The 144,179-nt window shown below is 40.4% G+C and overlaps 7 protein-coding genes and 1 pseudogene across 10 annotated transcripts in view; 4 read left to right on the forward strand and 4 right to left on the reverse strand.

The window, feature by feature from the left end:
• The first annotated feature begins 1,509 nt into the window (after positions 1-1,509).
• Positions 1,510-38,262, forward strand: LOC143883150 (T-complex protein 1 subunit eta). Of its 2 annotated transcripts, XM_077386511.1 has the most exons (15): positions 1,765-1,774; positions 1,811-1,902; positions 2,022-2,282; positions 6,799-6,924; positions 7,014-7,217; positions 14,908-15,077; positions 15,162-15,297; positions 15,410-15,526; positions 15,717-15,836; positions 15,921-16,019; positions 16,117-16,206; positions 16,803-16,890; positions 16,972-17,060; positions 17,149-17,223; positions 37,838-38,262. In XM_077386511.1, exons 2-15 carry the CDS (start codon positions 1,888-1,890, stop codon positions 37,934-37,936), a joined length of 1,689 nt encoding a protein of 562 aa, XP_077242626.1. In that variant the 5' UTR covers positions 1,765-1,774; positions 1,811-1,887; the 3' UTR covers positions 37,937-38,262. The 2 variants fall into 2 exon arrangements, with proteins under 2 accessions (XP_077242621.1, XP_077242626.1); XM_077386506.1 differs by having other exon boundaries at positions 1,510-1,902.
• A 5,596-nt stretch (positions 38,263-43,858) lies between these two features.
• Positions 43,859-56,235, reverse strand: PPH (pheophytinase). 2 transcript variants are annotated; one of them, XM_077354600.1, is made up of 6 exons: positions 56,067-56,235; positions 54,221-54,969; positions 48,716-48,942; positions 48,164-48,355; positions 47,797-47,953; positions 43,859-44,281 (listed from the first exon to the last, which is right to left on the reverse strand). In XM_077354600.1, the coding sequence occupies exons 2-6, from the start codon at positions 54,938-54,940 to the stop codon at positions 44,039-44,041; spliced, it is 1,539 nt and encodes a 512-aa protein (XP_077210715.1). In that variant the 5' UTR covers positions 54,941-54,969; positions 56,067-56,235; the 3' UTR covers positions 43,859-44,038. The 2 variants fall into 2 exon arrangements, with proteins under 2 accessions (XP_077210715.1, XP_077210778.1); XM_077354663.1 differs by lacking the exon at positions 56,067-56,235 and adding an exon at positions 55,875-55,991.
• A 7,566-nt stretch (positions 56,236-63,801) lies between these two features.
• On the reverse strand, positions 63,802-65,250 carry LOC143889923 (uncharacterized). Its single transcript, XM_077394328.1, has 3 exons — positions 64,924-65,250; positions 64,510-64,646; positions 63,802-64,417 (listed from the first exon to the last, which is right to left on the reverse strand). Exons 1-3 carry the CDS (start codon positions 65,248-65,250, stop codon positions 63,802-63,804), a joined length of 1,080 nt encoding a protein of 359 aa, XP_077250443.1.
• Positions 65,251-72,627: 7,377 nt separating this feature from the next.
• On the reverse strand, positions 72,628-78,354 carry LOC143846293 (cytochrome P450 98A2-like). The gene is made up of 3 exons (XM_077354753.1): positions 77,722-78,354; positions 74,392-74,786; positions 72,628-73,410 (listed from the first exon to the last, which is right to left on the reverse strand). Exons 1-3 carry the CDS (start codon positions 78,203-78,205, stop codon positions 72,766-72,768), a joined length of 1,524 nt encoding a protein of 507 aa, XP_077210868.1. The 5' UTR covers positions 78,206-78,354; the 3' UTR covers positions 72,628-72,765.
• A 6,001-nt stretch (positions 78,355-84,355) lies between these two features.
• LOC143846388 (70 kDa peptidyl-prolyl isomerase-like) lies at positions 84,356-92,668 on the reverse strand. Its single transcript, XM_077354852.1, has 12 exons — positions 92,430-92,668; positions 92,049-92,135; positions 89,965-90,225; positions 89,676-89,753; positions 89,465-89,545; positions 88,541-88,735; positions 88,218-88,304; positions 87,490-87,665; positions 85,535-85,657; positions 85,221-85,367; positions 84,807-84,934; positions 84,356-84,643 (listed from the first exon to the last, which is right to left on the reverse strand). The coding sequence occupies exons 1-12, from the start codon at positions 92,572-92,574 to the stop codon at positions 84,532-84,534; spliced, it is 1,620 nt and encodes a 539-aa protein (XP_077210967.1). The 5' UTR covers positions 92,575-92,668; the 3' UTR covers positions 84,356-84,531.
• A 3,979-nt stretch (positions 92,669-96,647) lies between these two features.
• On the forward strand, positions 96,648-105,602 carry LOC143846477 (F-box/LRR-repeat protein At4g29420-like). Its single transcript, XM_077354952.1, has 2 exons — positions 96,648-97,306; positions 103,339-105,602. Exons 1-2 carry the CDS (start codon positions 96,853-96,855, stop codon positions 104,244-104,246), a joined length of 1,362 nt encoding a protein of 453 aa, XP_077211067.1. The 5' UTR covers positions 96,648-96,852; the 3' UTR covers positions 104,247-105,602.
• A 3,170-nt stretch (positions 105,603-108,772) lies between these two features.
• LOC143883163 (F-box/LRR-repeat protein At4g29420-like) lies at positions 108,773-115,781 on the forward strand (annotated as a pseudogene). The gene is made up of 2 exons (XR_013252341.1): positions 108,773-109,222; positions 114,890-115,781. The product of XR_013252341.1 is annotated as an F-box/LRR-repeat protein At4g29420-like (transcript).
• Positions 115,782-127,923: 12,142 nt separating this feature from the next.
• Positions 127,924-144,179, forward strand: part of LOC143883168 (65-kDa microtubule-associated protein 5-like) — an 18,841-nt gene continuing 2,585 nt past the window's right edge. The window contains exons 1-7 of the mRNA XM_077386522.1: positions 127,924-128,147; positions 129,371-129,574; positions 129,655-129,909; positions 130,502-130,717; positions 133,549-133,704; positions 133,795-133,954; positions 134,498-134,649. Of these exons, the coding sequence (XP_077242637.1) occupies positions 128,076-128,147; positions 129,371-129,574; positions 129,655-129,909; positions 130,502-130,717; positions 133,549-133,704; positions 133,795-133,954; positions 134,498-134,649 (1,215 nt within the window). The 5' untranslated portion in view covers positions 127,924-128,075. The remainder of the gene's footprint in view (positions 128,148-129,370; positions 129,575-129,654; positions 129,910-130,501; positions 130,718-133,548; positions 133,705-133,794; positions 133,955-134,497; positions 134,650-144,179) is intronic.

Here is a 144,179-nt window from a genome sequence, read left to right on the forward strand (position 1 = left end):
TTCATTTGAAATGCCCTTACCTAGATAGGGTGTCCACAAAAAATCAGCCCCATAGGATCATCCTAACCCATCCAACAATGGAGGGAAAAATGGGCAGATTTGTGGACAAGTTGTGTTTGTCCATTTTTCCCATATTATATATTAATATATACAGTAAAAGGGTTGTCCAGGGAGTGAAAGGGGGAGGCAAAATATGTCACTTCATTTTAGGAACCCCATTTGTTTCTTGGACCACCCCCCATAGTGTAAAAAAAGTAGTGAAATTACACTATACAGGGCTGTCCAGGGAAGATGAGGCGTGTGAACTTAATATAACCCAAGCTCGGTAAGGCTCGCGTGCCTGATCGAGCCGAGCCGAGCCCGAGCCTGGTTCAAGCCCGAGCCGAGCCCGAGCCTGGTTCAAGCCCGAGCCGAGCCCGAGCCGAGCTTTTGAGCTTAACGAGCCGAGCCGAGCCGAGCCTGGCCAAGCTCGGCTCGTTTACACCCCTAGTCATAATTCATAAATATATCCGGAAGGGTGTGGCTCTTTGCCGTAAAGTCATGGGTTTGCTCCCCAGTGACAAGCGTTCGAATCCCCCCTTGCTTACCTGATGCGCGTGGTTTCCGGGTGATTGCGCGCATCCGTAGGGAAATAGTCCTACGCCCGAAGGGGGTGGGACACCCTTCGTTACCAAAAAGAAATAAAAAAAATCATAAATATATCCAAAAAAAAATAAAAAAATTCATAAATATACAATAGTGGGCTGGCCTAGGGAAGAAAATGGGACCAATATATAATTTCCGGCCAAGAATATTAATTTTTGTGGGCCTTAAATTCCCATCAAGCCTGGGATTAGGCAATCATGAAGGTACAACAGATTAACGGTACCAATTAACACACGTTTCATGTGAGACCCAATGATGATCGTTAGGATTAAATCCTAACCGTAATTTCCCACTCTATTTCAACATCATGGCCATACATGATGTAGTCTACAAAATGGGTAATCCAGGCCGTCCAAATATACACTCACCTAACGTGAAGCGAACGTGGATTGATTAGCTCTAGGGCCGTGGTTGTTAGTCCCGACGGACAGATCTCCTTGACAAAAACCAATGGGCGATGATAAATTCACACCCCCTTTAGGATAATTCGCACCACTTTAAACGTGAAAAAGCATGAAAGTCTGCCGCATCTATGCGTGGACATGGTTTGGCTGCAACCTAAAGAACCGAACCCAACCATCCTATTTGGTTCGGTTCAGATCGGTTCTGAAAATAAGTGGTTCGGTTCTGGTTCCAAAATTTTGGAATTGTTGGCTTTCGGTTCTGTTATCGGTTCTAGGATCCTAGGACCCGTAACCGAACCGAAGATACATATGGACCATTGGATTGAGTGTTAAAGCTAGTAGTCTTTTTTTTTATTTCCATTAAAAATAAGAGAAGAAGGGGGCTGAATTTGTAGAGAGGGGAGGCTGACAAAAACAAATAAATAAGTTGTGTAAACCTAGAACCAAACGGAACCAACCCGATCAAGATCGATTCTGGTTCGGTTCAGTTCGAGGGTTTCATGGTTCGGTAATAGGGATTAGTTTGGTTCTGGGATTAGAACCGAACCACCCTAACCATGTCAACCCATAGCCGCATCAATCCACGTTAAAGGGCGCGAATTATCTTACAGGGGTGCGAATTTATCATCATACAAACCAAAACCTAAACTTTTCTTTCCCTCCCAAATCCCAAGCATTCCCACGCCCCAATTTTTTCTATTCTTCGAAACTCACTCTGAAACCCTCGATTAAACCCTACTCCTCCCTACTCCTCCAACTGAAACCCTAACCCTAACCACAAATCCATAACCCTAACCTTAACCCCCCTCTTTCTCTCTACTCTTGATCTTCTGCTTCTATGGCAACAATGCTGGTAAATTCTCTCTCTCTCTCTCTCTCTCTCTCCGAATGTCTCTATCTAGCTCCATTTTCTGAGCAGTATTGATTGATTTGTGTCTGTTATTTTGATTTTTATTTGTGGGTTTTATGCAGCAACCACAAATCATACTGTTGAAGGAAGGGACAGACACATCTCAAGGGAAAGCTCAGCTAGTGAGCAATATCAATGCGTGCACCGTGGTCACTGACACGGTGCGAACAACCCTAGGGCCAAGGGGGATGGATAAACTCATCCATGATGATAAGGGGAACACCACAATATCCAATGATGGAGCCACCATCATGAAGCTCCTTGATATTGTTCACCCTGCCGCTAAGATCCTTGTTGATATCGCTAAGTCCCAAGACTCTGAGGTGATTTTTCGTTTCTTCATTCCCTTTCAATTATGGGTTTTGTTAAGGAGTATTTAAATGATATCGGAAACATCAATTTACACATGTTTTGAGACTTTTACACATGTTACTTTGTTATGAAAAGTGAAAACTTAAATATGACCCAACTCGATTTTTTGGTTTAGTGGGGGAAAGTAGGAATTCCCTTTGTTAATGAGGTGGCAACTCATGAGTTGAATGGATGAAAGTATGGAGGGATTTTCAAGAACCCAACTCGATTTTGTTGTGTTTAGGAAAAAAATGCTATCTGGTTAAGTTCCTCCCCCCCACCCCCCGGGGGGGGGGGGGGGGTTGGTTAATAAATAGAATAGACTTGAGGCCTAGGAACATAACAGAGAACATGACCTTGGATAGGAGAGAAGGGAAGAAAATGATCCATGTGGATGAACCCAACTAGTGTAAGGATTAGACTTAATCAATTTGAGCCAGGTAGATGCTTTCACCTTCTTCATGAAAATTTTGTAAGGATTAGACTTAGTCAATTTGAGCCGGGTAGATCCTTTCACTTTCTTCATGAAAATTTTCTAAAGGATTCATTTGCCAAACCCAACTAGTTTGGGACAAAGGCTTAGTTGAGTTGAGTTTAATAAATAGAATAGAAGGGATATGGGGAAGAAGGTAGGGGTGTAGGTTTGCAACTCGGGTTGATTATTTGGTATTTCAGTTTAGCTTTTACCATAAAATTGGGTCGGTTTCGGGTTGATTCATTTCAATTTTAGAAGAAGGATGGGTTGCAAATCAGGTAGATTTTTTTGGTATTTGAGTTGAGCTTTTGCAATAAAATTGGGTCTGGTTCAGGTTGATTCCATTTCAATTTTTTAGCAAAAGATCAACCCGATCCAACCCAAGTTGCACCTGTAGAAGAAGGGTAGATGGCTTTGTGAGGTTTTAAGATCTGGCATTATATCTGAGCTTATAGTATGCAGTCAGCATCGCCTTGTGATGAGTCCGAAGAAATTAGACTATTGAGATATGGGAATGTGTACTCTGTGGAATACTACTAATATCTTTTTATGTATCAGTAACTTCAAACACTAGGCAAGCTCATACCGTGCATGAGATCTAGCCGTTTTGTGAATCGGCATAGACCAAAAGTCACATCTACTAAATGATCCTAAACAACACCCTTCAAAGGGCTTACGAGGACTGCAAATGAATGGTAGAAACAAAAGAGGACAACTTTCCATCTTCAAGTGTACCGTCAGACAATTAGCCTTATCTAGTTTGTTTCTCAGCTATAACACTTGCTAGATGGTCAAACCTTGTACGCATATGCCGTGCCTACCATGTTTTAGTTGATAGGAAAAAGAAAAGTTTAGAGATGTTTAACATATTATCCTTTTACATAAATCATTGCGAGTTTAGCAAGGCGTCTCTCTCTCTCTCTATTTTGTTTTCTATTAATGAATAATATACATTTGTACTCGATAGTATAAATGAGTTGAAGAATGGGAGAAATGAGTAATAATAAAAGAACCGATCTTGGAAGTGTATGTTAACCAAAAGTGGAAGATGATCCTTAATTTCTATTACTCTCCATATAGTGCACCTTGGCCCCTCCATGCAACAAAAAGCTGATGTGCCCCTTTCATCATCTTTGCAAAACTAAGAACTTTATAGTCACCATTTTGGTCATTGTTATTGGACAACATGAAAGTTTCCTTGTTTTTTTCAAAAGAAAAGAAAAGAAAAGAAAAGAAAGTTTCCTTACTTCAATTTGGAACTATATTGTCTTCACACTCTAGTTTTCAGAATCTTACTTCATTGTATGAAAACACAAAGATGCATGGAACACTAGGGTTTTTGTCTCATCTACGGATTTAATGGCTTTCAAAAGGCCATAAGAGGGTGAAATAGGCAGGCAAATATTCAAAATCAATAAATAGGTAGCCAACTCAACTCAACTCAACTCAACTCAACTAAGCCTTTGTCCCAAACTAGTTGGGGTCAGCTAATGAATCCTTTAGAAAATTTTCATGAAGAAGGTGAAAGAATCTACCCGGCTCAAATTGACTAAGTCTAATCCTGACACTAGTTGGGAAAATCACTAAATAGGTAGTCATGGATTCAAAATCAATAAATAGGTCGTCATGGATTCAAAATGAATAAATAGGTAGGCATGGTTTCAAAATCAACAGAGATTCAATCTTATAAACTTCTAATGGCGACTGAGTGGACTGCTCTCGAGGAGACTATGCCTTTAGTACCAAAAGAGATTCTTTGTGAGGAGATTATGCCTTTAGTACCAGGAGAGATTCATTTTTTTTTATTGTTTGATTCATTTTTGTGTACGAGGTAATGTCTACAATCGCATAATTGGCTAGAGGATTGCTATACATCCTTCACACACACATATATGTAGGAGGCTATATTTCCAACTCTGTTTCTAATTGATCCACGCCCTTTGTGTATTTTTATAACTTTGAACACTAAGCAAGCTCCTTTTCTATTCCACAACTTTTTTTGTCCTCCCTGATTTGGAAACAGTCTATAAAATACTCTTTATGCATAGCTAAAGGGAAAGCCTAGGGATTATCAACAAGAGAGACATCGCCACTCCAAGCATCTTTTGTAAACGCCTCCAGTTCCAATTCTAAACGCCAAAACCATCCCGACCTAGATTGCTTCTATTGTACAATTTAGTGTGGAATTCAAAGTAGTAAGTTCTAATTTAAAAATTTCACCCAATCGGGTATATCTAGTCCCAATTAAGATGCCATGCTCAACTTTTATCCATCAAATCTCCCATTCTATTTGCCTAGTGAAACATATTAACATCCCTCAATTTCCTGATTCCCACTCGCTTTTCTTAGTAACCTCGGCTTCTCTTACCAGGTGGAACCATGAAACTTATTCTACTTGCCATTACCCCCTACAAGCTTACTGACTGAAAAATAAAAGAAATTATCTGAGTCCTTCCTAATCTATCCACATCTGCACCTGGTATTTGGAAGGGGCAGGTAATTGATAGGAACACTTGTCTATTTTACGATCTTTCGTTATTGGGTTCCTTGAGGATATATTTGATAAGTGTGAAGTGGCAAGCCTTCTTTATGACCTTTCCTTCGTTGGATCTCATGATCCCTTGGGTTTATACGTGCAGGTAGATCATTGTCAGCGGATGCTTGTACGCTATTCTTCTAGCCTATATTGAGTTGCTAAAGATGCATGATCCATAACCCCGATCCATTTACTCTAAGATCCCCTACCAGATCTGGCTCAGTGGCCTTCTAATTTAAATATCGTTATCCTTCTAAATAGAGAATTAAGGCCTTTTTAGTTTACTGAGTGTTCCTGATATGATTTTAAAAAACGAAGAAATGCTTGTAATGATAATGTATCTTTAACAGAATATAAACGAACTATACCTTTCTATAACAATATCACGTGGCTATGATTCTATATTCTTCTTTTGCTAACTACTATGACTTATTTTGTGGGTGTAATACACTTCACATTTGCTTATGTATCAGTTGATCTTGTTGATTTTTTTGGATCATATTCGTTTATTAAGATTCTCTTACGTGTATTCTACTCTGCCTTTACGTCCTATGGTAGTCAATTGCATTTATTTCCCATGGGTTCAGGACAATTTGTTTCATGGTTACGATAGCGTTTGTTGATCCTCCAGTCATCTGGAACCTGTAAACATTTAATAATATTATCGCATGTTTCTTTGGGCTTTTGCGGGTCCTATAGGCTTAGCCAATGCAAGTGAGGTGGAGGTGCACGCAGTTTCATTAAGGCATCAAGCTTTTGGATAAAAATTCCCTGAATGACATCTTGGTGGAAGGTGACTCCCTGAATGTCATTTGGTGGCTGAGAGGTTCTCACCGTCATCCGCGGAGATTCGACCTTTTTTTTTGATGAGATTATGGATTGGATGGCTGCCTCTTCGATTGGTTTCCAGCATGTTAGGAGATCTGCAAATGATGTTGCAGATATATTGGCTAGGGTTGGAGTCATTAAGGAATCGCCTGAAATCTTTGATTCCTTGCCCCCTTGAGGCTTTCAGTTTGTTGCTTTTCATTTTCTGTATTCTGTCTTCGTTTCTTTTTATTCTGTTGTCATCCCATGACTGTATGGACCATCTCGGTCTCTTTGTTTATTAATAAAATTGCCGTCATTCATAAAAAAAATATTGGCACGTGTTTGATCTGCATTTTGTGGTTCACCATTGAATTAATTATGCTATGTAACAAGTATGGTAGAAGATTTGGGTGTACATTTTAGGATATGGATGGATACAGTAAAGTATCACATGAGAATTTGTATCCAATTCTTTTGGAACCTGCGGAATCAAATCTATATCCATCTCATTATGTGTATTTGGGAACTACAATTTAAAAAAAAAGTGAAAGAAAGTAGTGGGCACACAGTATTTATGGTTGCCTTTTACTTTTTGTATATCAATCCTTCAGGAAAGAAATGGCAAACACCATTTGGATGTTTCACTTTTTGTTCTTTATGTGTTCAGGTTGGTGACGGAACCACAACTGTAGTGCTTCTCGCAGGAGAGTTTCTAAAGGAGGCAAAACCCTTTATCGAGGATGGGGTTCATCCTCAGAATCTCATACGTAGTTATCGGACTGCATGCTATTTGGTATACATATCTCAATGTTGTTTTTCCTTTTATGGTTGGGGATCCTATGTATTTTCTATGAATCAGGAACTTTGGAAATTTTGTTGCAGGCCATTAACAAAGTCAAAGAACTGGCTGTAAGTATTGAGGGTAAAAGTCTTGAAGAAAAGAAAAGCTTATTGGCTAAATGTGCGGCTACAACACTCTCCTCAAAGCTTATTGGCGGTGAAAAGGAGTTTTTTGCATCTATGGTTGTGGACGCTGTCATTGCAATTGGCACTGATGATAGGCTAAACTTAATAGGCATAAAAAAGGTACACTGTTTTCTTCTTGATAAAGAATACTGTATCTATCCATCCTTGCTTTTATATGATGAGCCTAACTAGCGAAGGTAAAGACCTAACCCGGTCGAGTCGATTACTAACGTATGTATATGCGGGGTACTACGAGCTTGTTAAAGCGGAGAGAACATTAGCGCTTAAGCGAAGCAGGGCACCATTAGAGTATAGTAAGCAGCGTATTATAAAAGAAAGTAATAAAAAATAATGCAATTTTCCATTTCAAAAAAAAAAGAAAGTAATACGACCAGGTGACCTTCACCCTTACGGCTATACCTATATAAAGCTAAATATCATATAACATAGCACCACCAAAGTATATATACGAGCCTATATGGAACGCTCTATATAATAACCACTCTACCCCCTTAACTTAGATAGGGGGTTGGGAATGTTGGTTTATTTTCAAGTCAAGCCATTTATAAGCCAAAAACCATAGATTTTAGGCATATATAATTCCCCAGTGGAGTTGCTAGCTATAGCGCCCGCATTTTGGCACCGCTTGCCACATCATCACTACTTTGGTTTGGCCACATGAGCAACCAAGTAGGAGAAAAAATGGGTTTAGAGTCGCCACCTAGGCATAGGGGCTTAGGACCCAAGAATTTGACTCCGAGTCTACGAACCATTGGTGGTCCAGGTAAGGCTTTCCCTTATATATTCTACTATAGTAGCGGGACGTTAGTGCAGGCAAGAAAACTACAGGAGCAAGTCATTCATTTTACTGAAAAAATCAGTCGTTCAAAATTTATTACTATATAGACACACACACACACACACACACACTCATCTATGTGGCTATTTATCTTTAAGTGAGAGATCGGCCATCGCCCGAAGGCAACTCATTGAGCTGGTCATCGGTGGCTAAGAGCCTTTCCTCACTTGTTAAGCTCTTTCGTGAAAGCACCTTTTGGCGATGCTCACCTTTTCCTGTTTCTTTTTTTCGTTTTTTTGAGTAATACCTTTCTTCCATTTTGGCTGCATCACTAGGTACTCTAGGGGCTCGAGTTGATTTGCATCCTGCCTTGCATAAGCTATTTTTATAGGTAGATATACATTTAGTTTTTCTTAAAGTAGGTATACCTTGCACATACAACATTGGGGTGCAAGCACAGAATATGTGAACATCACTCGAGCCAATGGAGATTAGTGCGGCGACCGACGAGAGAGGACGTCAAAGAAAAAAGTTACCACTGAGATGAACACCAACAATAAGGAGTACATCGACGGGCCACACTCGTTTGTGACTCTTGCTAGTTCATGCCAGATTTGTTGAGATTTCGCCTACTTCAACAAGCAGTGTAGATTTCGATGTTGAAATAGTCACTTGTGTCACAATTCAAGTCTCCATACCGTACTCATATTCGACTATGATGGCCATTCAGATGGAAGAAAATGACACAACAAACTTATATTGTGTCTCCGTTTTCAACTCACAATGCATCTTTGTTTTTATCAAGTTGCCACTTTTGACACTGACATATATTTTTGTCATTAAAGGATGATTAGAGCATTCATTACAGAGAACTTCACAGATATTAGTGTGCTCAGGCCATTAATGGTTATAACCTGAGGCTAATGTCGCAATAACGATGATGTAAAAGCGTATGACAGATTCCAAGAATCATAATTAAGTTCTCTATATCATTCCAGAAAATGGAAAAAAATCTAAAATATGGGGGAAAAAGATTCCATGAGCCAGACCACAAGGTGTTAAAGTAAATATCAGGTAACATCTAGAAAAAGATTTCTATTTGTTATTGTAGCTGAGACCTTGAGTAGATTGATGGCTATTAGAAGCGGCAAGGAGTTATTTCGGGGTTTTGTTGTTGGGCGGGATGGGGTGGAAGTGTCTCATTTGCAGTTTGCCGATGACACTGTTATTTTGTTGTCCGAATGATTTGTACATTTTAAATTTGAAAGCGACTATTCGATGCTATGAGTTGATAACTGGCAAGAGGGTTAATTTCCAGAAATCATGTATGTTTGCGATTAATATCCCGAGTGAGAGGGCCATCAGGCTTGCTAAGATGGTGGGGTGTAAGTTGGAATTGCTCCCGTCCTCGTATTTGGGTTTACCGTTGGGTGTGGGAAGACCCAAGAAGCATTTGTGGGATCCTATTGTGGAGAGAATTGAAAGAAGACTTGAAACATCGAAAATGAACCTTATATCCAGAGGGGGGAGATTGGTTTTGGTGAAGGCCGTGTTGGCTAACATTCCTATATATTTCTTATCTCTCTTTAAATGCCCAATCAGTGTGGTTTTGAGAATTGAGCAGTTTCAACGTAGATTTTTATGGGGGGGTTCATGTGATAACAAGGGTATTCCGCTTGTGAAGTGGGAGAAGGTTTGCTTGCCTTTAAAAAATGGAGGTATTGGGATAAGAAGAATTCATGAATTTAATCATGCCTTATTAGGCAAGTGGCTGTGGAGGTTTGGAGTGGAGCAAGGTCAATTTTGGGTGAAAGTGGTGAGTAGTAAGTATGGAGCAAAACCTGGAAATTGGGAGTCAGACAATCTTTACAACTTGAAGGGGGTGACTGTGTGGCGAGATATTTTGAAAATATATCATGATTTCAGCAAGGGCATCCAGTTTAAAGTATATTCGGGTGATCGCATTAGATTTTGGCATGACGCTTGGTGCTCGGCTGAGCCCCTTATGAAGGTATTCCCGGAGTTGTTTGTTGTTGCTGCTTCAAAGGAAGCTATGGTTAGTGATTGTTTTGTTCGAGTGGAGGGAGGGGTGACGTGGATGCCGGCTTTTAGAAGGAATTTCTTTGATAGAGAATTGGAAGCTTTAGCTCGTTTTATTGAATTGCTTGAATCTTGTTACATCAAACTGTCTGGGTCGGATAAAAGGATTTGGAGTTGGGACACATCTGGCTTCTTTTCCGTTAAATCTTTTTATTCCCATCTTGTTCCGTGTGGTGCGCCCTCTATTTTCGCCAAGGTGTGGAAGTTTCCTTGTCCTCCTAGGGTATGCCTTTTTGGGTGGGCGGCATGTAAGGATAGGATCCAAACAATTAACTTTTTTCGGAAGAGGGGTATGTTTTTGGTGGATCATTGCTCCCTATGTTTGGAAGATGGAGAATCGGCTTGCCATCTCTTTATCCACTGCAAAGTTGCTAGAGAAGTATGGGGGTACATTTTGGGGAGATTTGGGATCTGTTGGGTGTTTCCTTTCTCTATTTCAGATGTCTTTTTGTGTTGGGAGTCCGTGCCATGGAAGAAAAATGGTAAGATGTTGTGGAAGATTTGTCTCCTTGCTACATTGTGGGTCCTTTGGAAGGAGCGAGATGCAAGGATTTTTGAGGGGTCCAATAGATCGCCTTACCGGTTATACATAAATATCATTGCTCTTACCATTTCTTGGGCGAAATGCTTGCCTCCGTTCCGCTTTGTCTCTGCTTATGACTTATGGGAGGGTTGGAGAGCGGTGTGTTTTAGTGGAGAATACCGGTCACAGGTGGTTCAAGAGTGGGAAGCTCCACCCATTGGATGGATGAAACTTAATTTTGATGGTTCGAGCTTGAGCAATGCTAGTCCGACGGGTATTGGTGGTATCTATTGGGATTCCAGAGGGGCTACCTTGTGGGCTTATTCGGGGCCGTTGGGAGTGTGTGACTCAAATGAGGCGGAATTCAGAGCGGTACATCAAGGTATTAAAAGAATTGCAAGAGACCATATCGACACTACTATAGTGGAGGGGGATTCATTAAATGTGGTTAGGTGGCTCTGTGGAACCGCGGCTCCGCCTTGGAGATTTTGGTCATTTTTTGACGAAATCTGTGATCTTGTAGAGGGTTCATCCATTGTTTTCAACCATGTTCGTAGATCTACAAATTGTGAGGCAGATTCTTTGGCTAGATCCGGGGTTGAGAGATTAGAGTTGGAGAGCTTTGATTTTTTTTCCTCCTTGAGGTTATTGTTTTTATTTTTATTTTCTTTATTTCCTTGTAATCCTTTGGGAGACTTTCTCGGTCTTTCCTGTTTTATTATAGTTGACTTACCATTTCAAAAAATAAATAAATCTAGAAACAAAAAAGAAAGGTATTACCATAAAAAGGAAAAAAGAAACAGAAAAGGTGGTGTGGTGGGTCTTTGAAAGGAAAAAGGTGCCTACTAAATATGTTGATGTGACTAAGGATATGTAAGATGGAGCAGTAACTAGTGTCAGAACTACGGATAGCACATCTAGTGAGTTTCTAATTACAATAGGACTACAACAAGGATCAGCTCTAAGCCCTTATCTTTTTATGCTAGTTATGGATGAACTTACGGAGGGTATTCAGGATGAGGTGCCACTGTGTATGTTATTTGCAGATGACATAGTATTAATTGACGAAACCAAAGCAGGAGTTAATGCTAAGGTAGAGTTATGGAGAACTTTGGAATCCAAAGGTTTTAGACTGAGTAGGACTAAGATAGAGTATATGGAGTGCAACTTTAGTAATGTAAGGAGGCGGTGCGAGGATGTAGTAAATATGACTGGACATGAGGTACCTAAGAGTAAGGGTGTCAATTTTGGCTCGGGCTCGGAAGCTCGCTCGAGCTCGGCTCGAATCCTTAACGAGCCGAGCCGAGCCGAGCCGGCTCGTTAAGCTCAACGAGCCGAGCCTGGTTCGAGCCCGAGCCCGAGCCGAGCCTGGCTTTTGAGCTTAACGAGCCGAGCCGAGCCTGGCCAAGCTCGGCTCGGCTCAGCTCGTTTACACCCCTACCTAAGAGGGATATCTTTCACTATCTTGGTTCAATCCTACATAAGGAGAGATTGAAGAGGATGTTAACCACAGAATAAGAGCAGGTTGGTTGAAGTGGAAGCAAGCTTCAGGAGTTCTGTGCGACTGTAAATACCTACCAAGTTGAAGGGAAAGTTTTATAAGACAGCTGTGAGGCTAACCATGCTGTACGGCTCAGAATGTTGGGCCACTAAGAAGCAGCACGTGCATAAGATGAGTGTAGGGGAGATGTGAATGCTTAGATGGATGTGAGGCCACACAAGGTTAGATAGAATTAAAAACGAAGACATCCGTAAAAAAGGTGGGGGTGGCAGGAGAAGATGAGAGAGCACCGCTAAGATGGTTTGGGCATATCCAACGTAGGCCTATGGATGCTCCAGTGAGAAGAAGTGACTCGTGCCAAGTTGATCGAGTAAAAAGAGGTAGGGGCAGACCGAAAACAACTTGGGTAGAAGCAGTGAGGAAAGACATGATGGCTAGGAATATAACGGAGAACATGACCTTGGATAGGAGAGAATGGAAGAAAATGATCCATGTAGACGAACCCAACTAGTGTCAGGATTTGGCTTAGTCAATTTGAGCTTGGTAGATTCTTTCACCTTCTCATGAAAATTTTCTAAAGGATTCATTAGCCGACCCCAACTAGTTTGGGACAAAGGCTTAGCTGAGTTGAGTTGAGTAGAAAGGTGACCGGCATAAGAGAGCAATTTTCAATTTATCTTGTAAAATGTTATGAAAGAAAGTTGATTCAATCAATCTAAATGCTTGTAAGGTATTACTATTCAATTAAATGTTTATAATAATTATACATTGCACAAGTAAAAAAAATGTGATGTTAAAAAGAAAGTACCAACTCAAAAAAGGGGCTGGCATGCACGCCACACCCCATACAGTTATTTACTTTGACACCTTATGGTCTGGCTCTTGGATTCTTTTTCCCTCATTGTTTAGATTTTTTCCATTTTCTGGAATGATATAGAGAACTTTTATTATGGTTCTTGGAATCTGTTGTACGCTTTTACATCGTCACTGTTGCCACATTAGCCTTAGGTTATAATTATTCATGGCCTAAGGTCGCCAATATCTGTGAACTTCTCTGTAATGAATGCTCTGATCATCCTTTAATGACAAAAATACATGTCAGTGTCAAAATTGGCAATTTGAGAAAAACAGAGATGCATAGCGGGTTGAAAACAGAGACATAGCCCGAGCTTGTTGTATCATTTTCTTTCATTTGAATGGCCATCATAGTCGGATATGAGTATGATATGGAGACTTGAATTGTACCGCAAGTGACTTTTATTTTAACATCGGAATCTACTCTGCTTGTTGAAGTAGGCGAAAATCTCAACAGATCTGACATGAACAAGTCAAGAGTCACAAGCGAGTGTGGCCCTTGGATATACTCTTTATTGTTGGTGTTCATCTCAGTGGTAACTTTTTTCTTTGACTTCCTCTCTCGTCGGTCACCACACTAATCTCCTTTGGCTTGAGTGGTATTTGCATATTCTATGTTTGCACCCTAAGGTTTTATGTGCAAGGTATATCTACTTTAAGAAAAGCTAAATGTATATCTACCTAAAGAAATGGCTTATGCAAGGTAGAATGCAAATTGACTCGAGCCCCTAAGAGTACCTATTGATGCAACCAAAATGGAAGAACATAACCACGGCAAGAAACTATAAAGGAATATAGGATGAAAGAGTGCAAACCCATCATTTAAAAAAGAAAAAAGAAAAAAAGAAGAAATATTACAAACTGTACTTTCCTACTTGCGATGGATTGTTCGTGGAGCAAGAAACAATATTACTGCAAAAACTTCGAACTAGCAATGAACTAGAAAAATAAAAATAGTTGTTCACTAAATTATACTGAAACTTGTCCTCCATATGCATAAACTTTTCATCAGACCTATCTAGACTCCAAGAATCAACAAAATGTAATCGAGATTACAAGGAAAAATTCGATTTCAGCTTGGATCACAAACTGAAATGAGGGGAAAAGGAAAGAGGACCTTACAATTCAGGGACTCTCTTCCTCCTCAGCCGAATCTTCCCTTTCACTCTCAGACTCCTTGGGACTTGAGAAACTCTTTCCTCTCTTTCTCACTCTTGTTTTTTCTCCAAGACCAATAGTGCTGAAATGAGCACACCTCTTCCTTATTTATAGGTGAGGGTTGGGGCCCTTGGGGACCACCAAATGGTCTAAATGGATGCCATTTGGCAGTTTAGGATTGGTGAAAATAGATCTAAGATCTGAAGTCATGAGGAATTGACAAGTGTCCTTCGAAGTGGGTTGGTCCCCACTCAAATTGAAGAAGAGATTGCCAAGTGTCCTCCATATGGGCTAGCTTCATGCGCTTTGCATGAGGGATTTACAAGTGTCCCTCCAAGTTGGCTGGTCCCATGTGCTCTTCTTGATAAAGTGACATCTGTCCATATCCTTCCCTTTATAACCCACAACTTATCCAAATTACACCCTTAACCTCACTACAAAATGCCAGTCAACATTATCATAATAACAACACATGCCCTATGTACAATCTATGTACAAAATGCCACACACATATTCCCCTTGCCTCCCAACCTGGTCCACATCACTCATTTTCTTTGAGGGGAATTTCTTAGTTTTTATTCGATGTTTGAGAACTATCGAATTTGAGTTATGAATTCTCCATTTGTTTAGAATGGATTCCTCCTGTTCCACATTTCCTCCCTCTAGTACTGTTGTCTATTGCTTTTTTATTTGATTGGTTCTTCTTTTTTCTTTGTTCTCTTACTTATCATACGTGGTTTGAGCCTTTTAGGATACATCATGATGGATTTGTAACATTACCCTTCTTGAAAGTGAATAGTATGTCAAGATTTTGTATAGCCTTGATATGGACATTAGTTGAAGTTTAATATCCAACACTTCTGTGTCTCTCTAGGTTCCTGGAGGTACCATGCGCGATTCTTTTCTCGTGAATGGTGTTGCTTTTAAAAAGACATTTTCCTATGCTGGTTTTGAGCAACAACCAAAGAAGTTCCTGAATCCAAAGATTGTTTTGTTGAACATTGAATTAGAACTGAAATCGGAGAAAGAAAATGCTGAGATCAGGTGGACTTAATTTGTCTTTTTGTTTTTTGCACCCTCCTTAAGCTTATTCCTAACTTTGCTGTGTACCTTCTTGTATATTTGCAGACTAACAGATCCTCTGCAATATCAATCAATTGTTGACGCTGAGTGGAATATCATCTATGACAAGTTGGATAAATGTGTGCAAAGTGGGGCCAAAATTGTCCTTTCACGTCTTGCAATTGGTGATCTCGGAACACAGGTAGTTTCCCTCAACAGATGTGATCATGTAACTTAGGATACATAGGACCATCATGTGGGCCATTACCTGTCTTTTTTTTTTGAGTGGTAAATACCTGGTTGGTTTTGTGCAGTATTTTGCAGATAGAGATATTTTCTGTGCTGGTCGTGTAACAGAAGAAGATTTGCAACGTGTTGCCGCAGCGACTGGTGGAACTGTTCAGACGTCTGTGAACAATATTGTTGACGAGGTTTCTCTTTTATGTCGTACATTAATATTGGGTTCTCATTTTGGCATATATATGACCTTGCAGATAACACTGTTTATGAAATTAGAGCTATTTGGTAGCTAATATTATCCAACATCTTCTTATTATTCATATAATATAATTTGTTTTTATCCCCTGCTTAATTGAAATGAGGGTGGTTTTTATGGATAAGGTTCTTGGTTCTTGCGAACTTTTTGAGGAAAGGCAAGTGGGAAATGACAGGTTCAACATTTTCAGTGGATGCCCTTCAGGTCAGACTGCAACAATTGTTCTTCGTGGTGGAGCGGATCAGGTTTGCCATTTGTTCCAATGCCGGTTTTCATAACAGCTATCATTTTGAAGTGTTGAACCATGAAGTTTTTACTAATTGTTGCAGTTTATTGAGGAAGCAGAGCGGAGCCTACATGATGCCATAATGATTGTCCGAAGAGCTCTAAAGAACTCTACTGTTGTTGCTGGGGGTGGTGCTATAGATGTATGACAATTATAGCAACCTATGGAGAACTCGATTTGGTTTCTTTTGTGTTAAGGATATTCCCGGCTTGTTTCTGAATCTGATGTTCCTGTGGCAGATGGAGATAAGTAGGTACTTGAGACAGCATGCCCGGACAATAGCTGGGAAGTCTCAAATGTTTATTAATTCATATGCCAAAGCACTTGAGGTAGGCGTTATAGTAATCTCAAGTTTTTATTTGTCTAGTTTGCATCTATTACAGATGCGAAACAAGTCAAGACAGCAGTTGCTTTTACTTGGCTAGTTAAGGTAGCTGCGTATTAGATTTGTTGTGCTCAGAGTTTATTATAGGTTTATAGTGGCGAGAGTCTATCATATTGGAGGGGCGGACATGCTTTGGGAGTTGGATGGATGAGATCAGGAATCGTATTGGAGGGGCGAACGTGATTTTCCAACACGTGAAAAGATCTGCAAATGAGGAGGCATATAAACTTGCTAGGGAAGGAGCAAGGAAGCTAGAGCTCGAGTTATATGATTTTCTCTCGCCTTGAAGTATTTGTTTCTGTTTGTTCTTTTTTATTTTTTTCGCGGTTTCTTGCCGCCCATCTCGGTCGGCTTTTTATATTCCTTTTCTTCTATTAATGATATCTAGTCATTCAAAAAGAAAGAAAGAAAAAAACATTTGGTATTTTAATCCGTTCTCAAAACTGCATATAATTATCTTTATTAATGTTCAAAAAAAATGGTGAGAGTCTATCATTGGTTTATTTGAGCATGATATTCAATGTTATCCTAATCCTACAGATTATTCCACGTCAACTTTGTGACAATGCTGGATTTGATGCAACCGACGTACTGAACAAACTCAGACAGAAACATGCACTCCCTTCTGGTTAGCATTTTCCTATTTTTCTTTGATGTCATTGCAAAATTTGTATTTACTGATACCTAAGTACCTAATGGGTTATGATAGGTGAAGGTGCACTTTATGGAGTGGACATCAACAGTGGTGGGATTGCTGATTCATTTGCCAACTTTGTGTGGGAACCTTCAGTTGTGAAGGTATTAGCAGTCCTCAAAATTTGTGTCTTTAATTCATTTTGCCATTGACATTTTGCAGTTGATTATGACTATAAGCTATCTATTACAGATCAATGCCATCAATGCTGCGACTGAAGCCGCTTGTCTTATTTTGAGCGTTGATGAGACAGTGAAAAACCCCAAGGTAACATAAAGTTGTCAAAAGTGGTGGCTTTTGAAAATCTAAGTATTATGTTCCTTGGCTTCCTGCATCCTCCTGTTAAATGCCGGGGTCTTTTAGTTTGGAAGTTCCAATTGTTGGATTAAGGAATCTCGTTGTTGTTACTGGGGCTCTGGCATGGGGCTTACTGAATTTTTTTCTTAAACCAGTTGAGTTGATTCAACTTTTACTGGGGCTCTGGCATGGGGCACATGATACCCATATATCCATTGGCATTGCCCCATATTTGATCATTGTGTTTTGGTTGATCATTATTGAGTTAGAAAACCTGAGCCATTTTTGGTACACACCTTGTCCATGATGGGGCCTTTCAAATGAAAGCTTAGGATCAGCCACAACAATGTGGCCCACCCTTGTTTTACGCTAATGTTTGCAGCTAAGCTGGTTGCTAACGTTAGCAGGAACCCTTTCCTCTATATATATATATATATATATATATATATATATATATATATAGAGAGAGAGAGAGAGAGAGAGAGAGAGAGAGAGAGAGAGAGAGAGAGAGGAAAAGGATTGTACGCTCGAGTGTACCAAACCTTAGGTACGCTCGAGTGCCAAATCACATGGGTCCCACATTTTTTGTGGTCATCTAAACCATTCATTTGCAAGGCCCCATCATAGATAGGGTGAGTACCAAAAATCAGCTCCATAGGATCATCCTAACCCATCCATTTGTGGAGGTCAAAATGGACAGACACTGTTTGTCCACAAATCTGCCCATTTTGCCCTCCACTTTTGGAGGGGTTAGGATGATTCAATGGAGCTGATTTTTGGTACACACCCTATCTATGATGGGGCCTTGCAAATGAATGGTTTAGATGACCACAAAAAATGTGGGACCCATGTGATTTGGCACTTGAGCGTACCTAAGGTTAGGTACACTCGAGCGTACAATCCTTTTCCTCATATATATATATATATATATATATATATATATATATATATATAGAGAGAGAGAGAGAGAGAGAGAGAGAGAGAGAGAGAGAGAGAGAGAGAGAGAGAGAGAGAGAGAGAGAAAACGGTTCCTACACATATGTGTAGAGAGTTCTCTACACACTAGCTTAAAATACAGTGGGGGCCCACATTGTTTGGGTGATCCAAGCCATCCATTTTAAAGGCCCTCACATAGATAGGGTGTCTACAAAAAATCAGATCCATAGGATCATCCGAACCCTACGATTTGTGGAGGCAAAATGGATGTCTTTAAACCTTCACAAATTAGTCCATTTTTTGCCTCCACAGTTCGAATGGTTAGGATGATCCTATGGATCTGATTTTTTGTGGACACCCTATCTATGTGAGGGCCTTAAATATGAATGGTTTGGATCACCCAAATAATGTGGCCCCCAATGTATTTTAAGCTAGTGTGTAGATAACTTATCTACACATATGTGTAGGAACCGTTTTCTCATATATATATATATATATATATATGGAAATGGGTTGTGAGTAGCTGCTCAGATAAGCTTATCTGAGCAGAGCTCACAAACATGGGGGGGGGGCACATTATTTGGATGATCCAAAGCTTTCATTTGATAGGCTTATCTGAGCAGCTGCTCACAAACCATTTCCTTCCTCTCTCTCTCTCTATATATATATATATATATATATATATATATATATAGGAATGAGATTGTGTGGTCGACCGCACCTAATCTTAGGTGCTGTCGAGGGCCCAAACACATGGGTCCCACATTTTTTGTGCTGATCAAAACCATTCATTTGCAAGGCCCCATCATAGATAGGGTGTGTACAAAAAACCAGGTCCATTGGATCATCCTAACCCCTCAAAAAATGGAGGGCAAAAATGGGCAGATTTGTGGCAAACGGTGTCTGTCCATTTTGACCTCCACAAATGGATGGGTTAGGATGATCCTAAGGAGTTGATTTTTTGTACATACCCCATCTATGTAAGGGCCTTTCAAATGAATGCTTTGGGTCATCCTAACAAAGTGGGCCCGCATGAGTTTGAGGCCCTCGACCACACCTAAGCTTGGTGCGGTCGACTGCACAATCATTTTTCTCATATATATATATATATATATATATATATATATATATATATATATATAGAGAGAGAGAGAGAGAGAGAGAGAGAGAGAGAGAGAGAGAGAGAGAGAGAGAGAGTTCCTAAGGTGTCACCTCATATAGCTTATATGAGGTGGCGCATAAAAACATAAGGGGCCCACTTTGTTTGGATGATCCAAAGCATTCATTTGATAGGCCCTCACATAGATAGGGTGTGCCCAAAAAATTAACTTCATAGGATCATCCTAACCCTTCCATTTGTGGAGGTTGAAATGGATGGGTATAAACCTCCATAAATCTGCCCATTTTTAACCTCCATAAATGGAAGGGTTAGGATGATCCTATGGACCTGATTTTTTGTAGGCACCATATCCATCTAAGGGCCTTTCAAATGAGTGGTTTGGATCACCCCAAAAATGTGGGCCCCTTATGTTTTGTGAGCGCCACCTCATATAAGCTATATGAGGTGACACCTTAGGAACTCTATTCTCATATATATATATATATATATATATATATATATATATATATATATATATATATATATATATATATATATCAGATAAAGGTTTATGAGCGATACCTCAGATAGCTTATCTGAGCAAGCTCATATAAATAGGGTAGGTACCTATGTTGTTTGGGTTAGGTTACATATTGATTCTAGAGGACGTAACATAGATAGGGTGTCCCTAAGAAATCATCTCCATAGGATCATGGTAAGTGTTGATTTGTGGAGGTTTAAAATGGACATCTAGAAAATGGGTCCATTTTGTGCTTGTACATATCAAATGGTTAGGATGATTGTATGGAGATGGTTTGTTAGGAACACCCTATCTATGTCAGGTTCTATGGAATGAATGGGTTGGATGAGTCAAACAACATGGGAGATGGTGTATTTATAGTGGCTTGCTCAGATAAGCTATATGAGCTATAGCTCAGAAACCTCGCCCCATATATATATATATATACATATATATATATATATATATATATATGTATGAGGAAACTGTTGGTGAGCTTAACCAAACTTATGGTGAGCTAGCTTCCTCTATATATATATATATATATATATATTTTAGAGAGAGAGAAGTGTTCCTGGGCTCTAGCTCAGATAAGCTTATCTGAGCTCGAGCTAAAGAACACATGTGGCCCCACATTTTTGGGGCGATCCAAAGCATTCGTTTGGATTGCCCTTCCATGGATAGGGTGTGTACAAAAAATCAGGCCTATATGATCATCCTAACTCAAACAAAGGTGGAGGGGAAAATGGACAGGCACTGTGTGTCCATGTTTTTGCCCATTTTTCCCTCCACAAATGGCAGGGTTAGGATGATCCTGGGCAGATTTTTGGTACACACCCTATCCATGGAAGGGCCTTCCAAATGAATGCTTTGGATCCCCCAAAAAATGTGGGGCCACATGTGTTTTTGAGCTCGAGCTCAGATAAGCTTATCTGAGCTCGAGCTTAGGAACACTTTCCTCTCTCTCTCTCTCTCTATATATATATATATATATATATATATATATATATATAGAGAGAGAGAGAGAGAGAGAGAGAGAGAGAGAGAGAGAGAAGAGTGTTTCTTCTAACGTTAGCAGCTAGCTTAGCTGCTAACGTTAGCTTAAACATGGTCGGGCCCACATTGTTGGGGGATCCAAAGCATTCATTTGGAAGGCCCTTTCAAGGATAAGGTGTCCACAAAAAATCAGCTCCATTGGATCATCTTAGGGTGTCCATTTGTGGGGTGAAAAAATGGGCAGATTAGTGGACAAACAATATCTGTCCATTTTCACCCCTACAAATGGACATCCTATGATGATCCAATGAAGCTGATTTTTTGGCACACAACCCATCCATGATGTGGCCTTTCAAATGAATGCTTAGGATCACCCCAACAATGTGGCCCCACCCTTGTTTTATGCTAACGTTAGCAGCTAAGCTAGCTGCTAACGTTAGCAGAAACACTTTCCTCATATAGAAAAGGATTGTACGCTCGAGCGTACCAAACTTATGGTATGCTCGAGTGCCCTAATCACATGGGGCCCACATTTTTTGTGGTGATCCAAAGCATTCATTTGCAACTCCCTATCGTAGATAGGGTGTGTACCAAAAATCAGCTCCATAGGATCATCCTAACCCATCCATTTGTGGAGGCAAAATGGACAGACCTCAAATCTGCCCATTTTTGCCCTTCACTTTTGGAGGGGTTAGGATGATCCAATGGAGCTGATTTTTGGTACACACCCTATCCATGATAGGGCCTTTCAAATTAGGGGTGCAACTTGGGTTGGGTTGAACCCGATTTTTGGGCGGGTTGGGTTGACCAATTTCGGGTTGGGTTTGAGTCCGGGTTGGGATTTGGCAACCCGACTTAAATTCGGGTTGGGTTGGGTTGGGGACCTGGCAACCCGACCCGACCCGTGAACCCGCCAAAGATAAACACAGTTTGTCAGTATACATGTTTTTTTGTAGTTTTTGACCTTTTGTTGACTTTTTTGTTTTTTCTTTCCATCCTTACAATTACAATACTCATTTAATATTTCCTATTAACTTATATCCAAAAAGTAAAGGCAAACAACAAACTAAAGTAAAAAGTAAACAGCTGATTGTCATGGTCAACCCGACCCAACTTGGGAAATCGGGTTGGGTCGGGTTGGGTTCGGGTTAGGGAAAATCAATTTGGGTTGGGTTGGGTTAGCCAAGCCGGGTTGAAACTCGGGTTGGGTTGGGTTAGGGTTGGGGGTTGAAGTTTTCGGGTTGGGTTGGGTTGGACCCAACCCGACCCGAGTTGCACCCCTATAATTCAAATGAATGCTTTGGATCATCCTAACAAAGTGGGCCCATATGTGATTGGGCACTCGAGCGTACCATAAGCTTGGTACGCTCGAGCGTACAATCCTTTTCCTCATATATATATATATATATATATATATATATATATATATATATATATATATATATATGAGAAAACGGTTTCTACACACAAGTGTAGATAAGTTATCTACACACTAGTCCGTCTAAAAAAAAAAGTTATCTACACACTAGCTTAAAATATAGTGGAGGCCCACATTGTTTGGGTGATCCAAACCATTCATTTGATTGACCCTCACATAGATACGGTGTCCACAAAAAATCAGCTCCACAGGATCATCCTAACCCTTCAAACCGTGGAGGTAAAAAATGGACAGATTTGTGAAGGTTAATACACGTCCATTTTACCTCCACAAATCGTAGGGTTGGGATGATCCTATGGAGCTGATTTTTTGTGGACACCCTATCTATGTGAGGGCCAATCAAATGAATGGTTTGGATCACCCAAACAATATGCCCTCCACTGTATTTTAGCTAGTGTGTAGATAACTTATCCACACTTGTTTGTAGAAACCGTTTCTCTCTCTGTCTCTCTCTTTATATATATATATATATATATATGAGAAAAGTGTAGCTACACGTACGAGTAGCTAACTTAGCTACTCTGTCGGCTTAAAATACAGTGGGGCCCACATTGTTTCAGTGATGCAAACCATTCATTTGATGGGCCCTCACATTGATAGGGTGTGCCCAAAAAATCAGCTCCATAGGATCATCCCAACCTCTACGATTTGTGGAGGCAAAAATGGATGTGTAAAAACCTTCACAAATCTGTCCATTTTTGCCTTGACAGTTTGAAGGGTTGGGATGATCCAATGGAGCTGATTTTTTGGGCATACCCTATCAATGTGAGGGCCTATCAAATGAATGGTTTGGATCACCCAAACAATGTGGGCCCACTGTATTTTAAGCCGACGGGTGCGATGCACTGGCCGACAAAGAACTTTACGGACCACATCATAGGTTGATCCAAACCGTCCATGTGATGGAACACAACATCAATAGGTTGTGCCCGTAAAATCATTTCCATAGGCTGATCCTAGCCCTCCAATCTATAGAGGTTTCCATAATATGTTGTTCCTCTTAAGGTGCCCAGAATTCGTAAATATTTATAAAGGTGTGCTGAATTCGTAATATCCTAAAAAAATTACTAAGGAAAAGTAGTTTTTTCGTAATTGTCATATTTCGATACCTCTTCTTTGTAGTTTTTTTCGTAATTGTCATATACAGGTACTCGTTGTCTTTAATTTCCCTCCAAAACTTTACTACGTAATGATTATTATTGCTAGCTTCTTTCGGTACTTATTATTGCTAGCCACCTTTCAAGAAATAGTATTTCCGTGCAGTTTTTCACCACGTCTAATAAGACAAATATATGAACACATACAGTTGCAAAGGATGGGCGAGACGTAGCCTTTGGAGAAGGTGGCTAGCAAATAATGATTTGTTTTTTCATATAATTCCGAAAATGGGTAGGATTGAAATTATGTGGCTTTAATGGGTGCCTTTGTTAAAAAACATAAAGGAGGGGGTAGGATTGAAAATATGTGGGTTGAATGGGTGCCTTTGTTAAAAAAAGTCAAAAAAAAATGATGTGTAATTCTATTAGAATTTTGGGAGAAATTCAAATAATTCTCTCATTTTCTCCTCTGCTATATAGTAGTAGGATTGAAATTATGTGGCTTTAATGGGTGCCTTTGTTAAAAAGCATAAAGCAGGAGGTAGGATTGAAAATATGTGGGTTGAATGGGTGCCTTTGATAAAAAAAGTCAACAAAAGTGATGTGTAATTCTATTAGAATTTTGGGAGAAATTCAAATAATTCTCTCCTTTTCTCTTATGCTATATATATATATATATATATATATATATATATACTAGTAAAAAACCCCGTGTGTGCACGGGCAGACAAGAACTGTACGGACCACATCATAGGTTGATCCAAACCGTCCATGTGATGGAACACAACATCAATAGGTTGTGCCCGTAAAATCATTTCCATTGGCTGACCCTAGCCCGTAAAATCATTTCAATAGGCTGATCCTAGCCCTCCAATCTATAGAGGTTTCCATAATTAAAAGAGCATAAAGGAGGGGGGTAGGATTGAAATTATGTGGCTTTAATGGGTGCCTTTGTTAAAAAGCATAAAGGAGGGGTTAGGATTGAAAATATGTGGGTTGAATGGGTGCCTTTGTTAAAAAAAGTCAAAAAAAGTGATGTGTAATTCTATTAGAATTTTGGAATAATTCAAATAATTCTCTCATTTTCTCTTCTGCTATATATATATATATATATAGGCATTTGCTAGTGACCATCGCAGAAGGCATTTTGTGGATGGGCTGTTTCATGTGAGAGCAGCCACCTCAGAGAATAAGACAAAATCGTCTGAAAAGTGAGTCTGTGTGGCTGCTCTCACATGCAACAGCCCATCCGCGAAATGCCTTCTGTGATGGTCCCTGGCAAATCCCATATCTATATATATTTATATAGGTGGCAATGTATTCTTACTAAGGTTTTAGGCCAGATCTTGGTCAGACAGGCTAAAGGGATAAGCAGGGAATAAGGGAACAGGATAAGGTATGCTGTAATATGGGAACTTAGTAACTGTCATGACTGTTTGTTACACGAAAATAGTTCTGGGAAGATCTGTAGTGCTGGAAATAACTGAGATTAAATCTAGATATTAAACCCGGATTAGGTACGGATAGGTAAAGTATTAAAGACAGGTACTTCAGGCTAGAACCAGGATTGCTACAGGCTATGAAAGTGGATTGTTTCTGAGTTTAAAGACTGAGTGGTTGTAAATATCTAATAGTAAAGGATTGCCAATGGGTTTGGAGTACAGTTTAAGGCTCATGATGGACTTAGGATAAGGGTTTTGTGGGACAGGTGAGGTAATTACGGGTCTAGGCGTCTAGCAGTCCAAGAAGTGAACTGTCAGTGTGCAGTTTTGTTACAGGTTAAGGAGAGTGCGAGGTTTAATCTAGGAAGGTCTTAAATGAAATTTTAGGACTACATTAAACAGGATCGGGTTTTTGATTAGATCTTGGTCTGTAATGATGTATAGAGTTGTAAGTAAAGCTTTCCGGTGTGGCAAATTCTCCTCATTTTTTGTTTGTTAAAACTATAGCAATGGTTATCCGGTGGGCGAGAACTGTTTCCTTGTTCCGCTTTACTTCGGCTTATGATCTTTGGGCGGGTTGGAAGGAGGTGTGCTCTAGCGTGGAAAGCCGGGAATCAATTGTCCAAGAGTTGGAGGCTCCTTTGGAAGGTATGCTCAAGCTTAACTTTGGCGGGTCTAGCATGGGAAATCCCGGGCCAGCCGGTATCGTGGGGAGTCTTGAGGGGATCAAGTGGTAATATTATTTGGGCGTTCTTAGGTCCAGCGGGGACAACGGATGCTAGTGAGGCAGAAGTAAGGGCAGCCCATCAAGACTGCCTTAGCTTATATTCCATGGACAGGACGATTGTAGAATGTGACTCTATGAATGTCACCCTGTGGCTGAGAGGATCGATTGTCCCTCCGTGGAGATATGCTCATTTCTTTGATGAAATTCAAGATAGCATAGGCAAATCGTCAATCATTTTAATCACATAAGGAGGTCTGCTAATGCTGTGAGTGTGTGACAGATAACCTTGCTCATCAAGGCATGGAGAAGCCGGGATTGGAGATGTTTGACTTCCTTCCCCGTGATTGTTTTTTTTTTCCCTTTTTCTCCTTTTTGCTTAGTATTCTCCTTTTGTATCTTGGGGTTGACTATCTCGGTCTTCTACCTTTTTCTTTTAATGAAATTGCAGCTATTAAAAAAAAAAGGTTGGAGGAAAGTAGAGTTTTGGATCTGATCCTGGATCTAAATTGATCGCATGGCAGATCTGGCCAGTTTAGGTGTTCATATGGTTTATGGTTGGAAGTAGGGTGACACAATGGCGAAAGGAGTGGGTAAAGGTATGGCATTTTAGGGAAAATTTTAGGGCCGGTCTGTAAATTGATTAAGGACTGCAAGTTCACATATTACAGTCTTTTGGTGGACTGTCCGGTGAAAGGGCAGGGTTCATGGGTATGGAACTGAGGTTTAGGGGTGAAGCTATACGCTTGGGTGATTGGTGCTAGGAATAAAAGGTTTAAGGAATGGTATTGAGAGGAATAGCTAGAGAAAGTGGTCTATGGGTTTGATGCTGGTTGCAGGTTGAACCATGGAGGTAATCAATGGTAGCAGGGTAGGAGAATAAAAAAAATTAAAGAAAGGGGGAAGAAGAGGAGGGAAGATGTAAAGAGGAAGCAAGAGTCTAATTTGGATCTCCTCGAGCATGAGGCATCACACCATGCTTGAGGAGTTAAATCAATATTCATTCAATATCTTTCGAAGGCCATAGGCCATTACAATATATAGGCACACTCCCACGGGAATGAAAAGTTGCAACTAAAATCCAATCGGCACATTATAAATGGCAAAAGACTACTTCAAAGTTCAAATTTACCACCTAGACATCTCCTCCTATATTAGGAAACTTAACATAAGCACAGGCTATATTAATTATGAAACTTTACATAAAACATAACCTATTGCAATTAGGAAACTTAACATAAAACATATCCCATATCCTAATCCTACGGAAATTTAAAGTGGCCCCTTGTCGTCGCATAGGTGGCCTGACATCTCCTCATGTCATATGTTTCAAAAGGGTTCCAATCAATAATGATATTGGCACTCCTATTCATAATATACCAATCATTGATAATGAGACTATAAAGTGATAATGGCATGTTGACATGATGATGACACCCATGAGAAAGCAATTTTAATACTGATGGATGGTCCCCAACATTCTCCCCAACTTTAAAAAACTCTCTCTTTTGAGCATAGTCGTTATTAACACTTGTGGTAGCTCGGATGCAGTGATCCATGCGCGGGTAGAGTACTTCCATCGCTCAAGAATTTTTTGACATTCATTTATTCTAGTTGATGTGATTAGATCATCACTTCTTTTTTTTTAATGAAAGATGACAATTTTATTGAATCTATGAAAATTACATTGGGGACCAGCAGTCCCAGCATGCATTACATAGAGTCAACAAGTAATAGCGAAGATTATATTCCTGAGCCGAAAGAGCAAGTAAATTCTTCAGGGTCAAAACAGTACAAAGCACCACCTCATCCACACTTTCCACCTAATTAAATAGCCATTCCTATTTCTCTGTAAAGTCGTCCGCTTCTAACATAACCAGAAGGTCTTAACTAGATCACTTTTGAAATATTTGTCTTATCCGTAATATTTTCCATCAATCATGCAAGCAGCCCCCAAACCCTACCTCCTGGATAAATTACATTGAAGATCCATGTCTGCGATCATCACTTGAACCTTCAACATATTCCATTATTCCTTATGCATTATGTTCGTCCCTTTTAGAAGCTCTATTGGAATTTTGTCGCTCTTCCTCGATCCCGTATCAGAGATTCATGAGTGACCCAAACAATATATTATTGGCAATTCCATGGGATGGGTGTCGAGCACTGTTGAGAGAAGTAGAGAAAAGAGAGAAAGTAAAGAGAGAGAAAAGATTGAGTTCGGGTTCTCCCCCTCACTCATGTAATATAAATAATAAAGAGTGAAGTACAAAGACAAGTATGCCCTTGGGCATTACAATAAAGACCTGTTAACACTCCCCCTCAAGCTGGAATGTAGATATCTAACATTCCTAGCTTGTTACAATTATCAACTAACTTAGCTCTACTTAGAGGCTTCGTGAACATGTCTGCTAATTGATCTGTAGATCTGGTAAACACAGGAGATATGTAGCCTCCCTGAATCAAATCTCTAATGAAATGACAATCCACTTCAATATGTTTGGTCCTCTCATGAAAGACTGGATTCGTGGCAATGTAAATGGCGGATTTGTTGTCACAGTATAACTGAGCTTAAGAAGAAGGAGGAAATCCAATCTCTGAAAGTAAGGAACGTAGCCACATGAGTTCGCCACTCGTATGAGATATAGCTTTATATTCTGCCTCGGCACTGGATTTAGACACGACATCATGTTTCTTACTTCTCCATGAAACAAGATTACCTCCAATAAAGGTGCAATATCTTGTAGTAGGCCGCCTATCAGCCGGAGATCATGCCCAGTCTGCATCAGTGTATCCTTCAATTCTCTGGTGCCCATGCCTCTGAAATAACAACCCTTTACCTGGCGAACTCTTCAGATGTCTCAATATCTGAAGTACAACAGCCCAGTGTGAAGTGCGAGGTGAGCTCATATGCTGGCTAACAGCTCTAACTGCAAAGGTAATATCTGGACGTGTAACAGTAAGATAAATGAGCTTACCAACTAAGCGTCTGTATCGCCCTGGATCTTCTAACAGGACTCCCTCGTCAGGGAGTAATTTCATATTCTGGTCCATAGGAGTTGAGGGAGGCTTGACTCCTAAACAACTTGTCTCATCTAGAAGATCCAGAACATACTTCCTCTGTGAGAGGTAGATACCCCTAGTCGAATAGCCAACCTCAATGCTCAGGAAATACCGAAGACGACCCAAATCCTTAGTAGAGAACTCTGTCTGAAGGAAGGATTTGAGCCTCTGAATGCCACCTGTATCGCTACCAGTGATAATGATATCATCGACATATACTATCAACAGAACACAACCAGCCTGTGACTGAAAACTGAAGACGGAGTGATCAACTGCGCACTGCTTCATGCCAAAGCGAATAAGTGTAGCACTGAACTTCCCAAACCAGGCTCTCGGAGATTGTTTGAGACCATAAATGGATTTCCTCAAACGGCAAACAAGAGAAGATCTGCCCCCCTGAGCAACATATCCAGGAGGTTGTTCCATATAGACCTCTTCCTCCAAATCACCATGAAGAAAGGCATTCTTTACATTCAACTGATGAAGGTGCCAGCCATGATTCACAGCAAGGGATAGCAGGACACGGACAGAAGGAATTTTCGCAACTGGTGAAAAAGTCTCGCCATAATCAATCCCATATGTCTACGTGTACCCTTTGGCAACAAGTCGAGCCTTAAGGCGCTCAACTGTGCCATCAGGAAGGTGCTTGACTGCATAAACCCAGCGACAACCAACCGGGTGAGCACCATATCGTAGAGGGACCAAATCCCATGTCTGATTGGCCTGAAGGGCCTGCATCTCAAGATCCAATGCCGCCCGCCAGCCTTGATGATCAAGAGCCTCCTGTAGAGTCTTAGGTAGAGAAATAGAGGACAAAGACGAAACAAAACTACGAAATACAGGGGTGAGAAAGTCATAAGACACAAAAGAGGAAATGGGATGAGCAGTACTGCGAGACCGAGTGCGAGAGGCAATGGGAGAGTCAGAATGTACCTCAGAAGTGGGGATCTCCGGCTGAGATGATGATGGCTCGGGCGGGGCTGAATGAGCAGCAGATTTGGCCCGATGCTGATACTGCTTCAATGGTGGAGGTAGAGGGGCTGCACAAGGCGCTGACGTCGGTATAACGGTAGAATCAACTGTAGGGGAGGAACTGGACACCGGAGGTGTAGAAACAGGGATGAGATCAGGAAGAACCGGAAGAGGAAGAACAAGAGTATGCGAGGAATCCTCTTGAAGTGTAGAGGGGGAGGGATCCAACGAGATGGACGGATTAAAAAATGACTGAGTCTCAAATAATGTAACATCCGTCGAGACAAAGGATCGTCGCAGGCGAGGGCTGTAGCAACGATAACCCTTTTGGGTCCGAGGGTAACCTAGAAAGATGCACCGTTCGGCTCGAGGATCCAACTTATCTAATCTTGACCTAAGAACGTGGACAAAACAGAGACAACAAAAAACTCGAGGTGTAAGAGGGAAAGGGTCAGAGGTAGGACGGAGAATCGAGAACGGAGAGGTGCCACCAAGGACCGAAGAGGGAAGCCTATTCGCCAGGTAGCATGCTGTGAGTACAACATCAGCCCAATAGGTCTTAGGGACCTGCATCTGAAAGAGTAGTGTCCGGGCCCCATCTAATAAGGAGCGAAGCTTCCTCTCAGCCACTCCATTCTGCTGAGAGGTATGAGCACATGAGGACTGATGAAGAATGCCCCGCGAAGAGAGGAATTCTTGAAAACCATTTGAGTAAGAGAAATATTCCTTTGCATTGTCGGTGCGAAGACATTGGATAACACATGAGAATTGATTACTAACTTCAGCATAGAAATCACGAAACACAGAAAAAACTTCAGAATGATTTTTTATTAAATAAGTCCATGTCATACGTGAATAGTCATCAATAAAGACCACAAAATAGCGAAATCCAAATAAAGAGGTAGTCCTCGCAGGACCCCATACATCAGAATGAACAAGAGCAAAAGGGTGTGAAGCCCGACCAACAGTCCTAGAGGGAAATGGCACACAATGATGCTTCCCAAGTTCACAGGCCTCACACTGAAATGACCTAACAGATGAAGAAGGAACGAAGGGAATCCTGCGTAAACGCTCCATAGACGGGTGATCTAGACGATAGTGCCACTGGTATGCATCGACCGAGCCATGTAGAATCGGATGGGACGGAGTGCAGTCGAGACGATAAAAGCCATCCACCTCATGACCCGAGCCAATCGTCCTCTCAGTCGAAAGATCCTGAAAAATACAATATGAAGGAAAAAATGAGATAGAACAATGAAGATGCTTTGTTAATTGACTAACAGAAAGTAAACTGAAATGTGACTTGGGGACACAGAGCACAGATGATAATGTAATGCCTGGTGAAGGGGAACAACTGCCAACACCAGTGATAGGAGAGGTACTCCCATCAGCAAGAGTAATAGAACGTGAAACAACATGATGAAAATCATGTAAGGATGACTGGCTACCTGTCATGTGATGAGATGCTCCCGAATCAAGAATCCAGGAGCTAGAACTAGAGAGGAACGAAGTAGGAGAACTACCTGGCTGAACAAGACTAGCAGTAGGAGGGCGGCTAGCAGACCTGAAACGCTGTAGCTCATCATAGTCGGCACGAGAGACGACCATCTGATCGGTCGGAGTAGCCAGTGGTGTCTGTGAGGGGTTGTCAATAGGAGCAGGCGAATCTGGAAGGGCAAGATGTGCAGTACGGCCCTGACGAGGATCTGGAGTGTGACGCAACTCAGGATGGAGATCAAAGCATGTCTCGTGATAGTGACCCTCACGCCTACAATGAGTACAATAGGGCTGAGCTCGACCTCCACGGCCATCCTCTCGGCCGCCGCCACGTCCGCCTCGGCTAGTATCGCGACCACGACCGCGACCAAAAGTGCCTCCTCCTCGGGAAGGGCGGTCAGCGGCTCCATAAGCAGTAGTAGTCGAGACATCCACGGTAATAGGAACAGTAATGCCAAGTGCACACTGCTGAGCTCGTAAAAATGCCTCCTGAAGAGTGGGTACAGTACCAGACCCAATGATGTGCTGTCGAAGATGAGTGAACTCTGGTCCAAGACCCTCAAGGAAATGAACAACACGGAGCTGATCTCGCTGTCTGGCTGCCGTGGTAAGATCAGTGATGAGAGGCATAAGAGCATCCAGCTGCTGGCAATAGGAGACAAACTGTCTGTAGTAATCATGGACTGCAGAATCACCGCGCCTGTGACCCATCCAGCGCGAATAAGTGACGCAGAGACGGGCTACATTCCCCTCACCAGAATATAGTGCCGCAGTGTGCTCCCATACATTTTTGGCAGTAGGGAGATCCATCATGGTGCTAGCATTGGCAGGGGTCATACTCTGCCATAGAAGTGTACGAACAAGGGCATCATCTACATCCCAATCATCAAAGGTATGGTCAGTCTCAGGAGGGGGATCACGACGAATAATAGAAATCTTTCGTCGGGCCTTCAGATATGTCTCCACAACAATCTTCCAAGTCAAATAGTTGGATCCATCAAGACGGGAAGTGGTAATCGGTGGGAATGACGCATTCACCGAAGATAAAGACGACGACGCAGCCTGACGCGGCTGGGAACTAGTAGCCATAGCTGGAGTATGAATAGTAGGGTCCTCAATACGAGGGGTATCTTCCATAAGAGACCGGGAAGAAGATTGAAGATGACCAACAACGAGCAAGTAGAGACAAGGATGAAGACTATAAGCAAGCTAATAGACCGCGGCTTCGTGAGGACAACATATGCATAAGGGAGGCATGAGATAGCCTCACGACAGAAAGACAAAGTCGAGACAACTCCGAGCCACAAACATCGCAATAATGTAAGTACAAATCCAGAACAACACCATGAAGATAGTGATCAAGCCGAACAAGAAAATCTAGGGCATAGCTATGACCCAAAAGAGGAAGAAGAGATTATGATGGATCAGATTAGGGTAAGAAAGAGTGGGGAAAAGAGGGTATTGTAGCAGGAACGGTAGCGATGTACTGTAGCGATTCACTGTAGCAGTAATGTAGCGATTTACTGTAGCAGTACTGTAGCGGGTATTGTAGCAAAGAATGGAGGGGTTATGGTTAGGGTTAGGTATGGAGAAGATGGAGGTGGAGGTTAAGGTTAGGGTTAGGGAAAAAAGAAGGAAAGAGAAGAAAAAAACAGAAAAAAAAATGGCCCTAGGCATCTATGCCCTAGAGCTCTGATACCATGTTGAGAGAAGTAGAGAAAAGAGAGAAAGTAAAGAGTGAGAGAAAAGATTGAGTTCGGGTTCTCCTCCTCACTCATGTAATATAAATAATAAAGAGTGAAGTACAAAGACAAGTATGCCCTTGGGCATTACAATAAAGACCTAAAGACATGTTAACATGCACGAAGTGAATGACATCCTAGGCCTGTTCTGCCCTGTTTGTTGTAGTCTCTTGCTCCATCAAGAGTGCAATAGCCTCCTTGAATCGCTGTTGCATCTCCTGTAATGCAAATTGCAATCTTGCATTTTTGTGCATTAAAGCTATTTCCATGTCAATTTTCATTTGTCTCTCCTGTTTTATTTGCCATGTAAGTTCCTTCACTTGATTTTCCAAGTCAATTTTGGCAATTTGCAGATTTCATTGGCCGCCGTCCGAAGTGTCCATAGTCTCCTCCTAGCGGTTGCTCCTCTCCATGCTCGTTGAATAGTTATTGCCTTATTGATCAATAAATAATCCATGTGGGCCAATTACAAGTGAAAATGATTTTTGTTAACAATTGTTGCAATCATAATTCGTCTTAATTCTGCATGATCCGTGAAAAGATTAGACAACTATGACTCTGTAATGAGGTCGATCATCTGCGGTATGCCTCACATATGAGGTGATTCATTTGGGAGTTTCTTTGGGCTACATCTAAGAAGTCGGGCAGTAGCTCTTGGACTTCCTGGGGTACTTCTTGAGGTTCTAGAGCTTTTGGCTTTCCTTGAGCATGGCTCTTAAAGAACCTCAGCCGGTATAGGTTTTAAAAGGATCCGTTTCCTATTATGCATTAATTGATTGCTGTTAGCTCTCCCACTATGATATACACCCTGATCATATATCCAAGGACGTCCTAAAAGTATGTGTTACATAAGTGATATTATACACATAAGTGATATTAAGTCATGTTGAGTTACCAGGAGGGTGGTGTTGTCTACCCATGCAATTTTGTATGTAGTTGCAAACTTGCAATCAATGAATGATAGATTTAGATTTTAGAAACTACTGTCATATTGCTACCTCTGTTGATGATAAGCTTGCAAAATTTATCCTTACTCTACTAGAGTGTAGATTTAGAAACTACAGTCATGTTAGTACCTCCGTGGATGATACAATTCTCAACTCAACTAAGCCTTTGTCCCAAACTAGTTGGGGTCGGCTAATGAATCCCTTTAGAAAATTTTCATGAAGAAGGTGAAAGGATCTACCCGGCTCAAATTGACTAAGTCTAATCCTGACACTAGCTGGGTTCGTCTACATTGATCATTTTCTTCCATTCTATCCTATCCAAGGTCATGTTCTCTGTTATGTTCCTAGCCCTCAAGTCTTTCCTCACTGTTTCTACCCAAGTTGTCTTCGGTCTGCCCCTACCTCTTTTTACTCCATCAACTTGGCACGAGTCACTTCTTCTCACTGGAGCATCCAAAGGCATACGTTGGATATATGCCCAAACCATCTTAGGTGGTGCTCTCTCATCTCCTCAATTGGTGCCACTCCCACCTTTTTTTTTAAAAAGTGACAATTTCATTGATATTATAAAGGCAATGGGGACCAGGAGTCCCATCTTGCGTTACAAAATATCAATAAGCCTGGATCGGCATGCCTAGAACCAGTATGGGTAATGCTAACAGAACAAATTTGCAACCATTACACATTTTCCTTATCATACCACTTCCGTGATACCTATCTATTCAAAATTCAACGTCATTATCCCATCACTCACACCACTCCCCCAAATCAAATCTGCATGACCAAGGCCCTAAGATTCATCATGTCACTCCTATGATTGCGATGCAGAAGCCTCACCAAAAAACATTAGGCGAACGACCATGGTCACTCAAGCCATAGCTGGCGGCACCTTCTATCCCAAAAACTCAAGAACCTCTTTACACAAGACCCCGGAAGGACAGACTGGGTGGAAGATTTCTTTAATTCCAGAATTAGGCCTACCACCTCAGAGACAAACACATCCTCGTCCAGACTCAAGATTGAGAGGTCCTCATCCGATGGGCTTTGCACTTCTAAAGCTTTCTTTCTAGTAATCAACTCCGATACTTTCTGGATTCCCTTCTTCTTGCCCTCCTCCCAGCGAAGGCGCCTTGAGGTCCGCTCCTCCTCCAATAAGTTGATAAAGAGGGGGTGTTTATCCAGAGGAGAATGTGATCCTTCGATAGTCCATTTACCAGTCAACCAAAAGAGAGCTTCCGGCGACTTGGAAGCCTCTTCTTTTAAAAGTTCCCACTGTTGATTTAAAACATCCCTGGCAACTTCCTTTGGAGTTGGCGAGTGATTGGATGCAAGATCCTCATCGTATACCATTCTTTCCAGAACTCTGAGGGAGGTCTCCATCTCAAGTAAATCCACTGGCATCCTTCTCTTTTTGCCAATGGCAGAGGGAGAAGAAGATATCGAGTCGCTCGAACTCTCCATATGAATTCCAGATCCCGAACCCACAAGAAAAGATTGCAAATCAACAACGTATCGCCTCCAACTGGATACGAAAGGGAGTCCCTTCATCATGAAAGAGCATTGAATGCACCAAAGTGGCGCTTCCAAGTTCTCCATTAATTCATTCGTCAGCCCCGATGCTAATGAGGGGTTGCAAGTTCCAATCACGGCCAAACCCAAAAAGGTAAGAAGACTTTCCAACTTCCCATATCCTGAAGTAAATCTATGATACCCGGTCTATTTATTCTTTCGAACCTATCATTAACTTGGGATCTTTTCTTGACAGACACGAAAATGAAACACCAATAGTCCAAGTGTCCGGAAGAAAGACCATCAAAATGTCTTGCTCTTATGCTGAGAGTGCCACGTGTGAAGGCTCACCCTTTTCCAAGTACGGAACATGATTTCCAGAGACGTGATTCAGCCTAGATAGAGGAAGATTGCCACGCAAGATATCAGCCCGAGATAGGCCATTGCCCTGATCTGGTAACCCAGGGTTGAAACTCAGATGTCTTTTCAGCTCAGCGAATTTCCAAAACTAACCCTTGAGAATTTGAAATTTGAATCCTATTGAGGGGGATTCAGAAAGTCAGCTGATCGCCTGGCCTGAGGCTCTAGGGAACGCACCAGCGACCTGTTTCTCGTTAGGGCCATCCACGAAGAGTCTCTCAGACCACTTCCAAGCACCGAAAGAGAGCCTCTGAGATCCTGAATGGAGACTCCAACTAAGTAACAGTGGTTGGAAATCCATACTTTCACCAAGGGAGGAAATTTCCAGCGAGGAGCAAAAATTTTGGCGGACACAAAGCACATACATTGACTGTGAACTCTTTCCATTTGAACTTCCATCACCTGCCCAAAAAGGTTTTCCAAGGCTTCAACCGTCGAGGGAGCCCACACGTGTAATGGAATACCATAAAAATTGACCCACAGTAGCTCAGAGCCTTGAATGTAATCTGGGGACCAATGGGACAGAGATGATAAGGAAACCCCCCAGTTTCCAATTCCCAGATCCAGAATCCTATAGGCCATTTCTTCGGACTCAAACACAAAAAGGACCTCGTCAGTGGAAAGCAAGCACGGGCAATCGAGGGAGGGAGAGTTCCAAGATTTTTTGGCCCACTCCCGTAGATCCTGAGGAGATCCAGAATAGTCCTTCCTTTTACCCACTAGACATGCCTTTAAGGATTCCGATCTTGTTTCAACCTCCTTACCAGAAATAGAGATCGACAAAGAATCATCCTCCACATTAGAAGACGAAATTACCCCGAGTCAGGCTAAGGATCAGATTCCAGAATTAACGGGCCTCCAGCCCCTAATGTGGTGGGAGGTAGAAAAGAAGGCTTTTGTTTACGAGCGAGGTGGCAACACCGACATTTACTTCGTCGTTTAAAATTAGAATAATCGCATGACGAGCAAGACCAATCCCCCTGTCTCCGCCACCGATCAAGCTTTCTATTTCCGTCTTGAGTCACAGCCACCGGGCGGTAAACTGAAGATGATGTCTTCTTTCTCTGAAAACACCATGGACATCTAGTCCTCCATTTGAAGTTGTAATAAGCACAGGAAGGGCAGAACCAATCCCCTTGCCTCTGATTTTTTGGTTTCCACCTCGTCTTGAGTCACAGGAAGGACTTCCATTCATTATTACTGTCATGCAATTTATACTACTCCCACCTTTTTACGGATGTCTTCATTTTTAATTCGATCTAACTTTGTGTGGCCGCACATTCATCTAAGCATTCGCATCTCGGCTACACTCATCTTATGCACATGCTGCTTCTTGGTGGCTGCACTATCTCCGTGGATGATAAGCTTGCAAAATTTATCTCCACCCTCTACTAGAGTGTGAAAAATAGCAATTCGAAACTAATCTCTCAAATTTTTACCAGTAGCAAAATCGTGAGCCATGTTCACAATTATGCACGATCTCATGTGTTGCCCAAACTCATTTCTAAATCAAGGATTGCTATTGTTCTGAATATGTGAACTTATAGAAAAGTCACGATTTTGGATGTTCCCATCTTAAACAATGTGTTTTGGTGGGCAGGCTGGACTGAACCCACAATCTTGTGATTGCAAAGAAGTTTAACTCGTGATTGACTTGAAATATGAGTTATTTATGGTTGCACATTTACAACTTTTGGTCCTTGATGGTATGTCGTGTACCTTGAAATAGATCCATGCACTCGATCATGTGTTGAATCAGTATGGGTACGATTGTTGGAATTTGACACGGAACGATTCGTAGCTTCGCCAAAATATTTTAATCAATTTTCAGTTTTTTTTTACATTATAATGTGGCTATAACAAGTAATATATTGAAAATTTCAATAGGTTGAGTGGATATAATGTTTAATTTCTATTTATGTAACTTATTATTAGGATGAATAGAACTCAAAACATGGGGTAATTGTAAAGCTGTAGTATTATTTTGGAAAAAAAATCAGATGAAAGCGATCTAGAAGTGTCTCGGAGAATCTTGAAGTATTGGAATCCAACACATTTCTGACACGGGTGGTTCACCCATTTAGAAGAATCCATGTATTATAATCCAGATTTGATTAATCCATAATTAATTTATGGTTGCTTATCGACAATGACCAAATTTATGGCTTTTGTGGATATGCAGTCGGAGAGTGCTCAAGGTGAGGCGGCTGCGAGTGCAATGGGTCGTGGGCGGGGTGGGGCAGGCTTTCCTGGGCGGGGCCGAGGCATGCGAAGGCGATGATCTTCGCGGGTTTGTTTCAAAAACGATACCCAGTTCATTGCAGACAAGATTTTGAATTGAGAAAACTGTTTTGGTTTATTAGCAGTTTTGATTACGCGTGGGTTGGTTTTTCTTTGGTTTGGTTTATTCTAGTTGTAAGCTTTGTATGTGCTACTTGCAAATATATTAAATGTAGTTTTGAAGAGGGATTTGAACCAGTAATGGAGAAAGCTTGGGGTGTATTTGAGCTGAATTTCTTATTGTAGCTTTTCATTTTCTTGTCTACATGACTAACCTTGTATCCATGCAGTAGATGAAAAGCAATTGAAGTTTTGCTGTTTTCTGACTATCCATTTTGCAGAGAGAAATCAGAGGCCACCTTCAGTAAGGTGGGAGAATTGAGAGCATGCTCAATAAGGTTTGATTGTTATTACAGTATGGGCCCCATCTTCGGTTGATCCATGCCGTCCATTTGTTATGTGAACTGCAATGGCTAGAAAATCAGGTCAATCTGACTATCCTAATAACCAATAATTAGATGTTTTTTAGTCGTGTTTATCTATACACTGTTAATACATTTAATTGGATCTTAGGATTGATGGATGGTCTGGATCAGCCATAGGTGGATCCAACTGTATTATGAGCTAATCCTTTCTTCATTTATAACCCATGCTTATGATAGGATGATCTTAACCCTTTGATTTATGGGCCTTAGAATAAAGGGTCCTGATTGATCTGAACTTTCCATTTGATAGACCTTGCACTGCATCATATGGCCCAAAAATCACACCGATCATCCAATTCTAAGATCTTATAATCCCTATTGTATTAACTTTTTTATGGATCTCAATCGGATGGTTAGGATCATCCCATCATAACAATTTCTAGGCAGTGAACCATCTAAGGTGAGGCCTACCACATGAATGGTTTAGATCATTCATGGTCGGCCTCATGCTAGGAAATTGCAAGATAATGAGATGGTAACTATTTTTACGGTGAGGTCTCCCTTGTTTTTAACTTTTGATATTGGCACAGACGACTTTGATTTATTGTTTAGAGCATCATGGAAATTGTAGCAACCTTTAAGAGTGAAGTGCCGTCATTGAAACAAGGGAGTGCTGATATCAACTCCTTGTGGGTATCAACTCATTGACTTCTACATATGATACAAAATTGGGGTGCAAGTTTGGCCCTGAGGTTGAACAGGGTCTAGGCTGGATTTTCCAACCCTGAGGGCGGGCCAGGGTTCATTTTTTTGGCCCTGACTCAGGGTCGGGTCGGGTCGGGTTCAAGGTTAATGCCTCGGGTCACCCTAACCCGGCCCGACCCTAAGTTTTCTATTATAGAATTGAATCATCTGTGCATGTTTCTTTTGCTAATGTTTTCTATTATCTTGGATTGATGTTTCTTTAGATTATTATTGTTAATTGTCTCTGTTGCCCTTCATATTGTTGAATTCATATTGTCTTATTTTGTTCCCCTTCTCTGTTTATTGATCATTTTGTTCTATATGATATGAGTTGCTTTATTTTTGGCGCTCTTAACATGTATTTTCACTAGGGTCAATCAGGGCCAGCCCGACCCGGCCCTGCCCAATCAGGGCCGCACTGAGCACTGTAGGGCGGGCAATGGGTTGAGGTTTTTCAGCCCTGACTCAGGGTCAGGGCCGAGATAATGGGATCTAGGGTTGGGCTAGGGTTTTGAAAAACCCGACCCAACCCAACCCTGTTGCAGGCCTAATACAAATTGTATTCCTCTCTCTCTTTCCCTTTTCCCTTCTTAGAAGTTAGAAGAGAATATTTCATTAAGTCCATGCCTGGAAACCATGAATTAAAATTCATGATAAATTACTTTCTCCAACTGGTGAGAGAGTGGAGGGTGCGTGGGAGAAGGATAGCCTTGAGAAGGCACAAATGAGTAGTGGGTGAGAAGTAGCTAAAGAAACAAGGAAAAAGTCATATTTTGGGTGGAATTTTTTCCCCTCATTTTTAGGCTTTTCTCAACCTCTCCTTACTCAGTCCCTAAATCTTTCAGGAAATTTTTACCTTATTTATCATTTTTTTCTTTCTTTGAATAGTCTGAACTAATTTTTATTTAAGAAAAAGACATTACCAAATTGTACAAAAAACCTTTTTTCTGGAAAAATAAATTCATGGTTGCCAAACACAGGTCATGCTTTTGAGAGGTTAAATAGAATATTTCATTAAGATGAACGACTGGGCAATTTCTTATTGATGTATTCATCGAGGTGTCTGTTCTCTCATGCAAAAGTGAGCCTAGAATCCTTCGTTGATGGGCCAATGCCTAAATAGGTCGTGCCCCAAAAATCATTTTCATAGGTTGATCCTTGCCCTCTGATCTGAATGTTAGAGGGTTGATCCCTCTATAGAACGGAGGGTTAGGATCAACCTATGGAAATAATTTTTGGGACACAACCTATTTAGGCTGTGGCCCATCTAATGGACGGTTTGAATCATCCTATGGTGTGGGCCATACCGTACTTTTAATAAAGTGAGGAGTGTGATCATCAAAATACAGTAGTGCTGATAACATTTCCATTAAAATATTAAATTATTACCAACATCAATATGGAGAGACATTCACCCCCCTTTAAACGTGATTTGGCGTAAAAAAGCGTTAAAGTTGCCCACTGTTCACGTTATAAGGGGGCGAATGCGTACTGCAGAGGGGGGTGAAAATATGAATAAATAATTCATAATCTCATGGCAGAACAACTTACACACTGTATTGATATCACCCCTTATTCACATTAATTCATAAACTTTTCTCCAATTCTACACCCTCAATCTATAAAATCCGTCAATCTTCATATTCCCATCAAACTTTACAATTCCTCAAGCAATTAACATATTGGCTCTGTTTGGTTGCAAAAAGTAGGGAAGACGGCTGAGCATTTCTAGGAATATGAAATACCAAATGTTGTTTGATTGTCATTTTTTAACTCAAATTCCATTGGACTTCTAGACATGGAAGAGACATAATTATTAGCTTTTGGCTTAGGGGGCGCCTATGTGGTGGGATTGTCCCCTCTCCTACTTTTCCAATGCCAAACCTTGTTTTTGGTAAATTTTAGAGGGGAGAAGAGTAGAATATGAAATGCCATGTGTAATCATTACTTTTTTCTCTCTTCTCTCTCTTCTACTATTTATTTTGTAAATGACACCCCTCCATTCTCCCACATGCTTCGACATCTAACCAAACACACTACCAAAATTTCCCAAAATTCCCTCTAATCTTCTCAGACAAGTCTACACATATCCCACCCTTGTCACCTCCTTGTTGACTACTACTTCCACTAAAATCTCATACAGAGCCCGCGAAAACCAACATCCACAAAAGAACACACATCAACCATCTATTTTATCTAATACCACCATCTCTAAAACCCCAAGAACAACTCAATCACACACAACAAACTCTCACTCCCTCTTATCATCTCTCGTAATAGTCAAAATATCTGACATTCACTAACAAGATTCAACTGTCACAACATTACCAACATTTATGACTTTTCATACACAACTTCCTAGTGACCTACCTTTCATCTGCATCTTCTGTTGCAAATCCATTTATATTCCCTTAATTTTCTTTTTACCCATTACAAATGTATCCACAAACTCATAGGCGGTAATCCTTATTTTCCAGTGTAACATTCATAATGTCTTTTTTATCAATCAATTTTGACCTACAATTCATATTAACTATACTTGGCATAATTCATGTCATGTCATGTCATGCATGGTTTAAAATTTCGACGGAAATCTGAAATTTCGGATACTGGTGGGGACCGAAACCGAAAATTTCCGAAATTCAATTTTTCGCCATTTACCAAATTTCGGTCCGAAATTTCGGTTTAAAGACATTATTTATTAAAAAAAAAAAGTGTTAAATTACAAAATTTCGGACCGAAATTTTGATTTTTGGTGGGGTCCGAAACGGTACCGAAACCGAAAGTTTAAATCATGATGTCGTGTCATGTAAGCTAGCTTGATATTTTTACATTACATATGGTCTTGGTATGACTATAAACTAACATGTCCCCTTCAATTACGATCTAATATGTTCTTAAATCTACACTCATAGTCCGTGGTGATTCTAAACTTTTGAAACAGTTTATTCCTCAATATGGTTTGATACGACCTTCATAATTTGTTACGACCTTAATTGTCATATCACCTCAAAATCTAAATGTCATCTAAGTCTTTTATTTACTTTTTCTCAAGAGCATGTTTTTTTGAATGGTAAAAATATCATTAATGAAAAACAGAGAAAATAAAGTACAAAGCTGGCCCAAGGAGGGAAATACAGGAATGATAAGATACTTATGGATAAAGACCTAAGGGGGAAGGAAATCAAAAGGCTCCAACTCTTGCCTTCCCACCCCATCTCTAGCTAGTTTGTCCGCATCGGCATTTGCAGATCGTTTGACATTATGAAAAGTCACATCCACACATCTAATACTCAACTCAACTCAACTCAACTCAACTCAACCAAGCCTTTGTCCCAAACTAGTTGGGGACATCCACACCTCTAATCTGGTCCCTGAATCCGTCAATCCAAGCAGCGAATCTCCAAGGGAAAGTCTTGCTTCGCTTGAGCCACCCTATGACGTTAAGCGAATCCCCTCCACTACCACCTTAGCCAGATTGGTAGATTCGACATATCTGATACCTTATAGAGCCGCCCTAATCCCCGCCTCGTTAGAATCCGCCACGCCTATAGGACCCGAAAAAGCCCATTTTGTTGCGCCTTGCTCATCGACCTCCAATCCCTGAAGGGCCTTGAACTATCAGATGTATACTCATTTTGCTTGATATAATAGTAAGCTTATTTTGGGCTTAAGTTCTTACTCAATGGGATTATTAATTTCTTTATTTGAAAGGCAATCTCTGCCCGCCGTGTAATTCTCTCATGGTGTATTCTATGTTGTTTTTGTTTAGTAAAATCTGATTAACATTTCCAAAAAAAAAAAAAAAATTTATGGCAACTTTACATTTATAAGGTTTCAAATAACATTGGGGCCAACCAAGTTTTCCCAATATATATAGTATAGACTCAAGAGAACTATGCTCTTTCATGATCTTTTGTCCCCTATTGTTATTTTAGGAAATGACTTGTAGTATAAGCACCTAAGCTTAAATTATATCTCCGATCAACTTTGTCACAGTTAGATGCTCCAATGGAAAATAAGATCCACTTGATCAAGACAAGAAGAGATTGTTGGCTACAGAAAAAGTTGTCGTTGAAGAACTCAACTAATTATTGGGTGACATGGTTAGATACGCTCCAAGTATCCTTTTGGAGTCTAAAAAGAATATGGAGGTTTAAGTAATTTGTCCAGAAAGTATCTGCATTATTACTAGAAAGAATAGAATATATACATACATGCATAAAGAGGGAGCTGATGCCTGTATCTGTCAAGGTAACCATGTTTACATATAATAATGTAAGAGGAAAGTGTTTCTAAGCACGTGCTTAGATAAGCTTATCTAAGCACATGCTCAAAAACACATGTGGCCCACATTTTTTGGGGGATCCAAAGCATTCATTTGGAAGGCCCTTCCATGGATAGGGTGTGTACCAAAAATCAGCCCTATAGGATCATCCTAACCCTGCTATTTGTGGAGGGGAAAATGGGCAAAAACATGGACACACAGTGTCTGTCCATTTTCCACTCCAACTTTGATTGGGTTAGGATGATCCTATAAGGCTGGTTCTTGGTACACAACCTATCCATGGAAGGGCCTTCCAAATGAATGCTTTGGATCTCCCAAAAAATGTGGGCCACATGTGTTTTTGAGCACGTGCTTAGATAAGTTTATCTGAGCACGTGCTTAGATAAGTTTATCTAAGCACGTGCTTAGAAACACTTTTCTCATAATGTAAAATATATTTCAGAGATGATTATTTAGTCCCAATTCATGGAAAACTGATTCTGATAAATTTTATTAAGAATATCAGTATATTTTACATTCCAAACAATCAACGATGAGATCATATTACATGGATTGACCTAAGAATTTATAATACATTTATGGATCAAAATATATGATACACAGTGAGTATTTACATTACGCTGAGAGGGAGAAGGATCATGCCATGTCAGCGGGATTTAATACCCAAATCCGTAATGCGAGACTTAATATAAGAGCCTAATCGGTTCCAAACAGAGGAGTTGGATCCAAAGAAGCGTACCCGTACTGATTTTCGTAATCCTTCTTTGAAAAATTCCAAGTCCCTGGATATGTCATAATGAACAGATTCAGGATCATCTAGAAGAGGTAGTGAAGCAGAACCTTGGGAGTCCAGGTGCCTGATCCACCCACGCAATAAATAGTCAACAACCTGTTGAACAAAGAGAGAATCAGATGCAACGCAATTGCCCTGCAATACTAAACTTTAAGAGAAAACCTGAAAAATGGAAAATGTTTGGTATTCCATGGGAGCATAAATATCTACGTTATTTTAAAAAATATCGCGATATTTTTCAATGCGATATTTTCAATTTTTTGACAAAATGATAAAATCCCAATTTTTTCAGAGATTCTGATAAATCATCGAGATGTCTTCATAGTTTATTTTTTACTGTGAGAATAGCACAAAAATATAGTGATAAATTCAGGATATTATTTGTTTTTTTTTAATGATAGGATATTATTTGTTGTTCTAATTTTATTCTTAAATTACTAGGGAATTAAGCTAATGAGTCACACCATGAAGCTTTGGGAGAGGATAATTGAGCACAGACTAAGGTGTCAGAGAATCAGTTTGGCTTCATGCCCGGACGATCGACTATGGAAGCTGTCTTCTTGATTAGGCGGTTAATGGAGAGATTTAGAGAAAATAAAAAGGAACTTCATATGGTTTTCATTGATTTGGAGAAAGTGTATGATAGGGTTCCCAGGAGTGTTATGTGGTAAGTCCTTGAAAGGAAAAAAGTGCCTACTAAATATGTTGATGTGATTAAGGATATGTACGATAGAGCAGTAACTAGTGTCAGAACCATGGATGGCATGTCTAGTGAGTTTCCAATTACAATAGGATTCCACCAAGGATCAGCTCTAAGCCCTTATCTTTTTACGCTAGTTATGGATGAGCTTACAGAGGGTATCCAGGATGAGGTGCCGTGGTATATGTTATTTGCAGATAACATAGTATTAATTGACAAAACCAAAGCAGGGGTAAATGCTAAATTAGAGTTATGGAGAACTACTTTGGAATCGAAAGGTTTTAGACTAAGTAGGACTAAGACAGAATATATGGAATGCAACTTTAGTAATGTAAGGAGGCAGGACGAGGATGTAGTAAATATGACTGGATAGGAGGTACCTAAGAGGGATATGTTTCGCTAGCTTGGTTCAATTCTACATAAGGAATGAGATATTGAAGAGGATGTTAACCATAGAATAAGAGCAGGTTGGTTGAAGTGGAAGCTTGCCTCAGGAGTTCTGTGCGATCATAAAATCGCTACCAAGTTGAAGGGAAAGTTTTATAAGACAGCTGTGAGACCAGCCATGCTGTACGGCTTAGAATGTTGGGCCACCAAGAAGCAGCATGGGCATAAGATGAGTGTAGCAGAGATGCGAATGCTTAGATGGATGTGCGGCAACACAAGGCTAGATAGAATTAAAAATGAAGACATTCGTAAAAAGGTAGGGGTGACTCCAATTGAGGAGAAGATGAGAGAGCACCGCTTAAGATGATTTGGACATATCCAACATAGGCCTTTAGATGCTCCAGTGAGAAGAGGCGACTCGTGCCAAATTGATGGAGTAAAAAGAGGTAGGGGCAGACCGAAAACAACTTGGGTAGAAACATTGAGGAAAGACTTGATAGCCAGGAAAATAACAAAGAACATGACCTTGGATAGGATAAAATGGAAGAAAATGATCCACGTAGAAGAACCAACCTAGAACCAGGATTAGAGCCGGGTAGATTCCTTTTACCTTCTTCATGAATTTTTTCTAAAGGATTCATTTAGCTGACCCCTACTAGTTTGGGACAAAGGCTTTGTTGAGTTGAGTTGAGTTGAGTATTTTTTCTAGATTTTTCCCAATATAAACCCAAACAAAAAAAAAAAAAGTTTCGGGATACACCCTTCCCAAAAAATTCCCAGGACAAATATTTGTGACTAAGCATGGGAAGACATCAACTGCCCATTCCATTGGTAAGTGATGGGACACCCTGCAAATTGATATGTAATCCACCTTTCTATTGGATAGGTCCCAGTGATTGGACCACTAGGAATGTGTGGTTGTCCATTTCCTGACCTCCCACAGAGAACTGAAGCAGTCCTCTATTTAAAATACCATAAAACTAAGCAAAATTTGAACTAATGGAAAGTGCGCAAATAAAAAATAAAAAAAACAAGCACAAAAGCAAGCTACTAACTACAGTGTCCTATACTCTAGAATATGAAGCTTATATGTGAAAAGCATATTCCATATAGAATGTATTGTAGGACAAGTTTCAGCACACAGACCTAAATTTAAAAAGGTAATCAGAATAATGGTTAAGAATTCTCATCAGTTTCCAAGAAAAATCATGAACACCATACATTTTACTACAAACTGGACTGGATGTTTATGCTATGACCACCGTACATTTTACCACCAAAGTATATGGGCAATTTCATTACGATAGGATTTATATAACATGCTAGACATTAACAACAAATCTAAAAGTGAATCTTTACTCTTTTATGGTTCTATGAAAAATTCTCTAACTTTATACTGGGGTTCCATATAATTTTCTATAAAGTAGTAAGTTCTATGCTGCTAGTTATTGTGAATTCGTGACAAGTTAATGTGCAAAGTTATTTTTGTCGGTGTTGAAATATCGAGGACAAGATTTTCCTGAAGCTTCCTTACTGTGATCATTGTTTTAAATTTCAGCCGAAATATTTTGGTTTCGGTTTTAACCGAATAGAAATTTTGTTTTCACCCCTATTCACAAAATTTCCACTGAAATTTAATTTAAAGATTTTCACAGAAATTACTGAAATTTCCACCGAAATTTTATACATTTCAGTGGAAATTAAAAAAAAACTGAATTTTTTATCAAGGTTTTACATTATTTCGGTCGAAACCAACACCGAAACCGAAATTCGGTTTCGATGGGTGGCAGAAACCGACACTGAAACCGACATTTAAATCCATAACTTTGATTTCAAGGAAAAGAAGCAATCCTGTAACAATTACTTTACAGTGCATATCATACAACTAAAATGTTTCTGACTGCACAAGAATAATAAATCCTGAAAAAGGAAAAATAAAACCACACTTGACAGCAGCGCAAGAATTATTGCAGTAGGATAATGGCTAGGAGGATTTGAAAGGCATTATGGCATTAAGATTTCCAAGGTTTAGCCAAGGCTTAGCTCAGGACCCCACTACTCGTCGTATTTGGTTTGGTATTGCTACCGCACATGATTTCGAGAGTCATGATGATATTACTGAAGAACGTCATATTTTCTTAAGTTGAAGTAAATCAACTTTATTTCATAGTTTTATTTCATAGTAAATAAAAAAAAGAGGAGTAATCAGCTGTGAATAAAACACTACTATTTCATTTATTAGTAGTCACTAGCCCTAGAAATTTTTTTTCATTCAAATCAAATTTAAAAAACGCAAAATAATACTATATACATATGAAATAATTTGGGACCCTGCAGATCCATTCTTTTTCCTATTCAAAGATCAGCCCTTTGTCTCTGTGTTTTCACGTCGAGAATTCTTTGCAGATGAAGAGATGTCAAAGGGGCTTATTACTTCCCAAACAAATCCTCCTACATCTATATATAAACGCTGGTTCATCAAGGATACAGAATGAGAAAATGTAAATAAAAAATCAGTGCTTACCTCAGGCACCTCATCATGGGGGCAATGACCAGCGGGGCTGATTTCATAGTACGGAGCTTCTGGCACCTGCTGTTTCACCTTAAGTCCCCAAATAGGCTTTACCCAAGGGTCTTCTTTCCCGTACATGAGACAGATCGGTATATTGTTCATATGGCACCTACATATGACCATTTTAACAAACATGAATAAATTTAGAAGTTAAACTGCAATAAGTTTGTTTTCCAGTTCAATAAAAAACAATAGCATAAGAGAGTTGCATTTTCTCTACATAGAACAAGAAGCTTTTTTTTTTTGAAATGGATAGAACAAGAAGCCTCAAGGATGTAAATGTGAATAAATGATGTTTCAGTCTGAATTCTTGTAATACCTAGACAAAGCTTCCTGAAAGGATAACTGTCCCTTAGGGGCAAACATAATAGAGGCAAATGATGCAGCTGCCGCAGGGTGTTGTGTTGTTTCAAGAATACGACAGAAGACTTTATCAATTTTCGTCGAATGGTCAGCATAAACTTGCTTAAGCACCTCCCGTATGCTTGTAGGATCACTTATCTTTTGCCATCTAAATCACAAAAAAGACACTCAGCTTCCGAATTGGGCAAGCAACTCAAACAACTGCCATTCTAGAAGGAATAATTTAATCATCTATTGCCTTCTGAATTTAAGGTGGAATCTCCCCAATGGTTCATTTAGCAGAAATAAAAAATAAAGAGAAATGCTATTTCCACTAAATTGAGTAATTTAGTCACGGGAGAATATTCAACCACTATAACCAAACCTTGTAGCAGTTTGGGTGTGGAAATACAGTTCCTGTAAGTAAATTGTATGTTGATTTAACTTAGAACATAGGAAGCACTGAATAAAGAATAGCAAGGAGAAAAACAAGGAGGGTGCATTTGGGCCACAGGCATTAAAGACCTACATTATTTCTGTCAACGTTCTCACACTAGCAGGCAAAGGAAATGTTCCAGCCCATGGGAAAATTTTGGCAAGTCTTGGAGATCTTGTAGGATTAGGAAGAAATCCCCAAAATGGTGTTGCATTGAGCAGCGTAACACCTTTCACTAGCTGAGGGCTGCATGCTCCAAAGTACAGTGACACAAATCCTCCTAGCGAGTTTCCAACCACATAAACTGGTTCACCAATAACCTGTAGGAAGATATAACCAACTTAAGTCTTTTTGTTTCAACATATTAGAATTGAGTGCATGTGTTTGTTTACAAAAAAGAAAATTGCGTGATGATATGTTCACAAACCCAAGCAATACTTGAAAGAAATAAAGTCTTCTTCTATAATTTCCTTTTATCACAAGATGCCTTATTAAGCAGAGAAAATGCAAAACTAATGAGTTTATCTTATAGCCGCCGTGATCTTATTATGGCCTGTTGGGTGTTTGCACACGAGGTAGCGTCACAAGACTTCACATGTATTTCCCACCCCCATTTGAAATTAGAATAAGAACGGCTCCAAGTCGCTCTTAGGCCATTTGCAAAGCAACAACAGAGAAGAAGATGAATGGGAATCTAAAGACTACCCAATTTGCATATTGTGTTAAATTCCTCACAAGCATGAAGAGGCTCCATACAGGATTCAACTACAATATTATGCTCAATGAGAATTGTTGAATAATCAAGGGCATTTTTGTCTTTTCAATATGTCGTTTATGCCTTTCTCTTTTATACCCTTAGTTGGATAAATGAGGGCATTTTTATGAATATTTTTTGCATTAACTTAATCCTAAAAAATATGAACTGGGAGAAGGAAATAATTACGATTCTTCCCCAAAAATTCTCCTTTTTCATTCTTTGATTATAACATAGTATCAGAGCAAGGTTTTTGAAACCCTATTAAGGTTAGAGTTAGATCCTTCGTCATCAGTGCTTGGACAATATATCCCAATACAATATAGAGAAGCAAGTCCAAATATTGTTCTTGATGGTGTCAAAAAACTACTTGTGACAACAGCACTCATACAGCTCAAGTCAGTATCTGTATGGCCAAACACTCTTGGGTCAGCAAGACAAACAGCTGTTTGAGTGAGATCTTGCCGCTTTGAAGGCGTTTGGTGGGGAGGGGGTCCTTTTGATTGCTCCATGTCATAGTTTTGGTATTTTTAGATTTACATGGGTAATGATCATAATATTGGACGTTATTTGATTGTTTGCAAATATTCAAGTTCTGTATCTGGTGATTATGCTGTTCTGGATGACATTTAGGCCCTGTTCGTTTAAGATTATGTCAACCGATTGCGAGTAACAAACCGATTATTGGACTCAAAATTGCATTTAAATTTGAGTCCAATAATCGGGACGGTCCAATAATCGGTTTCGCCCTCAAAACCGGTTTTCATAATCTTAAAAGAGCAGGGCCTTAGGGTGATTATGAGGCCATAGATGAGTTATTGAAGCAAATGATGAAAATGGCTATTCGGTGCCTGGTTGATGGTCGTGGTATCATTTTGAAGTATACTGCTCAGTCTTAATTGTTGAGAGGATTGGTTAATGGATCATAATGGATAGTAGTATCAAAGAAGAACATAAAATTACACCAAATAATGGAACCAAGAAGAAGATCAAGTAAAAGAGGAAGAGAAATAATGTACACCCTAATAGTCTCAATAGAATAGAAAACAATAGCAAAGAGAAGTCTCTTTTTTATCGCTTTGTTTCTCTTATGTATAAAACCCTATGCTCATCCAGATTTTGGGGTCCACAGCTTAGAAGCAGGAACCTTCCCACGGGGTGCCACTCCCACCTTGGACCCTCGATTCGGCGCTCCTTAGGAAGGAGCTTCCGGGGAGCGTGACCCCAAAGAGACGGGCATTGCTTCCATTATGCTCCAAGCCTGCTTCTATTACTCCATAAGTCTCACCATCACCAACTTCCTTACATCAAACTCTTCCAACTCTTCAAAGTACTTTATTGGAGCAAGCACAAAGGCTTGTGCATCTTCAGAAGGCACGAGGAACAAGTGCACGTAAATAAAGATGGTTAGGAATTACTACTTTTTGATGTACTTAAATTTTGAAAGATACTTATTAAGAAACTATTACATTTTTCTTACTTTTTGATGTACTTGAATTTTGAAAGATATATAAATAAAATATTACATACACGCTCCCATGGCGCTCCCAAACTTAGACTCTTCTAGAACTCTCACGATCACCAACTTCCTTGCATCAAACTCCTCAAACTCTTCAAAGTACTTCATTGGAGCAAGCACAAAGGCTTGTGCATCTTCAGAAGGCATGAGGAACGAGTGCACGTAAATGAAGATGGTTAGGAATTACTGCTTTTTGATGTACTTAAATTTTGAAAGATACTAATTTAGAAACTATTACCTTTTTATTACTTTTTGATGTACTTGAATTTTGAAAGATATATAAATAAAATATTACACACACGCTCCCATGGCGCTCCCAAACTTAGACTCTTCTAGAACCCCGGCTTCCCCGCTTCCCCACCCCCGCTTCCGCCTCCGCCCCCCACCTGCTTTGTGCTTCTAAGGTCCACAGTAATGATATGAAGTTAGACCAGATTTTGGGACCGCAAACAAATCAGCCCCTTGTTCCTTCTTGCCTTGCTTTATTCTTCTTCTTTGATTTCTTTGATGCATATGATATTACATTTGCATCACTTCATCAAAGTGGCACTCCATTTATTGACTCTATGTAATTGAATATGAGAGTGACACCCTCAGTTGGTTTGGAATATTCAGGCCTGTGCATAATCTCATTCTGCTTTTTATGAAGTTAAATGATACTTTGGAGAAAAGGAAAAAATGAGATTATGTTAATGGGAAAATCCTATGACCATCATGTGTTAATTTTAAAAAATATGATAGATTAGAGAACCAATAAGCAATTGGCTATACATAGGTTATAAACTCCATTGAACCAGTACAACAACCCTGATATTTTGATTGATGACAACGGAAATGCAAACCATCTTACCCTTTTGTATCCAGGGGGAAATGTTGCAAATATAATTTCATTTGGAAAAACATGTCAAGAATCTGCAGTGAGAAGATCTAGTATAGCTGAGTATAACAATAAGCCAAAATTTCTGTATGAAGAAACTTCATATTGACACCTGTTTCATATTGTACTAGCGCTCGTATGGATGCATAGTGGTGCCCACAAGACGAGTGCTAAATATGCATATCAATATCACTTATTTCAGCTGTTCATTATGTTAAGACTGAGTTTAAGGTCATTAAAATCAATATTTTTGGCATGGAAGCAGGTCGTACATGTTACATTAACTGTGCCTTTCTTACTAATCGATATTCTTGGTGTGAAAGGAGGTCAAAGAAGTTAAGGGCATGGAGTTGACGGGGCGCAAATGAAAAATTTAGGGATACAAAGAAAAGGTGTTTGGACATCATTGGGAAACTTCCCAATTTCAGAAGAAATGTAATCAGCAGCAAGCATGCACACGAATAGCCGAAGGATCCTCATATTTTCAGATAAATGGTTCTACATCTGAGTGAATGATTTTTAAGTTCTAGAGGTTAGTACTAAAAATTCATAAAAAGACCAATAAATTGGAGATTTCTATTCCAGTGTTGGTCCTTCACTCCTGCCTAAGACTTCATTGTTTGTAGTAATTTTGACTTTCATGCTATGACTTTGCAGAACGCTTCTTTGTTTTGGATAATTGATATAGGTGTGAATGGTCATTCGACAGGTAAATCTCATCTTCTATCTTCCATGCTATGCTACCACTTACGTCCAACTGGATAACCAAGTGGCAGCAATGTGATGGTTCCATTTGTCATCCATGTGGTTTGACTTGGTCTCGGGTTGTTGCATGGGAATTTGGCTAGTAGTGTCAGTGATGAGGATCGTCCGCTACTCTAGGTGGGTCGCACCTGTGAGGCCCAATAAGTGGCATAGTTCCTCAATAGGAATTTTAGAGATATTATTTTTATGTTATTTAGTTTTAGGGATTTTATTTCCATGTTATTTAGTTGTAGGGATTCTATTTCCATATTATTTAGATTTACGGATTTTATTTCCATGATATTTCAATTGCCTACATAAATGAGAGCCTCATGGATTGGACAATAGTTTTTTGGGAGTGATAAATCGACCCCCATATATCTTAAATCGACCCCCTATGTGTCTATCTCTCTCTAACCCAGAGGAGAGAGAAAGACACATAGAGGTCGATTTAAGATATTTGATGGTAGATTTATCACTGCCCTAGTTTTTGGAATAATATTGATTACAGAATTTCTCCCCTCAATTTTCTCTTCCTCTTCCTTCTTCCTTTTTTTTTTTGAATGGTAAGAATTTCATTAAAAGGCCCGAGATGGTCAATAGATACAACGATGGAAAATACAATGATTGAAGATACACACTTCCCCAACCCTCAAGGCGGAAGAAAATCATATTTCTCTAGAGAAACCAAGAGAACTTCTCTTTTTGCTAGCTTGTCTGCTACTCCATTCGCCGATCTTCTTATATGGCGAAAAGAGATCCTAGAGGATCCAAGAATGTCTTTAATCTCATTGGAATAGTCCGCGAAACGCCAAGGGAAAATGTGAGACCCGGACAACCACCGAATAACATTAATGGAGTCACCTTCCAACACAACACGAGAAAAATCTTACCCCTCCAATCTTCCTCTTCTTTCTTCTTATCCATCTTTCACTTTCTTTCCCTCTTCTTCTCCTTTTCTTCTTCTTCTATTCTTATTCCCTCTTTCTTCTATTTCTCTTCACCTGGGCTGCATAGCCTTGTTATCACAATACAGGTTCATAGGAAGTGGAGAGTCTCAACTAAGACAGAAGTCATTGAAGCCACATTAGTTCACAAACACCATGAACCATGAATCTGTATTATGCTTCTGCACTAGAAAACTATATGATATATTGATAGTAAAATATAATAATAACATCCAAACCAGGCCTGACCCTTATAAGCTTCAAATAGAAATTCACTCATGAAAGCTTTTAAATGTATTACCCTATATGAGTCTAATAAGTAAAATTTGCATGTGTTAGTAAAATGCAATTGATAGATGGAAATGAAGGCAGTAATGGTCTCACAGTACAACTATTTGGAAGCGAATCACTATGGAGATCCAATTCAGATTGAAGATTTGGTCAGTCAGAAAATTAAAATCAAATTTCTTAATTGAAAGACAAGAAACAGAAACCATGGGTTCCCAATAAACTAATTATGGCTCTTGAAAACATTGGAAGTCGAGGTGGAGCAAGGTCCATATCAGGAGCTAATCTTATGACTGTCCTATTCAGTATACTTGAAACTGAGCAATCAACAAAAAAAGAAGGGAGCAAGTAATAGTAAAACATTCAAGTATTTAAACATTTTAGACATGCCCTTGTCAAACAAGAAAAGGCCAAACACTGCAACAGATGCAAAATTCGACTAAGAGAAGTTCAAAGATTACCAAAGTACCTGTTCTATGAAATCGCACACCTGGTCTCGCCATAGATCCATCGAGTAAACTAGCTCATTTGCCCACGGCCGGGCTTCTTCTCCGAAACCCCATAATGAATCCTTCTCTTCTGAATCATATTCTTCTTTAGCCAAAGGAGCAGGATCTTCAGATGGCAATGACATGCCTTGCCCTAGAAAATCCAAAGCCCATACTCTATATTCGCGACCCAGATCTTTCAACTGCTTCTCGTAGTGAAATGATCCTACGCCGAAACCAGGAAGAAAGAGCAATGCTGGGGAATTAACATTTTCAGAACCTGATTTTTCATAATGGACAGAGTATTTTGGCTTCCATTCCCAGAAACAACTAGTGACCTTGGAACTCTGATTGCCTTCAGATTCATCAGGAAGACTAGGAATTAAAACTTTTGTCGTGGAATCCTCCCTCTTTGAAACATTTCTTAGATCCTCATTTCCGTCAACTACATAGTAGTTGAATATATTGGAATTTATACCCTTATTAAAGCCTTCAAGTGCGCCTAATAACCTAGAACCTCCCTGCCGGTCACAAACTCTCAATGATCTCCGTACGGATTTTTTCCTAGCCCATGCTCCTCGACTTTTTCTATCAACAAATAGCTTTGATGTGCTCAAATTCAGGCTTTTGTCCACGAATTTCAAGTTTAAACTACCAAGATGATAGCATGGAGAACAAGAGCAAAAGGATAGCAGGTCCATCTCTTGAAAACGTCCTTCAATGATATTGGCTGCAATAACATTCCACAGAAAATCAAACTTAAAAGGAGAAAAGCAAGTCTCAATGAATGTTAAGCATAAATGATTAAATAACACCAACTCTAACAACTTAAGCTTTTGGAGTAATTGGATGTTTCACATGGTATCGGAGCTATTGCCTCACAGAGGTCCTGGGAACCCAACAACTCTTTAATACGAAAAATACACGTGTATAAATGATTAAACACCATATTAATCTCCATAGATTATATGTATTAAAGTCTAACGAAACAAGATATCAAGAGCGATGCCACCAACGGAGAAGGTTATTTGATAATTTTTTTTAAGTATGAATGATTAAATAACACCAACTCTAACAGCATAAGTTTTCGGAGTAATTGGTTGTTACAGATGGTATCAGAGCTATTGCCTCACGGCAAGTCCGGGGTTCAAAACCCAACAACTCCTTGATATTAAAAATCCACATGCATGGCCAACCCAAAAAAAGAGGGGCCACACAAAAGGGGGAGTGCTGAAGTATAAAAGATTAAATACACCAACTTTAACAGCTTAAGCTTTCAGAGTAATTGGTTGTTTCACACTGATAATTAATGAAGCAGATGAAAAACTAATTCAGTGGGAGAAAGACATAATAATCAAAATCAATAGCTTTCTCACTAAAATAAACTTCATTTAATGGAATAACACTAAATTCCCTAAAAATTCTATAGATCAGCCAACTTTGAACTGATCGAAAATTAATTTACAAGGAAAGTAGAATAAAACCATATACAAAACCTATATAAGAGCAAAATCAATGTAATTCACTTCAAATAGATAAATTGATCTCTTTCTAAACCTAATTTAATTGAGAATCCGAAAAATTAGGAAAATTTTCAGCAGAGAGAGAGAGAGAGAGAGATAATAACGTAATTACTGGGAATAGATGAACAGATCCCTTCATAAACCCTAAGTAAATGAAAGAATTCGACAAACAGATCTGTTGAAGGTAGATGAAGATCTAATTTAATGAAAGAAATAGTAATATGAATCTAGTTTTATGCAGATATAGAATTGCTAAAAATCTGGATCCTAGGGTTTTTAAGCAGACCGAAGAGTAAGAAAATACCTCTGGTTTACAGGTTGATTTTGGAAAGTTGGAATTCTTCGGAATAGAATTTCAAAGTCGAAATAGAGAGAGAGAGAGAGAGAGAGAGAGAGAGAGATGATTTCACACTCCAAGTATCTTGGTTGTTTGAAAGCTTCTCCTTCATTCCAGAGATATTTGAAAGTGGGAATTTGCTAGCGTCCATAGCAAAAGGCATTTCGCGAATGAAGACAGGAAAAGTAGGACCGTTTGGCTGATCTAAGTATCTAACCTGCAGAAGCCTATCCGCGAAATTTCGGGTTTCGGTGGAGACCGAAACTAAAATCGGTAACAGCTGAAACTGTAGTTTATTTTGGCCGAATTATCCCGAGATTTCATCTTAAATTTAGGCTACGTTTGGATACCCACAAGATTTAGATTTGGATTTAGTTGACATTTTGAACTGGATCATATCCTTAAAAATTTCCAAATCAGCTACCACAGTGCAAAAAATTCCGATTTTTCAAATCTGTTCTGCGAGACATTATTTGGAAATCAATATTTGTGGCAACTTCCTTCACCGTCGCTTCTCTCGACGTTGCTCCGGCAGCAGCGAGACATCCCTCTTGCTCTCACTCTCTCTCTCTCTCTCTCTCTTAAAACATGTTCATGAAGATGATGGATGTATTTTGTATCCAAAACTCAAATCCAAATCAAATACGAATGCATCGGGTATCCAAACGGGCCCTTAAGGGATTTCACCCAAAATTTTCGACTTTTGATAATTATCTAATCTTTCCCAAAATTTCGGCTGAAATTACCGGTCGAAACTATGTATGAAAAAAAAAGAGAGGTGCTAATGTGATTTCGGAGGATTTCGGCATAAATTTCGGTTTCGGTGAGCATTGAAATGCATTCCGAAACTGAAATTTGAAACCATGCTCAAATCCGAACTTAGCTCAAAACCTGCCCTTGGATTTCCGCTCAAAACGGACACTTGGATTACTGGAATCAGGAATCAGAATGAGCATCCTAATCCGATTCCTATTCATAATGGAAAATTAAAATAAAAAATTTAATTAATTTTTTTTAATAAAAATTCCATTCCGAGTGGAATCAGAATACGACCTATCGGGCTAGGATATAGATTCTAACAATTTCCCCGCTTAATTCCACCCCAGTGTCATTTCTGCCCTTCATTCCATTCATTTTTCAAACCAAATGCTGGAATTGGAATAGGATATCCATTCAAGCTCTGATTCCTGCATTCCAAATGCACTTTATTTTAAACACGTGTGCAAAGTAAGGCACGTGCGAGATACAGGGCACACGTGTATTCAAATACGAACTTAGCTCAAAACCTGTCCTTGGATTACAAGAATCAGGAATCAGATTGAGCATCTAATCCGATTCCTATTCCTAATGGAAAAATTAAAATGAAATATTTAATTTAAAAAATTCTGTAAAAATTCCATTCCAAGCGGGATCAAAATACCACATATTGGGGTTAGAAAGAGAATCTTACATTCCCCGCCGTAATTCCACCCCGGTGTGATTTCTGCCCTTCATTCCGTTCATTTTTCGAACCAAATGATGGAATTGGAAAAAGATACCGATTTAAGCTTCGATTCCTGCAATCCAAATGCACCTTTAGCTCTTCAAATTTTAAAACTGCCCGAATAATCTTTTTTTTTTTTTTTTTTACTGAGAAATGTGAGATACTCCCAACAAAAAAAAAAAAAAAAAAAAAAAAAAAAAAAAAAAAGATTTTCCCAACATTGGTAACCCAATTTCGCGCGAAAGAAAAATCGTAAAATGTGGCGTTGGAAAGAAAATAGCATGACTTTAGGTTTTCCACATTTGCGTACATAATTGAATACTCTTGCCCGTATAGGTGTAATGACTCGTACGGGTAAGAGGTCTCCCTTAAGTTGATTGAGACCACTTGACATCTTTGGATGGATATAAAGATAGCAAGCGCTTTCATTAATGGATAGAGGGTTGGGTCCCACGCAAGGGTATAATGTTAGATTCTCAGAGATTTTATATGGTGGCCGACCTTTACATGTAAAGGTTGGAGAGAGAAAACCCATCCATCCTTGATTTTTGATCCAACAAAAGTCCTATTTTTTGACTTTCTGTTGGATCAGAAATCAAGGGAGGGGTTTTTTTTTTTTTTTTTCTCTCTCTCTCTCTCTCCATCATTGTTTCCACACGGTCGGCCACCATATAATTTCTTAGATTCTCAAATGCGTTAGATTCTCAATTTATGTGTAGACCAAATCTCAACCAAAAATCATCCCCTTAATGTTTTGTGCCTATTTTAAACTTAAAAAAATCTCAAATTATTCAAATTAAACTTCTCTTACTATAAACTTTGGGCAATGTTAGACCGAAAATCGGTAACAGGTACGACAGTGACGTAAGAGCTGAGCTGTATGACCAGAGGAGCTTAGTCCTGAGGGGCCGGAGTGAAGGGGAGCGAAGTGGCTGAGTCCTGCTGTGAGGGCTAAGTCCTACACAAGGCAAACGAGGTCAGAAGACTAATCCGGGTTTTACTCCGGCCAGGCCCTTCGACACTCAAGTCAGTATGAGCAGGAGTGCAGAGCTAGTTTTAGGAGTTTTGGGTGGAGAGGGTTTTTTTCTTATTACCCATTGGTTTGAGCTTTGAACCCCTATTTATAGGGGAAAACGTGGTGACGTGAGATGACCTGTGCGAGGACATGTGGCGGCCTGTGAGAGGCTGGAGTTCACCTACTCCAGGACAGGTGGCGGCCTCTGAGAGGCTGGAATTTTTACACCCCATCAGTTGCCCCCCAGTTTTCCAAGTCCTTGAGTGACTTGGGAAAGTGCGGTTGATGGATTATCTGGACGGGCGGGCACCGTATGGAAGTGAATCGAAGGGTTCAGTCGGAAGGTCTAGTCCGGAGTCCGGCTGTAAATGAGTCCGGAGTCCGGCTGGAAATGAGTCCAGAAATCGACAGTCCGGAGTTGAGCCAGTCCGGAGTTGATTTAGTCCGGCTGGAAATGAGTCCGGGAATCCAGTCCGGAGTCCGGCTGGAAGTGAGTCCGAGAATCCAGTCCGAAGTCCGGCTGGAAATGAGTCTGGGAATCCAGTCCGGAGTCCGGCTGGAAACGAGTCCGGGAATCCAGTCCGGAGTCCGGTTGGAAGTGAGTCCGGAAACCCAGTCCGGAGTCCGGCTGGAAATGAGTCCGGAAACCCAGTCCGGAGTCCGGCTGGAAATGAGTCCGGAAATCTAGTCCGGAGTCCGGCTGGAGATGAGTCCGGAGTTCGACAGTCCGGTCTAGGCCGGACTGGCTTTTGTCGTTTAGCGAACGCGTTATATCCAGTCCGGCTTGGGCCGGACTGGTTTTTGTCGTCTTGCATCCAGTCCGGCTTGGGCCGGACTGATTTTTGTCGTTTTGTAGAAACGCGTTAGATCCAGTCCGGCTTGGGCCGGACTGGTTTTTGTCGTCTTGCATCTAGTCCGGCTTGGGCCGGACTGATTTTTGTCGTTTTGTAGAAACGCGTTATATCCAGTCCGGAGGGCGGAGATTCAGTCCGGAGTGAAGAGATGCAATCCGGAGTGAAGAGATGCAGTCCGGAGTGAAGAGATTCAGTCCGGAGTGCTTTGGTGGTGGAGGTACGCGTATTCGTACGCGCGTGCTCAATCAGTTTTTTGTCTGGGAGAATGTGTCCGTCGTAAATAAGGGACACGTGGCGTCCTTTGAGTGCCCTCGAGATGCGTGCTTTGCATTTAATGCCCCACCGCTTTCGAAAAAGTTATAAAAGGAGGTTTTTACCTCCCATTTTTCACTTTTCACTTTTTATCTTCTCTTCTCTTGCTTTGCGAGTTCGGTTTCGCAGTTCGGCTTCGCAGTTCGGCCTCGCAGTTCGTGGTTGGTGTTTCGCGCGAGTTCTCACTCACCGGTATTCTTCTCAGTCCCTCCTTTTTCTACATGTCTGATAGTAGTTCAAGTTCCGAGTCCGGTTCTGAGTCTTCCACCAGTAGTAGCTCAGAGCTTAGGCCGCTGCAGGAGCCTGTAATGGCTAGTCCGGCCGCTAGAATAGATATAATAGACAGTGACGACGGAGGGGACAAGGGCGAAGTGATATTAGATCTGAACGCCACCCCACTTCCGACTGATAGTCTCCACTGAGTAGGGGGGAGTGGTGGCAGCGACGTTGCTGAGGCATCCACAACGTTCCTTCCTGGCCGGGCCGTGGAGGTCATTGCTAGAGCACGGATGGAGGCCAACCCTAAGTACAACATGCGGGCTCTAGTTGAGGAAAATCACCTCACCGAGTCCATGCTGAAGAACATTAGGGATAAATACTGCGTGCCCCCATCCTTCAAGCTGAGAGCGGCAATAGAGGGAGATAGGGCGTGCAACGAAAGCTCTGATATCTGCATTTACGAAGAGTCGTTGAGAGCAGGGTTTCACTTTCCTTTGCACCCCTTCTATGTCGCGGTGCTCCGATATTATGGACTGGCTCCTGCCCAGGTGGCTCCGAACTCATGGAGGTTACTGACTGGGTTTTTGTATCTAGTTCATGGCCGGCTGGAGAGGGGCGTGTCCGTGCCTCTATTCCGTGCTTGTGCTCATCTGAAGAGGCACAAAGAAGGGGGCTGGATTTACATCAGCCAGCGCCCTGATATGAAAATCATCACTGGTATCCCTTCGTCGATACACTCGTGGAAGAATAAGTTCTTCTACGTTAAGGACTCGGAGTCCAGGGAAGCCTGGCCGGTTCCTCTGGTGTGGGATACTCCGAATACCAGCGGACTGAGCCGCAAACCGCTTCTTGAGGGCGACGATAAAAGGACATTAATCCTGATGCGGGAGGAAGTGGAGCGAACAGGTCCCATTCACTGTTCGAAATTTTCAGGAGAAGATATTTTGGTCGGACTTGGTATAAGTACCGCGACTCCGGCACGTATGTAGCTAGACTCTAAAAACTGCTATTATTATTTTTCTTTTATCTGCTTCTGACTGATTCCTTACTTGCAGAAATGAAGAAACAATCAACAGTGGAGAAGATAAGGCAAGGAGCCCAGCCAAGGGCGCAAGAAGGGGCTCAACAGGCTCTCCAAGAGCGCCAAAAGAGAAAGGCGACCGAGCTGGCGAGTCCGGCCCCCTCACGAGACACGGTGCCACCCCCGGCACAGAAGGCAAAGACCACGGTGAGGCTAGTGGGCCCCTTTGCTCAAGGAGGTGGTTCTTCTAAGTCTGGTGGTACATCCACCGGAACTGGAGCTGGGGCCCGCCCTCCCGTGAGGACGGGTGACAATGTTTTTCGGCCCAATTGGGCCGTTCAGAAGGATGACACCGGACTGGGCGAGAGTCGAGTCGCGGCTGAGATTGTGAGCAAGTGTCTCCTTGTAAAGGATAAGCAACAAGTTATCCACGAGCCGCCGGCTATTGGCGAAGAGGCGGTGTTCTCTTCACTCTATCAGGTGATAAATTTGTTCACTCTCTGTCCGTCTTTTGCTTTCTTCCTATACTGATACTTGTCTCTGCCTGCAGATTGGTGTGTACTACAACGATCTTAAGGAGAAGAGCAAGAAGTTCTCCGAGGCCATCACCAAATCTGAAGAGGTGAACGGAAAGCTGGTCACTGAGGTCAAGGAGCTTCAGACGAGCATCGGACGGGTAGAGGCCGAGAAGAAGCTACTGGCGGAGGATCTGGCCTCCGAAAAGCAGAAGCTGGATAAGGCTGCCGAAGCCATGGATGCCCAGAGAAGGAGAGCCAAAGAGAGGCAGGAAACAGCAGTAAAGGGAGCCGTCGAGGCGAAAGAAGCCGAACTATTCAGCCTGTCGAGTGAGGCTTATAGTCTTGGGTATTATGACTGCCTCCAAGAACTCCAGGCGTGCAATCCAAACTTAGTGATGGCCAATTTGTCTCTACCTTCCAGGCCGACAATTGTTGACGAGGAGCCAGAGGCCCTCGCCAATACTGCTGCTGATGCCGCCGTTGACACTGCCACCATCCCCGATGCCTCTTAGTATTTCTTTCTTTCTGTAGTGGTTTTTGAGACCTTAGGATCTCTTATTTGTTTTGTTGTTTTTCTTCTTCTTCCCTTCTTTTTTTTGACGGCCTTCAAGGCCAACCCTGTAATGGCCCTCGAGGCCCTACATTTTGATGAATGAAATTATATTTGTCCATATTTGTTTCTCCTGTCTCTGATAAGCTTTAGTTGAATGACTTGCCCGGCTTGCCCCCTAGTTTTAATAACCTGGGGTTGTAGACGATTGATAGCATCCAAGTTTTATAAACTGGGTTTCCAGAGGGTACCCAAGTTTTGTGAACTGGGTTTCCAGTGAGTACCCAAGTTTTATGAAATGGGTTTCCAGTGAGTACCCAAGTTTTGTGAACTGGGTTTCCAGTGAGTACCCAAGTTTTGTGAACTGGGTTTCCAGAGAGTACCCAAGTTTTGTGAACTGGGTTTCCAGTGAGTACCCAAGTTTTGTGAACTGGGTTTCCAGTGAGTACCCAAGTTTTGTGAACTGGGTTTCCAGAGAGTACCCAAGTTTTGTGAACTGGGTTTCTAGTGAGTACCCAAGTTTTGTGAACTGGATTTCCAGTGAGTACCCAAGTTTTGTGAACTGGGTTTCCAGTGAGTACCCAAGTTTTGTGAACTGGGTTTCTAGTGAGTACCCAAGTTTTATGAACTGGGTTTCCAGTTCTAAGAGGAAAATTTGAATCTGCAAAAAGAATTATTTATTCATATTCTTATAAACATAATTTACAAAATCACCTGTCAAGCCGGGCGGTGTGTCTACTGATAATATCTTCTAAGGTTTTTGGAGTTCCATGCGTGGAGTAACAAGTGCTCCTCCAGTGTCTCTAGCTTGTAGCTCCCGGGGCGGATGATTTCTTTTACTCGATATGGCCCCTCCCAAGTCGGGGAGAGTTTCCCGACTTTAGTTGGTTGAGATACTGCTGCTCTCCTCAGGACTAAATCTCCTGTCCGAAATTCCCTGGGGCGTATCTTGGAGTCATGATAGTTGGATACTTTCTGTTTGTAGGAGGCGACTCGGATTCAAGATTCTTCCCGGATCTCCTCTAATAGGTCGAGATTGGCGCGGAGCCCGTCACTGTTAAGCTGCTCGTTGAAGCTGGTGATTCTAGGAGACGGAGTGCCTATATTGACCGGGATCACAACCTCTATTCCAAAGGAGAGGTTGAATGGCGATTCACCAGTTGGCGTGCGAGAAGTGGTGCGGTATGCCCATAGAACGTGATAAAGCTCGTCTGCCCAGCGGCCCGTTTTGTCGTCCAGTCTTTTCTTTATCCCCTGAAGCAGGATTCTATTAGTAACTTCCGTTTGCCCATTGGTCTGTGGGTGAGCTACTGAAGTGAACCTCTGTTCGATCTTTAGGTCAGAGCAGAACTTCCGGAAGTTACGGCAGTCGAACTGTTTGCCGTTGTCCGTTATCAAGGCACGGGGAATCCCAAATCGGCAGACTACTGATTTCCAGAAGAAGTTCTGCACATTTTGCTCTGTGATTTGGGCTAGAGGTTCTGCCTCCACCCACTTAGTGAAATAGTCGATCGCCACTACCACGAACATGCGCTTTTCAGAGGCCGGTGGGAAAGGGCCTAAGATGTCCATCCCCCATGCTGCGAAGGGGAGTGGACTGATAATTGGAGCCATTGCTACGGCGGGCTGGTGGATGGTGGGAGAGAATTTCTGACACCTCTCACACCTTTTAACCAAACTCAGTGCATCCTGCCTTATGGTAGGCCAATACAGTCATCTGAGCAGCACTTTTATCGCCAGGGCTTTGCCCTCAGATGTTCTCCGCAAATTCCTTCATGCGTCTCCTGGAGTGTATATGCTGCATCGCCCGGCCTAAGGCACTTCAGATATGGGAGAGTATAGGATCTCTTGTACAAGATGTCACTGCTGAGGGAGAATCGGGCGGCTCTTTGTGTCACCTTGCGGGCTTCCTTTTTATCTTCGGGGAGTTTGCCGTCGCGCAGATAACTGATGATCTCGTCCATCCAGCACGGCGCATTTTCTACCTGCATTGTTTCCGCGGCTTTACTTTCGATGCTGGATCTTGGTAGGAACTCCATGCGTATGCTCCCAAGGGTGGTATATCCGGAGGCAGCCAGTTTTGACAGTACATCTGCCTTGGCATTTTCTGTTCTGGGTACCCTGATAACCTCGAAACTTTCAAACTTGCTGGCGAGTTGGCGGACCTTGGAGACGTACTTGATCATACGCTCGTCTCGAGCTTCGTAGACCCCCTGAATCTGGTTTGCAACCAGCTGAGAGTCACAGTATGCTTTTAAGTCCTGGGCGCCGGTTTGGATTGCAAGGCTCATCCCTGGTAGGAGAGCCTCATATTCTGCCTCGTTGTTGGATGCGCGGAATCCAAACCTTAAGGCATAATCCGCAGTGAAGTCATCAGGTCCGGTGAGGATGAGGCCAGCTCCACAACCACTTTTGTTCGAAGACCCATCGACATGTACTTCCCAATTAGTGCGCTGGTCGCGGAGCCCTGCTCGGCTGACGGATGGATGGTTTCTGTTTCAGTTCCCTCTGCTATACATTCTGCAGGAGCTGCTTCCTCCGCAACTGGGAGCTGCACAGCTTCAGAATCGACGAACTGCTGGGGATGGTGCACTCAGCCACGAAGTCTGCGAGTACTTGAGCCTTGATGGCTGGCCTAGGCGCGTACTGAATATCGAACTCGCTTAGCTCCACGGCCCATTTCACAAGTCGCCCGGAGATATCTGGTCGATGGAGTACTTGCCGGAGTGGCTGATCAGTCAAGACTTTTATGGTGTGGGCTTGAAAGTAAGGCCTTAACTTCTGGCCGCCATTACTAGCGCGTAAGCCAATTTCTCGACCCGCTGGTACCTTATTTCTGCGTCGTGAAGAACCTTGCTAACATAATAGATATGCTTTTGCTGTCGATGCTCTTCGCGGACGAGGACAGCTGCCAGAGCCGTGGAGCTAATGGAGAGATACAGAAATAGCTCCTCGCCTGGCTCTGGCTTTGTTAGTAGTGGTGGGGAGGACATGTACTTCTTCAACTCCTCAAATGTGGTTTGGCATTCCTCCGTCCAGGGCGCAGTCTTAAGTCCTTTGACCGCACTAAAGAAAGGCAGGCACCTCTCCGCGGACTTGGAGATAAAGCGCCCCAGTGCGGCTATCATTCCCGTGAGCCGCTGGACTTCTCTGATAGTTTTTGGAGCAGTGAGCTCCATCACAGCCTTGATCTTTTCTGGATTTGCTTCTATCCCTCGTTGGCTTACCATGAAACCCAAAAATTTTCCTGAGCTGACCCCGAAAGTGCACTTGGTAGGGTTAAGCTTCATGCTGTGCTTTTTCAGGACCTGAAATGTTTCTCTGAGATCAGATACATGATCCTGCGCACTGCGACTTTTGACCAGCATATCGTCCACATAGACTTCCATGTTACGGCCGATCTGGTGCTGAAAGAGTCGGTTCACCAGCCTTTGGTAGGTAGCTCCGACGTTTTTGAGGCCGAAGGGCATAACACGGTAGCAATAAGTCCCTTGATCTGTGACGAATGAGGTCTTTGGTATATCTGATTCGTACATCCTGATCTGGTTGTATCCGGAGAAGGCGTCCATGAAGCTCAACAATTCGTGACCCGCAGTGGCGTCGATAAGTTGATCGATCTTTGGGAGCGGATAGCTGTCCTTAGGACAGGCCTTATTTAGATCGGTGAAGTCGACGCAGGTCCTCCATTTTCCGTTTGTCTTCTTGACTAGGACTACATTTGCCAGCCAGTCTGGATATCGAATCTCGCGAATGAAGTCAGCCTTCAGAAGCCTCTCCACTTCTTCTTTTATCGCCTGTCGCCTTTCAAAAGCGAAATGTCTCTTCTTTTGCTTAACCGGTCTACACGTTGAATCAACACCAAGCCTGTGCGTACTGATCTCTGGATCAATGCCGGGCATATCAGCGGGAACCCATGCAAAGACATCTGCATTGGCTTGGAGAAACTCAGTGAGCTGGTGCTGAATGTTGCTACTGAGAGAGGAGCCGATCAGAGCAACTTTCTCTTTGTCTTCTGGGCACAGCGGAATGGAGATGAGGTCTTCAGTGGGTTGAGTCCCGCTGAGTTCGTCCCTTACATCGAATAGTTCGATTGGTAGTGATTCCACTGCATTTTTGCCCTTCAGTGCCATCGCATAGCACTCCCTGGATTGAGGTTGATCTCCTCGAACTTCCCCCACGCCACTGGGCGTTATGAACTTCATCTTTTGGTGGTAGGTCGAAGCCACTGCACGGATCAGGTTCTGGCCAGGCCGTTCGAGGATAGCATTATAGACAGAAGTGGCCCTTACTACCAGGAAGTTGACCATGGCGATTGCTTGGCAGGGTGGCTCCCCGACAAGAACTGGGAGCTCAATCTACCCCTCTACTTTCACCACCTCTCCGGAGAAGCCAAACAGGTCTGAGCTTGCCGGCTTCAGGCGGTCGTCTCCTATCATCATCTTCTGAAAGGCGTGATAGTACAAGATATCCGCCGAACTCCCGTTGTCAATGAGAATTTTCTTTACTTCCCAGTTGGCGACGAGCATGGTTACAACCAGTGCATCGTCGTGAGGCAGTATGAGGTTGTCCAAATCTGCATCTGAGAAGGAGATCTCATTCTCTGTTCGTGTCTTCTTGCTGGTCGTGTGCACGGCGTTGATCCGTCGTGCATACGCTTTGCGGGCAGCGGAGGACGTGCCTCCAGCGGCAGGTCCACCCATGATTGTACCAATGACACCCCTTGGCTGAGATCGAGGCGCCTCTGGTTGCGTGCTGGGCGGCTGAGGAGTTTTGTTCCGAGCAGGGGGCGGCTGCGATCTTCGAGAGCTGCGGCCTCGGGGGCTCTTTTCCCTGCGCTCTTGCTTGCGGCCATCAGTTCGGATATACTTTTTCAAATAACCCCGGTCGATCAGCTGCTCAATTTCCTCTTTGAGCTGCCAACACTCATCCGTGTCGTGACCGTGGTCCTTATGGAACCGCCAGTATTTCGATGGATCTCTCCTGTTTCCTTTGGAGATCATTCTAGCGGGCCACTTCACGAATTCTTCTTCGCTGATCGCAGCCAATATATGTTTTCTGGAGGTGTTGAGAGGTGTGAAGTTCCCTTCTCTTTTTTGCGGAGGTGGAGACTTCTCTCTTCTGGGAGGTTATCCTCCCTGCGCTGCTTGGGGGGATTTTTCTCTTCAGAGGTTATCCTCCGATTTGAATTAAGGGCTACCAGTGTTTCTTACACCGTTATATACTCCTCTGCCCCGGCCATGAGGTCTGCCAGTGAGTGCGGATTTTGTTGCGCTACAACCCGACGGAAGTCATTAGACCTGGCACCCGCGAGGAGCGCATTCATAGCTGCTGAGGGATCTAAATTGGGCACCTGAAGTGCCTCCCTGTTGAAGCGGCGGACGAACACTTTCAGAGGCTCATTGTCGTCCTGCCGCAAAGCCATCAGGGATGCTGTCGTTTTCCTCGGCCTGCGGCTACTCATGAAGTGGCGGACCAGATCCTCTCCGAAATCATCGAAATTGCTGATGGAGTTCGGTTTGATCCTGGAGTACCAGTCTCTTGCCGCACCAGTGAGCGTCGTTGGAAACGCTCTGCAAATGAAGCCGTCGGAGGCGCCGTGGATGAGCATCATTGTTCTGAATGTTTCCAAATGGTCAACGGGGTCAGTAGTCCCGTCATACTGCGGGACGGCGGGCATTTTGAACTCTCTGGGTGCTGGGGCACCCAGGACATCGTCAGTGAACGGCGTTCTACTTGAGAATGCCCTGGAGGCGGGCCGACTCTGATCCTTCGCCAATTCCTCTATCCGGTGATCAATTTCTTCCATTCTCTGTAGGAGCGGATCCGTTCTATGTTCCGCGGACCTGATTCTTCCCATAGATCGGCTCGCCGCGGAGCCGGACTGGCTCTCCGGACTCCTTCGACGAGACCAGGACTTCACTGGTGGAGCACGGTCTTCATGAGCTCGGGGCCTTTGTGCGGAGCGGGACCGTGACCTTTGACGGCGGTGAGGTTCTGCTTGAGCATGCCTCGCTGGGTTGTGATGGACTTGTCAGGTGGAGTGGTGAGTTCGATCCTCACCATGGCGCGATGACTCTCCCTTATGGACGTCTGGCCTTTCTTGGACAGATCGCGGAGCCTCTGGAGGAGGTTGTGAAGGCGTCTGAAGCAGTTGCTGGTACTGCCCAACGAGAGCTGTCATCTGTTGAAATAGAGCTTGAACTTGCTCCGGAGTGGGCAGGGGATTCAGGTGCTCTGAGCTAGCAGGGCTCTGCTCAGCTATAGCAGAGGCCGCCACCACCAGCGAGGCGATTCGTTCACTTCGGGTCCTGCGAGGCAGCAAGGCTTGATCAGTCCGTGCAGCTGGTACCCGCGCATTCTTGCGCCCTGCCATTTTTTGTGAGATGTTTGAGAACGGCTTTTAGTTCTGGGCTCCCACGGATGGCGCCAATCTGTTAGACCGAAAATCAGTAACAGGTACGACAGTGACATAAGAGCTGAGCTGTATGACCAGAGGAGCTTAGTCCTGAGGGGCCGGAGTGAAGGGGAGCGAAGTGGCTGAGTCCTGCTGTGAGGGCTAAGTCCTGCACAAGGCAAACGAGGTCAGAAGACCAACCCGGGTTTTACTCCGGCCAGGCCCTTCAACACTCAAGTCAGTATGAGCAGGAGTGCAGAGCTAGTTTTAGGAGTTTTGGGTGGAGAGGGTTTTTTTCTTATTACCCATTAGTTTGAGCTTTGAACCCCTATTTATAGGGGAAAACGTGGTGACGTGAGATGACCTGTGCGAGGACAGGTGGCGGCCTGTGAGAGGCTGGAGTTCACCTACTCCAGGATAGGTGGCGGCCTCTGAGAGGCTGTAATTTTTACACCCCATCAGGCAAGGTAATGCACCGATCAAAAGAGGGAGTGTAAGAGATAGAGACCTGTGTTGTTTTTCTGTCCGTCGGAGGAAAAATGAGAGAGAGAGAGAGAGAGAGAGAGAGAGAGAGAGAGGTGCACGTCTTGCAAACCAATCTTTAGCGTGTTCAGGTAGGCAAAGGCTAAAGGCCAAAGCCTTCCCCTTTCATTTCTCCTTTTTAAATAGGGTCAATTGCATCTCTGTCTTTATAGACTTCATGTTTCCACGGAAAATGAGCTTTGCTAAGTTCGCTTAGTTAGGTAGGCAAAACCCCCACGTGAACTTAGTATAGAGTCAAGATGATCCCATAGAGATAATTAGGGCACGTCCCATATATGACAATGTTGACACCTTATTTTGTATGTATTGCAACCAACTATAGTCTAGTACCCCAATGAGCTGTGTTTCTCGAACTAAAAAGAGGAAATTAGACCATGTTTGGCCACCAGGAAAAAATATTCCATGGAATATTTGTGGGACGGACCTACTGTGAGGATGGGCTGGAGATAGGGAGACTTGAGAAGATGGGAGGGAGAGGAGCACGAAAAGCTCTTGAAAACGAGGAAAGCATAAAACCAATTCTAAATAAGTGTTTTCTTTTCACTAGGTTTTAGGGATTTTTTATGCTATCCGTACTCCCCTCTAATCAATTTTCTCCATGTTCCTTCTTCTCAGCCCCTCTCGCCTAGCTGGGCCAATGAATATTTCATGGAATAATTTTTCATGATTGCCTAATATGGCCTTAATGACCACTGAGACCCAATGATTCTTTCAGAAAATAGTTACCAAGAAAAGGCAAAGGGAAAAGTATGGAATGCGTTCCATAGTTTCGAGCAATTACGGAATTCACGTGCCTTTTAAAAAAAAATTAAACACGAGTGATTCTTCAAAAAGAGGTCGGAAAAATACCCTGATACCCTTCTGACATCAACATAAATCTCCTTTTTCATTACTGCCTAATAAATTAGCGCGCTTCACATCCTTTTTCATTACTGCCTATTAAATTGGCGCGCTTCACAAGGCTTCTTTTGATTCCTGTAAATGTGTATTTGAACAGACAGTACCTTGGGTTCGTTTCTATCTTGGTCGTCGGAAATAACTAGAGACGAATAAATGCTTGACACGTGTTGAAATTTTTTTTGGAACGCTGGCGCCTCTATACACAGCCGGTTTGGTTTGGATTTGAAATCTTTCTTTGAACCCAGATTTCCTTGGGTTCTTTTAAATCTTGACCGTCGTCAATATACATAGACGGTCGGATCCAAGACACGTGGACATAAATATGGAACGGTGACTGTCTTCTAATAATACCGTCTCCTTGTATGAGATTCCGCTGGTGTACACTCTATTTCCGCTTACACCCTATTTCCGCCGGCATACCCCTTAATATTCTGGTGGCGACTCTAGAATCCAGCGGCGTAATCGATTTTCCTGCGACGTACTCGATACGTTTGAAACACATGTTTGAACCTAGAAAATCCGGCAGCGTACTTGATATATTTGAAGATGGGTGTTTCTTGAATCCAGCGCACTTGATATTCCGGCGGCGTGCTCAAGAATCCGGCGGCGCGGCGTTCTAAGCCAAAAGAGACGTGAGCCGTTATTTTCCAAAAGATACGCATGCGCTCCCCTTATAACGTGATTTGACGTGAAAAGTGGGCAACTTTAACGCTTTTTGATGATAATGATTGATGTTCTCATCCATCAGGAAGGGCAACATACGAGGACTCTGTCAGAAGGGTATTAGGGACTTTTTCCCACCCCTTTTTGAAGATTCAACCGTGTTTAATTCTCGTTTTAAATGGTACACGAAATCCGTAATTAGTCGAAACTATAGCAATAATTCCGTACTTTACACTTTGCCTGCTTTGGTCTTGGGGGGCCGCTTACTATTACCGGCTCAGGAAAGCTGGTAAAACCCTTTTGTGTTGTAGTGTATAAAAGGGATTTTGCAAGTCATTGGGGAGCAGTGCCCCCCCCCCCCAACAAAAAAAAAAAAAAAAAAAAACCACGCAAAACACACACACACACGCTTATATGTGGGTCCACCCCTGCTTACAAAGTGCTTGCAACACCAGCATTATTTCACTTACGAGCACTTTTTAAAAATCCCCAGTAGTTTTCAGTCAGACAAAGATCTGATTGTCAATAGATCTAACTGGTTACCTACCATAGTTGAAATATTTTCAAATAATAGTGCTTTCTCAAGCCCTATTGGTACCACGGACGCAAATGATGATAAGGCTAGGGTGGTTCTTCAAGGAATTAGGTAGATTGAGAGTAGAGACTTTGATAGTTCAATTGTGGAAGGTGATTCTCTCATTAATGTAAATAGTTGGTTGGAGGGCAGGTTATCTTCCCCATGGAGATTTGAGTCCGTTATTGATCGGGTGTCGTTTTGTGATGTTTCTTTCCGGCACATTGTAAGGTTAGCAAATTGCGATGCGGATAGTCTAGCTAGAGCTGGAGTTCTAAGAGATAGGCTGGAGGTTTTGATTTTTGTCCTCATTGAAGGTGGCTTCGGTGTTCATTCTATGTAGGCTTCCTTCTACTGGCTTGTATCTCTTTACTATCTTCTTGGGCAGGTATATATCCTTTGGTTTTTCTTCTTTAATAATACATCCACCGTTAAAAAAAGGAAATGTTATTAGCACAACCATGTTTTGATATTTGCACCAACACATCTTACCTTCTATTATTTAAAGAGCTGTTAAAGGTCATTATCGTCAAAAAGCTCCAACAAACCAATTAAAAAAGAAAAGAAAAGGTACACATGTGCAAATATGAAAACATTTGTACTAATAACATTTACCTAAAAGAGTTAGGGAGATGATATTTTCACTCCCCTGCATTACACATGCGCTCCCCTTATAACATAAATCACGTGAAAAGTGGGCAGCTTTAACGCTTTTTGATGTCAAATCACTACATATAAGAGGGGTGCATGCGTAATGCAGGGCGGTGAAAATATCATTGGCCAAGAATTATTCAAATAATAACATCTAAATTGTTGATCTCCCTCTCCCTCTCTACAACTAAACTGACAACCCTTGGTTGGGATCATCATATGAAGAAGATTTATTGGGTAAAGGCTATTAACATTGTGGCCCAACAAATGAACGGTTTGGATCATCCTATGAAGTGGGCCTCACTGTACCACTTCGAAAATTTTCAATCACACACACCATATAAAATCTCCATCGTTTAGGTAGAGATTTACATTTAAATGAGTCGTTGGAGTTAGTTTTGTTGTGTGTGTGTGTGGGTGGGGGGAGGGGAAGAAGAATTCGAAAGTTTGGTGGAAAAGTTGTGAAGAAGAATAATCAAAACTAAGGCAGCAAGTAAGATAAAGGAGGGTTTTTTTTTTTTTTTTTAACCCGGAACAGATTGTGGCTCCGGGGAGGACCTCAAAATATTATATAGAAATTGCAAAATTACAAGAAGAGGGCTAATTGACTCGCCTCTAAATCAGAAACCAAAAGAGGAAAAACCAAAAAACAACACATTCCCTTAAAACCGCCCACCACTTAGGTCATCCTCGACCGGAGATTAGGAAGACCCCTTATATTGACACTGGCACTCCTCTCTTTGCTTTGAATTTTTCTTATTGGATCTCGACTCTGGCCATTCAACTTCATATCACTCATTTTAACTTTCTCGATGTCTTTTTACATCTATATACATCCATAAGAACATGCCCACTATTTTTTTCAACTTTATTGAAAGATCAAAGTCATAGAAAAGCAAATCCAATCCTTCAATTTCTTTCTTTCCAAGAAGAGAAGAGAAGAGAAAGAAAGAGATAAAAAAAACAAAATTACATTTCAAACGGCACACGTTTGTACAGCTGAGCAGGCAACCTAGGTGTTGGGACCGCCTGTAGTGGGGTCCGCATAAATGTGACCAACCCAGGATTTTCCGACATGTCGATCTCCTCGGGCTTGACCCCCTCCGGTGGGGCCCAACGAAAATGGTGCAAAAGATGTCCCAACATAGATTGGACCAAGTTGATCCCTAATTGGGCCCCGGGGCAGACCCGTCGACCCGCTCCAAATGGAAGTAGCCGGAAATCATGGCCCTTGATGTCCACATCCTCTTCGAGAAACCGTTCGGGCCGGAATTCTAACGGGTCTTTCCAATGGGCTGGGTCACGGGCTAAGGCCCATACATTTACGTGCACGTTAGAGCCCTTTGGGATGTCATAGCCACTTATTTTTACATTGGTTGTGGCCTTGTGAGGGAGCATTAGTGGGGTGGGAGGGTGTAAACGTAAGGCCTCTTTGGTGATGGAATGTAGGTAGGGGAGGCTTGAGAAGTCAGATTCGGTCATGATCCGATTGGGCCCAATGATCCGGTCCAACTCGTCTTGGGCCTTTTGTTGGACCCTAGGGTTCTTGATTAGCTCTGCCATTGCCCATTCAACTGATATTGCAGTTGTGTCCATGCCTGCTGTGATCATGTCCTGCATTTATTTGGCAAATGTTAAGTTGTCTGCTTTCAACATGAAGGGGTTTGTTTGATGTATGGAAACTTTTTATTGGTAAATTATTTTCATGGAAAGTAAAATTTCCAACATTTGGTAAACTCAGTTTCCATAAAAAAAAATTTTCCAAAATAAATTTTTTCCTTGTTTTAAAGAATTGGATTTAGCATCTTATTTTGATTCCTCTTCCGATTCACATAGAAACGGAATGGGAAAAAAAGAGAAGAAAAATACTTAATTAAAAAAGTTTCAATAAAAATTTCACTCCGACCGGGGTGGAATCAGAATACCAACTCTTGAGACAAGAAACAAATTATTTTTCTCCCCTTTAATTTTTACCCCAGTATCATTTCCACTTCACTGATTCCGTTCAATTGTTTGAACCAACCAGACACCAGAACCAGGCGGAATCGAAACAGGATGTCGATTCCAGTGCCTGATTACAACAACCCAAACTCACCAAAAATATTTCTTAGAGGAATAAGTCATTAGGGATTTAGGGCACATCCACAATGTAATACAATGACGCACCCCCACTTTTCCATACTCGGCTTAACATTGTGTTTAATTTTGAGTCTAATAGTCAGTTTTGGACTCAAAATCAATTCCCACATTCTAAAACAAACAGGGCTGAACTCAAAATCAATTCTCACAATCTAAAACAAATAGGGCAGGGCAGCCCTGTTTGTTTTAGATTGCAAAATTGATTTTGAATCCAAAACTGAGTAATGGACTCGAAATTGTGTTAATTTTCGAGTCCAATAATAAGTTCTAGACTCAAAATCAATTCTCAAGACTCTAAAACGAACAAGGCCTCGTTTTAGAGTTTTGAGAATTTATTTTGAGCCGAGAACTTATTATTGGACTTCAAATTTTGTTTAGTTGGACTCAAAATCATTTCTTAAGATCCAAACGAAGTAGGGCCTAAATGAAGAATAAAAAAAGAGAAGGATTACTCACCCATAGAAGGCCGATAATCGTGTCTTCGCTAAGGTCATACTTTTCCTGAAGTGTGAGTAGTGCGTCCACAAAGTGTTGCTTTGCTCCGCTCTTCTCGCGAGCGAGGGTGTGCTCATCCATGATAGCCTTGGTGAGCTGATCCCTTCGAGCTCCATGCTTTGCGAAGGCCTCCTCTTCGAGTGGGAACATCCATCGGAGCCACGGGATGTGTTCGGCCATGGCTAGGGATGCCCCAAGCTTCAATCCATTGGCCACGACCGCCTTGAATTCCAACCCTTGTTCGTCCATCACACCTTCCGAGTTCACAAATCGCTTCCCAAACGCAAGCCTTGTTATGTTGTTGAATGCCACTGCGGATAGATAGTTCTTGACCACCATGCTCTTCCCGGTCTTGTCTGTCACATTAAAATGATGTTTAAAATCGTATTTACAACTTTAGCAATGATTTAACAAAACAAATAAGTCATTAGTGTTGAAGTATAAATGATTAAATAACACCAACTCCAACAGCTTAAGCTTTTGGAGTAATTGGTTGTTACACATGGTATCAGAGCGGTTGCCTTAGAGCAGGTCATGCTTTCAAAACCCAGAAACTCCTTGATATTAAAAATCCATGTGTATGACCAACTCAAAAGAAGGTCCACACGTGAAGGGTGTGTTGAAGTACAAATAATTAAATAACACCAACTCCAACAGCTTAAGCTGTTGGAGTAATTGGTCGTTTCACAATTTGCATAGTTTAAAAAGCAAAAAACTGGACTCGACTTAGTTGAGTTGAGTCGACCCGACTGAGTCATGACTGACTAAAGTGCATGTGCCTAATAACATGCACGAATTTAGTAGACATGCAACATTTTTCTCATAACAAAGCACAACTTAAATAACTTGAACCCCTTGTTTTGATATTGAAGCTACTCTCTCTATATCTCTATCTGTATATAAAAACTTTTTCATTGGTTGCTGCAGTTCCCAACAAGTTCTCAATAGCCAATAAGAAAAGCATAAAAGAAAGAGAACAAGAGAGCATGTATATGTTTCCCTAAATTGATGCCATTTTATCACATATAATCAATTTCATTGTATTTTTTACTTTAATAAAAATTTTAAGAGGAATTCTAGATTCACAGACACCCTTGCAAAAGAAGAGCAAAGGGCTGCTTCATTTGTCAACTTCCATGAAAGATGGCACAGAAAATTATGATCTAAACTTTATTTAATGGAAGTTTAGCAATGGGGGTGTCCTTTGCCCTTTTTTTGCAAGGCATGTGAATCCAGCATTCCTCAAATTTTAATATTTTATATGAAATATTTACTGAGCAATGATAGACACAAGGGAGCCTTGCATAAAGAGTGGGAAAAGGGCTCTTCGTTGGATCCACATCATTTTCAGTTACATTTTAAAAACAGTTGAAAAAGAAAAATCAGTTACATTTGATGACTTGGATCCAATCATGAGTCCTTTTGCTGCTCTTTATGCAAGGGCTCCCTTGTATCTATCATTCCTCTTATCTTTAACACTAACTATTTATATATTACGTTTTAACCACTAATATACTACCAATAAATCAAATTATAGTGACATAACATCTTGCTGACAAATACCCAATAAACATGTTTTTACGACGATTCATGCTCACCCAATTGCTTTTATCATTCCTTTAATTTTGTATTTTTGAGTTCTGATCTAAATAAAGATGTTTGGTGATGTGGATCCAATGAGGTGCCCTTGCTATTGGGCCACCATCGTACGATGACAAATGGCAATCATCCGTGGTGTGACATTGAAGCAATGACCAGATGGAGGTGTGATCTTTTTTTTTTTAAGTTGGTTTTGGCGGGGACCCCCACCGGTTTATTAGAATGAGAAAGATATTACAATCAGCATACAAAACATTAACCCTATCACAGGTATAGGAAACAGACCAAGAGAACAAAGACAAGACCTATCCTTAGAAGCACTATCGAAGATGAGGTGTGATAGTTATTAAGAAAACTTATCTAATTGTCGTTTTCCAATAGCAGTGTTTGGCACAGGAATAGCCTCGAGGGGTAGCTCTTCCCGTTTCGACGGTTCCTAGGTCTGAGAGGAGAAGGGAAGGGATTGGAAGGGGCTGGGAGAGAAGAGAAAGGGCTAACCTCGGTCGAGAGGAGAATGGAAGGAAAGAAAAGAAAAGCGGAAGAAACTTTTCAAATGTTGTGAATTGAGATTTCAATATCCGGGGTGAGTGGAATGGGGGGGGGGGGGGGGCAGAGAGAAGGGCAAACACAGGTCAAGTAGAATAGAAGGAAAAGAAAGAAAAGCGAATGGGGATTTCACATGTTGGTTGTGAGTTTAGATTTCAATCTTGAGGAAAACTATGGGATAGCTACCTCTAAAGTTATCATCATGCCAAACAGCCCAAATAGGAAGGACAAACTTGAAGAAGACTAGGAAGAAAACAGAACTAAAGTTAAATGTCCTTTTGCTCTAGGTACAAAATGAATGATGGATTGACCCTTTGGTGCATTGACAGAAGGGAGGGAGCTTGAGTGCAAGACCCACCTGTCGAACATGGACAAACTTCGGCCTTAGGGATCTGATGCTGCTAAGTGGAAGGGTTGTAGCTCAATTTTTTTAAAGGAATATATGGTATAGCCCACTAAAGAATCAAAATTGAAAAAAAAAATGAATGAATTCTTTGGTGCAAGCCAAGTACTCACCCACCTTCGAAACAAATAAATAAAGAGAGAGAAATTACACAAAAGCATGCTTGAGTTGGGGTTGTCCCAAATAGCCCTTCGAACTTCAAAAATCGACCTCAGTTGAACCTTCCCCTAATCTGAGGCGGTTCTTCTCTCTGTCTTTCTTAAGCCACCCTCCTCTAGTGTATTTATGACTATTCTAATACTCTACTAGTGGGTGACCCCGGGAAAGAAAGAGCCTAAATGGGTTCACCATACATAGTTCCCCTCTCCATATGCATAAAAGTGAGATTTTATATTTTTATATGATGTGTGGCTGTATAAACCCGCATTTTTGAAAAAGTACGGTATGGTCCACTCCATAGGATGATCCAAGCTGTCCATTTGCTGGGCCACAACGTAAATAGGTTGTGCCCCCAAAATAATTTCCTCTTTAGATAGGAAGGTTAGGATCATCCTATGGAAATGATTTTTGGGGCACAACCTATTTATGTTGTGGCCCAACAAATTGGTTAGGATCAACCAATGGAAATGGAGTGGGCCATACCATACTTCTTGAAAAATACGGGTTTATACGGCCACACATCATATAAAATCTTATCTAAAAGCTTATACACCAAAAATATGTATACATATATTGAGAAATACCTGGATCGGTGCAATCTCTAAAGATGGATTCAACCATGGCTGTGACCTCGTCCTCTCTGATGGGCCTTAGAGACTCGAGCCGCTTAGGCGAAAAGAGCTCTAGGGTGCACACCTTCCTAACTTTGACATAGTGAGGCCCATAGTCAGCCCATATAAGGTCCTGGCCATCTCTACTAAATTTCGCAGCTGATCGACTCCTTGGCCTATCTGCTAGTTGTTGATCCCTCTCCTTAAGAACTTCCTTTGCCAATTCCGAGCTAGACACAATGACGTTTAGAGTCGACCCGAACCATACCGACATGATCGGCCCATAAATGTGGGACCAATCGTAGAAACATCGGAATCTCACTGGCTTTATGTCGTAGAGGTTTCCGACGACAGGCCATGCCCGTGGACCCGGTGGTAGCCTTAATCTTAGCCGTTGATAGAGCTTCAAAGCAAGGAAGATGAAGATGATGGGTGTAAGGATGAAGAGAAAAGCCATAGATACAGAGAGGTTGGATGGTATTTTGGGGGAGGTGATTGATATATGAGGAAGATAGAGAGAGTAGGTGATGGATGAGATAAAAGAAAAAGAAAATTTGTATTAGTTTGGTGGGTGTTTGATGAAATGGTTTTGTTGCTTATTAAATAAGAGAAGAAATGAATGTGGGGGGAAGAAAGAGTATTTAGAATTGTATTTTTGTGGGTTGGTGAGGGAAAAAGACTTTGAGAGTTTGTGGAAAAGTTGAGGGGGATTCAAAGGTTGTGAGGAAGTCGTGGGTGGGTTGTCAATTTGTGCCCACCGCTTTTCCTTCTCCTTGTTTCTTTCCTTTTTATGCTTATTATCATTATAGTTGGAGAGATGAGGGTGTAGATCACCATTGAAAAGTAGGCACGACTACCTTCTGAATTTGTATATTATAGGATCTATAGGTGTGTCAATACCAATTCATTTATTATTATTATTATTATTAGGGAATTGCTAGCGTCCATCACGAAAGGCATTTCACGGCTGGTTTGTCGCATGTCAGACCAGCCACCTCATGAATGAAGACAAAAGACGAAATGCCTTCTACAATGGACCCCAGCAAATCCCTTATTATTATTATTATTATTATTATTATTATTATTAGGGACTTGCTAGCGTCCATCATAGAAGGCATTTTGCGGATGGGCCGTTGCATGTGAGAGCTAGCCCATCCGCGAAATGCCTTCTGCGATACACTGGCAAATCCCTTATTATTATTATTATATTATTATTATTATTATTAGAGAAAAGGGTTGCTGCGCTCAAGCACAGAAACATGGGGGTGGGGCCAATGGGGGGTGATCCTAACCATTCATTTGGAAGGGCCTATCATAGATGGGGGGGCCTACCAAAAATCAGCTCCATTGGATCACCAATGGGTGTCCATTTGTGGGGCAAAAAATGAACAGATTTGTGGACGGCCTAAGGTGATCCAATGGAGCTGATTTTTGGTGGACACCCTACCCATGAAAGGGCCCATCAAATGAATGCTTTGGATCATACCCAAAATGTGACCCCACCCTCTTTCTGTGCTCGAGCGCAACAACTCTATCATATTATTATTATTATTTCATCTTTAGAGAGAAACCCATCTTAATATAGCATTTAAAAACAAACCATCCGATGAGATCAATCCTAACGATCAACTTTTGGGTCCCACAGTCAGACATATATCTATAATCAAGAACGTTGACCTTGCAGCCCATAATGAGGGACCCACATGGTCCTAGTCCCAGGTCTAACAGGAATCTCACATCCATAAGATAAAAGGGCTTTCAAAATCAATGCTCAATCGCTTGTCTAGTTCTCTTTCTCTCTCCTTGTTTTGACATAGGAGCTTCCCTCTTAACACTTTTCCAGAGTAAAATTCTGTTTTACGCCCATTTTTGTCAAAAGAAAGTAAGAAACAGTGTCTTCATGAACAATCAAACAATGGAAAAGCAAAACATTCTGGAAATTTTAATTTCCATTTCAAACTTTTCTCAGGAAAATTCCTGCAATCCAAACAGGGTGATTTTTTCTAAAAACAACAAAAGGAACCCAAGACAAAGTGGTATTTTGTAGACTACTCTGTAAGACTTCATTAGGTGTTTCTGTCATTATCCACTATATTAGAAAATGTTAATGAGTTGGTGTAATTAAAAGGAGGGATTAATGCAGGCCTCATAAAGGAGAGGAAGACAAAAGTATCAGGTGGCAAACAATCCTACCCATTTATCCAGTGGACTTGTTTCCAAAATGAACGGTTTAGATCATAGGTATGTTTTTTTTCTTCTTCTTCTTTTTCTTCTTTTTGTGGGTGTGATAATTGCAAGGGTTGGTGGTGGGGGTCAAAGGTTTCACACCAGTGGGTGGGACCCACAGGAAGTTGGATGAGGGGAGTTGGTGAGAGAGAGAGAGAGAGAGAGAGAGTCCAATGACATCATTTCTCATCATAAGTTAGGAAGGATGATGAAATATCACTCTTGTGGCATCCTTTATTTTCCAAACTTTTGATTTTTTTTTTATGGGTTCCAACTTTTGATTTTATCCATACTTTACTTGGTATTTTATATGGTGGCCGACCTTTACATATAAAGGTCGGAGAGAGAAAACCCCCCTCTCTCTCTCTGCCCTTTTACGCACTCGGTCGGCCACCATATGATTTCTCACTTTACAAAACCTCACCTACAAATCTCCACAGATTGTATGGTTAGGATCATCTATGGACAGTGGCGGAGCCGGGATTTATACATAAGGGGGGCAGGGGGCAGGTTATACATAAGGTGGAGCCCAATTGAGTTGAGCCTATTAAGGATTTTGGTCCAACTCAACAAGGGCAACTACCCCCTTTATGCTACATGTAGCTCCACACCTGTCTATGGAGAAGAATTCCAGAGCACAAGCTATATATCTACACTGGAGCCCACTTCCTAGGATGATCCAACCGTTCATTTTTCGGGCCACAACATAAATAGGCTGTGCCCCATAAATCATTTCCTCAAGATTATCTCAACCCTCCGACCCATAGAGATTTCCACAGGACAAGTCAACTGAGAAAGGGCTTACCTTACTAATAGGTCATTTCAAGAAAGTATGCATTCTGGAAACCCGTGTTCTCAAGGGAGCTTTTATGTGACAAAGATCAGCAGTCTGCACTGCCTTAAAAGTGCCTCGTTACTTTTTTACCCAACAAATAAATGATTTAGATCGCGAAGAATCTTATTCAAAACCCATCTGAAGCACTTATATAAGAAAGAAGCCGAATAACTGTAGGCTCATCCTGACATGGTTCATAAGTTGCTGCAATGAAGGGGTGCAACTCGGGTCGGGTTGGGTCGGGTTGAGGCCAACCCAACCCAACCCAACCCGACCCGAGAAACCCATTTTCCCAACCCGACCTAACCCGACTACAACCCGAGTTTTAAGCTTAAAAAATAAATAAAAAATTATAAAAAATGTCGGTTTGCCAAACCCCAACCCGAATCCGACCTGATCCCAACCCGGGTTAGGAAAAGTCAACCTGAACCCGAACTCAACTCGACCCGACCTTTTTTTCGGGTTGAACCCAACCCGAGTTGCAACCCTTGAGTGCAATGGGGATACGACATTAATGGGGAACAAAAATGTGGTGGAAGCAATTCTATGATTTTAATGGATAAAACATAAGTATGAGATTATTGTTGTAGGTATTGTTAGCGTTGTTTAGATAATTTATTTGAATAATATGATAATTTATCAAATAATATCATGAAAATTTATTGGTATGTTATTTAGGTAATATTAGGAGATGAAACTACAAAAGGAAAATATTGTTTTGGAATGGAAGAAACTACAAGATGAAAAGGACAAACATGTTTGTAAATGCTCTTGTAGGCTTTTAAATAGTTTTTAAGCTAAGGATGATGACTAGACATTGAATTTGATTATGACTGGCATATGTATTGCTAACTGTATGATAAGTTGATTTATCTATGTCATTAAGGTAGAGACCCTAAGCACAACATGTATGTTATATGGGATTTGCTAGGCAATTTTGCAGAAAGCCATCTCCTGGCTCACACTTTTGCAGGAGAGAACATGAGACTAAGGCCATGTCTGATGATGTAGTGTCTTCAAGTGGTTTGAGAGAGGTAAGTGCATGTTTGGCTACCTTGATTTTTTTCTTGGAATATTACCCAATGGTGAGAAAAGGTGGGAGAAGGATAGACATGAGAGGGACTGAGCGAGGAGAGTTTAATAAAAGCCTTAAAAACAAGGAAACAAGAAACTTCACCCAAAATATGATTGATTTTTTCCTTGTTTTAGCCACCCCCTCACGCTCTAGACATTCGTGCCCTCTCAAATCTCTCCTCTCACCTGTCCTACCCTTCTCTCACCACTTGAGAAACTAATTTATCATGAAAAAAAAATTCATGGTTGCCAAACATGGCTTAATGGTGAGGTTTTCACATCATCTTCACCCACCCCTACCTTCCCACAACTCATGGCAGCCATTAGTCAGGGGTGTTACCACCCTGTGAGAAGCATTCCATTTATCAGAATAAACACCACATGCAATAGTACCAAAGATGAGCTTCTTTTAAGAATCATCCCCTCATTGAAGCTTTCACTAATGATGGGTGAGATGAGGCTATGTTGGATGAGATGGAAGTAGTGTACAAGAATGATACATGGGAGATAATTGTGTGACCTACAGAGAAGAAATAGTTGGTTGCTTGTGGGTCTTTAAATTAAAGCTTATGGGTCTTTACATTAAAGAAGAAATAAAACGGCGCACTATTGACATGTATAGAACTTATCTTGGTGTCTAAGATGTATAATCAATGACATGTGATAAGTTTGGCCATGTTGTCAAGGCAAGCACATATAGATTCATCTTAGCATTGGGCCTCACATTTGGTTAATTTGTAAATCAAATGGAAGTTAAAAATAAGATCTTACATGGGAAGCTTAAGTGATTTACACTGAGCAACTTGAGGGGCTTGAAGTCAGTGATAAAAAATCATGTGTTGCTTGTAGAAGGAAAATTTGGTCTTAAACAAGCTACACGTGCATGATTAAGGGTATGGTGTTGGTTATTGTCTATGTTGATGATCTCATTATCACAGGGAGTGATATTGCTAAAACTCTACAGTTGAAATTGTAATTAAAAAAAGATTTTGGTATGAAAGATTTGGGTCAGCTAAATTACTTGGTGTCGAGATTGAGAGCCAAGGGATGCATTTAACCCAAACAGAATATGTCATTGATCTTTTCATGAACAGTAAGGACGTTAGTACTCCAACAATATTTGGCGAAAATATGAGTGGAAAATAAGGTGTAAGGACACGAATCCTGCTATATATCAGACATAATCAGTGCTTAACCAATCTCACTTTCTCCATATCTAGTATCACTTATGTGGTGAATCAAGTATGCTAACACCTTCACGATATTACAGAAGAGTACTTACAAGAAACCAAAAGAACCCTCTGATATGTTCTGAGGCATAATTGATTATAAACTTCATCACAGCACACAAAGGGAGAGATATTCAGGTATAAGCATACATCAGTGCAGACTATGCAGGTGTTTCTGATATACATTGATCTGTTACTACTTTTTGTGTATTCGTGAATGGTGTTGTCTTGTTATCATTGAACAGTACTGTAGCACAATCCAGTGCAAAGGCTAAATATGAATTCATGGCATCAACTACTGCTAAAATTGCATGGATATGATGATATCTTCAACAACAAGTGCATTTGAAGTCTCAGACATATGCTCTTTTGCGTGATAATCAAAGTGAAAAATGTCTCATAATCTTGTTTCACATGTTAGAACCAAGCACGTCGAGATTGACCACCATTTCATTTGAGAGAAAGTAAAAAATATTTGAGTAGTTCATTTGGATTTGTCCATCCAAGATCAGCTTACTGGCGTATTCACAAAAGGGCACATCACATATTCACATATCAACTTCATGACTTAATGATAAAGCGGGGGAATGCTCAAATGAAACTTTTAGCATGTTAGGGGTTGGGGGTTTGGGGGGGGGGGGGGGGGGGGGGGGGGGGGGGTGGGTGGGTGGGTTAGTAATTTTATACATTCAAGTATATAAACTATTGTAACGTCATTTTTAATAAGTTACTTTTTCCATGCCTTTCCCCTCTTTCTCTTATCCTCTTCTTCTAATGATCCTTTGACTGTTTTTACATATATATGCATGCATATCAACTCACCTTTTCGGAAGTTAATGTTTGCTTCCTTGAACCGTCATAACGATGATAAAAGAATTTAACATGGTAATTGTGAAACTACCAGTTACTCCAAAAGCTTAAGCTGTTGGAGAAAGGCGTTATTTAATCTTTTATACTTTAACACTCCCCTCACGTGTGGCCCCTCTTTTGGGTTTGGACTACACGTGGCACATGTGGCCCCTCTTTTGGGTTTGGACTACACGTGGCACATGTGGCCCCTCTTTTGGGTTTGGCCATTGCATGTGGATTTTTGCTATCCAGGAGGTTTGAACTCAGGACCTTTGGCTCTAATACCATGTGAAACTACCAGTTACTCCAAAAGCTTAAGCTGTTGAAGAAAGGCGTTATTTAATCTTTTATACTTTAACAGTAATAACAAGTAAGCATAAAAATCCCCAATCAATGAGAATGAAAGAACTAGTTATTTTTCAAATAAAATAAGTGAACAATACAATTACAAAAAATGCACCAATAAAAGAAAATTGTACATGCAAAGTGCCTGAATTCAGAATGCCATTAGCCAACTCTTTCTAGCTTGAGAAATAACTATGAGTTGATCTGTGTGGATATGCCTTAGCTCTAGATCTCAAACTGGTCCATTCTTGAAAACATGGTGGCGAAAATCCTGGCTTGATTTTTATCATACTCCTTTTTCTTCTCTACCAACTTTTTGTACTCAAGCTTTACATCTCTGTTAGTTCAAAATATTAGGAACATCATCATTATGTGTTAGAATTACGTAGGGGTCTTAAATAGATTTACCTCGAGCACATATAGATAAGCTTGCAACATAACATGCAAGAAATATTTTAGAATAAGATAGATGAAGAGCAGAGGTCAGCAAGCACAAATACCTGTTATTTGGATCAATCGATAACGATTTCTTAATATCAGCTTCAGCCTTTTCAAATTCAGATGTTCTCACGTATGACTGAGACCTTCTGTATAGGGCTTTTACATTATGTGGGTCAAGATCTAAAACCTGAAAAAAAAATCCTTAATTCATATATAAATGATGCATGAAGTACTTATAGCAATTTTCAAAGGGAAATGATATCAGCACAACCATTCTTTAATAATTGCACAAACACATCTTGGCTTTTCCTTTTTAATTGGTTTGTGCCTTTTGGGAACTGTATTAACCCTTGATAGCTCTTTAAATAATAAATGACGAGATGGGTTAGTGCAATTATAAAAACATGGTTGTGCTGATAATGATATCATTTCCATTTTCAAATAGTGAGAAGAAGAGTAAAAGGAGAAAAAACCTTTGTGCACAATCTCAAAGTCTCAATGTACTGCCCCAGTTTGAGTTTGCAGGATGCATTGTTCAAATAGCAAGATATTTTCAACGTATTTGCCTGGATTTTTTCCTCTTCAGAAAAAGAATGGTCATACTCTACATACTTAGCAGCCTGCAGAGATTATTCAACATCTTTTAGTTTGCACAGGATCCAAAACAACTGGATATATAAAATTAGAAACAACCTCAAAGCATCTGTTTCTTTCAAATCTTTGATCAATCATTTCCTAGATTCCAAAGATCATATTGGTTTTTTTCCATGGACAATAAATAACTTGCCTTCTCATATTTCTTGGAGGCACGCCGAAACTCCTGGGCCTTAAAGAGTTCATTTCCTTCATCTTTCTTTTTCTGACAAGCTTCTATTTTATCTGGTGTTTCCATGTTCCAAAACTCTTTATCCTAAGCATGCATGAAATACCCAAACATGAGAAGTGCATAACCTATATCTTATCATATCATATGAAAAGAATTACATATCGAATCGAGTGTGCAGTATATTGCAGGGAAGGTGATACCCACACTCCCTTATTTTGATATTGGGAGCCATCTCTTTATTTTATCTCATTGGCTGCGACAAGTCCCAACAAGCTATCAACAGAAAATTGGCTTAAAATAAAGAGAGGGCTGCAAATATCATATCTATCTTAAATGGAAAACAAGGGTGAAGATTCAATAATAGTTACTACTTCAATGATTTTGAGTATAAATGTTACAAAATGGAATACAGGGACAAGTCACCCCACAAGTTTAATCATGACATGACTTCCACTAAACTATAGCACTGACGCTAGCAGCTCTGGATCTAAAATAGCTAATTAACTTATTTCCTACGAAGGAAAAATATTTGAAGCATTCTTTGTGAAATTGCCAAAAATTAGTGGTATTATCATTATCAGTGAGAACAATGCCTTCATATGGTCTAAACTAATAAAGGTTCAAGTAAAAAGATTTGTCACATGGTTTAGCAATGGCACGTGATGAGTTCACTCAGATCTCAGTCGCATCGGAGGAGAAAGGAAGAACAATGAATATTAAAAAAGGGAAATCAAGAGATATCAAAAACAAAAATGGAAATACAAACAAAACTATAGTTATTGTCGGAACTTCAATAGCCTTCGATTTTTATACAGACTGTGTTGCCAGTCTAAAGATGCATTAGTTTGGCTGGAACTTGTAATTTGGAAAATATTTGAAACAAGAGTTACATATTCTATAACTATTTGCAAGCATTAAAAAAAATTATAATCTCATGATTCTGTAGCATCTGTATAACATGAGTGCATGACTCTTCATCAATGCATATAATATAAAATTGAAAGTTCACCAATAAACTAGATATTAAGTTGGCAATGGACTGATAATGACCAGCAAACTCTAGGCAATAGTAATAAAAATTATACAAACCTTCAAGAGTCAAGATTGATTTGAAACATTTCATTGTTAAATATTACCATAAAAAGTAGTCTAGAACATACTCTACTATTTAACTAAAAAACATGAAAATGCAGAAACGAAAATGACAAAGTGAGAGTTTTGCAGCATTCATTCTCACAACTTCACTAGAAACCCATTCCCCATGCGTGGATCCCAAAGCTGTTATTTGTCGCTCACTATCACACATTGAGCTGCTACAATCAGTTGATTTATTACCTTCTAAGGCCCTGTTTGTTTTAGATTATGACAACCGATTGGGGAGTCCCCAACCGATTGTTGGACCGAAAATTGCACTGAAGTTGAATGCAATAAAGTTCTCTTAGTATAGGAAAGTTTGGTAAGTTATGTAGGATTATGAAAATTTGGTATTTCTTCATATATAAGTGCATAATCTATTTAGAATACGGAATTGAACAATTCTTTTTGAGATGTCTCTATTGCATGGGAATACTTTCTCCATGAGAATGCTCCAAAATATTCAGTGGGGGGGAGAGAGAGAGAGAGAGAGAGAGAGAGAGAGAGAGAGAGAGAGAGCAAACACTCATATTCTCTCTAAACTAATAACTATTTAAAAGTTAATATAGATATTCAGCCAAGAATTTACATAAACCCTTCAGTTGATGGAGTGTTTGACGCATCGTTGCCAAAGTTAGCTTTTGGTATTTCAGATGAAAAGATTAAGAAACATAACTTCAGTATTAAAGCACAATGAAGGTTTGATCTGCCAAATCTCTGCATGACTGCTCCAAATTCATTATGAATGAAAGCAAATGCTAAGCAGTGGCGAGAATAATAACCTTAATGAAGCTAATTAACTCTACTTCATAAAAAAGAGTTGCATTTGCAGGAACCACTGACAAATCCCTGTGGCATTCAACATTGCCAAACCCATACTCAGGGGCAACAGTCACCAGTGCTATTTCACCTCTTTTCATGGTCATGACTGCCCAGTCTAAACCCTCAAGAATTTTTTCTGCAGCCATGTGGGAGAAGCAAATCTCAGGCAAGATAGGTGTGTTTAGATGGATCAAAGCAGCACTTGCAGGCAAAAAATGAGATCATACATAAAGAGGAACATGTGACTTAGGGGTGCAACTTGGGTTGGATTGAAGCCAACCCGAACTTGACCCGAAACTCTAAACTGTCAACCTGATCCGACCCCGACCCAACTCTCAACCCAATGAAGGCTAACCCGACCCGACCCGACCCGACCCGAAAAAGTAATATCTCAACTTGAACCCTAACCCTCAACCCGAACCGGGTTGAGCCGGGTTTTCATGCTGGTTGAACCGGTTATGATGATATCTTTCCCCTTTAGGTTTTTATGTTCTTAAAAAAATAAAACAGAAAAAATGGTAATTTTTTTTTAAATGTCGGGTTTTGTTTGGGTCGGGTCAACGCGACCCCTCAACCGAACCCAAACCCGACTCAAACACAACCCGACCCGGGATTTTTTCAGGTTGAACCCAACCCGAGTTGCACCCCTAATGTGACTAATGTTTCAAACCAAGAATTTTGCACATACCTTCACAACACGTAAGCTCAAAAGGCTCTTCATCAGATCCTTTTATTTCAAAAAGAGTTCCATCTTCGAGTTTACCATTGTATCTCACTGAAAACCAGAAAAACAGTTCAATGCTTAAAGAATTTAGAAAACAATAACATAAAAACATGAGTAGATAGTCATAGTAGTAAGTAGTAACCTCATGCTTTAGGAGAAAATTTGAAGGATGATTGAAATAAAAGTTAGATTTGCCTAATAATCAGATGATCATGACCATGTAATAGATAGAAGGTAAAGATAAGATTCCACTTATGATATATAAATGAAAGAGACAGCAGTCATACCCTTCACTTGGGATCCTTCACTGGGGCGGTCATAACCTTCACCGACCCTGACAATCTTCTTAACTACTTTTTTATCACCTGTGACATCGATGACACTCTTCCAAGAAACTAGCTCAATATCAACAGTTATGTTTGAATTGGGTGGAACTTGGCAATCTTTTATAATAGCTTCATTTCCATTTTGTCTAACACCATCTGCACATTCTGTGGCTATGAGTATCTCATATAATCATGAAAGTGCATGGATATAAGCATTCGGAGGGATATGATAGTTACCCAACATCATAAACTATACATCTAACAGTAAACTTGGTTGTGAGAGATTATGGAAATAATGATGCTAGTGAGCAAAGATCTCACAAACTATATGACTAAAACTCATCAAAGATCTCAAAACAGAAAAAATCATGTTCAACTGTAACATGATTGGGAATTGGATGCACTATAAAGCTGAAATTGAAAAGCAAGCTACATGACAACAATCAGAACTATGACGGGCACTCATGAGGGCTAACTTGAACAAGGTTGTGTCAAATATGCGTCAAGGAGGACCATCATTCTGGTAGGCTACAGCATTAAACAATGAAAGTTATCCTTAATTCCTAAAAATCTGCAATTCCGCACTATGAGAAGATGAACATTTAGGTCCACAGTGTTTTCGGCCCATGAATTCTACTTCTCATTAGGCTCCATGACCCTTATTTTGTCATTATTTATGGTGGCTTTCCACCAAGCAACGAATGCAACGTAAAGCAAGCAATTCAAAGCCACTTCCGAATTAGGGGGCTAGGTTCCAAAACACAAGTTGCTGTTTCAACATAAATTTTCGCATAATAGTGCAAATATGAAAACATGGTTGGAGGCAGTCTGATTCTTTCTTATAATTTTTTTTTTGTGCACAACACAAAAGATACAATGACTTACATGAAAATTTCACCAATAATTCTGCCTTCTCACCCTTCCTCATTGTTTTTACAGCACTGCTGAAGGCAGGAATTAAAAAACCTGCGCAGTAAAGAATAAAAAGACAGCAAGTTATTGCAAATGTTGTATATTAGTCATAATCACTAGCATTAACATGAATACATGATCTCGATTGAAAACCCTTAAGGAGATAAGTGAAAAGTTGACTTACCATCGCTAACATGAAACTCCACACCCACATCTGACTTGGATACAATTGTCCCATCCTCCAACCTTGCTTCGTACTTAACTACACAGTTACAGAGAAGAACTATTGATACCCTCAAAGATATAAACCAGTAGATGAATTTACAGAAGCCCCACATGAAAAAATCCTAGATGCCACATGGAATGTGTTTCTTATGGTTATTGATCAGTTTCCCCAATCCTGTCCAATCTTTTTCCCTAGCAAGTTTCACTAGTATAGTAAGAGAAAACTCGAAAATAAATAGTAAAATTACCCATAACTTCATCGGCCTCTTTGGGACATGCCCACCCCTCACCCTCTGTAATTATCTTCTTCAATATTCCGCCATCGCCACTTAGATCCCTTATAGTGTTCCAGGATAACAACTCCACATCAAAGACAAGTGTTGAATTAGGAGGAATGAGAGGAGGACAACCAGCCTCCCCATAAGCCAAATTTGGAGGAATGGTAAAGATTGCTTTCTCTCCCTTCCTCATGGTAGCAATTCCATCCTCCCATCCTTTGATAACTTCACCTGAAATAGTGAAATCCAATGTTCACTAGGTTATCAATTGATGCAGGCACCAGTAAAAGTTTTTAATCAAATTGAAGAAAATCTTTAAGAGAAGTACAAACATTCATAACTGGCTTTCTCATTCAGTGTATTTTACTGCACTTTAGAACATGCATTTTAGTATACAACTTAAAATGCAAATAAACAAGAATTTCATTTTCTGCCCATTCTTCACTAGCTATTCGATTAAAAAAAGAGCACAATTTTCACTGCTTATTCAGCTAAACAAGCAAGTAATTATAATTTTCCAGTCATTATTTCCCAAACTCCAAAGGAAAAAAATTACTGAAACAAAACCTGCATGTTTTGGATACTTACAAAATAAAAAGGAAAAATGTATTCACAATCTTTCAAATAATGAAAGCAATCATATCTTGTGTGAGGATAACGAGGCAGCGGTTTCATTAGCTGGAGAAGGTGAAAGTTGGCAGGAGTTATGCAGTGGGAAATCTTATTTTTTATAACGAATAAAATTGGGGAACTGATACTTAGTTTAAACATCTTCCTCATTTTATAAACACATCCATTTCCTTATTTTAAACATCTTCCATTGCATTTTACAACATATAGGGACTTGTAACAGACAATGGAAATTGAAAAAGTTTAAAATAAATTGGAAGGTATCTCTATCAGAACAAGAGAGTTCAGGTATCAGCTCCCTTAAATTGATACTTGTCCAAAATCAGGCAATTAGAAGAGGAAAAAAATAACGGAGGTAAATCCAAGTTCTCCGAACTGCCCAACTTTCTTTTGGGGCTGTTTTCCATGGGTATAGTAATCCTTGGATAAGTATTCCTGGGATGGCCGATCCTGCTTGAATAATTTTATCTTGAAATTATCTCCTACACAGTTCATCAATCAATTTTGTTCTGGTAATATTTTATCCAAGAACAAAGGTCGACGTGAACATAGGATAATGCCACCTTGCTATCCCCATGGAGAAGAGCCCCATTTGGGATTACACATATACTACTTGGAATAGCCAAACGAGCCAATCAATTAAGTATTAGTTACTATATGCCTACCTGTAAACAATAAACATCTTTTCAACTAGTGCTACTGCCAATTCTAAACTCGTAGAGGAATTTTGTTTCTACAAAATTAACTGAAACTAAAAAATAACTAACATTTCCTTAGATCAAAATAATTTTTATTTCGTGTTTTTCTACTAAACAGTGAGGAAAGACTTGATGGCTAGGAACATAACAGAGAACATGATCTTGGATAAGAGAGAATGGAAGAAAATGATCCATGTAGATGAAACCAATTGCTCTACTGATTAGACTTAGTCAATTTGAGCCGGGTAGATTCTTTCACCTTCTTCATGAAACTTTTTTAAAGGATTCATTAGCCGACCCCAACTAGTTTGGGAGGAAGGCTTAGTTGAGTTGAGTTGAGTTTTTCTACTAAACACGAGAATAGCACATGCAATTGTAACTGAATATTAAGAGGGCTAGTTTAGTGTTACTCTAAGACTACCTAAATTGGTCATCCGCCGCAATCTCAACCACATGTGTAAGTTGTACAAGGATTGCATCCCTTGCAACAAGATTAACAAACAAACCCTACCATAATAGAGATGCTAGAAAACCCATTACTGCAAAATTTAAATTTAGCCTAAAATTAGGAAAATGTGCTTCATGTTCAAATCAAGCCAGCACTATATAAAATAACAAAGTTCCACTACAATTAGAATCATGGGATTTCATCATTTTGAGTTAATTTACGGAAATTAATTCGAATAAATTTTAAAAAACAACAAAAATTCAAGAATTATGACTCACCTTGCCCTAACTTGAATACAAAAGGGATTTCTCGATCACGACTGGAATCCAAACTGGGTCCACCTTCAACATAACCACTGTAATGAACTGAAGAAATGAAAATTTCTACAATTAGAAAAGGAGATTTTATAGGATGGTTCAAAACTCAAAAGGAGAAAAACTTAAACCCTGTTTGGATTGCAAGGAAAATGATATGATTATGGATAATTTAGAGGAATAACATTCTAAATTGAATACCCTTTTATATAAAAATTGAATAGGGTTAGTTGAAGTAATCTTCTTTTTTTTCATGTGTAAAAACAGTAAGAAACTTTAGAAATATTTTCCTTTTCGAGAAAATTCTTGAAATTCAAGCAAGAGTAAGTGGTGAGAGATTCAAACCATGGAGTTGGTCTCCATGGAATGGGGTTTGCCATGAATTCCCTTGTCTGAGAATCTGTTTTTTGAGGCCTTGGCTTCCGATTTCTCTTTCCTGGAAATCTGAATTTTCTGTTTGGGAGGGGAATTTCATGGAAGGAAAAGACATTGGTAAGATGATGTTTGAGAGAGAGAGAGAGAGAGAGAGAGAGAGAGAGATTCAGTTGAAGATAAGCAGTTGAAGATAAGCCGTTGGTTTCCCTCTCTTTTATCGTTAGAGGTAGATTTTTTAAAGACAAAAACAGGGCTACTACGAAGACACACACCACTAGGGCTGGCAACGGGGAGGGGCGGGGCCGGATGTTGCATTCCCCTTCCCCGCTTCAGGGATGGCGGGGAATCCCCGTCCCTGCCCCGCGGGGGATACCTAATCCCCATCCCCACCCCATCCCCGCTCCACACAAACATCCTCACCTCAAATTCTCAAAAAAGCTTTTTTACACCCCAAAAAAAAAAAAAAAAGACGAGACGTGTTTGTGCACTTATCAAAATATGGTAGTGCCAATATTACTAGCATAAAAAAAATATTTACTGTTAACTTAAAAAACACCAAAACAATGCTAAAATAAGAGGATATTGATAATGGCTTGCATATTAAAATGGGGCGGGTCCATCTCCATCCCCGCCCGATCCCCGTTTTAACGGGTGAAATTGCCAGCCCTACACACCACTTGCCCAAAAACACATTAAGGACCATTTTATGACTATGACAAACATGCCCCTAATAGGTACACGTTGCACTATTGTAATGGGTGTTTCAGAAAAATACTGACACCAGCGTGTAGTGGGTGCAACTTGGGTCGGTCTCAACCTGAACCTGACGTGTCCAACCCGATTTAATTTCGGGCTGGGTTAGGGTTGAGGCCTTAGTAACCCGGCCAAACTCGACGTGACTTAAGCCCAACTTCAGTCCTCTAATTTTATCTTGATTTTCTTTGGATTATTGTATTTTTTTGTTTGGCTCAAGGAGAACCCGAACTGATCCAACTCAACCTGTAGATAGGTTGGTTTAGGGTTGATCATCCTGAACCCGATGCTCGGGCTGGGTTGGGTTAGGGTTGAGGGAATTCTATCTTGGGTTGGGTTAGGGGTTAGGGTTGGCCTCAACCCGATCCAACCCGACCCGAGTTGCACCCCAAGCTGGCACTAGCTGGTTTTGGAAAACTTTGAAATTTCTATACACGTCCTACCATTTCTACCATCCAATTACTTGTGAACTGATTGGGACCATTGATATGATGAGCCAAAGATGGATAAAAGAAAATTTTGCCACGGCACCCTTCAGTTTAGCATTCCTCTAATGTCTTCACTGGCTTTCAAAGAGGACTTACTGTCCCATTTTTAACAAGATGGGTTTGGTAGGCCCGGATGGAGCATGTTATAAGGTAAAAATATGATCCATTGCTAAAAATTAGGATGATCGCAACCGTGCAATTGATAGATATCTTCTTGTTAAAGCATGGTTCATCTATCATGGGTGTGGCCCATTGGATGAATTTGTCTGTGCACTAGTAGGTCCCACCCTGAAGCGAAATACGTTGGATTAATTGATCTTGACCGTCCATCTGATATGTTGGGGTCCCCTACTACTTCCCCTCTGCGGGGAATTTTCCCCCTCCCCTTCCCCTCCCCACTGCGGGGATGGTGGGGAATCCCCCTCCCCTCCTCCACGGGGAATATCTAATCCCCATCCCCTTTCCCGCCCTGCATCATTCGAGGACAATCATTTTACTTTGTTAAATGTTAGGTTTAAAACTAAAGATTTGCTAGGGACAATCACTTCAGGCATGTTGCGGCTTGGCTGTTGCATGTGAGAGTAGCCACACAACCCACATAGGCTAAGATTTTGTCTTATTCATTTTATTAACATGGGGACAAAGGTGGTTGCTCTCAGATTCATTTAATTGATCAATAGTCCCTAGCAGATCCCTAATTCCCAATCCCACTTGCCAAAAAGTACTGTACGTGCCACACCATAGGAAGATCCAAACCGTCCATTTGATGAGCACACCATACTACCATAGGCATAGGATGATCCAAACCTTCCACTTGATGAGCACATTCTAGGATAATCCAAACTGTCCATTTGATGGCCACAACGTAAATAGGTTGTGGCCCAAAAATCATTTCCATAGGATAATCCCAACCCTCTGATCTATAGAGGAATTGCATATTATGGTACCTTCTATAGATCGGAGGGTTGTAATCATCCTATGGAAATGATTTTTGGGCCGCAATCTATTTACGTTGTGGCCCATCAAATGGACAGTTTGGATGATCTATGGTGTGGCATGTAAAGTACTTTTAAATTGTATCCTATCAAATGGACGGTTTGGATCATCCTATGGTGTAGCCCATACATTGCTTTTTGAAAAATAATGGACTATACGAGCGCACACCATATAAAATCTCATCACTCATTAGAGAGATGTTACCTTTATTTGGGGGAGGGAGATTTTCAAAGAATTTAATGTTGCCTTACAGTAATCGTTCGATGGAGAGATTTTAGGGATTTCTAAGGGTAATATACTAATATAATGAGGGACAATGCGCAATGGATTATGGGTAAAAGAAAACATAAAAAGCTATTTGAGGGACAAAACTGTACTAATAGAAATTATGAAAATTTTGGGGGAATCTTATAGATATGTTTTGATCCAAGGGGTTTATAGTAGTTTTCCCAGAAAAAAAAAAACACTTAAAAAAATACAAGAAAAAAATGGCATTAATGCGGGGCGGGGCGGGGCCAACTCCATCCCCTTCCCCGCATTGGGGAATTTTTTAAATCCCCTTCCCGACTCAAATCGGGGAATCCCCTCCCCAAGCGGGGAGGGGCGAGGCGGATCCCCGCTTTTCCGGGTGAAATTGCCAGCCCTACCTCAAAAAAGCTTTTTTACACCCAAAAAAAAAAAAAAAAGACAAGACGTGTTTGTGCACTTATCAAAATATGGTAGTGCCAATATTACTAGCATAAAAAAAATATTTACAGTTAACTTAAAAAACACCAAAACAATGCTAAAATAAGAGGATATTGATAATGGCTTGCATATTAAAATAGGGCGGGTCCATCTCCATCCCCGCCCCACACCGTTCCCGCTCCAACTCGGGGAATCCCCACCCCCGTTCGGGGCGGGGTGGATCCCCGTTTTAACGGGTGAAATTGCCGGCCCTACACACCACTTGCCCAAAAACACATTAAGGACCATTTTATGACTATGACAAACATGCCCCTAATAGGTACACGTTGCACTATTGTAATGGGTGTTTCAGAAAAATACTGACACTAGCATGTAGTGGGTGCAACTTGGGTCGGTCTCAACCTGAACCCGACGTGTCCAACCCGATTTAATTTCGGGCTGGGTTAGGGTTGAGGCCTTAGTAACCTGGCCAGACTCGACGTGACTTGAGCCCAACTTCCGTCCTCTAATTTTATCTTGATTTTCTTTGGGTTATTGTATTTTTTTGTTTGGCTCAAGGAGAACCCGAACTGACCCAACTCAACCTGTAGATGGGTTGGTTTAGGGTTGACCATCCTAAACCCGATGCTCGGGCTGGGTTGGGTTAGGGTTGAGGGAATTCTATCTTGGGTTGGGTTAGGGGTCAGGGTTGGCCTCAACCCGATCCAACCCGACCCGAGTTGCACCCCAAGCTGGCACTAGCTGGTTTTGGAAAACTTTGAAATTTCTATACACGTCCTACCACTTCTACCATCCAATTACTTGTGAACTGATTGGGACCCTTGATATGATGAGCCAAAGATGGATAAAAGAAAATTTTGCCACGGCGCCCTTCAGTTTAGCATTCCTCTAATGTCTTCACTGGCTTTCAAAGAGGACTTACTGTCCCATTTTTAACAAGATGGGTTTGGTAGGCCCGGATGTGGCGTGTTACAAGGTGAAAATATGATCCATTGCTAAAAATTAGGATGATCGCAACCGTGCAATTGATGGATATCTTCTTGTTAAAGCATGGTTCATCTATCATGGGTGTGGCCCATTGGATGAATTTGTCTGTGCACTAGTAGGTCCCACCCTGAAGGGACATACGTTGGATTAATTGATCTTGACCGTCCATCTGATATGCTAGGCCCCACATTTCGTGTGTGCTGGCTCCAATATCCTCCACCAATAGAATCGGAGTAGCTAATTTGTAAACACTATATATATTAACGGGCTGACAAGAGAGCTTCCCTCTAACCACTGTACGCAATAAGCGCACTTTAGCTGCTTCTCTACGCTTTAGAAAAACAAAAGGGAGATGATAAATTCGCACCCTATGCAGGATGATTCGCTCCCCTTTCACCTGAATTGACGTCAAAAAGCGTTAAGGTGAAAAGTAAGATCTCTCTCTCTCTCTCTCTCTCTCTCTCTCTCTCTGAAACCCTTCCATGGACGATCTTCCTCAACCCGTAGTGATCGAAATCCTGAGCCGACTCAACGATTCCACAGATCTCGCTCGCTGCAGAATCGTTTCCAAAACCCTACAATCCCTCTCCTACGAGGTCCGATCCCTCAACCTTATATGCTCCATAGACCGATACCTAAAATCTAGGGCACCAGAAACTAAAACCCTAATAACCCCATTCAAAACCCTAGCAAAAAACCTAATCCTTCATTCCACAATCCTTGAATCAGTCTCTATTTCCCTTGAGGATCCCTTCCTTGATGTTTTCTATGAAGACGAAGATGAAGATCCCGATGATCTTAACTTCACGTCCGTCGATTTCGTCTCAGAATGGCTTCCTAAGATATCTGGACGGTTGAGATCGCTTTCGATCTCTGATTTGTGGATACAATCCTGCTGGAGGCGGTCGGAGGTTTTGGGAATCATTTCTGATAATTGTGAGTTTTCTTCGATTCTATTTTATTTCACAATTTTAAGGTAGGGAGTAGATTTGTGAAGGTTTATACACGTCCATTTTACCTCCACAAACCGTAGGGTTGGGATGATCCTAGAGAGCTAATTTTTTGTGGACACCCTATCTATGTGAGGGCCAATCGAATGAATGATTTGGATCACCCAAACAATATGCCCTCCGCTGTATTTTAAGCTAATGTGTAGATAATTTATCTACAGTTGTGTGTAGAAACAAAATGTATATATATATATATATATATATATATATATATATATATGAGAAAACGGTTCCTACACATATGTGTAGATAAGTTATCTACACACTAGCTTAAAATACAGTGGGGGCCACATTATTTAGGTGATCTAAACCATTCATTTTTAAGGCCCTCACATAGATAGGGTGTCCATAAAAAATCAGATCCATAGGATCATCCTAACCATTCGAACTGTGGAGGCAAAAAATGGACTAATTTGTGAAGGTTTAAAGACATCCATTTTACATCTACAAATCGTAGGGTTGGGATGATCCTATGGATCTAATTTTTGTTAGACACCCTATCTATGTGAGGGCCTTTAACATGGATGGCTTGGATCACCCAAACAATGTGGGCCCCCACTGTATTTTAAGCTAGTGTGTAGAGAAGTCTCTACACATATGTGTAGGAACCGTTCTCTCATATATATATATATATATATATATATATATATATATATATATATATATATATATATAGATAGAGAGAGAGAGAGAGAGAGAGGAAAGTGTTGGTGAGCTTAAGCGCACCATAAGTTAAGCTCACCAAACTTATGGTGCGCTTAAGCTCCCAATCACATGGGGGCCCACATTTTCTGTGGTGATCCAAACCATTCATTTGCAAGGCTCTATCATAGATAGCATGTGTACCAAAAATCAGCTCGATAGGATCATCCTAACCCCTCATTTGTGGAGGGCAAAAATGGGTAGATTTCTGGACAAACAATGTCTGTCCATTCTGACCACCACAAATGGATGTGTTAGGACTAAGGATGATCCTATGGAGCTGATTTTTGGTACACACCCCATCTATGTAAGGGCCTTTCAAATGAATGCTTTGGATCATCCTAGCAAAGTGGGCCCCCATGTGATTGGGGGCTTAAGCGCACCATAAGTTTGGTGAGCTTAAGCTCACCAACACTTTCCTCATATATATATATATATATATATATATATATATATATAGGGAAAGGTGTGCGTACTCGGTCGAGTAGATAAGCTTATCTACTCGGTCGGGTTAAAAACAGTGGGGGCCCATATTTTTGGGGTGATCCAAACCATTCATTTGAAAGGCCCTTACCTAGATAGGGTGTCCACAAAAAATCAGCCCCATAGGATCATCCTAACCCATGCAACAGTGGAGGGAAAAATGGGGAAAAATGGACAAACACAGCTTGTCCACAAATCTGCCCATTTTTCCCTCCTCTGTTGGATGGGTTAGGATGATCCTATGGGGCTGATTTTTTGTGGACACCTTATCTAGGTAAGGGCCTTTCAAATGAATGGTTTGGATCACCCCAAAAATGTGGGCCCCCACTGTTTTTAACCCGACCGAGTAGATAAGCTTATCTACTCGACCGAGTACGCACACCTTTCCCATATATATATATATATATATATATATGATTGAGTATTATTTGATTTAAGTGGTACAATCATCAAAATTCTATGTTTGTTTATGATTATGCAAACCGATTAAATGTAATTTTGAGTCCAATAATATGTTTTGGACTCATAATCGGTGGTTATAATCTAATAGGGTTGGATCTTGAGAACCATTTGTGAGTCCAAAACTGATTATTGGACTCAAATTTACGTTTAATTTTGAGTCATTCTGTTTTAAATGATGTTTGATTTTGGGTCAAATTTTGACTCAAAATTAAACATCATTTAAAAAGTATGACTCAAAATAAATCTTAGAGTTGAGTCCAATAATCTGTTTTGGACTCGCATTTACATTTAATTTTGAGTCATTCTTTTTTAAATGATGTTTAAGTTTGGGTCAAATTTTTGACTCAAAATCAAACATCATTTAAAAAAGAATGACTCAAAATTAATCTTAGAGTTGAGTCCAATAATCAGTTTTGGACTCGCAATCAGTTCTCAAAATCCAAAACAAACAGGCTATAAGAAATTTCAGATTTCGACTGTTGAATTTTATTGGGTTTTTTTTGCTACATCAACCAAACTATATCTGGATGATGCAAATATTTGTCTTAGGTAGCGGGCAATACAAAGATAAACCATGATATCAAATGAGATACAAACCATGATCAAAATGTACCCATAATCAATTCCTTGACTTCCATTGGATTTGAAGGCTAATAAGGCCTTGTTTGTTTTGGGTGTTGACAACCGATTGTGAGTCTAAAACTGATTATTGTACTCAAAATTAAACCTAATGTTAAGTCCAATAATCAGTTCTGGACTCATAAATGATTCTCAAAATGCAAAACAGACAGGGCCCTATAATATTACATGTATGCACATATATGCCCATACATCTGTTTTTTTTTTTTCCCCTTTTTTAAAATTTTAAGTATATATGCCCATGAACATATGCATCTTTGCATTGGAACTATTTTACTCTTTCATAATTTTATGTGTTTCATGTTTTGGGCTTGATCCCGTATCTCACTTGAAAGTTGATTTGCATTACAACCATTAGGTTTATGGGTTCAAGCCAGTTTACCTAACAAACATATACATACATACTTCTTTTTTTTTTTTGAAATTATACGCAATTTATTATGACTCCGCACCCAAAAGACCTAAAAATTCATTCAAGGCAATATAATATAAGAAAAGGCAAAACAACAAGAACAACGCGAAAAGAGGAAAGAAGAGAGTAAATAACATATCAAAACGCGAAAAGGCAATACATACATAATTTTATGCTTTCCATGTTTTGGGCTTGATCCCGTACCTCAGTTGAAATTTGATTTGCGCCCTGACCATTAGGTTTATGCGTTCAAGCCAGTTTAGCTAACAAACATATGCATACATACTTACATACATTCTTCAATAAAAAAAAATAAAAAAAATACATACTTACATACCTATATGCGCCATAGTTGCCAGAGTGGGAAGTGAGTACATAAACTAGGATTATAGTAGGTTAGGGAGGAATGGATTACTTGGGCCCTACAGGCGTAGGTGATGCAAACGAGGCTGAGGCGCAAGCACTTCTTTTCAGATTAAAGTGGTTCACAGACAACAACCTCGGTCCCCTCATAATCAAAGGTGACTCATCTAATGCCATTGCTTGGGCCTTGGGGCACAACCCTGGTCCTTGGCTGCTCTCCTCCACGATCAACGAGATACGGGATATTGCTCGGGTAGTCGGGTCTTACGGCCTAAGTTGGAACATAAACGCCGTTTGGCTAATTCGATGGCGGATGAATTAGCTCGCACCGGTGTCCATCGGGAGGAAATTTCACTAACCATAGCGGATGGCGTTCTCAACCGTCTGTAGACAAGGAACCCATGAAAATCCAGTACATGTCCTGGTTGCTTTGGGTTTTTTTTTATCTTAATTTGTAATCTTTGGGGATAAAACAAGGGTGGGCCACATTCTTGGGCTGATCCTAAGCATTCATTTGGAAGGCCCCATCATGGATGGGGGGGGGGGGGGGGGGGGGGGGGGGGGTGTACAAATAATCAGCTTCATTGGATCGTCATAGGATTTCCATTTGTGGGGGTGAAAATGGACAGATATTGTTTGTCCACTAATCTGCCCATTTTTTCACCCCACAAATGGACACCCTAAGATGACCCAATGGAGCTGATTTTTTGTGGACACCCTATCCATGAAAGGGCCTTCCAAATGAATGCTTTGGATCCCCCCAACAATGTGGGCCCACCCTGTTTTACTCTAACGTTAGCAAGTAAGCTTACTTGCTAAAGTTAGCAGGAACCCTTTCCTCATATATATATATATATATATATATATATATATATATATATATATATATATATATATATAGTGGTGCGCTTAAGTTGTTATAACGCTTCCCATTGGTGCGCTTTAGCGGGACCCAAACATTTAAACGAATGGGAGGCGTTATAACAACTTAAGCGCACCAAAAAAATGGTGTGCTTAAGTGGACCAACAGTTTTCTCACATATGTGTATATATATATATATATATATATATATATATATATATATATATATATATATATATAGAGAGAGAGAGAGAGAGAGAGAGAGGAAAGTGTTTCTAGTCGGCTGACTAGAGATCATTCTCTAGTCCACCAACCAAAAACACATGGGTCCCACATATTTTGTGGTGATCTAAAGCATTCATTTGATAGGCCTCGTCATAGATAGGATGTCCACAAAAATTCAGCTTCATAGGATCTTCTTAACCCTTCGATTTGTGGAGTTAAAAAATGGACATATTTGTGGCGATTTATAGCCGTCCATTTTAAGCTCCACAAATCATAGGGTTGGGATGATCCTATGGAGCTAATTTCTTGTGGACATCGTCTCTATGTCAGGGCCCATCAAATGAATGCTTTGCATCACCCAAATAAGGTGGGACTCATGTGTTTTTGGTCGGCGGACTAGAGAATGATCTCTAGTCGGCCGACTAGAAACACTTTCCTCATATATATATATATGAGCAATGCTAGATACAAGGGAGCCCTTGCATAAAGAGCCGCATAAGGGCTCTTGATTGGATCCATATCATTTTCTGTTATATTTTAAAATTGGTTGAAAAAGTAAAATCAGTTATATTTGATGACGTGGATCCAATCAAGAGCCCTTCTGTGGCTCTTTATGCAAGGGCTCCCTTGTATCTATCATTCCTTATATATATAGGAAGGGATTACAAGTTGACAAGAAGACTTTGCAACTAATTTGAATCACAAGTTTTAGAAATTTACAATTTCACATGTTTTATTCATGCACATTTAATACCATTAAAAAAAAATCATGTACATTTAATATTTAAGTGTCTCGAAAAAGATGCACATAATTTTTATTTGAAACGTAAGATGGTTTTCAAGTTTAAATGCACTCTTTTTTTAAATACGCTCACCTAACATTATCGAAAGGAGAAAATATTCTTTTAAGAAGAAATAATCGCGTAAATAGGAAGCATACTCTTAATTAAGAGGAAACACGCAAGAAGCATTTGGGAAGCGCGCTTGCCCTAAATTTGGGAAGCGAGAAGAACTTGGCTTCCAAAATGAGTTTCCTGAGAAGCGAGCTTCCCCTCCAACTAGGAAGTTTCCGGTAACTATGATATGCACCATAATCCAAATTTACTCATAATCAATTCCTTGATTTCCATTGGATTTGAAGGCTAATACAAGTGTGAGTAGTTTTATCTACATGAATTTATATGCCCAAACATATTTCGAATTGAAACTATTTTACTCTTTCATCATTTTATACTTTCATTTTTTGGGCTTGAGCCTGCATCTCAGTTGGAAGGTGCCTTGTGATGCAACCATCACGAATTGAAACTATATCAGTTCGCCTGTATGTACTTCTATACATCTTTGGTACTTGTATTCACAATTGATCACAAAGTGCTATAAAGAAAACGGGAATTCTATCTGATCAGGCACATTATTTCAAAGAATAAGCAGGTCAGTCAAAAGTATAGATCGGAATTTCTCAATTGTCTAAACCATTTGATGCTGGGCCGCATTATGGAATACAGGTGGCCCCAAAAGTATTCCCCGTCAATAATACATAACTTTCTTTTTGTGGGACTATTGTTTTGTAAACAGCCAATTTGCTGGGCACATATTGGAGCATAGGGATGGTCAAGAGAATATTTTTTTTCGGTGGTATCGTATCATCCATAGTGGGCAGGCCCATTAAACGAACAGTTTGGATCATGGAAAAGATGGCCTCACCTGTACTTTTGACTGCTTGGCAATTCATATTACTTTTAAGGATAATACCAATCTTCTTTTGTTAATGAAAGATGTTCAACTTAAGCTTTATGTCTGGCTTCTGCAGGTGACGGTCTTCTCAGTTTGGAGGTGAAGAATGCTTGGCTATCAGTGGATTCACTGAAGCCAATGCCGATGCTCACAAGTTTGACCCTTGATTTCATAAGATTAGATGATGAAGAGCTTAACAAGTTGAATGATTGCTTCCCTTCTCTGCAAGTTCTTAATTTGATAGGGGTTGGGGGACTTAGAGAGCCGAAGATTCATCTCTTGAAACTTAAAACCTGTCAATGGACAATATCCAATGTTCCAGAATCTTTGTATATACATGCTCCTAACTTGCTCGAGCTGAAGCTGAAATGTGTTAAGCCAGAGGCACTCTTTCTTAGAGCACCTTTACTTTCTACTTTTGATCTTTCAATCGAGAAACCAAACGACATCATGGGAGTGGAAAGATTTCTCCATTTAAAGTTTCTCAGGATTGAGTCCTCCTATCTCCATGGCCTCATAAAGCTGTTTTCGGAGTGTAGAACAGTTGAGAAGTTGGCGCTTGAGGCGGCACCCATACAGTTTGGCCCCTTTGTTCGCGAACCGGTTAGCTTTGAGGAACTGATGACTGCCTTTCCCGATCTGGGGACTTTGGTGTTGGGGCCTAGGGCTTGGTGTGAATTGGAAAAATGTTTTGGTCGTGGAGACTCGAGTGGTCGGTTTGGATTGAAAAAGTTGAAGAATCTAATAGCGCATTTTTTGTTGGTTGAGTTTGAAGTTACATGGACCTTCCTCTCCTTCGTATTGGACCAGTGCACCACCATATCTGATGCAAAAATTCTAATCCACGGGGATGTTATCGATGATATCAGGTATCGTTTCATTTCTAAATGCATGGGCAAATATCCAACGGTCAGGTGGAGATGGGGACTGTGGAGGGATGGGTTTAAAGATGCTTATTTTTGCGACGAACAACCGAACCTATGATGTTGTACCAAGGGTAAAATAATAAGTGGACCCACACCATAGCCCATTGCACATATGGGCTCATATTCTGTCTTTGATAGAAGTCTGTTTCAAAGCCCAAAACTCTAAATCCATTCCACGCTCAATTATTATTAGTTTCCTTCTGATTTGACAACTTTACAAGCCTATCCGGCAAGTTTCTGTAAAGGCTTGCCCCCTCCCAACTTTCCCCAACTATCACTTCAAGCCTCTCCAATTCATCCCAAGAAATGAAAGAGATAGAAATCGATGTATATGCTCTTTGCATATCACCTCAGTGTGAATTGGAAAAATGTTTTGGTCGTGGAGAATTGAGTGGTTGGTCTGGATCGAAAAAGTTGAAGAAACTAATGGTGCATTTGTTGTTGGTTGAATTTGAAGTTACATGGACCTTCGCCTCCTTTGCATTGGAGCAAAGCACCACCATATTTGATGCGGAAATTCTAATCCATAGGAATGTTGTCAGCGATATCAGGTATCGTTTCATTTCAAAATGTATGGCTCAATATCCAAGGATCAGGTGGAGATGGGGATGTATGTCTAATCCAAGGATCAGGTAGAGAAGGGGAATGTTGACGGATGGTTTAAAGATGCTTGGCTCTGCACTGAACATCAGATCTTATGATGTTGTACCAAGGGTAAAATAATCAGTGGACCTTCACTCACATATCCTATTGCATATATGGACTCACGTTCACTCTTTGATCGAAGTCTGTTTCAAAGCCTAAATCCTGCCCCTCACTCAAATATTATGACTTTCCATTGCAAAAGTTAAAGAAAATAATTGTGGGATTGAAAAAGTTGAAGAACTAATTGTGCATTGACGCCATGAACTGGTTAGCTTCGAGTAACTGATAACTGCCTTTCCTACTATGGGGACTTTGGTGTTGGGTCCTGGGGCTTGGTTTTAATTGGAAATTTTTTGTTGTTGTGGAGGGTCGAGTGGTAGGTCTGGATTGAAAAAGCTGAAGAAACTAATTGTGCATTTGTCAATGCTCAAGTTTGAACAGTGCACCACCATATCTGATGCTGGAATTCTAATCCACAGCGACGTTAATGACGAAATCAGGTATGAATTCATTAATAAATGTATGGGTAAATATCCAAGGGTCAGGTAGAGATGAGGAATGTGGATGGATGGGTTTGAAGATGCTTGGATCTATGATGTTGGTAGCATATGAGTGTGTATTGTCCACTTTGATGGATGCTCTTGCCCTCTTTGATGAGCTTTCTCCATGATTTGTTTATGTATCTCTCTCTATTGTTTTTATGTACTGTGCCTCTTGGCTTTTCATTTTTTTTCCTTGTAATTGACTCTCTCGGTCGGCTCTTTTATTATTATTTGCGGCTACCTTTCGAAAAAAAATGAGTGTGTATGGTCAAGCTTTAAAACATTTTATTAGAAAAAAAAAACTCCTATTTTCTTTAGGAAAACGTTTTAAATTTAATAAATGCTTTTTTGGCCAACTTTCCAGCTTTACCTCCACTATATTTTGTAAATGACGTAAATTTAAACACATTTGTTTGAGCTTTTTACTACGTTTTTTTAACCAATACCGTATTAAACTCGAATTTTTTCCATCCCTATTTTGCCGAATCACATTTTGCTAACCAGAATCACCGATACCCAATTAGAAAATTTTCTGTTTAGGCTCTGTTTCTTTCTGACTCAAAATTTGTTTTACGTTGTAAAAATGAACATAAAACAAATTTTACCTCCATTTTTATGTCGAAAGAACTGTTTTTTCTGAAGTAAAATGTGCGTGAAACAAATATTGCGGCCATTTTTTAACTTAAAAATGGGTTTAAAATGTTTTGTGCCCATTTTACTTTGAGTCTAAGTTTCTTTCCACATAGAAATGGGTGTGAACCAAAATATATTCTCATTTTTCCATTTAAAAGGGGTTTTAATTGTGTTTTACGCCCATTTTACATTGAAAGAAAGAAACAGAGCATACCAATATATATTATCGTCTCTCTCTCTCTCAATGGTTGAGGCTTTGTAGTTGCAGATTCGATTGTTCCATTTCTACCTACCTACCGCATAAGGTTAGCAGGGATTCTACGAATTTTTTGTTTCATGGCTGCCAGATAGGGCTGCAACTCGGGTCGGGCGGGTTGGGTTTTTTTTCCGGAAAACCCATGATTCCCAAACCCGGCCCTACTCATGATAAATCTCGGGTCGGGTCGGGTTTTTTCACATTGACGCAATTTTTTAAGGAAAATTCTTGTTCGGCAAGACAACTCAACTCATAGAAGTAGAAATTACACTCCCATTACACTTGAATCAAACAATGATGCAATTACACTCACATTACACTTGAATTAAACAATGCTTAATCAAACAATGTTGTAATTACAATCAAACAATGCTGAATCAAACACTTGAATCAACTCAACTCATAGAATCAGAAATACACTCACATACAATAACAGTGGGTGCTTGGGTTTTCACTTTTAACTTTTAACTAACAATAGAAAAAAATGCACATACTATAACTTATGTAACTCGGGTCAGGCCCCTTCAAACCCGGCTCGACCCGAGATTCATGCGGGCTTTTGAATGCTCAACCCGGCTCGACCCGAAACCCATGAAACCTAAACCCAACCCAGGTTATTTTCGGGTCGGGTAAAACCTGGCTCAAGTTGCAGCCCTACTGCCAGACATGACCTAAAAAAAGGGCTAGGCTCCCGTCATTGCGGGGTCTGGGGAGGGCTTAGATGATGTACACAACCCAGACATGACCTAAATGTAACCAATATTTGTTGGCACTAAAACCATCCTCCTAAACTCTAGCTTTTATTAAACTGAAAAAAAAACTGAATTCCATTTGAGCAAGGAGATTTTGAAGATAACACCCCCACCCTAAACTCTAGCCTTTTCATTCTCTGTTTTTGTTCTCTTATTTATGAAGTAGTCTAGCTAAAAACCTATTGAAATGTGGGGATAGTGCTGAAAAGAAACAAGTAGATTGTATTAAGTTTGGAAAACGGGGTAGAACTTCCTTGTTTTAATAGTGGCACTCCACACCTTGTGACTAGGGGTCGCAAAATTGGCCGAACCGAAACCGAGCTGAAAATTCGGTTTGGGTTTGGTAAAACCAAACCGATTCAAATTTTGGTTCGGTAGAACTAAACCGATTCAAGTTTCGGTTTGGGGGTCAAACCGAACCGTTGCCCCCGATTTCCAATGAATATGAGTAAGAGGTGGCGAAATTGGCCGAAACCGAACCAAAACTGAACCGAAAATTCGGTTTCGGTTTGGTTTAACCAAACCGATTCAAATTTCGGTTCGGTTTGTTAGAACCAAACTGATTCAAATTTTGGTTTGGTTCGGTTTGGGGGTCAAACTAAACTGAAACCGAACCATATCCACCACTACTTGTGACCTGGGTTCTCTATTTGTTGGAAAATCTTAAGCTCCTATATTGTTTAACAAAGAAAAACTTTGGTTAAAAGGTAAAACCTCCCAAGAAAATTATACGCAGCATTTTCTTCTATTTCTTTCTAGGGAAATGATATCAGCACTATGTTTAAATAGTTGCATAGTCCCGGCTTTTTTTTTCTTTTTTAATTGGCTTGCGAGATTTTTTGGGGAACTGTAATAACCCTTTGATAACTCTATAAAACTAAGGGGCCGTTTGCATTCACGAATTTTAGAATCAAGGATTTCTTCAAAATTGTAGATGAGAGACTAGAAAAGCGGACCAGCTGTCGTTTTCTGATTTCTCGCCCTTCTTTCCGTCAACCAGAGCGTAGCAGATCATCTCATGTTTCCACGTTTTAGAAATCTCAGGATGCGGGAGAGATTTCTAAAGCAAGAAACCCTGTCAGGACAGCATACAACAGCACGATCATGATCCCTCTTTTACAACTGTTTTCAAACTAAAACCTGGATTCTAAAATACGCGTATCCAAACAGGACAGCATACAACAGCTTGATCACGAACCCTCTTTTACAACTGTTTTCAAACTGAAATCTGGATTCTAAAATCCGCATATCCAAACATCAAAACAAGGCATTACTGATCTCATCTCCCTTTTTAAAAAAAGAACGGTTCGGCCCACTCCATAGGATTATCCAAACCGTCCATTTGTTCGGTAACAATGTAAATAGGTTGTGTCCCAAAAATCATATCCATGGGATGATCCTAACCCTCCGATCTATAATGGTACTGCACACTATCGAAACTTCTATAGATTGGATGGTTTGGATCGTTCCATGGATATAATTTTTAGGGCACAATCAATTTACTTTGTGGCCTAACAAATAAACGGTTTGGATCATCCAGTGGGCCGCACGGTACATTTTGAAATTAGTGATACCTGAGTGGGCCCCATTCTCCCCTAAATAGAATCGAAGTAGCTCATTTGTATACATAAACTGGATAAGAAGGGAGGTTCCAGTTAAGCATTGTACGCAATAAGCGCACTTTAGCATTCTTTACTCTGTTAGAAACCAAAAGGTGAAAAATAAGACCTGCAAAATCTCTCTCTCTCTCTCCAAAATGGACGATCTCCCTCCACCCGTTGTGATCGAAATCCTGAGTCGACTCAGCAATTGCACCGATCTCGGTAGGTGCAGAATCGTTTCAAAAACCCTCCGATCCCTCTCCTATGAGGTCCGATCCCTCAACCTGATCTGCTCCTTCGATCGTTACCAAAAATCTAGGGCACCAGAAACTAAAACCCTAATAACCCCTTTCAAATCCATCGTCAAAAACCTACTCCTTGAGTCCAGAAGCCTTGAATCAGTCTCGGTTGGTGTGGAAAGCCCCTTCAACTACTTGAATGATGACAGAGATTTTAGCGCGACGATCTTTTCATCACGTCCGTCGATTTTGTCTCCGAATGGTTGCCGAAGATATCTGGACGGTTGAGATCGCTTTCGATCACGAGTTTCTTTATGCAAACCTACTGGAGGCGGTCAGAGGTTTTGGGAATCGTTTCTGCTAATTGTGAGTTTTCTTCACTTCTATTTTCTTCTCTTGAAAAAATATCGATCCTTCACCAACTCGTCCCATGTTATGATTAGAGGACGACTCTAGTCCTCCCATCTTGTGCTCCACCATAAGATACATACTTGTCAACTCCACCTTGTCCACATCCGGTGTGCGAATGTTATGTGCATATAATTATGGCGCATATGGGTAGTTATAATCTAATTATTATCTAGTTGTGGGAATGTGTTTTTAGACTTATGGGTGTTAGTTATGGTGTATGTGTTTAGGGTAGTGGGTGTTAGTTGTGGATGCCTTGATGGTGTGTATTGTGAGTGGGAAGTGGATGGGTGATGTGAGAATCAACCTCTCTCCCCCTCTTTTTCTATTTTCCGTTTATTTGCTTGTGTTACGGCCGATTAGGCACGTAACAAATTGGTATCAGAGCGGTAGATCTTGCGCCATCAGAGCTTTTGGAATCCCTACGCGATGATTTCCTGCAAATCAAAGTGAAGCTTTTTAAAATGATGGAGGAGCACCGGCGAATCACGGAAGGAAGAAGATGAATTTTAAAACAGCAAAGGCAACTTTGTTTTGGAGGGTCATGGCTCCTCTCGAATCGAGCCATTAGGAGGTCTGGTTGCCTCGAATCAACCATTCCCCCCCCCCCTCTTGTCTATTTCCTTTTTGTTTAATTTTGTTACGGCCAATTAGGCACGCAACAAATTGGTATCAGAGCCGTTGATCTTGCGCCATGACTGCGCCTTCGGAGTTTTGGGAGTCCATATGTGAAGATCTGCAGGAGATCAAGGCATTGGTTTTGAAAGTGATGGAAGATCATCGACGATTTGCGGAGGGCTTGGAGAAAATCATATCTTCTTAAAATCCTTTTTCTGCACATTAAGATTCTTCTTATTCTACTTCTTCTTGGGATTGTACTTCTTCTTTTTCACATCATATCTTCCCTTGTTATTTTCTGACTTTGCTTCTATCATGTTGGAAGTAGCCTTCTGCTTCTCAAGCAACTCAATCTGAGAACGGGTTCGGGCTTCATCTTCAATACGAATGAACCGCTTCAAATCATCAAGTGAAACTTGTTTCTTTCTGACTTTGCTTCTATCATGTTGGCAGTAGCCTTCTGCTTCTCTAGCAACTCAATCTGAGAACGGGTTCGGGCTTCATCTTCAATACGAATGAACCGCTTCAAATCATCAAGTGAAACTTGTTTCTTTCTTCTACGCATCTCCGTAGAGAAAGATAACCAGGAAGGAGGGATCTTGTTTACAATAGCTCCAGCAATGAAAACATTGTTGAGCTTTATCGCTTTCTGTTCAAGCTTCAATACCAATTTTTCAAGTTCTTTAACTTGGGACAAAACTTCTTTTCCGTCGTCAAATTTCATATTTAGAAACTTGTCGATAAGATGAGTCTTTGACAAATTCTCTTCATCTTTATATTGCTGCTCCAGATTATCACAAACTGCCTTAGCTGTTCTGTTTTGATTATAAACATCTGCAAGATGGTCCGACACACAGTTGAGCAAATAACTTCTACAGAAGTCATTATCTCTATCCCAATCAGCCTCTTCCTTGGTATTCTCCTCTTCAAAATCGGATTTCTCCTCTTGAACAGTGTAATATATTTTCAGAAGTTGCATTCCAAAAATCACTTTTCGACGCCAAGCATTAAAATCAGAACTATCAAAGTTCTCAAGTTTTAGACCATCAACCCATAGCACTTGCAGTATCTATCTTCTACGAATAACGTCTTAAGATTGTTTGTGCAAATAGGGGAAATTATAAAATGAAAACTGCAAATATATGAACTTCAAGAAAGATGGAAAAGACCAAACCGAATATAGATGATTCTCAATATATGTAGAGCTGCTGACGCTGTGCGTCTTCGAACGCTTAGCTTAAGACGTTATTCGGCCTTATTCCGGTGTAAGGATCTGACGACCGAACCGTCTCCAGGAACAACAACTAAGTATTGGTGTGCACCCACCAAACACTTTAAAGGCAAAGCTTCGAATCTCTCTAGTTAAGCAAATCGGGCTCTACACAGCACTTTGAGGCTTTTTGTGTGGACCTTAATCTCACACTAAAATATGGGACACACCCTTGGTTGGCTTTTCCTTTCTTAGACCACAACAATGGCAGAGAACCTTTCTCCTTTCTCTCTTTCTTCACATTAGAAAATCTGTACTTTTTCTCTCTATTTAGAAGCTAGCTAAGAGTCTCTTCATTATTTTGGAATCACCTTTAATGAGAGCACTAAAGGCATTCAACTAAAATGAGAAAACCAAAGAGCCACCATTAATGGAATACGAAGAGTCACCAAGAAAGGCTAACTCTTTTGTCCTTTTGTGAATGACTCTTGGAGTACCAAGGAATATGAAAAGCCACCTTAAAGCCTCAGCCCAGATTTAATGTTTGAAACTTAATTTGGATTAATAAATTCAACAATGTGCATGTTAGTGGGGTTAGTTAGATTGTGGTTATTAATTATGTTGTTATGGGTTTAAGGTTGTGGATGTTAGTTATTTCCTATATCTTATGTAAGTGGGTTAGTGGGTTTTTGGGGTAGTGATGTAAAACTACTTTTATGCTTGTATTTAAGTTTGAATTTCAATGGAATGAAAAAAAAAAGAATCCTACAGCAAAAAAATAAAAATAATAATTCTACAGCAAAGGAAACTTTGAAGGAGTCATGGTTCCTCTTGATTTGAACCACTAGGAGGTCCGGTTGCCTCGAATCAACCTCCCTTCCCTTCTCTTTCTATTTTCTCTTTGTTTATTCCGTTACGGCCAATTAGGCACGTAACAGCGAACCGCCTTGAAATAGTGGTTCATGTCCTATTGAAAATTCTCCAAGTCTTTGGCAGAACGAACTCCAGAAAAAGGTTTTGGTTCTGGAACTTTGGCTCTTTGGCTGCCGCTTTTACTCCCACGAACATGGCCCAACATTGCTTGTTTCAACAAGGCAATCTCTTCTTCTTGCACTTGTAGGCGTTGCCACAAGTGGCTAACAAAGCACTGCAGTCATGAACAACGTCGATGCTACAGCCCTCAAAAGCCTTCTTGAGAGTCTCCATTTCCATAATAAGTGTAGAAACTTGTTGCAACAACACCATGTTCGAGTCTCCATCCAGCAAGTGCACCAATTCCTCCAACTTTTGAACCCTCTCCTTCAATTGCTCCATAGCAGATCTGCCCGCCATTTCCTTCAAACTTTCTGCTCTGATACCAAAATGTCACGGTGCAACTCACTCAAAATCAAAATTTCTTTCACAAGGGGGCTGTCCGTGATGGCATAGCACAAAGCTAGTCAAGCCAACAAAGTTTGCACACACAAAAATCACACAACAAAACAAGAACACACAACAGCACAACAGAAGAGACATTTTAACGTGGTTCGACTCAATGTTACCTGGAACGCAGTTCGTTCCGATACGTGGTACGAGAACAGGTACGGGGTACGATGAGGGTATTCTATGTTGGTTCACTATTCGGAGTCACGGTCAGTTTGGAGCGCTAATTCGGACACACACACACACTCTCTCTCTCTCTACACACACACACTCACGGACACGCACACACACACGCACACACACACACACACATACACACACACACACACACACACACATATATATATATATATATATATAATTTCATATATTTTTACAAGAATATCATTCCATAGTACACACTACATACATTTAATACACAAAATATAGAAACCTCATTTATGTCATACATATTTTTTCAAAAAGAAAGTTCCCGTTGGAATATATGAATATCCTTCCATATAGTCCATACTACATCCATTTAATAAACAAAATAAAAAAACCTTATGTATGCCTTACATATTTTTTTCAAAAGAAAGCTCCAGTTCCAATCCAACCCAAAATATATAAAATTTATAGCTCTCTCCATCTTTCCCTCAGTCTATATGCATCTTTCTCTCTCTCCTGCAGGTCGCCGCGGGTTGTCATTTTTTACGATCCGGGTCGCTAGCGAACCACGTTTTGGATCGTGCGAACTCGGATTGCGGGTCGGAGGGCGGATGGTGAATCCGGTAACTACTTCGGCTAAACAATGCCTACTCTACGGGCAACTCCATTGCCATCCTCTTTCTTAAATTCTTTAGGCAAAAGCCATTACAAGGAAGCTTTCTCACTCACAAGAACACACCTATGCTCTAGGCCATGACAAAGCCTTGGTCCCATGGCCTTGTTCCCACCTAGATGTTCAAAGTGCACATTGGCAAGGGTGCAAGGTGCTACCACAAGCCAATGTGTGTGTCAACATTTTAAGGGGGTGACAGTTGCCATAGTGGGAAGCGAGTACGAGAAGCGAGGGGTTTAGAAAAGAGAAAATGCGGAAGCGAAAAGCTGTAAAGAAAGTACAGAGAAAATGTGTGGGAAGAGTCATTGAAAGAATGAAAGTCAACATGTAGCATGTAATTAGTCTAATTGGAAGTGAAAACGAAGTACATAAACTAGGATTATAGTAGGTTAGGGAGGAATGGTTAATATAGGTAGGGATCACAAGTTGACAAGAAGACTTTGTAACTAATTACATTCACAAGTTTTAGAAATTTACAATTTCACATGTTTTATTCATGTAGATTTAATACCATTAAAAAAAAAAATCATGTACATTTAATATTTAAGTGTCTCGAAAAAGATGCACATAATTTTTATTTGAAACTTAAGATGGTTTTCAAGTTTAAATGCACTCATTTTTTAAATAGGCTCATTTAACATTATCAAAAGGAGAAAATATTCTTTTAAGAAGAAATAATCACCTAAATAGGAAGCATACACTTAATTAAAAGGAAACACGCTAGAAGCATTTGGGAAGCACGCATCCCCTAAATTTGGGAAGCGAGAAGAACTTGGCTTCCAAAACGAGTTTCCGGAGAAGCGAGCTTCCCATCCAAGTAGGAAGTTTCTGGTAACTATGATATGCACCATAATCCAAATTTAGTCATAATCAATTCCTTGACTTCCATTGGATTTGAAGGCTAGTTCAAGTATGAGTAGTTTTATCTACATGAATTTATATGTCCAAACATATTTTGAATTGAAACTATTTTACTCTTTCATCATTTTATACTTTCATTTTTTGGGTTTGAGCCCGTATCCCAGTTGGAAGGTGCCTTGTGATGCAACCATTAGCCAGTATGTACTTCTTTACATCTTTGGTACTTATATTCACAATTGATCACAAAGTGCTATAAAGAAAAAGAGGAATTCTATGCTGATCAGGCACATTATTTCAAAGAATAAGCGGGCTCGGTCAAAAGTATTGATTGGAATTTCTCAATGGTCTAAACCATTTGATGCTGGGCCACATTATGGAATACAGATGGCCCCAAAGGTATTCCCCTTCAATAATACAAACTTTCTTTTTGTTGGACTATTGTTTTGTAAATGTAAACTGCCCATTTGCTGGACATATATTGGAGCATAGGGATCGTCAAGAGAGATTTTTTTTCCGGGGGTGTCGTATCATCCATAGTGGGAAGGCCCAATAAACGAACAGTTTGGATCATGGAAAAGATGGCCTCACCTATACTTTTGATTGCTTGGCAATTCATATTCCTTTTAAGGATAATACCAATCTTCCTTTGTTACTGAAAGATGTTCAACTTAAGCTTTATGTCTGGCTTCTGCAGGTGACAGTCTTCTCAGTTTGGAGGTGAAGAATGCTTGGCTATCAGTGGATTCGCTGAAGCCAATGCCGATGCTCACAAGTTTGACCCTTGATTTCAGAATATTAGATGATGAAGACCTTAACAAGTTGAATGATTGCTTCCCTTCTCTGCAAGTTCTTAATTTGATAGGGGCTGACGGACTTAGAGAGCCGAAGATTCGTTTCTTGAAACTTAAAACCTGTCAATGGACAATATCCAGTGTTACAAAATCTTTGTCTATACAAGCTCCTAACTTGCTCGAGCTGAAGCTGAAATGTATTAAGCCAAAGGCATTCTTTCTCAGAGCACCTCAACATTCTACTTTTGTTCTTTCAATTGGGAAACCAGGTGGCATTGTGGAAGTGGAAAGGTTTCTCCATTTAAAGTTTCTCAGTATTGAGTGCTGTTATCTTCATGGCCTCATAAAGCTGTTTCCGGAGTGTAGAACAGTTGACAAGTTGGTGCTTGAGGCGGCACCCATACATTTTGGCCCCATTGTTCATGAATCGGTTAGCTTTGAGGAACTGATGACTGCCTTTCCCAATGTGAGGACCTTGGTGTTGGGGCCTAGGGCTTGGTGTGAATTGGAAAAATGTTTTGGTCGTGGAGACTCGAGCGGTCGGTTTGGATCGAAAAAGTTGAAGAATCTAACAGCGCATTTGTTGTTGGTTGAGTTTGAAGTTACATGGACCTTCCTCTCCTTCGTATTGGACCAGTGCACCACCATATCTGATGCAAACATTCTAATCCACGGGGATGTTATCGATGATATGAAGTATCATTTCTTTTCTAAATGCATGGGCAAATATCCAACGGTGAGGTGGAGATGGGGACTGTGGAGGGATGGGTGATGTTGTACCAAGGGTAAAATAATAAGTGGACACTTACAATAGCCCATTGCATATATGGGCATTCATTATGTCTTTGGTAGAAGTCTGTTTCAAATTCTGTATCAAAGTCTAATGCAGATGCTTTGGCTGAGGCTGGGGTCTTGCTAACTGAGCCAAGAATTGTATACCCGTTTGTGGAGGAGTTGTAATTTTTGGTTGTTTCATGGGGCCGCCAGTGGCTGGCCAAAGGATTTTTTATTGTTTTCGCTTGTCAGACATCTTGTCCCCTCTTTCTCTTTTCTAATAATATTTCGTTACCTTGATTCCTCCCCCCCCCCCCCTTTTGACGTTTTTGTGAGATTGGTTCACTACTTGAGGATAAATTCATCTCCTTTAACGTTTTTCCTTACCCTTGAAAGTTATCAGAAAACGTTGAATTGGGGATCCGTCAAAGGATACACGGATTTTAGAATTTGGGATTTTTTCAAAATTGTAGATGAGAGACAAGAGAAGAAGCGGACCGGCCGTCGTTTTCTGGCTTTTTGCCCTTCTTTCCGTCAGCGAGAGAGCAGCAGCAGATCATCTCATTTTTTTAGGTTTTAGAAATCGCAGGACGCGGGGGAGATTTCTAAAACTTGGATTTCTTACTTAAAATCCAAGAAATGCTATCAGGACAGCACACATCAGCTTGATCATGAACCCTCTTGTACACTGTTTTCAAGCTAAAACCTGGATTCTAAAATCCGTGTATCCAAACGCCCCTAAAACTCTAAATCCAGTCCACGCTCGATTATTATTACTTTCCTTTTAATTTGACAACTTGACAAGCCTATCCATCAATCTTTTAAAAAGGCTATCCCCCTCCCAACTTTCCCCTAGTATCATCATTTGAAGTAGGGGTGGCAATGGTTCGGTTCGACCCCCAAACCGAACCGAACCGAAATTTGAATCGGTTTGCTTTTACCAAACCGAATTTTCGGTTCGGTTTCGGTTCGGTTCTGCCAATTATGCCACCCCTTACTCATAATAATTGGAAATATTCGGTTTCGGTTCAGTTTGATCCCCAAACTGAACCGAACCGAAATTGGAATCAGTTTGGTTAAACCAAACCAAAACTGAATTTTCGGTTCGGTTTCTGCTCGGTTCCGGTTCGGTTCGGCCAATTTTGCCACCCCTAACTTCAAGTCTCTCCTATTCATCCAGAAAAGAGAGATAGAAATCCATGTATATGCTCATTGCATATCACCTACTCGGTGTGAATTGGCAAAATGTTTTGGTCGTGGGGACTTCAGTGCTCGGTCTGGACCGAAAAAGTTGAAGAAACTAATAGTGCATTTGTTGTTGGTGGAATTTGAAGTTACATGGACCTTCGCCTCCTTCGTATTGGACCAATGCACCACCATATCTGATGTGGAAATTCTAATCCAGAGGAATGTTGTCAGCAATATCAGGTGTCATTTCATTTCAAAATGTATGGCTAAATATCCAAGGATCAGGTGGAGATGGGTATGTATGGCTAGTCAAAGGATCAAGTGGAGATGGGGAATGTTGATGGATGGTTTAAATATGCTTGGCTCTGCAATAACATCAGATCTTATGATGTTGTACCAAGGGTAAAATAATCAGTGGACCTTCACTTGCATATCCTATTGCATATATGGACTCACATTCTCTCTTTGATCGAAGTCTGTTTCAAAGCCTAAATCCAGCCCTTCACTCAAATATTATGACTTTTCTTCTGATAAAACTTGGCAAGCCTTTAAAAAGGCTTTGTCCCCTTTCCTCTTTCTCCCACGGATCGTTCCAAACCTTTCCATTGCAAAAGTTGAAAAAGTTGAAGAAACTAATTGTGGGATTGAAAAAGTTGAAGAAACTAATTGTGCATTGACGCCATGAACTGGTTAGCTTCGAGGAACTGATGACTGCCTTTACTACTATGGGGACTTTGGTGTTGGGGCCTGGGGCATGGTTTGAATTGGAAAAAACTTTTTGTCATGGAGGCTCGAGTGGTAGGTCTGGATTGAAAAAGTTGAAGCAACTAATTTTGCATTTGTGAATGCTCTTTTTTTTTTTTTTTTTGACAATGACAAATTTTCATTGATATAATGAAGAATACATTGGGACAAGGAGTCCCTGGCATTACATAGTATCGAATAAACACCCCAGGGCATACCCTGGGTCAGAAGGACTGAACCAAAAGAGAAAAAATCTGGATTGTTTTTCCGTGTCCACGATCAATTCGAAAAGAAGACTTTCCCTGATCATGCCCAGCCGTCTGCCCTACACTACTATCATTCCATTAATAAACGCATAAGCAAATATCCAAGGGTCAGGTAGAGATGAGGAATGTGGATGGATGGGTTTGAAGATGCCCGGACCTTTGATGTTGGTAGCATATGAGCGTGTATTGTCAAGCTTTCTGTCACCAAAACACCATTTTAAATGGTGTTTTTTTTTAAAAAAAAAACATTTTTTATTGGTTTGCCGTTTAATACTACATTTAAAATATTTTATCTGAAAAAGAAATTCCTTTTTTTAAGAAAACATTTTAAATTTAATAAACACATTTTTGGCCAACTTTCCAAATTTACCCCCACTATATTTTGTAAATGGCGCAAGTTTAAACGCATTTGTTTGTGTTTCTGTTTTTACTATGTTTTTTTTTAACCAATACTGTATTAAACTCGAATTTTTCCATCCTTTTTGTTTTGGCCGAATCACGTTTTGCTAACCAAAATCACCAATATCCAATTAGAAAATTTTCTGCTTAGGCTCTGTTTCTGTACTAAAATTTGATTTGTGTTGTAAAAAGGAACATAAAACAAATTTTACCTCCATTTTTATGTTGAAAGAACTGTTTCTTGTTGGATTTTATTATAAAAAATAAAAAATCTAAGTTTCAAATATTCCATAATTGGGCTAAGGCTTTAAGGTGGCTTTTCATATTCATTGGTCTCCAAAAGTCATGCACAAAAGGACAAAAGAGTGGGCCTTTCTTGATGCCTCTTTGTATTCCATTTATGGTGGCTCTTTGGTTTTCTCCTTTTAGTTGAATGCCTTTAATTCTCTCATTAAGGGTGATTCCATACGAATGAAGAGACTCTTGGCTAGCTTCTAATAAAAATAAGAGAAAAGAGAGAGAAGGAAAAGGTTCTACACCATTATTGTGGTGTGTGAAAGGAAAGCCAACCAAGGGTGTGTCCCATATTTTGGTATGAGATTAAGATCTTCACAAGAAGCCTCAAAGTGTTTTTGTAGACCGCAATTTGCTTAACTAGAGAGACTCAAAGCTTTGCTTTCAAAGTGTTTGGTAGGTGCACACCAACACTTAGTTGCTGTTCCTGGAGACGGTTCGGTCGTCAGATCCTTGCACTGGAATAGGGCCGAATAACGTCTTAAGCAAAGCATTCGAGGACGTACAACAACTCTACAGATAGTGAGGATTATCTATTCTTTGTTTGGTATTTCTATCTTTTTCTCAGATCATAATATTGCAGTTTTCATTTTATAATTTCCCTATTTGCACCAACAATCTTAAGACGCTATTCGTATAAGATGGATACTGCAAGAGCTATGGGTATTGATGGTCTAAAGCTTGAGAACTTTGACGATTCTGATTTTAACGCTTGGCGTCGAAAAGTGATTTTTGGAATGCAACTTCTGAAAATCTATTACACTGTTCAAGAGGAGAAACCCGATTTTGAGGAAGAGAACTCTAAGGAAGAGGCGGATTGGGATCATGATGATGATTTCTGTAGAAGTTATTTGCTCAACTGTTTGTCAGACCATCTTGCAGATGTTTATGGTCAAAACAAAACAGCTAAAGCAGTTTGGGATAATCTGGAGCAGCAATATAAAGATGAAGAGAATTTGTCAAAGATTCATCTTATCGACAAGTTTCTAGATATGAAATTTGAAGATGGAAAAGAAGTTTTGCCCCAAGTGAAAGAACTTGAAAATTGGTATTGAAGCTTGAACAGAAAGCGATAAAGCTCAACAATGCTTTCATTGCTGGAGCTATTGTGAACAAGCTCATTCCTTCCTGGTTATCTTTCTCTACAGAGATGCGTAGAAGAAAGAAACAAGTTTCTCATGATGATTTGAAGCGGTTCATTCGTATTGAAGATGAAGCCCGAACTCGTTCTCACATTGAATTGCTTGAGAAGCAAAAGGCTACTGCCAATATGATAGAAGCAAAATCAGAAAATAACAAGGGAAGATATGATGTGAAAAATAAGAAGTACAATTCCAAGAAGAAGTTGAACAAAAAGAACCTTAATGTGCAGAAAAATAATTTTAAGAAAAAAGGTCAATGTTTCAATTGTAGAAAGTATGGCCACTTCGCTAAGGATTGTAGGGCACCACCAAAGAACAAAGAACTGAAGGAGTCGATTAATGTTGTAACTGGAAATGAAGAGATTTTAGATTTTGTGGCAGTAATCTCTCATGTGGAGGGTACTTTAGATTCTACTGATTGGTGGATAGACACTGGTGCTACTTGTCACATGTGCACCAACAAGTCACTAGTTTCTTCTTATAATGCTTCAAAGGATAAAGTGGCTATGACGGATCGTTCTACTACTGATGTGCTCGGTTATGGGACTATTGTGTTGACACTCACGTCTGGGAAGACTCTTACTCTAAAGAATGTCAAGCATGTTCCATCCATAGCTAATAATTTAGTGTCTGGCAGTCTTCTATGTGATGCTGGTATGCGTCTTGATTTCCAAGGTGGTAAGGCTGTTCTTTCTTATAATAATGTGTATTTTGGAAATGCTTACCACACTGATGGAATGTACAAAATGAGCACTGTATCTTCTGTTGTTAATGAAATCACTAGTTTTGATTATTCTTCTGAGTTGTGGCACACTAAACTTGGTCATGTTAACTATAGAAAGTTGCAAGACATGAAGAGCTTGGGATTATTACCCAAATGTGGGGGTGATAAACCTGGAAAGTGTGAAGTGTGTGCACAAGCCAAAATTGTCAGAAAGCCCTTTTCTAAAGTTACAAGGAATATAGAGTGTCTCGATTTGATTCACTCTGATACGTGTGATTTCAGAAGCTTCACTACAAGAGGATGTATGAAGTATTTTGTCACCTTCATCGATGATCACACTCGATTCTGTCATGTGTACTTGTTGAAGTCAAAAGATGAAGCTTTTGGGAAGTTTGTGGAATTCCGAGTCAGGGTTGCCTGTAAAGAAGCTCAGAAATGACAGAGGTGGTGAATACCGGTCTAATGAAGCAAATGCGTATTTCAAGGAGTATGGTATTGTGGCAGAAACCACTGCCCCTTACTCACCTCAATCAAATGAAATTGCTGAAAGGAAGAATCGCACGCTCACTAAGATGGTGAATTCGATGCTCATCACTGCTGGACTTCCTTCATGTTATTGGGGAGAAGCTCTCTTGACTGCCAATTTTATTCTGAACAGGGTTCCATATTCAAAGACAAAGATCACGCCACATGAACTTTGGTATGGTTATCCACCTAGTTTGGATATTCTTAAAGTGTGGGGGTGTCTTTCATATGTTAGAATACCAGATATCAGGAGACCAAAGATTGGACCAAGGGCTAATATGTGCGTATTTTTGGGGTTCACTGAAGACAGTGATGCTCGAAGGTTTCTGGATCTTGGCACTAACTCAATCATTGAGGCCAGAGATGCTGAGTTCTTTGAAGATAAGTTCATCAAAGACAAGAATGTTACACTTAGTGATCTGCCAGAAAACTCTCATGCAGAAGAGTCTATTGAACCAGAGGTTGTCTCCCTACCAGCTTTTCAGGAGGTTATTAATGGAGATTCAACCATGTCTAAGGAAGTTGAAGTGAATGATGATTCCATCATTCCTGAATCTCATGAGGCTCGTTCAAAGCGTATCAAGAAAGCTAAGTCTTTTGGGGATGACTTTATGACATACAGTGTTGAAGTAGATCCACAGACATTCAAAGAAGCGATGAGTTCTAGAGATGCTCTACTATGGAAAGAAGCTGTTAATGATGAGATGGACTCACTGATCCAGAATAATACTTGGGAGCTAGTAGATCTTCCTGAAGGTGCTAAGCCCATTAGTTGCAAGTGGGTCTTTAAGAAGAAGTTGCGTGCAGACGGTTCCATAGAGAAGTATAAAGCCAGGTTGGTGGCTAAAGGCTTCATTCAGAAAGAAGGTATAGACTTCTTTGATACTTATGCACCAGTTTGTCGGATTACAACAGTTCATGTTCTTATTGCTTTAGCAGCAATAGAAGGAATGATTGTGCATCAGATGGATGTGAAAACGGCATTCCTAAATGGTGATCTGACTGAAGAACTGTACATGCAACAACCAGAGGGATTCTGTGTTGAAGGTCAACAAAACAAAGTGTGCAAGTTGATAAGATCTCTCTACGGTTTAAAACAAGCTCCAAAGCTATGGCACGAGAAGTTTGACAAAGTCCTCAGGAGTGATGGATTTGGTGTCAGTAACTCTGATAAATGTCTATACAACAAGGTTAATGGGGATAAGGCAGCAATCATCTGTCTCTATGTGGATGACATGCTGATCATTGGGACAGATATACAGATTGTGACTTCTGTGAAAGATTTTCTTTTATCACATTTTAGTATGAAAGATCTTGGAGCTGCCAATACTATCTTGGGGATCAGAGTTCTGAGGACAGAGTCTGGGATTGGTTTGTCTCAATCTCATTACATCGAGGGCATGCTGAAGCATATGGATAGTTTGATCTGACTGAGTTATCTGTTCCAAATGACTACAACCAGAAACTCCATAGCAATACTGGAAGAACTGTAAAGCAATTGGAGTACTCAAAGGTAATTGGTAGTCTGATGTATGCAATGCGTTGCACCAGGCCAGATATCGCATTTGCATTGGGGATGCTTAGTAGGTTTACGAGCAATCCAGGTAAGGAACACTGGAATGCAATCCAGAGACTGATGAGGTACTTGAAGGGTACTCTCAACTATTGTTTGTTCTTCTCTGGTTATCCATCAGTTGTAGAAGGTTTCTCAGATGCTAGTTGGTGTTCAGAGCCAGACGAGTCTAGATCGACTGGAGGCTTTGTTTTCACCTTGGGAGGTGCTGCGATTTCATGAAAATCCAAGAAGCAGACCATAATAGCTAAGTCTTCTACGGAGTCAGAGTTTTTTGCTTTGGAAAGTGCTGGAGATGAGGCTGAGTGGCTCAAAGATCTTTTGCTAGATCTTCCGTTGAAGAAATTACGTCTGTCGGCAATTACTATCTTTTGTGATAATCAAGCGGCCAACACTGTTGCTGAAAACAAGCTCTTCAATGGAAGAAAGAGGACTCTTCGTCTGAAGCACAGCTATCTATCAGATCTGATAAGTCGAAGGGTCATTGCAGTGATCGATGTTCGATCATCAGAGAATGTTGTTGATCCTATGACAAAAGGTCTGAAAAGAGAATTGGTCATGCAGACATCCTCCAGAATGGGACTTATGTCCATTTGAGGTATGGCAATTTGCATTTGCATTATGGTCATTTGCATTTGGAAATGGTCTTTTGTGTTTATATCTACCATTGTAATGACATTTATGGTTCAAAGACTTGTCTACCTAACTTTGTCATTCATGGTTCAAAGAATAAAACACAAGTAGATTGATTCATGATTGCTTGCATTTGTTACATAAAGGACTAAGTGCATATGTTGCCCAAGGGTCTCATTGCATTTGTTGCAGAAATATTCTCTTACTTGTCGGAATGGGTCTCTTGCCTAGATAATCTATTTATATTTGTATCTACCATTAAACTATATTAGTGGTTCAAAGCTTAGTCTACCATCAAATATAGTTCATGGTTCAAAGAATGAAATATGAATGGATTTATTTTGGTGCACTTTAATATAAATTGTTTGAGACCATTCCTGTGTTAGTGCACTTAACCTGTTGGAGTAGAGGATGGATGTACGCCTTAATGAGCCCAAAGCACTTTGTGTGTGGGATGCATGACAGGTGCATGCCATGAGGGACTCACCTATGTATGGGTAGAGGCATATCACCTCTTATGTGGTCTGAGTAGGCAAGACTGCTAGAGCCCATGCAGAAACATGAATGAGTTGAGGTTGGCTTTAGTGCCTTAATGAGTCCTGAGTATTGTGGATACTCTGAGGAACTCACCTATGTGCGGGTGGAGGTTAGCCATCTCCTATGTAATCTGAAGGATTGTTAGAGCCCACACAGAAACCTGTCATGGTAAAGAGGTTGGTTGTTAAGCCTTAATGTGGTCCGAAGTACTACGGGTACAGGGTGTCTAACAGGAACACACTAAAGGACACACCTATGTTAGGGTGGAGACTATGTGTCTTCTATGGAGCTGGCATACTCCTAGAGCCCTCGCAGAACCAGGACGAGCACTGTGTGTGATTTGTTCCAGGCAAGCTTGTGAGTAGTGTGGTAGTTCAAGGCATGGTCCACTACGCACTCATACTCTGAAGCTAGTCATGTGTGATTACTGAAAAGTAGAAAGGTACTGGTTCCAGGCTAAGTCCACCATGTACTTACACTACAATTCAGAGAATCTATTTGGAAATTCAAGTCTTCGGACATTTTCATTATGCACAATGTGACTAGAGCTTTCTAAGTTTGTGAATGATTTGAAACTTGTGGGGGATTGTTGGATTTTATTAAAAAAAAAAAATCTAAGTTTCAAATATTCCATAATTGGGCTAAGGCTTTAAGGTGGCTTTTCATATTCCTTGGTCTCCAAAAGTCATGCACAAAAGGCCAAAAGAGTGAGCCTTTCTTGGTGCCTCTTTGTATTCCATTTATGGTGGCTCTTTGATTTTCTCCTTTTAGTTGAATGCCTTTAGTTCTCTCATTAAGGGTGATTCCATAAGAATGAAGAGACTCTTGGCTAGCTTCTAATAAAAATAAGAGAAAAAATAGAGAAGGAAAAGTTCTACACCATTGTTGTGGTGTGTGAAAGGAAAGCCAACCAAGGGTGTGTCCCATATTTTGGTGTGAGATTAAGATCTTCACAAGAAGCCTCAAAGTGTTTTTGTAGAGCCCGATTTGCTTAACTAGAGAGACTCGACGCTTTGCCTTCAAAGTGTTTGGTAGGTGCATGCTAACACTTAGTTGTTGTTCCTGGAGACGGTTCGGTCGTCAGATCCTTGCACCGGAATAGGGCCGAATAACGTCTTAAGCGAAGCGTTCGAAGACGTACATCAACTCTACAGATAGTGAGGATTTTCTATTCTCTGTTTGGTATTTTCATCTTTTTCTCAGATCATACTATTGCAGTTTTCATTTTATAATTTCCCTATTTGCACCAACATTTCTTTCACTTAAAACTGGGCGTGAAACAAAATTTACGCCCCTTTTTTCACTTAAAAATGGGTTTAAAATGTTTTGTGCCCATTTTACTTTGAGGGTCAGTTTCTTTCCACATAAAAATGGGGGTAAAATGGGCGTGAAACAAAATTTACACCCATTTTGTCAATTAAAAATGGGTTTAAAATGTTTTGTGCCCATTTTACTTTGAGGCTCGGTTTCTTTCCACATAAAAATGGGCATAAACAAAATATATGCTTATGTTTCCAATTAAAATGGGTTTTAAATGTGTTTTAGGCCCATTTTACATTGAAAGAAAGAAACAGAGCATACAGATGGTTTGAATAAGCCATTTGGCAGTAACCCTTATGGGGTCTGAAATCTCTCTCTCTCTCCAACAAGGATACAAGGGTTGGACCTGTAGCTCAATGGTTGAGTCTTTGTAACTCAACCTTGAGGTTGCAAGTTCGATTGTTCCATTCTAGCTTACCTAGCAGAACAAGGTTAGCAGGGATTTGATAAATGTAACCAATATTTTTTTTGGGCAGTGAAACCATCCTCCTAAACTCTAGCTTTTTATTACGGAAAAAAAAACTGAATTCCATTTGAGCAAGCAGATTTTGAAGGCGTAGTATGATTTAAATTTTTTTTTAAAAGAGGGAGAATTTAACTATAAGACTGGAAAATTTCAAATTTTGAAATAAAAATTCCTAAAAAAATGACTTATCCAAAAATTACTTCACTAGAAAAAATTTCCCTACAGCAAAACAACCTCTTAGGCCATGTTTGGCAACTTCGAATTTTTTTTTCATGGAATATTAGGTTACCGATCTTCACGAGTGAAGAGGAGAGTAGAAATAAAGTCATATCTTCATCCTTGATCTTCACTTCAAGCTCAACAATTGTGTTATTTTATTGAAGGTGTTGAGGTGAGGCATAAGATAGCCCCTTCTTTAATTTGAAATTTATACAATTGTTTTTTCAAAAATAATTTGTTAGTGACTTGGCCATGTATAGACATTGTAACATTTTTAACATTTTAACATTCGAGGGCGAGCCTTGGTGCAACGGTAAGGTTGGTCTATTGTGACCTGGTGGTCACGGGTTCAGGTCACGGAAGCAACCTCTCTGCAAAGCAGGAGTACGCGTACATCTAGGCCCTCCCCAAACCCCGCAATGGCGGGAGCCTCGTGCACTGCGCCATCCTTAATTTTGAAGAAATCAATGCCAAGGACAATATATATTTCTTCATCTGCAAGAGATAGAACATCCATCCGATTGAATCCATCACACTGCACTGGAGTCTTGCATCATCCTATAATGGGCACTTAGAAGAAATTGAAAATTGAATAATTTTTCGGCAGCTCATGTAGAGGGAGATAGAGAGAGTGAGAGGGAAGGGGGTACTTCCTAGCGGAGAGGAGAGGTTGAGGAGCAAAGAGGGTGAAGGAAACTGCCACATCTGTGGATTCCCAATTTCTTATTTCCACAGCAAATTTAGTAGGGGTGCAAGCTTGGCCCTGACCTGCCCTGAGCCCGAACAGGGTCTGGGCAGGATTTTCCAACCCTGAGGGCGGGTCAGGGTTCATTTTTTAGGCCCTGACTCAGGGTCGGGTCGGGTTTAGGGTTAATACCTTGGGTTAGCCCCACCTGGCGTGACCCTAAGTGTTCTATTATAGAATTGAACCATCCGTGCTTGTTTCTTTTGCTAATGTTTTCTATTTTCTTGGATTGATGTTTCTTTAGATTATTATTATTATTAATTGTCTCTGTTGCCCGTCATGTTGTTGAATTCATATTATCTTAGTTTGTTCACTTTCTCTGTTTATTGATCATTTGGTTCTATATGATAAGTGGTTGCTTTATTTTTGGCACTCTTAACAGGTATTTGCACTAGGTTCAATTAGGGCAGGCTCGGCCCGGCCCTGCCCAATCAGGGCCAATCAGGGAGGGCCAGGGCCAGCACTGAGCCCTGTAGGGCGGGCAATGGGTTGAGGTTTTTCAGCCCTGACTCAAGGTCAGGGCGCGTCAGGGCCGAGATAATGGGTTCCAGGGTTGGGCTAGGGTTTTGAAAAACCTGACCCTGTTGCTGCGCTAGTTAGGATCATCCTATGTAATTGATTTTTGGGGCGCTACCTATTTACATTGTGGCCCAATAAATGGACGGTTTAGATCATCCTATGATATGTGCCGTACCATACTTTTAAAAAAATACAGGTTTATAGGGCCCCACATCATATAATTTCTCATTAGTCAGATAGTTAGTACTTAGTATCACTCGATTAGTGTAGCTTTTCGTAATGTTGCTCCCAACCATGACAGGACTCTTTAAACGAACGGTTCAGATCAACTACCCATCACAGAATCAGTCGCGATTGACCACCCAATACCACTCACTAACATTTATAGGGAGTCAATTGATGAATTCGCACTCCCCGTAGGATAATTCGCTCCCCTGACGCTTTTTAACGTGGCAGACTTTAGCGCTTTTCAACGTCAATTCGCATCAGAGGGGCGCGAATTATCCTACAGGAGGTGCGGATTTATAATTTCCCCTTTTCTATTCTTTTTGGCTCGCACCCCCTGTAGGATAATTCGCAACCTGTAACGCTTTTAACGTGGCAGACTTTAATGAATGGTGCGAATTATCCTACAGAAGGTGCGAATTTATCAACGACCCATCTCTATTTTTTTGGCTCGCATTCGCTCCCTTTGACGGCGCGTTTTAACGTCTTTTCAAGATCAGTTCACAGGTGCGAATTATCCTACAGGGGGTGCGAATTTATCAATGCCCCATTTCAATTCTTTTTGGCGCCACCTTTTTAAACCCTTACACCCAAAAACCTTCCATTTTGTTTTTTCTTCTAAAAACTCCCTTTCCAAATTCACCCCTTAAATCTCTCCCTTAAATCTCTCTTTCTTCCGTTCAAAACTCATGCGTTTTCCCCCCCCCTAATTTTGTTCTTGCCACTTCCCTTTCTTTCCCTAATTTCAAGATTTCTAGGGTTTCGCATTCTAGGGTTTCGAATTATTCTCCTTCGAATGAATCTTCTTCAAATGCCGATCAAATCTTTTGCAGAGACCACGTGTGGATCTCTCCTTCAGGAATTGCAGGTATTTTCTTCTTGAATTTCAAGATCTTTTTTCCTCTTTAATTTTCCATTTTTCTTTCTCAATTTTCTTCTTCTTCTTGTTTTTTTTGTTTTTTTGTTTTTTGTTTTGAAGTTGTGATGAATTTCTTTGAAGTTTCTTATGTTTGATTCTTTTTTTTATTTTATATCTGTATGTCAGTTTCTAACGCCTGAGTTTTGCGATCTTCTTTGATTTTTAGGGTTTCTCATATCTAAGAAATGATGCAATGTTGTAGATTTATATTTAGGGTTTTACTTTCTTGTAGAGTCATTTTCCCTCTTTTATTTAGGGAAATGATATATTCATCCCCCCTTTTTTTACTTAGGACAGCCCCCTCTAGAGTAAAAGAGTAGTCATGACTCATAAATACACTGTAAGGGGCTGTCTCAAGTAAAAAAGGGGGAAACTATGTCAATTCTCTTTATTTATTACCGTTTTTAAATTTTCTGTAACTAAATTATCACTCATTCATCATCATCATCATCATGTTCTTCATATTCTCATAATGTTTTTTGTTACAATTGTGGTATTTATGATATTTGCACTAACACAATTGAAGATTTCTATTTTCGTGTTTACTTTCTTGTAGAGACTGTTCATCCTCCTTTGTTGGCATCTCTTAAATATGATTACTGTTTTTATAAAGGGAAATGATACCAGCACAAACATGTTTTGATAATTGCACAAACTTGGTTTGTCTTTTCTTTAGCAATTGGCGTGTGGGAGCTTTTTGGGAACTGTAATAACCTTTGTTTGCTCTTTAAAGAATGAATGACAAGATGTGTTAGTGCAAATATAAAAAACTGGTTGTGTTGATTTCTTTTCGCTTTATTTATTACCTTTTTTAAATTTTCTGTATCTAAATTATCACTGATTTCCTTGTTTTGATAATTGCACAAACTCAGCTTGTCTTTTCCTTTCCAATTGGCTTGTGAGGGCTTTTTGGGAACTGTAATAACCTTTGACAGCTCTTTAAGGAATAAACGACAAGATAAGTTAGTGCAATTATCAAAACATGGTTGTACTGATATCTTTTCCCTTTATTTATTACCTTTTTTAATTTTCTTTATCTATATAATCACTGATTTATCATCATCATCATCATCATCATCATCATCATCATCGTGTTCTTCATATTCTGATAATGGTTTTTGTTACAATTGTGGTAATTACTGCCATGTCGATGATGGTGGCAATGAAATCAGAAAATATGGGATGAAATTGGGGAGACTGACAGCGAAAGAGATAAAATGTTGTTACAACTGGAACAAGAATGCCTCGATGTCTACAGAAGAAAGGTAGACCGTGCTAGCAAGTACAAGGCAGATTTACATCAGGCATTGGCCGAGGCCGAGGCTGAAGCTGCCAACCTCGTCTCTGCCCTTGGAGAACGTGCGTCATTTGCTCGGGTTCGTTTATTGGTTATTGTACATTTTTTTTTAATCTTGCTTTAGATGTTTCTTTCATTAATTTAAAGTCCTATGTGTAGTCTGAGAAATCCAAAGGCACGCTCAAGGAGCAGATTGCCGCCATAAAGCCAGTGTTAGAAGATTTGAGGCGGAAGAAAGAAGAGAGGGTCAAAGAATTTTCAGATGTTCAGATGCAGATCACTCGGATATGCGCAGAAATAGCTGGCAACGTCCATCGCAGCAATTCCATAGCGCCTCAAGTGGATGAGTGGGATCTGACGGTTAAAAAGCTAGGAGAGATGAAGTCACACCTTGAAGAGCTTCAGAGAGAAAAGGTATCTATACATATAGATTGTCAAACAACCAATTACTCCAAAAGCTTAAGCTGTTGGAGAAGGCATTATTTAATCTTTTATACTTTAACGCTCCTCCTTCATGTGTGGCCCCTCTTTTAAGGGTTGGTCTAAATGTGGCACATGTGAGCCCACTTTTGGGTTGGCCAGTATATGTGGATTTTTAATATCAAAGAGTTTTGAACTCAAGACCTTTGCTCTGATGACATGTCAAACAACCAATTACTCCAAAAGTTTAAGATGTTGGAGAAGGCGTTATTTAATCTTTTATACTTAAACATAAATAATAGAAGTCTTTTTTTTTTTTTTTGAATGGCGAGTGAATATTCATTGAAAGCGAGACCGAGGAGGTCCCAGAGGATACAAAATAAAGAAAGGAACAAGATATGGAAAAAATTACTGAAAACAAAGCGACAAGGGAGGAAGAAAATAGAAAAGATCAATGCTATCCCTTAAATAATAGAAGTGTTTTTTTTTTTTTTTTTGAATGAGAAATAATAGAAATGTTATGGGAATGATATTGCAAAATGAGCATCTGGGTTTACATTTTTTGTTTCATTTTGTTCTTTTGCAGAGTAATCGGTTGCAGAAGGTTAATGGCGATGTTATTTCTATACGTGACTTGTCGGCTGTGATGTTGATTGATTTCATGAAGTTAATTAGTGAAATTCATCCGAGCCTAGCTGATTCTGCATGCTATAAATCAGTAAGCATTAGCAATGAAACCCTTGCTAGGTTGGCTGGAACGGTTGATTCATTAAAGCAAGAGAGACAAAAAAGGCTACAGAAGGTAACACAAATACAATTGCATTCACTTTCTTTGTTCATGTTTTTATGAAGTTAGCTATTTTGTCATGGTTCAATCATCAAACTGAAAAGAATGGGCAAAGATCTGTAAGACCAACTCAAATTTATCTTATTGACTGCTGTTTGGCTAAGTCCACCATATAATAAAAAGAAACACATCAATGAGTCAATTTTCTAAACCAGGAAAATTTATTTTTGGTTGATTGAAATAACGCCAATGATGGTACGTGATCCATTATTCCGTAAATATCAATTGTAAGAACAATAACATATCTTGGTGCAGTTTTTTACAATTCCGGGTCTATCTGATCAACCTAGTGCAGCTGTAAACACATGCTAAACTTTACTCTTAAACTCATTGCCTATCACTTGGGTTCCACAATCACCCACCTATGCACTTTGGTGCTTTGTCTATATTGTTATCATGGATCACTTTCAAAGTACATATCAGGTACCCTGAAAACTTAAATAATATCAGATGAAACAATGTGAAAATGTTAGGTCTTTTCATTTTAAATAATTGATTCGAATTTGATTTAAAAAAGAATGAAGTAGTGATATCTGGATAAATAGTACACTTACTGTAATCATGGCATTTACGAATTTACTTATAGGTGAAATAGTAGAATTATACAGGTAATGTATATTTTTCACATCACTTATGCATCCGTTACATTTTGTAAATCTGATTTATGTTACCCAGTATGCAGTGTATCATATTGGGCAATTTCTTAGTTCATGATAAATATATTACAAGACCACAGTTGGCGAAAACACCCTAGCAACAATGGAAGCTTGCTTTGGAAGCTAAAATTTTATTGCTTTCAAAATTTAGTGGAAGCCGCTTCCAGCATGCTTCCTCTTAATTGAAAATACTCTTCAGATTTAGGTGATTATTTATTTTCTAAAGGATTGGTTTTTGCCTTTTGATTATACCAAGGTAGTGTATTTAAATCTTGAAACACTATTTAAGAAACTAATTTTAGGTTTCAAATAAAACTTTATGTAAGATTTCTTCAAAACCTGATCCTAATGCCTAAATGTAATTTTGGAATACAAAAAACGTTTATCTAAATGACTAAAAGGCCAAAATTGCAAAAAATTAGAACTTTTAATCCCAGTCACTGAATTCCTCCTTAACTTACTTGTTGTAAGCCTAGCCACCATCACACTTCTTCCCTAACCCACTGTAATCCTTTCTCTTCCAAAATGCTTCTCGTCCGTTTACAATTGCGCTGCCTACATCCTCCATGTTCATTTCCCATGATGCTTCTTCCCTTTCACTTCTCATCGTTTTTTCCATCCCTTCCTTAGTGCTTCTAGCTTCCTGCTTTTTTTTTTCTTTTTCAGAGTCCTCACTTCCTGGTTCCCCTTCCTGCTTGCTTTTTGCATCCACTTCTCGCTCTAGCAAGTATGTACTAGACTGCCATATCACAAGATGTACTCATTTACTTATATGAACATCTAACTGAGCTAGGGATTATTGTGCTCGACTTTAGGCATATTGAGTATTATTGGGTTGCTCATTTAGCAACGGAGCAGTCTTTCTTTTCTATCTGAATCATCATTTACTTATTATAAATAGACATTGGTATGGAACTTTATGGAACAGTTCACACGTTTGCTAACACCATTATTCTCCTTGGTTAAGAGATCTGCTTCATGTCCTTGGAGACTTGAGAAGTTCATGGATGAGGTTCTTGAAAAGTCCAGGAGTTCTGATACCTTTCGCTACGTTTCTAGAATGACTTGGCGGACAGTAGGCCATGTTCAGTGTTTATATAGAGTCCATGTATCTAGGGAAAACATATAGAGTCCATGTGTATACGGATACCTTCCATTAATCTAGCTGCCTTTCTTAAAAAATAAGATAAATACGAAGTTTCTGCTCCTGATGTGTATACATATATTTTTCAAATCCTAGTTGTAATTTGGTATTCAAATTAACTTGGATCCACTTCTTCACATGGTAATCAAAAGGCGATTCTAAGTGGTAATACCCTTGAGTGAGGATATGCATCTTGGAACTTGTACCAATTAATGAAAATTAATAAAGAAAGCTTAATTTTCAAGGAAAGCTTAAAAAATAAAGAAAGGTTAATTTTCCCGACCCCAACTAGTAGGACAAAGGCTTAGTTGAGTAGTTGAATAAAGAAAGCTTAAAAAATATTTGAAAATCAAAGTAGGGATGCAATTAATATTTATTTTTATGCCAATTTTATTATTTGCTTCTTGGTGCTCGTACAGGGAAAATGTCTTCTCTCTTAATACTGAGATTCTCATTTGAAAATCACCAGAAACTTACACATATGGGATTCTTATAAAGAGTCTCACAGTGTCACTCCCTGTAGGAATGTGAAAGGCTCTATCACTTAAAGAGGTAGATTAATAAATGTAAGACAAGAAAAAGAGTGTTGGTACCCTGTACCTCCTTGGATTAGTTGATTTAAATGATAGTTGAGTGAACTTCTTATGAAGTAGGGTTATATAAACATACTTCAGTACCAAAAAAATCATAACTTTAAGAATGCTGACTACGTAATTGAGTGTTCGACTAATCCTCATTAGACGAATAAGATTACCTCTCTGTGTGTGTCCTTTTCTCTTTCTTTTAATGTCACGTCATAAACATTTCAATTTTCAACATAATTACTAAATGCGGGTAACCAGAAGCTATCCAGTTTGATTTACCCCCAGACTATTAGATTGGGGTGATAAAGAATCTAAAATTGGGTGTTGGTTCTATATCATTAGAAAGAAGTCTGCCAGGCAGACATGGCTATCGTTTCCTGAAGGATTTTGTTTCTGTTGTAGCTTCAAGATCTTGGAAGTACATTGATAGAGTTGTGGAACCTCATGGACACTCCAATCGATGAACAAAAAAGATTTGACCATGTGACATGCTTGATTTCTGCCTCTGTCGATGAGGTGTCACGGCACGGATGCCTTGCTCTGGATGCCATGGAGCAGGTGCTGAACCTTCTATTAATGTTACAAACATTGCTTATTTTTTGTAATATTAATGTTCCTTCTGGTTTCTCTTTATCCTTTTACTGAAAGACCGAGGCCGAAGTTAAAAGATTGAATATCCTCAAAGCTAGCAAGATGAAAGAACTGGTCTTAAAGAAACAAAATGAGCTTGAAGAAATCTACAGAGGGGTGCATGTCGATGTGGACAGTGACACGGCACGGCAGATTCTACTGAGGCTTATTGACTCTGGTATGCCTCTGTTTAGTATTGCTTTTAATGTCATGATCTACCATAATAAAGCGCCCCCCCGCGTTGCAATTCGGTCTTGAATGTTTTGTTACATACTTGCATGGCTCGAAATTTTAAACTGTTTTCCTTGTTTTCATATCACTACCTAATGCAGAACTAGAAAGGGCTAAAGTAATTTTCAGAACAAATAAAAGAGGGTAAGTTAAAACTATGCTTACCATTCCAAAAAAAGATGAAGCTGAAACTATGCTTTCTTAAAATTCGAATCACGTCTAAAAAACTTTCTTGGTTTTCATATTAGATTTACTGTTCAACCCTATTGACCTTCTTTTGTTAGTCATTATAATGATCTGTACGTTATTTTGTTTATATTTTATGATTCAACAAATATTTCTTTCTGGACCTTCTTTTTCTTGAAAAGCCTATCTAGGTTTCAATTCATTGTTACGACACACCAGTCCAGGATTGGACATGTCCAAGTCAATGCATGAAATTTTACTTCGAAAGTTGAATAACTTCTGGTTTCTTCTAATTAATTTGCAGGTAATGTCGATCTTTCCGAACTGCTTTTGGGCATGGATGATCAGATTGCAAAAGCTAAAGAGCAATCCCTCAGCAGAAAGGACATTTTGGACAAGGTGGAGAAATGGACATTTGCATCTGAAGAAGAGAGTTGGCTTGATGACTATGAAAGGGTAATTTGAAGCTTGCTGGATAAAGAAACTTCTTGGTCTTTTAGAATTTAGACATACATTTGTGTTATAAAATTTCCACTTATGTTATAAAATTCGCTGTCAATGCCTCGGTACTTTGAATTAGGATAACTGTATACCATTTAGGTCTAACTTATTGTGTTTGACACGACATGATATTGATATTCACATTGTATATCTCATGTATACTTTTGTTTGTTGAATTGCAACTCTCGTTGAATCAACTGTTATGTGCTTCTTGTTTGTTAATGTTGCATATTTGCGATTTAAATTTTGAGTGAGTTTCTGGATTGCATAATCAACATTCCATTAATTACTATTCTAAGTTAACTCTAGTTAACTTTTCTATTATGTATTTACACACACACACACACACACACACACATATATATATATATATATATATATATATATATATATATATATATATATATATGCATGTCTGTCTGTGTTGAGTCCTATCTTATGGTATGGGATTATCTATATCCGTGTTCCCATTCCTATTTTAGTATCAGACTTAAAGAGGACCATGCATATCTATTATCTCCAATGTAGACAATATTATGATTTAAAGCATGATTTTAGGTGTTAGAAATCCTTAATTACATAAATTCGATGTTAAACTCCCATATGCGATCCATTCTATGAAAAAAGCTTAAAAACTCAACTCAACTAAGCCTTTGTCCCAAACTACTTGGGGTCGGCTAATGAATCCTTTAGAAAATTTTCACGAAAAAGGTGAAAGGTTCTACCCGGTTCAAATTGACGAAGTCTAATCCTGACACTAGTTGGGTTCTTCTACAGGGATCATTTTCTTCCATTCTATCCTATCCAAGGTCATGTTCTCTGTTATGTTCCTAGCCCTCAAGTCTTTCCTCACTGTTTCTACCCAAGTTGTTTTCGGTCTGCCCCTACCTCTTTTTACTCCATCAATTTGGCACGAGTCACTTCTTCTCACTCGAGTATCCAAAGGCCTACGTTGGATATGCCCAAACCATCTTAAGCGGTGCTTTCTCATCTTCTCCTCAATTGGTGCCACCCCCACCTTTTTACGGATGTCTTCATTTTTAATTCGATCTAACCTTGTGTGGCCGCACATCCATCTAAGCATTCGCATCTCTGCTACACTCATCTTATGCACATGCTGCTTCTTGGTGGCCCAACATATGGAGCTATACAGCATGGCTGGCCTCACAGTTGTCTTAAAAAACTTTCCCTTCAACTTGGTAGGTATTTTACAGTCACACAGAACTCCTGAAGCATGCTTCCACTTCAAACAACCTGCTCTTATTCTGTGATTAACATCCTCTTCAATCTTTCCTTCCTTATGTAGGATTGAACCAAGATAGCGAAAGATATCTCTCTGTCTAGTCATATTTACTACATCCTCTCCCCGCCTCCTTACATTGCTAAAGTTGCACTCTATATACTCTGTCTTAGTCCTGCTCAGTCTAAAGCCTTTGGATTCCAAAGTAGTAAATGAGGTACAAAATCAAAATTTGGACACACATACATACATGATAATAAATTATAAAAAGCACATAGAATATTTATTTTTAAATGTTGATTATCTGTACCACCAAGGTGATTCATACACGAGTTTTGAATGTTGTCCTATTATTTTAGTTTTTTACTATTTATCTTGATATATTTCAATTCTAATAGTATGGTTTGTGGCATATTTAAATTTTTTGGATTATAAATTTATGATTTTAGATGTAATCTAAGATTTACTATAAGAAACATTTAAAGTATACCTATACTAAGTTATAATGAAATCAATGCAAGAGTCAAGGAAGAACAGACAGGACATACAATGGTTCATCATTAAATTTAATGTTCGGACAAAGTAGACAACAATTCATCCTTCACTCCGTCTTCAATGGCTTGAAAGTGGAACAAAAAATGAACCTAATGCAAAGTAGTATCAAGGAGGAAGAGAAAAAACACATCAAACAATGGATACAAGAATATTAGGTTGAAATGGAAGAGAAATGAGGTAAACCCTAACAGTCTCAATGTAGCAGAAAACAATACAAAAGAAAATCCTCTTCTCTCTCTTTCTTGCTCTTCCCTAGGTTTGATGCTCCATGTGAATCTTCATGAAAATAAATAAAGTAAAATTATTAAAGTAACCCCATAAGTTGTTTAACATTTTTAAAGTAAAAAAGGAGAAGAAATCCTTATATCAGAGCACCCAAGTCATTGAAAATGAGGTACAAAAGAAGTGAGAAGGGAAAAAGAAAGGAGGAATGGGGAGTAGACGAAGATCGTGGGGGTTGAATATTTTCATATTTTTCAATGATGTTCAAGTCTGAATTAGAAGTCAGACCTCAGATTTTTGGTGATCTTTCTCAAATCCATGAGGAAGAAGCATCGAATCTTGATTCATGTTTTAATAATGATGAGGTTCGTAGAGCAGTTTTTAGCTTAAATAAAGACAAAGGCCTTGAGGCCTGATGTTTTTTTCTGTACTTTTTTTTTAAAAATTCTGTGAATCTTCTGAACTCTATTTAATAATACTTCTGAAGAATTCAATGCCTCCATATCTTTGATCCCTAAAGTTAGGGATTCAGTGGGTATTAAGAACTTTAAGCCCATAAGCCGCATTGGAAGTGTCTTCAAAATTATATCTAAGATCCTATCGTTAAAAATAAAATAGGCTATGCCTTTATGGTTGTGCTAATTAGAGTGGTTTTGTATTCTGGAGACAAATCCTTGATGGGACAATGGAGATCAATGAAGTCATTGACACAACAAAGAACAATGCTCTAGGAGTATGCTCCTTAATTTGGACCTTGAAAAAGCTTATGATAGGCTTGAGTGGCCCCTTATATGGACACAATGAATATGTGTTTCGATCTTAAATGGAGAAAATAGATTGAATGGTACATAACGATAGTCCATTTTCCATTCTCGTAAATGGTGGTTAGGGAGTCACTTTGGTATGGCCAGAGGTCTAAGGTAAAGGGATCCTCTTTGTTTTTGTTTATGCTTGCGGCAAAAAATATTAGTTAGATTATACTTAAAGCTTCGGAGTCCATCTTGCTTATGGCTCTAGGATTATTCTCTTTAAGTTGGACCTTGAAAAATCTTATGATAGGCTTGAATGGCTCCTTCTTATGTGGACACAATGAATATGAGTTTCAGTCTTAACTGAAGAAAATAGATTGAATGGTACATATCGATAGTCCATTTTCCATTCTCATAAACGGTGGTTAGTTTTATTCTTTTCGAAAGGATTCATTAGCCGACCCCTAGTAGTTTGGGACAAAGGCTTAGTTGAGTTGAGTTGTATAAACGGTGGTTGGGGAGTCACTTTGGTATGTCCAGAGGTCTAAGGTAAGGGGATCCTCTTTGTTTTTGTTTACGCTTGCCGAAAATATTAGTTAGATTATACCTAAAGCTTCGGAGTCCATCTTTCTTATGGGTCTCGTTTTCTGCCCTCTTGCTCCTCATATCTCCCCTCTCCAGTATGTGGATGGCATTATTTTCTACCCAGAGATACCATTGTCCTAGGTGGTTAGGATAAGTGTCTTGATTTCTCTTATTGATGAAACTATTGGGCAAAGAATTAATAGCAGTAAATTTTATTTGTGTGGTATCAATCTTGTCTATTCTGAAGTTGACTCTCTTTCTGTTGCATTTGGTTTTAGCACACCTTATTTGCTAATCAAATACCTTGGTCTTCCTCTCAAGGATTTGAATCTTAGTCCACATGATTGGGACCCAATGGTTGAAAGTATTGAATCCCGCCTTGAAACTTGAAAATGCAAGTATCTTTCTATTCCTGGTAGGATTGCCTTTTGTTGAGGAAGAGAAAGAGAGAAAGAGATTGTGAGTTAGGGAGTCTCCCCTGACTTATGTATTTATATATAACGAGAGATATACAAAAGACCAATATGCCCATAGGCATATACATACACTAACACTCCCCCTCAAGTTGGAATGTATATGTCAAACATCCCTAGCTTGCCACAATTATATCTCAATTTGGCTTTGTTCAATGGCTTGGTAAACATATCCGCTAATTGGTCCACCGATCTAGTGAACACTGTGCATATTTCTCCTTTTTGAATCCGATGCCGGATGAAGTGGCAATCAACCTCGATATGTTTAGTTCTCTCTTGAAAGACTGGATTTGTGGCAATGTGAATTGTTGCCTTGTTGTCACAATATAACCGAGAAGGAGATGATGGGGAGAAACAAATCTCTGACAAGAGAGCGTAACCAAATGAGCTCTCCACTTATGTGTGCCATAGTTCTATACTCCGCCTCTGCACTAGATTTGGAGATAACGTCCTGTTTCTTACTCCGCCAAGACACTAGGTTACCTCCCACAAATGTGCAGTATCCTGTGGTAGATCTCCTATTACCTGGAGATCCTGCCCAATCTGCATCATGTACCCTTCTATCTTATGATGTCCATGTTTCTTGAATAGCAACCCTCTACCTGGAGCACCTTTTAAATACCGAAGAATCTGAAGAACTGCTACCCAGTGTGAAGTACGAGGTGAACTCATATGTTGGCCGACAACACCAACAACAAATGAGATATCTGGGGGTAGATAAGTTTACCAACTAGACTCCTGTATCTGCCTGGGTCATCTAACAAGTTTCCCTCTTCAAGTAGCAACTTCACATTTGAGTCCATGGGAACTTAGGCAGGTTTCACTCTAAGATAACCTGTCTCCTCAAGCAAGTCTAAGACATATTTCCCCTGTGAGAGAGAAATTCCCTTTGTCGAATATGCAACTTCAATACCCAAGAAGTATTTATGACAACCCAAATCTTTGGTAGGGAACTCATGTTGCAAGAAGGTCTACAATTTCTAGATCCCAGCTATATCACTGCCAGTGATGATGATGTCATCGACATAGACTATCAAGAGTACACACCCAACTGTAGACTGACAGCTGAAGGCAGAATGATCAACTGCACACTGCTTCATACCAAAGCGCATAATGGCATCACTGAACCTTCCAAACCAGGCTCTCGGAGACTGCTTGAGACCCTAAATGGATTTATTTAATCGACATACAGAGGATGACATCTCCCCCTGAGCAACATACCCAGAAGGTTGCTCCATGTAAACTTCCTCTATGAGCTCACCATAGAGATGAGCATTTTTGACATCCAAATGATGTAAAGGCCATCCCTGATTGACAGCAAGAGAAAGTAGAACACGTACTGAAGGAATCTTCGTCATAGGAGAAAATGTCTCGCCATAGTCCACCCCAAACGTCTGAGTGTACCTTTTGGCAACCAAGCGCGCCTTAAGGCGCTCAACAGAGTCATCAAGCAAATATTTCACCGTATAGACCCAACGATACCCAACTGGGCGTGCACCAGGAGGCAGAGGAACTGAATCTCAAGTCTGATTGGCCTGAAGGGCATCATCCATCTCAAGGTCCATAGCAGCGCGCCACCCCTGGTGATCAAGTGCTGCAGCCAAGGACTTTGGCAAAGAAACAGAAGATAGAGAGAACACAAAATTGCGGAAAGCAAGCGTGAGAGCATCATATGAAACAACAGATGAAATAGGATGAGCAGTACTATGAGAATGAGTGCGGGAGGCAATAGGAGAGTCGATAGATACCTCGGATGTGGAAGGAGGGAGCTCTTGAGGGGCTGGCGATGGCGCTGCGGGAGATGGATGAGCTGCAGAGGTATGGCGGCGGTGATAGGTCTTCTGAATGACTGGAGCTGGAGGTTGAGCAGGTACCTGTAAGGGAAGAGAGGTCTCTGGAACACGAACTACAGAAGGGGAAGGTAAGAGAGACGATGGAGATGGACAGACCACGGGGTCAGGAAGAACGGGAAGCGGTTGAGGAAGATCTGAAGAATGAGAGAGGGGTCGTATCCGGAGAGCTCAGAAAGAAGGGCTCAGTCTCGAAGAAGAAAACATCTACCGAGACATAGGATCGACGCAACTGAGGGCTATAACAGCGATAATCTTTCTGGGTACGTGAGCCGCCGAGAAAAGGCATCGTTCAGATTTAGGATTTAATTTATCTAAACCAGGCCCAAGGTTGTGGACAAAGCAAACACATCTGAATATCCGAGGAGTAAGAGGAAATGGCTCATGATGAGGATGCAAAATTGAGAAAGGGGATAAGCCCCCTAGAACCGATGAAGGAAGCTGATTGGCCAGATAGTTAGCAGTTAGAACTGCATCACCCCAATAAGATTTGGGAACTCGCATCTCGAAGAGAAGAGTGCGAGCCTCATCCAATAATGATCGCATTTTCTGTTCAGCGACACCATTCTGTTGCGAGGTGTGGGCACATGAAGATTGATGTAGGAAACCACGAGTGGAAAGAAATTCGTCAAAACCATTGGATTTTGAGAAATATTCTGTGGTATTATCAGTGCGAAGGCATTTAAGAGTGCAATTAAATTTGTTAGTAACTTCTGAATGAACAGTACGAAAAACAGAGAACACTTCTGAGTGATCTTTCAGTAAATAAAGCCAACACATACATGAATAATCATCAATAAAAATGACAAAATAGCGATGTCCAAAAACAGAGGTAGTCCCCTTGGGACCCCATACATCTGAATGCACTAAATCAAAAGGGTGCGAAGCCCGACTAACGGGCCTAGACGGGAAGGACACCCTATGGTGTTTTCCAAGTTCACAAGCCTCGCACGAAAAAGGGGTAACAGAAGAAGAAACGATAGATGTTCGTCGCAAACGATCAAGGCTGGGATATCCAAGACGGCAGTGCCACTGATATGCGTCGCTGAAGCTGTGTAAGATGGTACGAGGAGGGCTACAGTCAAGACGATAAAGGCCATCAATCTCACGGCCCGAGCCAATCGTCCTCCCAGTCAAGAGATTCTGAAACAAGCAATAAGAGGGATAAAATGAGACAGAACAATTGAGAATTTTAGTAATCTGACTAACTGAGAGTAAACTAAAGGATGACTTAGGCACACATAGAACATAGGACAATGTAAGTCCAACACAAGGAGAAATATCACCAACACCAGATATAGGAGTGGAGCTCCCATCAACAAGTGTGATGGACTGATCAGAAAGGGGATGAAATGAACGAAGTGAGGAAGAAGTACCTGTCATATGATTGGAGGCTCCAGAATCAATGATCCAGGAGCTGGAGCTAGTAAGAAGAGATGCAGAAGAGCTACCTGGCTGAGCAAAAGTCGCAGTTGGGGGATGACTGGTAGACCTGAGACGCTGTAACTCATCATAGTCGGCACGAGACATAAAGACCCCATCAACTTGAGGCCCAATGCTGGGTGGAACGGAAGCAGAGGAAGGCTCGGAAGAATCTAGTGTAGCGAGATGTGCGGAGCGGCCAAAACGAGCCTAAGAGGAAGGACGAAGCTCAGGGTGCAATACATAACAAGTCTCCATATAGTGTCCCTCACGACGACAATGCGAGTAATAACGATGTGGTCGGCCACCACACCCTGCAGGAAGATCACGTCCACGACCAAAGGTGTCTCGACCCCGTGTAGCACGATCACCTACGCCATAGGCAGCAGTGGCAGTAATATCGACCGAAGGACCCAATACAGAGTCACTAAGAGCACACTGCTGGGCACGTAAGTAAACCTCCTGAAGAGAGGGCATGGTGCCAGATCCAAATATCTGCTGATGGAGATACATGTACCCAGGACCCAAAGTCTCTAGAAACTGAACGACACCTATCTGATCACGCTGCTGAGCGGCCGTAGTCAAATCAGTGGTAAGAGACATAAGAATATCTAACTGCTGGCAATGAGAAACAAACTGACTATAGTAGGTCGAGAGAGGTGTGTCTCCGCGGCGAAGGTTCATCCACTGAGAATATGTGGCACAGATTCGAGATAGGTTGCCTTTCCCGGAGAAGGTAGTAGCAGTGTGATCACAAACCTGGTGAGCAGTGGGAAGGCGTATCATGGTCCCGAAAATCTCAGGGGACATACTCTGCGAGAGGAGAGTACGGATAAGGGCATCATCCTGCTCCCACTTATCATAAGTGGGATCATTAGAAGGAGGGGGTCATGATGAAGATCAGATCTTCCCCCTAGCAATGAGATAGGTCTCCACAACCACTTTCTAATTCAGGTAATTGGAACCATCAAGCCTGACTGTGGTGATGGGAGGAAAAGAACCATCCATCGAAGAAGACGAGGGAATATATGAAGAAGATGATGGGTGAGTCAGAGGAGCAGTAGCCACAGAGGGCTGCCTGCGAGCGAGATCCTCAATCATTGGGCTATCCATGAGTAAATAATCGAAGAGAGAAAATCGACTGACGAAAAGAAATGATGCCTCGGCGTAGATCAGAGAAATCAATAATGGAGATCGCGGCTCCAGAGAGAAAAATGATAAATATGGCATGAGAGAAACCCTTGATGGCATGAAGAAGATAACAGATATAGAGATATGAGATCGGAGCCGCAGAGAGAAAAATAAAGAGGAGAATATTGTTAGAGATTTAAGCCATTTGGGAAGAGAGGTGGATTAGGGTTGTCAAAAATCAACAAAATAAGTGAAAAAAATAGAGGGTAGGTGGTCCACGATGGAGAAAGGAGAAGGGGAGAGAGGGGTACGAGGGTCGTGGAAGTGAGGGAACAAGAGGTGGTGTTAGAGGAGAGGGGGAAGGGGGGTTAGAGAGAGGGTTGGGGGCTGGACAGGGGTCGGAGGAGGGCGTGAGGGTATGGAGACGGGGTGTGGGGGCGGGAGTATGGAGAGTGGGGGGCGGGGGGTACTGGAGAGGGACAGGAGGGGGGGTGGGTTATGGAGAGAGGGGCAAGGGGTACTAGAGAGATCGGGTGAGTATGGAGGAGGGGGCGGGGGATGCAGGAGGGTGGGGTGGGAATTGGTTAGGGTTAGGGTAGGAGGGAAGGAGGGGAGAGGTAATGGGTGAGGGTTAGGGTTGGGTAAAAGTTAGGGGGGAAGAAGAAGAATGGAAGAGGAGAGGGGTGTCAATGGGGGTCCCTAGGGATTCAAAACCCTAGGGCTCTGATACCATGTTGAGGAAGAGAATTAGAGAAAGAGATTGTGAGTTAGGGAGTCTCCCCTCACTTATGTATTTATATATAACGAGAAATATTCAAAAGACCAATATGCCCATAGGCATATACATACACTAACACCTTTCTCAAGACTTCTCTCTCTAACATGCCAACTTATTTCCTCTCCCTTTATAAGATTCCTCCTTTGGCAGAAAGAATTTGAAATATCTTTCACAACTTTGTAATTCAGCCAACCTATTGAGTACTTGCTCCGATTGTTCCTCTGTATAAAATTAGGCATGCCCACTTTAAAATGAGAGTCCTGATCACTTCCGCCATGCTCATGTTGTGCATCTCATGGTATCATTTCCCATTACAAACTGAGCAATTTCAAATAAAGTGTATTTGGTGTCTCTCTCTTATCAGGATTATGGTACTATAAAAATTAGGGTTACACCATTTCAAAGAGATAAAAATAAAAATTAGGGGTACATTTTATTTATGGTTTGGCCAAACTCATTGTATCTGTCCCTGAATGATTT

The sequence above is a fragment of the Tasmannia lanceolata genome, unplaced genomic scaffold (assembly GCF_043159265.1).
Source record: "Tasmannia lanceolata isolate RefF3 unplaced genomic scaffold, GAP_Taslan_0.1 ptg000002l, whole genome shotgun sequence".
Taxonomy (NCBI): Eukaryota; Viridiplantae; Streptophyta; class Magnoliopsida; order Canellales; family Winteraceae; genus Tasmannia; species Tasmannia lanceolata.

Bases quoted from the DNA above. Each gene is read 5' to 3' on its own strand.
- LOC143883150 (XM_077386506.1), top strand. The intron at 2,283-6,798 runs GTGATTTTTCGT...TTATGTGTTCAG, and splicing joins CTAAGTCCCAAGACTCTGAG to GTTGGTGACGGAACCACAAC. The intron at 16,891-16,971 runs GTTAGCATTTTC...GGGTTATGATAG, and splicing joins GAAACATGCACTCCCTTCTG to GTGAAGGTGCACTTTATGGA.
- PPH (XM_077354600.1), bottom strand. From the start codon at position 54,940: ATGGACCTGCTATCCTTTTGCTCTTGTTCTCCATGCTATCATCTTGGT. The intron at 48,356-48,715 runs GTAGGTCTTTAA...TTTGTGATTTAG, and splicing joins AGAACGTTGACAGAAATAAT to ATGGCAAAAGATAAGTGATC. The intron at 47,954-48,163 runs GTATTACAAGAA...GGTCATATGTAG, and splicing joins TTTCAGGAAGCTTTGTCTAG to GTGCCATATGAACAATATAC.
- LOC143889923 (XM_077394328.1), bottom strand. From the start codon at position 65,250: ATGGAGCTCACTGCTCCAAAAACTATCAGAGAAGTCCAGCGGCTCACG. The intron at 64,647-64,923 runs GTTCTTCACGAC...CATCCCCAGCAG, and splicing joins ATATCTATTATGTTAGCAAG to TTCGTCGATTCTGAAGCTGT. The intron at 64,418-64,509 runs GTACATGTCGAT...TTATGCCTTAAG, and splicing joins ACCAGCGCACTAATTGGGAA to GTTTGGATTCCGCGCATCCA.
- LOC143846293 (XM_077354753.1), bottom strand. From the start codon at position 78,205: ATGGCTTTTCTCTTCATCCTTACACCCATCATCTTCATCTTCCTTGCT. The intron at 74,787-77,721 runs GTATTTCTCAAT...TTAATGTGACAG, and splicing joins TAGAGATTGCACCGATCCAG to ACAAGACCGGGAAGAGCATG. The intron at 73,411-74,391 runs GTGAGTAATCCT...AAATAAATGCAG, and splicing joins CGATTATCGGCCTTCTATGG to GACATGATCACAGCAGGCAT.
- LOC143846388 (XM_077354852.1), bottom strand. From the start codon at position 92,574: ATGTCTTTTCCTTCCATGAAATTCCCCTCCCAAACAGAAAATTCAGAT. The intron at 87,666-88,217 runs GTATGTGCAAAA...ACATGGCTGCAG, and splicing joins TGAGCTTACGTGTTGTGAAG to AAAAAATTCTTGAGGGTTTA. The intron at 85,658-87,489 runs GTTATTATTCTC...ATGCATGCTTAG, and splicing joins AGTTAATTAGCTTCATTAAG to GATAAAGAGTTTTGGAACAT.
- LOC143846477 (XM_077354952.1), top strand. From the start codon at position 96,853: ATGGACGATCTTCCTCAACCCGTAGTGATCGAAATCCTGAGCCGACTC. The intron at 97,307-103,338 runs GTGAGTTTTCTT...TGGCTTCTGCAG, and splicing joins GGGAATCATTTCTGATAATT to GTGACGGTCTTCTCAGTTTG.